The sequence below is a fragment of the Gobius niger genome, assembly GCF_951799975.1.
Source record: "Gobius niger genome assembly, chromosome: 6".
NCBI lineage: Eukaryota > Metazoa > Chordata > Actinopteri > Gobiiformes > Gobiidae > Gobius > Gobius niger.
In genome coordinates this window covers 29,507,570-29,629,465 of record NC_136857.1, presented here as the reverse complement: position 1 = coordinate 29,629,465, position 121,896 = coordinate 29,507,570, and the positions used below count along the sequence as shown (strand labels likewise).

The following is a 121,896-nucleotide window of genomic DNA, read 5'->3' as shown; positions in this document are numbered from 1 at the left end:
TAGGCTATGGTGTACGAACATTAAACATATCTTGAAATGAAATGAAAAAAGAATAAATGCAAATAAATAAATATACACACGTGAGACCAGGACGCTTCCATATTACGGATAGCCTGTGTTATTTGTCAAATAAAAACACTGCGTATGTGCCAGACAGTCGTAGCGGCGCGTGTGGCGTGTGGCCCGCGCGCTGTGGTCCTGTCGGTATAAACGCGGCCTCTCATTGGCTACCCGCAGCGCGTGACGGTCTCCCGCAGCGGTCACTGATCTATAATAACAGCGCGATCCTTTTAGCGCTAGATTAGCCTGATATTCAGAGCCCCTCTCCGCGTCCTGCACTGCACGCTGCGAGGCCACTCTTCTCCCCGGAGTCGTTTTTTGTTGGGACTTTTTTTCCACACAGCTTCTTTTTTATAAATGATGCAGATGGAGGACTACCACAAGCCGGACCAGCAGACCGTGCAGGCTCTGCGGAACATCGCTGCCCGGCTACGAATCAACTCTATCCGGGCGACCACCGCGGCGGGCAGCGGGTAAGAGCCCCCTCCGCCTGATCCCCTCTATCCACAGGGCTAATATTTAAGATAGTGATGCGCACGTCATGGGATTTGGGACCTCAACGTGATATTACTTAAAACTTGAAATGGATAAATTATTTTAGTCTAGACAGTGACTTTGATGCGGTACGTAGAGCTTCGAAAACATGGCATGCAGCATCAGCATCGTAAAAATGCCATGAAAGGGAGGGCGTAGTATCCACTAGTCCGATAAGTAGGTACATTAACTCAACAGGAACCAGGTTACTATGTATATGGCGCCAGCTTGGAGTTACGCAATGACGCGTCTAAAGTGGGCTTTACGGTAGCGCAGATGTCCACCTATAGGCGCTTCAACTCGTGAAAGAAAGGTGCTGATAATCCATCATAAAGTCTATTCAGGTCTGTCATGAGGCGTGCGTAAATGTGCCAAATTACGCGCTGTTGTAGTACACTGACAGGTGCGCACGTCAGCTATTCTTCTTTTGTATCAGGCTCGCGGCAGCCATATGCCGGGTTTATTCACTCTACTAAATTAATGGGATGAATTGTTTATTAGTTGTATAAATCTGGGGCAACTGTGCGTAATTACGCATTTGATGGAACGGCTTTGTTGAGGCGCTGCCTGAAAAGACAATCTTTGCACCTGGTGAAAGCGAGCGGTCCATTATTTTTGCAAAAAGTAAATCTATAAAGAAAGTGATGGAAGAAGCAGATGGAAATTATAGACTCCCAAATTATTGCTCAAGAGAAATAGTGAAAAAGTTGCAGTGGTGGTCTGTTTTAAAGGTTCGTAATGATGTCATGTGTAGTTGAATTCTGCCATATCCTGTAACAATTGCATATTAAGCCTTGCTTCGGGTCAGCAGAGCTTCACAGTGGGTCACCAGGGATTCTGAAGAAAGTTGGTGAAGGGACAGTATTTAGAGCTGCTATTATTGTTCACTAAAACCTAAAACTCTTGCTTTCTATTCGCATCATTACACTAAGGAATATAGAAAAAACACTTGTTTCAAATATTATAATGAGGCAGACACATGTGTTAAGATTATTGTTCCAAATTACAGGTCTGCTGACAGGTTATATAGTAGAATATATATATATATTTTTTTTCATGGACAGTGCCCTCTTCTGGAGGAGTTTCCCCAACATTCAGGCTAACTCTGGGGGACAGCCACGTGACTAAAATAAGTCCGGGATGGAATCACAGAGCGTCTGTCCAAACACTTTAGAATCTGATTAATGGAAACTCAGACCTTTTATCTGTTGCAGCAGAACCTGATGCTCGACAGTTCTGATTGGTGAACATTTATAACTCGCATGCCAGAGTCAGAAGAGAGGGAAAAAAACTTTTGGGTATTTTTTTTTTTTACAAATGTTTAGATGTCTGTTCTGCATAATTATTTTTATTCAAAATGACCTTTGTGGTCAAATGGAAGTACACAATTAATACATGTAATCTTCTCACATTGTCAACATAGCACTTTTGTAACTTAGAGTAGCAATAAATATCAACAATGTCTTTCAAATGATAAAGTGTCACAGTAAAATTACTCTGACAGTTGATTTGAAAGTGGAGCGGTGCCCCCTGTTTGATGAACTGCTTGTTGAACTCACTGACCCTCTAAAGTCTGTCTGTGATTACGTAACTCTGGGACATAAGATAACCTTTGGAACCTCATTTATGGCAGAAAAAAACTGCTTTCAGACAATATGTTACTCATGCTTGGATGTGGACAACAGGACTGCATAATATCAATCACATTCAAATCAGTATCACTTGCTCGGTAGTGTCCGATATCTTGTTTTAGTAAATGTAAATGTCCTTGTTTTCAGCCACCCCACGTCATGCTGCAGCGTGGCAGAGATCATGTCTGTGCTGTTTTTCCACACCATGAAGTACCGCGCCGAAGACCCTCGAAACCACAACAACGACCGCTTCATCCTCTCCAAGGTTCAGCCATTTTAGGAAGAATTATACCTGTCTTTTCCATGTGTGTTTATATGTATGTGGCCCGATGATTGTTCCTGGACGACTGAGAGCCTGCACACTCATCACACTGGAAAGCAGTTATTGAGGAGGACACAGTGGACATGATGCCTTCAACACGTAACAGTGACTGTCCATCAGTAACTCATCCTTTTCTCAATCCTGAGATATCTCTTCATTTGTTTGGGACTCTCCAAATTTTTAATGTAAAAGATACAGGACAGGAAATACGGTATGGAGTAAACTTAAAGTAAACATTTGTAGGAGGCTCTAGACCCTAACTTTAAAAACAAAGTAGGTTTTCATCCAAAATACATAATTGTCATGTCTTTTTTGCTCCATTTTAGTCTGTGTTCATTAGAAAACGATTAATCAATTACCGAAATAGTAATTGATTAGTTGTTGATTAATCGATTAGTTGTTTCAGCCCTAATTGAGAATTCAGCATTTGTTAAAGTTATGGTGGAGAAGAAAGGTTTTCTTTTCTCTCTTTTTTGTTTTCCCTCTGGCTACTTCGAACGTGACCATATATGGGCAGTTTCAAAGATGTCATCTTTATCTATGTCATTAGCTATTAGGCTAATGAAATAAGAATTAGCTGAACATTTTTTCACAATTACAATTGAATGAAATTAAAATTACCTATTTGATAATATCTTAGAGTTAAACTAACTACACTGCGTTCCAAATTAGTTTGAAAATTGTATTTCAGTGTCATAAAAGTAAAAAAAAAAAAGTTTCATAATCATTGTATTGTTGAGAGATTTGTGGCTGGGTTTGTGCAGATAAAGGCACAGCGAGGACGGTTTCTGTCAAATACATCAGATTAAGAGAACAGCAGTTACAAAGCAGCAAACAGGTGTTTGAAGCTGCTGGTGCCTCTGGAGTCTCCCGAACACTGGGAGGTTTTGACATCCATATTATCCTCTAACAAAGGCTTGAAAATTATACTGACTGTCATTTGAGTTGATAATTTAGAAAATTAGAAAAGAAAAACATAATTTGCATAATAATTTGGAACGCGGTGTATATATCTATATTAGTTAAAAGCCAATGCTTCTTGCCCATTATTGCAGGAGTTTTTTGAGGATTTAGTTGTGCCGTTGAGCTAAACTCCATTTTGATACAATGAAATTCTTCAATATTTCATTTTAAATTTGCGGAGTACTTTCCAAGTCCAATACCATGAACTTCTGTCTGTTCTACTACCCACTGCCCCTAAAACAGTCGCCACAAAACACAGGTCACATGGCAGGTTTTTGTGGTTTAAAGATTTCATATCATCATCATACAGACTTGTATAATATAAAACACATAGGTTATCTAACAATCACATTTTTACTAGAACCAGAATAAGAAATGATTATATTTTAGGATAGTAGTATTTCATAAACTTTGTTGTGTAGGCACAGAAGAGACATTGCGTATAACTATTCCTTTTTGCTTTAGGGTCATGCGGCCCCTGTGCTGTACGCCGTGTGGGCAGAGACCGGTTTCCTCAACGAAAGCGAGCTCCTGAACCTGCGCAAAGTGGACTCCATCCTGGAGGGTCACCCGGTCCCGGTGAGGAGCTGGAAAAAGCGCCAGAGCAAACACAGATTAGCAGATGTGATTGACCAAATGTGTGTTTTTTGCCGGTTTGTGTCCTACAGAAGCAGCAGTTTGTGGATGTGGCCACTGGTTCTCTGGGGCAGGGGCTGGGGGCGGCCTGTGGGATGGCCTACACCGCCAAGTACTTCGACCAGGCCAGGTAAGGCACCCAACACACTTAAGTATCGAAACGCCTGAAGGGTTTCTGACGGGTTTCTAACAGGTCTTAAAGGCATGAAAGGAGCTATACAACAACTATACAATAAAAATAATAAACATGTCTTTTTTCTTTCTTATAAATTGATGTAAATACAGAAATGATGTGATCCTGACTAACACAAGCTAAGAAATATCTTGAAAAATGATTGAATGATTCAGATCTACGTTATAAAAAATCTCTTCTCGGCGTCACCACATGGCCACCTTTGTTCTCGCCATGTGCTTATGCGGCACAGGGCCACGTGGCACAATGCGGCAAGCGCCCCTCACCACGTTACGTAAAACAGGCCCTGAAATATTTATAACGACGCCATTTATTCACTATGGACTGATTAGCGATCGGTCAGTGGGCTATATTTGTTACTGTACGTCCATCTGTCCCGGATACATCTGTGCGGGTTCACCCAATTGTTTCTGCTCCAATAATCACACACGTCAGGGTGCATTGCTCCAGCAGCTTTACGCTTGGCATTTCACCCCCCTCCCCTCAAAAAAAAACATGTATCCCTCTTGCTTTTGGCTCGTCAAACCACGTTTTTCCCGATATGATTAACAGGGCTGCACGATGTTTGGTTCAGGACCAACGCAGGGATAGGTTTGTGTCAGTGATGCAATTTTAGTTCTTTATTGATGAAGGGGGTCATTTATCAAGGCATGTTCTAAAAAGCAGGTGCAAGCTGAAAAAGAGATGATGATATTTCGTAGACATGTTGCACAGTTTCATGTCACCTGAATAACAGTATTAAGGACCCAAATTTGGTGTGTAAATAAGAGAATGCTGCGTGAGTAAAAAATGCATGAAGGAGTCAGCTGCTGATCCACTTTTGCACATGCTACTCGCTTTGCACCTGAGCAAGCGCTTGGTAAATGACCCCCCAAGTGTTTTAACATAAAAGGGCAAACCAGAATTCAAACAAAATGAATTTAAATTCAGAAAAAGCTGTCCTCCTACTCTCCATACTACTGTATATTCAGATCATTAGCTTCTGACGAAACGTCCTCAACAATGAAACAACCCAGTACAGAAGATGGATTAACCTCCTGCCACCCGCCTTAACCAAGCACATTTTCTCCAGTTCAGCTTTACACAAATCTAAAAGCTTCTCAACTGGACCTTGCAGCCTACACCCCAGTGTAATGCCTCATTTGAAAGCTAAGAAGTATGAAACCCCTTTAAGACCTTGCGTTGTTGCCACTTTTTTGTGCTATTTTGTCACATTTTGTTGTGTTTTCGTTGCTTTTTGTTGCCTGTTTGGTTCCTATTTCATCATTCTGTCATCGCATGTTTCGTTGCATTGTTGATCGTATTTTTGTTGCTTTTTCAACACTTTTTTGTCACTCTTTTGATGCTTTTTCATGCGTTTTCATCCTGATTTTCATCTTGTTTTTGTCGCTATTATTTAGATTGGGTTAAAGTCTAACTGGAGAAAATGTGCTTGAATAAGGCGAGGGTTAAGAGGTTAAAGAACCTTCGTCCACGATGGGAAACTCCGGTACGACTGAGAGCTTACACCGAACATATAAAATGTCTTTATTTTTGAAAGCGTTGCACATGGAGCTGAAACCCATTGTTCAATATCACCATATGAATTATTCAGTGACGTGAAATCAGGAGCAGAAACAAAGATGGCCGCCGGCCTCTTGAGGGTGTGGTTATTAGAGTGGGACACATGAGTGAATCTGTCAGATCTTATTACATGTGCCTGAGATGATTTATAACACTGATGTTGGGCGGTTATTTGCCTCAGTTGTTTAGTCAATAAATCGATGAGAAGAAGGAAAAAAAACATTGGCGAGATCTCCCGTAGAGAACTTTCACGCTTCTGCATTTCATTTGAACATGGCTGTTGTTTTGTCAGTGCCGGTGTTCGAAGTGCGGACGTTGGGGATAGTTTCAAGCCTCTGTTCAGGAGGTAAAATGTTCTCAACTCGAACAACCAGCTACCAGCGGGTTGTGAAGCTTTCCCAACAACATGTCTTTCAATATTTGACTATTCAAAAAGTTATGTTCATTATTTCATTCTTTATGTAGATCAACCTTTTTTTTTTTTCTTGGCGGGAAACGGTATCGTCATACAGATTCAAACCGCACAGCGTGTTAATGGTTAAAAGTAATCCATTTCTTTGGGCCTTGGATTGTGCTCAAAGGGATGTCCCAATATCACACCAGTTGAGAACCAATGATTAAGAGGATTGATGTTTTTGATACTGGCACCAGCAGCAAAATATCAATATTTCTGCTTCGATCTGCACATTCTCTTACTGCCGTCACAACTCTGAACTAGTACAAGATTCACAGGTGCTTCAAAACATGTTTGTGGAAGCCTAGGCCACAGACTTGGCAGGTTTTGCACCAAATAACAATAATTGCAACGTTGCCACTGATTGCAGGTTGCAAAAACAAATATGAAATACCAATGTCCCCTCATGTCCATAGCGCCCCTTCTGCTAATCCCTAAACCCGTGTGTGTTTTCTCTGCTCACATCTTTGTCGTCCCGGCCTCTCCTGCCGTCTCTTTGTGCGTGGTTCTGGCATGCGTGCCGTAATGCGCTGCCTCTCTGTCCGAAGCCATGTGTGTATCTGAGTGGAAAGCTGTCAGGAGCGGTTTACTCTGTGCGGGACGTCCCGACGTGAGGACAGGGGCAGGGGGCTTAGGAGGTGCCACAAAGAGGACAGAGAGGAGAAAATTACAACTATGTCATTTGAAACTGACTATATTGGGTTGACCACGCATTTCGCCAGTTCATACAATTATATATGGAGGTCACAAGCAATAAAAAGATCTTCTTGAAAAATAGCTACAAAAACATAAAGAATGTAGCAGATATTCCCTGAAGCCTACGACAAAACAACAAGTCTCTTCCCTGTTATGAGCATGGACAGTACATTGCACAGCGCCACCTTCTGTCTTGGAGTGTGTATATTTGGGCAGCACGGTGAACAGGGTCTTCCTGTGTGGAGTTTGCATGTTTCTCTCTCCATGTCCGCGTACTACTCCGGTTTCCCCTACCACTACAAACATGTACAACAGAACTCCCCTGATGAAGAGATTCTCAATTTCAGTGGGACCTTCCTGGTTAAAGGGACTATATGAAGTTTAAAAATGTTAAAATTAAGTATTTTCCTCCCCCTACATGTTCCAGCCATGTGTAGAATGAGCTCAGACCTGTTCACCACAACTGCCTCTAAAATCCTGCACTGTCGCTCAAGAAAGTGTTAATTTGGGTCCGAAGTGCCGTCATGCACAAGCTTAATATAGAAACTGCAGTTACGCTTAAGACCTGAGGTGGCAGTAGTGAGTATAAAAATGACCAACTTGCATCTCAAATAGAGCTTTTGCGGAAATGTGTAGAAAGTATTTTTTGTATCTTTCAAGTGAACCAAGGCTAAGACCTTTAACTACACTCGAGAGATAGTTGAGCATCTCTAACTGTCTTTCCAGTGTAGTAAAAGAATTGACTCATTTATACATTTATGCTGTGAATATTCTTGACACTTGAGTAAGTAAAGCCTGTTGGTTGTTTATCCCCCAGTTACCGGGTCTTCTGCCTGCTGGGTGATGGGGAGGTCTCGGAGGGCTCGGTGTGGGAGGCCATGGCGTTCGCATCTTTCTACCAGCTGCATAACCTGGTAGCCATTTTCGATATCAACCGGCTGGGACAGAGCGACCCCGCCCCTCTGCAGCACCACGTGGAGAAGTACCAACGGCGCTGCGAGGCCTTCGGGTAATGAGGCGTTCGTTTTGTTTCTCACATAACACTGCTTGACAAAAAGGTCGGGCTAACGTAAATACTTCGGTTTTGTGTTTTTTTCCCAGATGGCAGGCTGTGACCGTGGACGGACATAGTGTGGAGGAGCTGTGTAAGGTGCTGAGCCAGCCTCGTCACCAGCCGCTCGCCGTCATCGCCAAAACCATCAAGGGCAAAGGCATCCCAGGTGAGGCACTGGTCATCACCCACTACATTTACCACCATCTTCAAGTTCTCTGGAATAAACCTGAACCTGTGAATCTTCTTGAAATGTTGACCTTAACATTTTAGTCAATGTCATAGTAAGAAATAGGCCAAGCTCACCATGCGAGTAGTACAACATCGCGGTGCTTTTTCCACACATTAACAAATATTGACATGTTTGATATCCATGTGTATATCATATCATGGTAGAAAACTCATTTTTATGTCAGTAATGTATTGCACAAGTTTAAATTGATATTTCTAAATGTATTTTTTCCTCTATTGACCTGCACTGTCTCTTCAAAAAGTCATCAGCACACACCTCTGCTCTAACAGCTCTTACACCTTTAGAAACAGCCTGTCGCAGAAGTTGTAGCTGCACATTCTAATCCTAACACGCTCTAATCCCGGCAGTGGTTTAGTGCTTTAGCCCTAATCCTGGGTTTGTGTAAGACCCCCGTCCCCTCTGTGAGCCGGTTGAGTCAGCCGAAAGTCCAGGGGGCCGTGGAACACGTGCTTTTGTTTGACTTTGGACGAGTCCGTTTGGACAAGAGCGAGTGAGGGGTCCATATTTTGACATGAGGGGTCTTAGAACAAACACGGCTGCTTGTGTTAGCCGTGTTCAGGGTTTAACCTTTGACCTAAGGAGCGGATTGCTGCGGTCCAATGAAGCCAAAGTTATGAAAGAGATGCGCGGGATTTTAGAGCGGACGCCATGTTTAGCTTAGTGCAGCAATTTTAAAAAGATCTAAGTAAAAAACAGCTTTTGTTAATTTGCACTTGAGCTGAGAGATGAATGACGGTTAAAGCCACACTGCGGAACATTCCTGTTACGTTGCTGCGTCACAAGAACGACTGAACTGGAGGAAATGGAATTCGATCCTAATGTTCGTAAGCTGGTAGCTCTGGGAAACTTTTCAGAATTCTGTAGCCTGTTCAAAGTGTCTTTCCTACAGCCGTTAGCATTAGCCACCAAACACTGCAGATTGAGATTGATCGAGAGGTCACATTTAGGCGATAAAGTGGCCTCTTCTACAGTAGTCAATGGTTAGCTTATCTAATTCTGTGCAGTTGCCACAAAACCTCGTCTTTTAATGTCTAAATGAGTCTGGGAGGCCAAATGTGAAAATCTGTAGCGACACAATGACTTTTCTTTTATTTCTATGACGTCTGGCCGCCTGTAGTCAGACTCCAGAGCAAACTGACAGAGGGTTCATGTTGCATCAGGGTGCAACAACTGGAAGATATACTGTATATATTTTTTTTAAAATACATTTTCCTGCATTCTGGTGCATTCTAAACAAATAAAAATATAACAAATTAAGAAAGTTATCAGTTGGCCATTTTGCTGTTGTGAAAAAGTCCTTGTTTAATTAGTCCTGATTTAGTTCAGGTTTAGCCCTGCTTTAGTCCAGTTTTGTGTAAAACTAAATGTAATTGCTTTTACTACAGTTTTGCATAAGAGGCTCAGGGGATAATAATATTTGACTAAGACTCTCAGTTTTATAACATTTATTTCCTGATTCCTCTGGTCAGTTTAAGACAGAGCCAGGATGACTAGCTTTAAAAGTCCTTACAGAGTGCTCCTCTCCTGTCCTCCGCTGAGCTGTGGACAGAGGGCGGCACCTGTCCGGTCTGAGAACTGAGCTGTGGCCCAACAAACACAGACCGACAGGCACTTCGCTTATGTTTACAGTGTTTCATTGATTCAGCAAGCGGTTCAATGTTACACGTTGCAAATAGTCATATTATGACCGTGCATTAAATCACAAAGGAAAGGAAACGATCTACATGAACATGAAAACAACGTTTATCGATCAGCCACAGCCTACCATCAACGTGGTGCAGGTAGTGGAGTAATGACAGCAGAGCACTAGCTGGCTTTAAAGACCTGAGGCGAGCGAGAGGCGGCCAAAAGGCCACACTGTTATGAAGAATTTGCTTGATGTCATGTTATGTAAAGGGTAGCTGATGTGCTACCCTTTACATTTTTTCTAAAATTTAAAAATTTTTGGGCTTTAGCACTCAGAACATTTGAAGACGCGCAACTTCCCTTCCTGGATACTATCAATTGTCATTTTGGATATCGAGAATCTGTCGGTGGTCAGTTTGAAACAAATACATCCATGGTTTGAAAGGGTAGCCTATTTTTGCACAGTTCACGATCAATCTCGTGTAGGGCTGAGCAAATTTTCTTTTTTTTTTTTGCAAAGCAGACTTGCATTATTTCATGGCGCTGGGATTATTTTCCCTTGACATTTCACGTGCCATGGCTCATGCTTTTGCCTGACATAAAAACAAACAGTGCTGTGTGATGATGTCATCAGGCCACGCTGCTCAGTTTACTTGCGCAGGTGTGAGGGCTGGCCAGCAGGGGGCAGGTGTGAAACAGAGACCTCTCCTTAATCGAGGCATACATTTGTTCTTTTATGACTGTTCAGAAAACAGAAAATATTCAGCATAGTTTTTTATCAATAAATATATAAATAAAATAAAGAAAAGGCAACAAATAATCGTTTGAATAATCGTGATTTCAATTATGACTAAAATAATCGTGATCATTATTTTTTTCAATAATCAAGCAGCCCTAATCTCGTGCGCAGGCCGGCCAGGGATCATGTTACATCCTCTTTGGATATTTTTATTTTATTTTTTTATGTGCTCACTCATTCATGTCAAATGTAGAACGTAGAACCAGGCCTGCTGAGCAGAGTCGAAAGCGATTGCTATATTTGTCTGTAAAATTAGAATTCATTCTAAACAGACATAATTGTGTGATGTTGTTGGCAGGTGCGGAGGATAAAATGGGCTGGCACGGTAAGCCTCTGCCCAAAGACATGGCGGAGAGTGTGATCCGTGACCTGCAGAGCCGCATGGCGAGCTGCAACAAGCGCATGTACCCCTCCTCTCCCAGCGAAGACGCCCTCCCCGTGAGCCTACGCAACGTCCACATGCCCAGTGCTCCCAGCTACAAGCCTGGAGACAAGGTAAAGCAAGGCCAGATGAGTTCATTACCACGCGTGTTAGTCTGTAGCATGTTTTTGGAGGTAGGGGGAAACAGGAGCAGCCGGAGGAAACAGTTACATGCAATAACCTTCTCCCGAAGGTTATTGCGTGTTCTCCCTATAACCTTTGGGAGAACATGCAAACCCCATGCAGTTGTGGGATATATTGTTTTTTCTTTATGTTGAACAATTATGGATAATTTTCTGTCTCAAAAAAGCAAACATTTGGGTACTGGAACCTCAGTGTCGTGGGTTTGCATCCCAGCTCTCACAGTTCGCTTTAAACCTGCTTACTGCACTGAAACAGAGAGATACATATCCAGTGTGGTTACTAAAAGGTGCACGTCCTACCACATCTAAACATTGCTGTGCATACGTATTACAGTAGTGTGGTCACCATTGTCCTGTAAATCGACTGGATTTACTAAGTTTGGAGATGGTTCAGCCCACCTCAGCTCTATAGAAAGTATGTTCCTACTAGTTCCTCACCACACCTCTTCTCTCTTGACAGATTGCCACGAGGAAGGCGTACGGCATGGCTCTGGCTAAACTGGGCCGGTACAACGAGCGGGTGGTGGTGCTGGACGGAGACACCAAGAACTCCACCTTCTCTGAGCTCTTCAAGAACGAGCACCCAAACCGCTACGTAGAGTGCTACATCGCTGAGCAGAACATGGTGAGGCACCGGCAACATTTTGTTTTACTTCAGCGTGTTTATGGTTTATGGTATGATGTTTTCAAATTAACCATGCTACAAAATAAATACAATACTTAAGTCAATAACCTTGAGTAGTATTTTTGTTGAGAACTTATTACTTCTACTCGACTACATTTCTAAAACGGCTCCAATGTAAAACGTTAATATGGCCATGGTTTCAAGTAGTGCTGATGTACTGTCAAATGTCCCAGGCTCACCACAAGGAAGAAGGTTTGTCCCAGTAGTGTTGCTGTACAGGTAGTGAATTCTGGTACAATTTCCGCATCTTAGAAGCTCTAAAGTTAGTTTTCCTGATGTATTTTGATCACTTCTCGTTTTTGCTGCCTCTGAAGCACTTTGTTGTTTTTAAAAGGTGCCATATAAACAAAGCTTGTTATTATTACTATTATCACAGTTATCATGCTATTTTCATAACTACATTTGTATAATTGGAGATATTTTCTGGACTTATTTTAAAATGACAAGGCTAAGGTAAGTGGTCATACAAGCCAGACTAAAGCATAATGCTCCTCCTTCCTCCCCCTGTGGTGCAGGTGAGTGTGGCCGTGGGCTGTGCGGCGCGGGACCGCAACGTGGTGTTTGCCAGCACCTTCGCCACCTTCTTCAGCCGAGCGTACGACCAGCTGCGCATGGCTGCCATCTCCGAGAGCAACATCAACCTGTGCGGCTCCCACTGCGGCGTCTCCATCGGTCAGTCTGCTACAACATGTATTTTATTATATACAAGGGTCATTCAAATCTACAGCAGGTCAAACGAATTCTGATTATTCATAATAAGTTGGTGGGAAGTACTGTACATGTTTACAATTCATTCACTACTATTAGATCATAATTCGGTGGCAGATTTGGCTTGTTATAATGCAGATGCTTTGACCTTGTTTGTGGTTAATATGTCTATCCATATGAAAGAAAAAGTGACACAAAGTTCATTGTCATGTCAGCACAAATGAGCGAAGGTGAAAGTAATAAAAACATGGCTACATGAAAGATTCTTGATGACGATGCGTTCATATTTCTTTCAAAAATAGTGAATAATCCATAATTTATATATCAAATCAAATCCCACCCACCTCCTATGGGTCGAGTGTTCTCTTGCTTTCAAATCTCTATTACTTGCCATGATTACATTTTGTACCTCTCTCCTCACTGTCTCCTCCCTGTATTCCTGTATTCCTGTATTCCTGTATTCCTGTATTCCTGTATTCCTGTATTCTTGTATTCCTGAATTCCTGTATTCCTAACCTGTCTCTGGTTCTCCCTGTGCCCGGCCCCAGCCTTGTTCCCTGCTTTCATCTCCGTTTGTGGAGGTGAAACTCCCTCCTCTCTCCTCCTACACTCCCTCCTCAGGTACCTCGCATGCTCACGTCTTAAAGCTAGGGCTGGGAAACTAATGTGTTTTGTTTGAATTTTATGAACAATGCACAATAACAATGTGATTGAGGAAGGTTTGAACTACCAAAGGCACCAAAGTATCGGGATATCCCAGCCCTACCGAATGCATGCCAGACCTTTTGATCTAGATTTCTCCTGATTTGGCCTGACTTTGGAATCGATGTTGTCATGATTTGGTGTCGTTTGCCGTGTGGTGTGCGCAGGAGAGGACGGACCTTCACAGATGGGCCTGGAGGACCTGGCCATGTTCAGAGCCATCCCCACAGCCACGGTCTTCTACCCCAGCGACGGAGTGTCCACCGAGAAGGCCGTGGAGCTGGCCGCTAACACCAAGGTAAAGGGCTGAACACGCAGGCCACTTTGAAGGTCACGCAGTGGAAGCAAACGGGGCTCATGACTTTGTCAGTTTGAATGCATCAGTATCTAAACCTATTCACAGGGGTGTAACGGTTTAGCTCTCTCACGGTTCGGTTCACGGTGCAGGACCCATGGGGTTCAGCACGGTGCAAGTACAATATAAAAAAATGATACGATGGTTTTGATATAAAATAGCCTAAATGCTCATCATTAGGCAGTGGCAAAGCTTTCAAAGCTGCTTTATAATAAAATGTGCCTCTGGGCTCACAATACAAAACAAAATAGAAAACAAAATGGTAGTGTTCTAATTGACCGAATTTTCCGGACTATAAGTTGTTCCGGAGTATAAGATGCACTAGCCATAAAATAAAACGGGCTGAATAGGCGTATGGTATGCTAATGTAACACATTGATGGTTAGCTACATGAAGCATAAACAACAATCTAAATTAGGTGTCTGGTCTGTTAACGTCACATAAACAGTTCAGATAACTATAGCATAAAGAACATAAAGTTACGGAGGCGTATATGCACCGTTGACAAGCCTCTCCCGGCAGCATGTTATTCAAGCTGTCATTTGCGAAGTAATTCCTCTTGGCTGTGACCATCTAGCTTTTAGCCTGTGATTAACTTTCTATTGTTTACTTCATTGCGGTTTAAAGAGTAACCTCCGCTTCTCGCTCACTCCAGACTTTCTTCCTGCTGCTCGATTGCCCTCTAGTGGCATGTGAAATTATATATTTGAATTTTAAAAAATGTGGGGAAAAAATCCCATAGTCGCTCCGGTGTATAAGACCAAACTATGAAAAAAGTGTGACTTATTGTCCGGAAAATACTGTAAAAATATGTGTTGGCCATGCTCTCTTTAAATGGTAAGTTTCACTTTTCACTCACAGAACACCTGAAGCACTCACTGAGCCGCGCGTTTGGAGACAAAGCTTTTGAGGTGGACAATGACCAGGATTGGATCTTACACATTTGTCTGCGCCTCTGACGATGCGCTGTGCTCTGGATCTTTCATTCACCGTATCCTGATCATCAGCAGGACTCGGAGAGAGCATTACAAAGACACACTGATTTCATGTGTTATTGGAGGATGTAACTGTGCAGGTGTGGAGTGTCCACAGCCTTCAGTTTAGTGGTAGGTGATGATGGCACATATGCTCTCAGTTTGGACGAGCACACACATTGGAACGTGCCACAAAGCTTAAACATTAAGAAATATAGACTAAAACTTTTGTACGATGCATATCGTCAGGTTTTTGCACTGCGGTGCAACGTGGTACGGTGCATCGTTACACCCCTACTATTCACCAACCAATACCATGCTGTATTTTCCTTACTCGCACATGGGAGCCTCTTCTGTTTACTGTGTGCAGCTAATGCTACAGCTGACAGTTTGAATCCTGGCTATGTAGGAGGCCAAGCAGGAACTAGAAATTGGAATAACCACAGTGAAAGTATTCACGTTTTCTCTTTGATATTTAGCTTTTAGAGTGGAAGCAGGAGTAATTCAGGTAGTGCAGCTTTAAGATAAGGTTGCACTTTTCCCTGTGCGTCCTATTTGATCTTGTTATTCAGTAAATGTTTTTTACTCTTTAGGGTGTGTGTTTCATCCGAACAAGTCGCCCTGAAAACAACATCATCTACAACTGCAACGAGGACTTCCACATCGGACAGGCCAAGGTTAGAAAGACCCATTCTGATGATGTGCCAATGTTGAAGTAAACAATTAAGCTGATGCGCTCTCTGTTCAGGTGGTTTATAAATCCAATGAGGACCATGTGACTGTGATCGGAGCAGGAGTCACGCTCCACGAGGCTCTGGCCGCTGCTGAAATCCTCAAGAAGGGTATTTTCTACTTTTAATTACACTTTGTTATAGTATGGCCTAAACTTTATCAAATACGTTACATCTGCTGTACACAATGAAGCACATATGCTAAACTCTTTTTACTCCGTTTTCAGAGCGTATTAACATCCGAGTCATCGACCCGTTCACCATCAAGCCCCTGGACTCCAAAACCATCATTGAAAACGCCCGAGCCACCAAGGGCCGCATCATCACTGTGGAGGACCATTACTATGAAGGTCAGGGCAGATTCAGAAATCATTTACAATCAGGTCAGAGGTCGCGTTGGGCTTAAATAGGAGTCGTGACGTCAGTGAGTCGCAGTCAAGGTCGCGAGGATAAGGTGACGTGATTAGGAGACAGCGGGAAGGAAGTAGGAGACATGTCAGAGTTCCTTAATCTCTGCTCTTTGACTCACCTTGACCCACATACAGCAATGAAACAGAAAAACTCCAGTGTAAAGTGAACGCAGCTGGACTATAGATTAATGTCATGTGAAAAGAGGGAGTGTAGCTTCAGTGTTATCGAGTGGTAAGTGCAATGAAAGGTGAGAGAGGGGGGCACAGTGCACGGGGGGGAGGGTGTCTGAGGAGGGGCTGCAGTCAGGGCTGTCAGTATCAATCTGGTCACTGCAGTGTAACTCACTGTGACGCCTGGTGGAAGAGCCTCACCAACCAGTGTGTTGGGGAGGGTGCACACACAGGTTCTATCTCAGACACGTCACTACTGAAAACACTCAAATGTTGAAAATGATTATTCCAGCCTTATTTACTAGATTTATCCCGCCACGGCAAAAATCTGCCCGACAAATTTAATATCTTTATTTCAACACAAAAACTGTAAATGTGGAAAGTATTTAGACATGTCTCGAGAGTGACCGGGAATCTGATTGGCCGTTTGTTGGCCCGTTGTTATTGTTTGACCATATTGTCCAGCCCTACTGACCAGAATGGTGAATCCTTGAGTGTTCCCCATTAATCTTTCTTAGAGCCGCGGCAGCAGCTCATACAGTCCACCTCCTGTCTACCCCAACCTCAGTCTTGCGTAACCAGGAAGCACTTTCCTTACCCTCCGATCCTTGTCAAGCAAAAATCATCCACCAAAGCTTTACTACTACCAAAACACAGCAGTCCTGACAGTTCGCTCTGGAGGGAAGTGAAGGGGAGCGAGGGGAAGGGAAAGGGTGGAGGGGCTAGGGACGTTTGTGGAACCAGGAAGAATAGCTAAGGAAGACTTTGACTAAGCTACTTCAGATCAATATAGCATTCTCTATCCAGCAAAGTGTGATCAAAATGTGTTTGTGAGACTTTTTGGAGTAGGTGCTACCAAATTGGAGATATTGTAGCACCAATGTGAGAAAAATGCCTTTTGATCATTGGTTGTGTGTCGTGGGACGATTTCAATAGTGTTTGATCATCAGCTGCACTTTATAGTTCACATTGTTCACCATGTCTGGAGTAGTGCAATGTAAAGAAAGACGTGTTATTTTGAAAACATTTGTAATAAAACTCTTAAAGCTGTCCAAAAAAAAAGAAAAATGTGTTGGATTACCAAACACCTGCAACACCTCCTGCACCTCCTGAATCACCGTAACCTGCGTCTTCAGGACTAACCCCACTCTCTGTGTCCCCGTGGTCAGGTGGTCTGGGCGAGGCGGTTTGCTCGGCCGTGGTCAATGAGTCTGGCTTCACCGTGCGCCGCCTGGCCGTGTCTCAGGTCCCACGCAGCGGCAAACCCAACGAGCTGCTGCACCTGTACGCCATCGACCGGGAGGCCATCGCTCAGGCCGTACGCAGACTGCTAGCCAACGCCGCTAACTCCAAGTAACGCAACCTCTGACCTCACCGCTGCCACGGCGACGACCCGGGGAGCACCTCTGTGAACTGCTGAAAATAGTTTTTTTTTTTTTATGTTAGAAAAGTGTCTGTTAGTGACGTGTTTTTGTAGGTGTTACAACTCGTTTGTTCCTTCTTTTAATTGTCTCGTTCAAATTGAAAGCGGCATTAGGCTAACTTTTTCTTCTTAGCTTGATACTGTGACGTCAATCTCACCTCAAAGTACAAGAAGCCCCCAAAGTCATAAATGATGCTCTATTTGCAAAATGTGAGAAAAATGTCTAAACAGTTAGCATTAGCAATTAGCTTATCATTTATGACATTTAATTGTACCATTAGCGCAACTTAAGCTAACACTAAACCAAACACAATTTTTTGTCAATGGACTAAAATATACGTCAATTACAATTTAATAATAAGGCAAGGCTAGTTCTACCTTTATTTGCGTGTTTTTGGACTTCCTGTCATGTTTATCCCTATGGGGATTTAGCCAAGATGAATATTTCACAGCAGACGGCTGAGTCACTGATGGAAGTAAAATGCGCTTTGAGTACCTGATATAGGTGGAAAAGTGCCATATAATCTAAATTAAGACAATTTACTATTAAATACTTTGAAAGAGGGCTGTGGAGGGAAAAGAAAAAGAAAAATTTGAGTTTACACTGCTCCGACTCCCAACAATTTGCTGAATGTCTCTCCCCGCACTTCACCCTGAACTGTCCAATCAAGTTAGTATTAAACATGACAGGAAGTGAAATGCATGCAAGTCGAAGTTGTTTTAACTTGTAGAAACAAACAGAAAAATGCCAAGTTAGCTGTTATTTGTTTGAACAGTCTATCGTTGTTAGACTTTACCTCCAGCACTTGAACCCTGATCCTACCTCTTAAATAACTGTATTGTCTGAATGTGGTTTTGTCGTTATGTCCGTGGAGACTTTCTCACATTCCTTTTTTTGTGTGTATTTTCACTGGATACCTAAAAACGAGACTCTGGTCTAATGTTTTTAACCATTTTGACAATAAAGGGATGGTTTTCTTCACTACAAGAGTCTAACGTCTTTGTTGATAAGTCGCGTCTACCAGTCGTTTGATGCTACTTTTGATTGAGACCAGACTAAATTCATTCATCCGATGAGTGAAGCTTGAATTATTTAAAAGCCATATGGCCCTGGTGAGAGGCAGAGGACTTCAGGTTTGGTCTCCTCTCACAGTATACTGCATTATGATGTATTTTAATTTTTTTTGCATTCAGGTTTGTAAACCCAAATGTCTGCTGAATGAGGCTCATGTAGAAATGTAAAGAGCTTTTCAGGAGCTGCCTGGAAAGGGCTGGAGAGCTAAAGGTTGAATCACATTTGGTGCCAGTCGGATGGAGCATAGATGAGTTAGTCACCTCACCTCTACACATTCGCATTTCTCATTTTCTTGACAAAACTATGTATTTGGTAAAAGCCAGCAAATAACCCCCGCAGTAAGGCAGCGCAGGTTCATGGACTGATGAGCACAAGAGACAGTATATTTGTAATTTGTGTTTTAACAATTGGTAAAAATATCTTTTGTTGACTTAAAACCTTAATTTCTGTCACAAATTCACTTTCATGCAAACTTAAATTACAGTTCAACACAAAAGTAACCATGTACACAGCAGCAGTATTTCAAGACAGCATATCAGTGATTTGGTCAGGGCTCTAGTAACGCCCCCTACTGGTGGAAAAGGGCCAACGAAATGCCCAGCTTGTACAGGACCCATGTGATAACCCTACAGGTTAGAATTGGATATACATTAGAATAAGATATGAATATTACGCTACTTTAGTAAGCTATTATATTATAGGACCATACATACCAACATCACTGCAGTTTTAGAGTGTCAGCCTGGAGGCGCAACTTCAGGGTTAATTCCAGGCTGCACAAAAGCTGCATAAAAACTCCAGCGTAAGCCTTTGCTCTGCCTGATTCCGTCAGATCTAAGCAAGCAAAGCAGGAAGGGCTGGCTGGTACTTGGATGGGAGACCATTTGGGAAGCACCAGGAAGCCTGGGGTGAATGTAGAGTGTGAGTGAGTGGTTGGTGGTGTTCATAGGGGCCAATGGCACAGACTGGTTGCCTTGCTTTCGTCAGTCTACCCCAGGGCAGCTGTGGCTACAACAGTGAATGAATATACAGTGTAGCACTTTGAGAAACTTGGTAACACAAGCTTGTAAAGTGCAATACAAGTGTAAGGCATTATTATTATATTCAAAATCAATTATGCAATTATGAATGTTTAGGTGGCTTACTGAGATGGGACAATATTTAGAATAAGGATGGACCCAATGAATGAACACTTTCATGAATGAGAGCGTCCTACTACGCACCGAGGGACTTTCGCCTGCATTTCATTGTCACTATTTAATACAGAAACATATTTTCAAATAATAAAAGGTAAAATATCAAAGCAGAGGCTCCAAAATAAGGTTTTTAACTCTATTTTTAGGCTTCATATGCATGACATGTCCATTTTAACTAGAGAAAACAACTCAAATCTAAATTATATTACCAATTTGAGACATTTAAACTAATTTCGATATTCATTTCTTTGGAGTGTGTGAATAAAAGGCAAATTATTAATAAATAAATAATATAAATAAAGTCCTTTCCTTCGTCACATCTCCCTCCTGTCTCCTCTAACACACTCCTAAGTGCGGTACAAATTTAATGAGTTTGATGTCCTTAATTATGGAAGAGGCTTCGGGTGATCCAGCTCTAAAGCCTCACACGTCTATTCAGTAAACAGACAGCCTACACTTCATGCACCGGAGATGTTGATATTGTGGTTTTAAAGAGACACGTGACCACATTTTCAAGTGTCTAACTTTATATTTGGGAGGTTTTTCGGAAGGATAGGTTGGTTCATTGAGCTTTGATCATTTTCTCAGCGGGAGGCACAGGGGCGTGTCCATTAGCACTGTGGCCCTAACACGATCTGACAGACTGCACTCATGTACAGTGGCCTTTACTGTACGTGTGACTGCGGGGGAGGGGCGCTTCACTTTCAGGACGTCCGTCTGTCTGGAAATGGTTTCAATTCACTCCCCACCCGACTGGAAAGAAGGGTCAAGTCAGCAAAACACAAATCTGCGGCTCAGCAATATATCGACAAATACAGTCATCGTGATATCACTAGATGCCACAATTTATCGAAATATCACAGAGGTCGTCCATAGACTGAGGTTTAAACACTCAGGCTGTGATAAAACGGGCAGAAGTTAAATTTTAGTCCAGATTTTCCTCATAAGCCTTGGTTTAGTTCTGATTTCTTATTTTTCCCAGCCTCATTTTCATACCATTAAAAAAAAATAATAATAATTCTTTACCATTTACCTTTTTTTTTTAATTAATTAATTGGAACAAACCATGTCCGCCGCAAAAAGTAATTGAGAAACAAACTACAGTTCCCCTTATTTAAAGATACACTGCGTAACATTTCGGACTACGTATGATGTTGCCAGCAATATAAACAGTGTTGGGCAAGTTACTTTGAAATTGTAGTATATTCTATATAAGTAAAAATGTAACATGTTTGTATCACATATTACTGTTGCTGAGTTACACTACTTTGAGTTTCTTCTGAATTACTTTTGGCAAAGTATAAACAAAAAAATAATAATGCCAGCGAACAAAAGTGCAGTCAAAGGTTTCTTTTTCCTTTGCTTTTCCCCATTCTCTCGACATCAGCTACACGTACAGATCTTCACCAGTCTGAAACTTGATTTGGTGCTGCATTTTATTTGTAACTCGTTACTTTAATATGTTACCTCCGACACTGAATATAAAACATGCTCCTAATGAGCAGCTCAACGCCGAAAATGCCATTATTATGGATGAGGACCTAACCTATTCAAATCTCACATTTGTCTGCCTTTTATGGAAATGTTACGCGGTGTGGCTTTAAGTCATTTAACTCATTTCAAGAAATCTGTTTATGGAGGAAGTTCTTTCAAACTTAAATAAAGAAAGAGAAATCTGAAACAATCTTATTTCAATGTGATGAAAAAGCACAAAAAACATGCCCTTAAAAAATGCCAAAAATGTCACAAAAATGTGACAGAAAAGCAACATTATAAAACTCGAGAAGCTTTTAGATTTGGTTAATGTCGAATTGGAGAAAAATGCGCTCGGTTAAAGGGATCTTTCAAGATTTTTAACATAGGGGTTCATTTCCTACTTATCCAGAGTGTTGTTGATTTCAGAGATATATATATATATATGTATATATATATATATATTAAATTCATACAGTCCTTAGTTTTGAAGAGTTTAGCGGTGCTAGGCCAGTGCTAGGCTAGCGCATGTCTATGGTAACTAGTAGCCTGCATTAAAAACCTCTTCAAAATCATGGGGTCGTCCTCCAAACGTTGCCATATCTGATTTGTAAAAAGCTCCTTTGTGAATTCCACATGTAGTAATGCGGCCGCAGGAAAACAAACTACTGTAGATCCAGTAACTGAGCAGATCACTCCGCCGCTGCGCAGCTACAACCAGGAAGCTGATGCTGCTCAAATATAAGTTATTTTAAATGCAAAATGGTTGTATTTCAAAAATGATTCAGTCGACACAGACATTTACAGTGCCTCTCGAAAGTATTCATACACCTTGAACTTTTGCACAGTTTGTCATGTTTACAACTCTAAACGTAAAGATTTTATTTTTATTTTTTTTACTGAACATTCACACACAAGTAACAGACAACTGTGAAGTGAAAGCAAAATGATACATGATTCTGTTAATTTTCAAATAATAGAAAAGTGAAAAGTGGGGCGTGCATAAGTATTCATACAGCATTTTCTGAGTGCATTAAATTGCCTTTAAAACATTTCTAATGACTCCAGAATGTTCACACCTTGGCCTAACCATTAAATAGAGGCACCTGTGTGTAATCTACTCTCAGTATAATTTCAGCTGTTCTTTTAGGCCTTCAGAGCTGTGGTCGGAGTGTATTGGTCACTAAACAACATCATGAAGGTCAAGGAGCACCAGAGAGGTCAAGAATAAAGCTGTGGAGAAGTTTAAAGCAGCATTAAGTTATACAAAGATTTCCCAAGATTTAAACATCTCCCGGAGCACTGTTCAATCCATCATTCAGAAATGGAAAGAGTAAAGCACCACTGCCAACTTACCAAGACGTGGTCGTCAATCTAAAATATTAGATCAAACAAGGAGAGCACAGGTAAGAAATACAACCAAGTGCCCCAAGATAACTCTGGAGGAGCTGTGAAGTCCTGCCGCTGAGCTGGAGGAATCTGTACATGGGACAACTATAAGTCGTTCTCTTCACAAATCTGGCCTTCATGGACGAGTGGAAGAAGAAAGCCATTATTGAAAGGAGGCCATAAGAAATCCTGTTTGAAGTTTGCTAGAAGTCATATGGAGGACACAGCTCCATGTGGAAGAAGGAGCTTTGGTCAGATGAGACAAAAATTGGACTTTTTGGCCCAAATGCAAAACGTTATGTATGGAGCAAACCTAACACTGCTCATCGTCCTGAGTGCACCATCCCCAATGTCAAATATGGTGGGGGGAGCATCATGCTGTGCGGCTGCTTTTCCTCAGCGGGGACTGGGGAGACTGTAAAAATAGTTGTGAAGATGGATGGAGCCAAATACAGAGACATTTTGGAGGAAAACCTGCTGGAGTCACAAGAGAACTGAGGCTGGGGCGGAGATTCACCTTCCAACAGGACAATGACCCTAAACACAAAGATAAATCTCCAATGGAATGGTTTCAATAAAAACATATTAATGTGTTAGAATGGCCCAGTCAAAGTCCTGACCAAAATCCTATTGAAAATCTGTGGAATAATGTGAAAACTGCTGTTCACAAACGCTCTCCTTCTAATGTGACAGAGCTTGAGTTGTTTTGTAAAGAGGAATGGGCTAAAATGTCAGTCTCTACATGTGCAAATCTTGTAGAGTCAAACCTCAAAAGACTTGCTGCTGTTATTGCAGTAAAAGGGGTTTCCACAAAGTATTCATTATCTGTATGAATACTTATGCAAGTCCCACTTTTCGGTTTTCCTTTTTTTGAAAAATAACAGAATCATGTATCATTTTGCTTTCACTTCACAGTTGTTTGTTACTTGTGTGTGAACGTTCAGTAAAAAAATCCAAATAAAATCTTTATGTTTAGGGTTGTAAACATGACAAAATGTGCAAAAGTTCAAGGTGTATGAATACTTTCGAGAGGCACTGTATGTGGGTAGTCTGGTGTTCTAAGTGATTTGCCTCAGGTGTACTGTGCTTGGGTCAGACTGTTTTTAATGCAGGCTACTAGCCTAGCACCGCTAAACTCTTCAAATATAAGGACTGCATGAACTAAAATATATGTATATCTCCAAAAATCAACGACACTCTGGATAATTAGGAAATGAGGCGCTAGGTCAAAAATCCTGAAACATTCCTTTAAGGTGGGGATTTTATTTTGGTGTAATTTCATGTGCAATAAGAAAAACCTGCCTCGTGGACAGATTTCCTGAAATGAGTTCCTCAAATAAGGGGCAAATGGAGTCATTTCAAGAAAATCATACTTATTGGTTTCGTAAATTGCGATATTCAACACAGTGATATATACTATGCACATATAGGCCCACTAAAAACAGCAAGAATGATCATATAGGCCCACGTTAGCCTCATTAGGCTCCTTTTCTCTTTTGTTTTGCTGCAGACCGCCTCCGGGTTTCTCCATTACGTCCACTTCACTGACCTCCTCCCGCTCCGGAAAACACGGCGTCTCCCTCACGGCCACTTTCTCAGACACAAAGGAATCATCAAGTGTGCGCCACAATAATCAATTCTCCTGTAACTGGATCGGTTCCATTTGGCAAAGGAACAAACTGTTTATCCACAAAACAACAGTCCAGCCTGGTTTATTGTAATATACTTTAAACAAAGGATAATGACATATATTAAGGCCATATTATGTTTTAAATAGATTGATCAAAATGACTCAAATTAAACTGGGATCATTATAACGCTGTATTTCTGGAGATGTGACTAAAGATTTGAAATACCCACCAGAGGCTAAAGCATGGATTCAAGGCAGGATTGGGTTTACGAATCTGGATTTCAATCTTCAAGAGTAAATGTAGTTTGATTTTGCAAAAATGTACAAAATCCACCACCTGGTCTTGCTTTTTGATGTTAGGTAAGCAACAATATCTATGTATTATTTTCTGTTGTTTGTGTCTCTCCTTCACAGATCTCAGCGACTAATCAGAGTCTAGTATCCTCCCGCATTGACCAATGAGACGAGCTATTCCTGTGAACCAGCCAGTCAGGCCCAATCAGGAGGGAGGGGGAGGAGCTTGATCATTGACTTTTGAAAATTCTGTTCCTGCTCTCCTCATTTTACAAATTAAGGAGGGCTTCCTGGTTAAAGAGGGGAGGAGCTTGATTGTTTACTTTCAGATTTCACTCTATCTCACCTCATTTTGCAAACTTACAGACTGTCTCTTTAAGGTGAACAGTTCGAACCGGATCAATTTGACCAAACTCTCCCCCGAACGACCCAACAAAAGTGCAGGCGACACAAGTGAAAGCACTTAGAAAGAGGCTGCAACTATAATTTTTTTAGTGCAAAAGCTTAAATTAGCTGTGGCGCAAGATTTTATTCACAAATACGTTTTTCAGAGCGTAAATATCAGTCCCACACAACTGTAATTTTAAATTATTCAAATAAAAAAAAGGGTGCTTCGATCGCGTCTTAGATATCGTGAGTTATCCGGCTGGTGTTATTCATATTTTATATTAAATAGAGCCGTCTTTTGAACGGCTCTTTGAAATGAACGGATCCCAAAGACTTGACTCCCAGTACAGAGCCATAAAACCCATCACTAACATTTGTCAGTAAATAGGCCACTCCAAAATGTTCATTACATCTGAACCACATTTATAGCAGGAACAAATGAGTTCATAAACGTTTAAAACTGTCTAAAAATAAATAAATAAATAAATAAATAAAAGGGAGAAAAGTAAATAATCTCTCTCTCTCTCCACATTACAACTTTCTAAAGGTAGACACTGCCCTCTAGTGGACAGACCTATACCCTGATCCTTCAGTTTGACATTTCTCAAAGCACATTTGCTCACATATTCATGAGGCTTTATCAATAACCTCTAATCCCACGTATGCACCAGTCGATTCTACACCTAAGATAGATGAGATTTCCTTACACTGGTCAAGAGGAGCACCTAGCAGGAACACATTGTGCATGTTTAAAGGAACAGGCCACCGGTTTTTCCATACTGAGATATGTTCTTGCCTGAGCTTGGACAAGCTGATGCGTACCTGTCTGGTCGTTTTGCGTGACTGAGCGCACACACAAAGACCAAAGATGTTGTTAGCATTCGGCCTCTCCCAATGTATTCCTAAAGCTCCAAACGGGGGTGAAGTTGGGAGCTACCACGCTCTTCCACAGGCACGCACAAAGACCAGACAGGTACACATCAACTCGTCTAATCTCAGGTAAGAACATATCACAGTATGTAAAAACGGTGGCCTGTTCCTTTAAGGCTGATAGGTCAAAGCGGAGCACCCAGAAGATGGCCCAGGAATCAAACCCATGACCTTCTTGGTGAGGATTTCCAAGGACAGCGTTATGAATCAGTCTGGGGAAAATATCGCCAGAAGTTTGATAGTTTGCGCAAGATAAATGGGCTAAAAATACCCTTTTATCTTTAAGTCAGTAATGCAACAGAAAACGCCTTCATACTTTTGGTAAATCATTTAATTGTATTTACATTTTTATATATTTTTTAACACAATTATCAATGCAAAAAGTATCTCAATTGACCCCACTCTACACATTTCGCTTTATCATAATGTGCTAAACCTTTACTCTTCAGTGCGTAGATGGACATACAGGCTCCTGGGTCTTGTTGTTCTTTTTCCTCCTCTTCCTCTTCTTCTTCTTCTTCTGAGCTGAAGGTGCAGCCGCCTCTCCGCGTTCAGTCTGTTGAGTTGTTGGCGGGTCCTGGGTGTCCGCGGGTTCGGCCGAAGGTTCAGGCGCGTCTTCGCTCTCTGAAGCTTCACACTCCGACTCCGCCGCTCGCTTCAGGGCCGAAGCGGTGCCGAGAGATTCACTGGGACACGCGGCGACACTGTGTAGAAATAAATGGGATTTGAAACGTCTCGATCAGCACGGTTAACAGCGGCTATTTCGGCCAGTGGTTCTCAAACTTAGGAGCGAACAGACTTGATCAAAACATTTCAGACTAGCATTAGTTAATTAAACTACAAGGTTAGGGTTCTGAACAAAAGGGGACTCTAGGCCCCGCAGGCAGCAACGGAAATTAAAAATGCTAAAAACAATCAACAACAAATCAATGGTGCCACAATAACTGCAACAGGACTGAGCACAGAACAGCTCAGGTAGGGCTGGGCAATTAATACGCTTATCTCTCATTTACAGCTGTTTGCGTTTCTCGCTCGTTTGCAGCTGCTTTTCATTTGCTTGCTGCGCTTCTTGCTCGTGCACGTTTGCGCTTCTCGCTAGTTTTCAGCTGCATTTCATTTGTTTGCAGCTCTTCTTGCTCGTACGCGTTTTTAGCTGCTTGCGCTTCTCGCTCGTTTGCAGCAGCTTCTCATTTGTTTGCAGCCCTTCAAATGAGAAGCAGCTGCAAACGAGCGAGAGGACACAGTTAGCCGCGGGACAATGTTAGCCGCGGGACAATGTTAGCCGCGGGACACAGTTAGCCGCGGGACAATGTTAGCCGCGGGACACAGTTAGCCGCAGGACACAGTTAGCCGCGGAACACAGTTAGCCGCGGGACACAGTTAGCCGCGGGACAATGTTAGCCGCGGGACACAGTTAGCCGCGGGACAATGTTAGCCGCGGGACACAGTTAGCCGCAGGACACAGTTAGCCGCAGGACACAGTTAGCCGCGGGACACAGTTAGCCGCGGGACACAGTTAGCCGCGGGACAATGTTAGCCGCGGGACACAGTTAGCCGCGGGACAATGTTAGCCGCGGGACAATGTTAGCCGCGGGACAATGTTAGCCGCGGGACACAGTTAGCCGCGGGACACAGTTAGCCGCGGGACACTGTTAGCCGCGGGACACTGTTAGCCGCGGGACAATGTTAGCCGCGGGACAATGTTAGCCGCGGGACAATGTTAGCCGCGGGACAATGTTAGCCGCGGGACACTATTAGCCGCGGGACACCGTTAGCCACGGGACACCGTTAGCCGCAGGACACTGTTAGCTGAACTTTCCAGTCCGACTGCAATATCTGTTTACTTATTGGTGCAGGAAAGGCCATATTTATAGTTTTCATCATAAAAAAATAAAATCCAAATCTAATCCAAATCGATCAATATGGGGAAAAAAATCTAATCAAATATTAATGCTTTATGGACTTTAGGAAATACAGATCTGATCACTTGGAAGTGGAAGAGGAAAGTGCACAGGATTTTACCCAGGACAGCGTGAGTGAAGGTAAAGCTGCTCCAGATGACTTTGAACACCTTCACATTACTGGTGTGTACTGGCTCTTACCTGGTCGGCTCGGGCCTGTCGTCTGCGTCTTCTTCAGTGCGTCTCTGCAGCAGAGCCACGAAGAAGCCGTGAGTGCGTGTGGACGAGGGGCTGGCCCTGAGGCACTGAGAGAGGGGCTGCAGTCCCCGCTCCGGCCACTGAGGCAGCACTGGCACCAGCCTGGGGAGGAACAGGGGCCGGTCAAGACAAGTCTGTGGAGTTTCTTACTTTAACAACCGCTAGTGTTTACAACCACATCGGGACAGATTTTCAATTCAAAATGCATCAAAAATGTGATTGTTTGTACCTGAAGAGGCTGTTCTGCTGCAGACAGGCCAACACCACATCCTCGTTCTCCTGCCGGTGGACGGAGCAGGTGGAGTAGACCAGTCTGCTTAACCGGGGGAAGCTGAGCGCGTGGTTCAGACACTTCAGCTGAAATGAGGCTAGTGACTTTAACCGGGCCTCGTCTGTGTCCGAGTCCTCTCTCAGACACACCATGCCTGCACACAACAAACAATGGGAAGGAAAGTCAAATTAAAGCCACACCAAGTACTGCCTCGTACTGTGTGTTTGATCTTCCAGGGGACAACAGGCCTACATCACGATAAACTCAGGACTGTACCGGGTCTGAAATAGATCTAAAAGTGAGATAAATTATCCCTAAAATATAAGGTTTCCTCTCAGAAACTAACCTAAATCAGAGGTCCCCAACTAAATCACTTTGAGCTGGGTGGCTGGATGCGTGGGTGGGTGTTTGTGTGGGTTTGGGTGGGTGGATGGGTGGATGATGGATGATGGATGGATGGATGGATGGATGTAAAAATCGCAGTGAAAAATTACACAAGTTTTTTTCAACATTGTGCAGCCCTACCTCCGACACTTTTGGGTCCAAAAGGACCAGTTGAGAACCAGTGCTTTCAGCCATGTTTCAGGAGGCGCCACTTTATTACGCTTTATTATTGACTTTGCCGGATTCTGTCCCGTTTAGCCCTCACATTCACATTAAGGCAAGGCAATGACAAAGTTTTTGATTTTCTTATTTAGAGAAATTAAAGGGACTAGATGCCAGACTGCCACGTCAGGTCTTGCTTGTAACAGCGGTCTATATTAAAGGAACGGGCCACAGTTCTTCCATACTGAGATATGTTCTTACCTGAGCTTAGACGAGTTGATGCGTACCTGTCTGGTCTTTGTGCCTGTGGAAGAGCGTGGTAGCTTCTAACTTCACCCTGTTTGGAGCGATAGGAACATACTGGGAGAGTCCAAATGCTAACAACATCTTTAGTCTTTGTGCATGACTGAGCGCACGCACAAAAACCAGACAGGTACGCATCAACTCGTCGAAGCTCAGGTAAGAACATATCTCAGTATGTAAGAACTGTGGCCTGTTCCTTTAAGCTTGTGCATGACAGGCAGGAATTAGATACTGAAAATGAAAAATCCCTCTGAAACTTAAATGGGCATGCAAGAGTATAAGGAAAACCTCACTTTGAGAAAAGCACCTAAAGTTTTGAAAAATCTGTGCATGCACGTGTTCTTTTCTGCCACTTCAGTCTCGCAAAAAGGAAATTGCCACATTTGGTCATTATCTATCGTCACCTTTGGTGCTATACGTGGATACCAAACATGGCAGTATTTGTAAATGAATAAGCATGGGAAAGTCAAGTCTATAAAAAGTTAATAAGCATGATTGTTAAGGCTCTTTTTTGGCTCTGACATTAAAACAAAGATGTCAAGGATAGAAACTAGTTAAAAATCTCAACATCGCCCACGTGGTGATCAACCAATGACCCCCACAGGCCCATTACCTGAGCCGCTGCAGGAGGGGTCCAGCAGGATGTACTCCACCTCTCGGTGCTCTGGCGCCTGCGGGTCCACCTTCAGGAAGTCCTGGTGGCTCAGCTGATGGCAGGTGACCCCGGCTCTCAGCAGCAGCGTGGACATGGTGGACAGCCTCTTCGCGTCCAGGTCGAAGGCCAGGAGCCGCCCCTTGTTCTTCATGAGCGCGGCCAGGTGGCTCGTCTTGTTGCCCGGAGCGGCGCAGGCGTCCAGAACCACGCTGCCGGGCGGGGGGTCCAGCACGTGGGCCGGGAGACAGCTGGCTTTGTCCTGGAGGATCAAGTGTCCCGCCTTGTACAGGAAGTGGTCGTGGAAGTCCTTTTTGGGGGAGAAGGCCAGGATCTCGGGTATGTGCATGTCTTGAACAAAAGTCTTTCCCTTCAGTTTCAGATCGTCTGGAGTCCTAGCCCGACCCTGGTACATGAAGCCTTCTCTCTTCAGGTAATCCACTGCATCCTCCAGGCTGGTCTTTAGAGTGTTCACGCGCACATACCTGCAGGACAGACACATGAGGCCAAAGGACATCACAGCAGGTGGAAGAATAAATCAGCCAGTTATAAAGATCCTACATAGCAAATGACAGGAGGTAAAACGGTGTTCAGATCGTACAGGTCATTTGGAATCCAAGTTTCATGCTTTTTAAATGACATTATATACTTCATTTTGGCACAATATGCTTTAATATTCCTAGTGTACTGAATCTTGCTCAAAACAAATGTGTCAATTTAACTTTAACAACATCACTCATCAGATAATTCGCAAACAAGAAATGTCGCCAAAATGATCACCACCTATCCAATAGCAGCCTGCTTACCTGGGCAGAAGCTGGTCCCCTCGCTGCTGGACGCTGGCAGGTATCAGGTCCTGGTTGTCACTGACTCCCTGGCGCACTTTGATCCGGGCCAGAGCCGCTTGGAGCCGCGGACGGTTCTTGAGCAGCGCGGCCTTCCAGGTGCCCCCGCACTTAAGTCCGCGTCCCAGCAGCAGGTCGTACACCAGCACTTTGGCCAGAGGCAGGCGCAGCTTGGTCAGCTTCAGGAGCCTGGTGGAGCCGATGATCTCCTCCAGGACCGAGGAGAACTTCTGCGCCTCGCAGACCAGAGCGAAGAGCTGCTTGATGTTGCTGAACTTACTGTCGTACACCAGGGTCTTCAGAGCGGCCTGTTTATTCTCTGCTTTCTCCAAAATCTCAGCGGCTTTGACGTACAGCGCCATGTTCTCGGTCGTGGTGCCAATGCCCACACTGTCTATCTACTAATCTGAGAGTTACTTTCCCCGTGGTTCACACATGTTTACCAGCAGACACACGTGGGTAGAAAAAGTGGAGCTGCATGATCCTGGGCGGAAGCGCGATAGCCGGCAAATCACAACTGCGCATGTGCAGTGCTAATACTTCGCACTTTAATGTCTTATATCTGTGTCATGACAATCGGTTTACTGTCAAAAATGAGCCTTGCATCACTTTAATTCTGATGGTGTTGAATACAGCTGAGTTTGCGTTGTAGATATGTTTGTTTTTTGTATATCTGCCGCAGGCGAGAGGCGGAGCTACGCCATCATAGCACCAAGCTAACCGTTAGCACGTTCGAATCTTTTAAAACAGAAGCACTTTTTAGAATGCTGAATTACACTCATGGTTTTCATTTCTATGGTTGTGCCCATGGGCTAGTTGGTAATCATGTAAATATTGTTTTTAAATAAGCATGCGCAGATGATTGGACTTGCCGATATGAGGAAGCACGGGGTCACGTGACTTCTTCATCGAGTAGTTTCCAATGCTGTAAGGTCGGTGGGTTTGCGTAATGCTGCCTCCTACTGGCACTTCTGGCACCCTCATAGATTCAGACGGCTGCCGCTGCTTCATTCAGTTTATGAATGAAACTGCATGACAGCAGGGTCCTCCTCAGTCTTTTTGGACTCGTGTGGTGTCTCGGGTAGATTTAAAGCGCCGATATACACCTTGAAAGCACTGAGGATCTCTTGGGAGGTGACATTGTGGGAAGCATACATTCCATTCTTGCATGTCAAACCGCTTGCAAGCGCCATTGTAACGCTTTGTCCGTAGGTTAATGTTCCAAATATTAGAGACGTCAGTCGCTAATACAAAACAGACTTTTAAAATTGTGTGTAATTTATTAACAATATTATCTCAATATCAAAACTCTCAAAATAATACATTTACAAAATATTGAAATAAGCCCTTCGAATCAGAACAGAGAAACTACATGGGGTTTACAAACTTTGTGGCGTTTGAGTAAAGAAAGAAAAATGTTTCAATCAGGATGAAGGAAGTACTGCTCTTAAACACATTTAGTCCATACTTGTCGAGACATTTTGTTGTTTCGCTAAAATAGTTCATGGACGCAGAGAGCATCTTTGGAAATGTCCACTAATGGTCATATGCAAAACAGCCAGAGGGAAAACAAAAGGGGAAAAGAACTACTCTTTCACTGATTGCTCCACATTTTAATGGATGTATTTTCTATCAAATGCAAACACAGAGACATGGAGAGGAACAAAGTGGTTCTGGGAATTGGGAATGTTAACCATAATACTAACGTTAGCTTTATGCTACATGCTAACAGCCATAATAGAGTGCCAGTTTTTCACTTCTACTGGACAATCTGCTGTCAATGGACCTGATTAGGACTCACCTTTATTTGTGTGTGCTAAATATGTTTATAGTCCTCCTAAAAAGAGTGAAATAATGATTTCCATAACAGACTTCCTTCCCCTTCGCAAGGCCATGCCCCCTAGCATGCCTTGTTGCAGTGTCTGTAGTAGTTTCTTTTTTTTCTCCAAATGTCGAAAAGTATAGGAGGCAAAGTCATTTCACTGAACTACTGGTAGAAAAAAAAAGAGTTTCCGCTGCTTAAATCAAACCTTACTGGGCTTCTTGCTGGCATTAGTCTTGGAAGAGTCCTTGTACAGGAGTAGCCTCTCTGTGGTGTGAGCGGGCAGTCTGTTGCGTCTGGCCCGTATGATGCACGTGGACATGGGGTAGAGTCTGTCGAAGCCCCCTGTGGTCACGGGTACAGAGAGCAGTCTCCGGGCCAAGCTTTGCAGCCCAGGGAAGCGCTGCGCCGATCTCCAAAACACCGCACAGGAGCCGCCGACGTGGGACCGCTCCGACAGATACCCCTCCAGCTCGGACACTTTCAGGGACTTCTCGGGCGGCTGGGGCAGTGTGCAGGGGGGCGACTTCCGCTTCAGTTCATTGTCCGCGGCAAGATCTTCACTGGATGGTGGTTGAGTGGTTGTCTCCTCCTCCGGGGCACTGGGGGCAGGGCTGGGACCGTCTCCGTTCTCCTCTGAAGCAGAACTCGTGGGAGACTGGAGAAGAGTCAGTGCTGCTTCAATGATGGCGGTGGCCTCGGACTTTGATGGCGGAGCGATGTAGTCCGTCTGCTCCTCTGTGGTGTCACTAAACGGCTGAAAATGACAAACAGTTGTCACACAAATAGCCAAAATTGTGACAAAAACTAAATAATTATTGAGCCAGGTTTAAATGTATGATTGTATTTTGATGACATATTAATTACAAAGATGTTTTGTTTCGTTTTTTTGTTTCAATCTATACTTCTTTCTACTTGTAAAGATTCTCCCTCATCCAATCAATGGCCACAGATTTGTACTTGTATCCAAGGCAACCCACGCTGATGAGATGTGATTGTAGTCTTATATGAGCCACTAAGAGCACAGTATATATTTTATAGTATTTTTAATCTGGAATGGAATCATTACATTACCAAAGTTGACAACATGTCGCGCTAGTGTTGTACAGCTGTGGTCGTACCTTCAGTTTGACCCTGTGGTCCAGCACCGTGGCCAGCACCAGGTCTTTGTGGTGGAGCAGGCTCTGGCAGTGTGTTCGCAGTCCAGTCCGCAGGGCCTTACTGAAGGGGCCGTAGCTGGTCTCACGGCCCGAGAGGCTTTTATCCAGCTGCACCAGCGTGGGGATGATGCAGCTGATGGATACGCCGTTACCTTGTAGAGTCTGGGTTAAAAAAAAAACATTTAGAAATTAGTAGCAAATCTATTGAGACCTAAGAGTTTGACATATTTAAATGTTTTTATTTTATTATCCAAAGCAAACAGGCATTGTAGTTTTAAAACATATTTTATTCAATATTAAGAGTTAGAGCAATTTGGAGAAGGTAGAGTTAATATCTCTATAGATACAGACGATATCATTGTTCACATTTGACGCTGCCTGAATTGGGAAAACAACTACTCTTTCACTCTTCTCATTACTCTACAACTACTTTAACCTCTTAACCCCCGTCTTAACCCAGCAAAGTTGCTCCAGTTCAACTTTAACCAAATCTAAAAGCTTCTTGAAAAAAGCGTCAAAATAGCAACAAAAACGAGATGTAAATAAGGATGAAGACACAGGAAACAATAATTATAATTCAGTTGGTAGGTCTTAGCTTTCAAATGAGGCATTACTCTGGTCTATAGGCTATAAGCTCCAGTCACCAAAGAAAAAGAAAAAATCTCTTAAAACATCACTCAACCAAAACTAGACGGGAAGATACATTACATATGGAATTCTCTCCCAACAGCTGCTGGGAGGAGGCCACAAGTAGAGCCTAGATAATTAATAAGTAAGCTGTTTGTGAAGGCTCTCATTCATCCAGGGAGTATCCATCGTAAAAAAAAAAAAAAGGTAAATCATCGACTGGACTAGGTTTGGTAAAGTTGAGGATCTAGAAGCGAAACGTCCTCGGCTTTACCAAAACGGAGAAAGCTAACCAGGAAGCCAAGCTAGCTTCATGCTACGTATGCTACCGTTTGCAACTGACACGTTGCCGTCTGTATCATTCTGCATGAGTCCACTTGAAGAATATGTTGTACCTGTAAGGCTGACTCGAAGGGCCCCAACAGTCCCAGGAGGTCCAGCACTTGCTCCCGTTTGACAATGACGAGGGGCGGGATGCTGGCCGAGTCCGGGGCCTCAGATCGGGCTTGGGCCAGGACTGTCATCACACTGCTCCAGGTGGACTCCTGAACCATCCGCCGTAATGACATCAGCATGGAGTTCCACCGACAGCTGCTGGGAGGAGGCCACAAGAGGGCGCCGCACTCCTTCATCAGCCTCTGCACAGCACAGGGCACTTCTCATTACTCTATGTACTAGTGATTATGGAAGAGGAAACATTTGGTCAGACAAAAGGGTGAAGGTGTCCGAGTACCACTAAGGGACAAATGTACTATAATGAGCGCGGCTGTAAAAGGGTTGATGGTTCTAATCCTGCTCCAGCCAGTTTCCCTGAGCAAGACCCTCAGTCTACTTCCGGGTAAACAGAGCTTCAGCCCAACTCACTATAATGGGATTTAGCTGATTTTAACCTGCTGTAGATCCGACTACAAGACGATTAATAATTCCATTCCATTTTCTTCCGCTTTATCCGGGGCTGGGTCGCGGGGGCAGCAGTCTCAGCACAGATGCCCAAACTTAGCTGATTTTAACCTGCTGTAGAGCCGACTACAAGACTCTTTTTAAACATCTGATCACACAGAAATATTACTTTTACTCTGGATTTTCTTGACATTAAATCAGAGCCATTCTTTGCAGCAATCAGTCTATCTAAACATGTTTAGTGCTAAAAGGCTTCTTCAGTGCTACAAAGGATTTGGTGCACACAAAAAAAAGTGATTCGAGCTATAGAAGACTAAATAAAAACATGGATTTAAATAATTGTGCAGAAGAACACAAGAGTAAAGCAGCATGGACAATTGGACATTTAAAAAAAATTGATTTAGCCAGTCACAATTTGTTTGTCAAACAGTTTAAATGAAATTGATATCAAGTTAACGCTAATGGCTCTGGAATGTTAATGTGGGTCTGGCCTGAATATTGTTGACAGACATTAGCTAGTTTCGGGTTGTGTTTTTTAAAAACATTGAAACATGGTTCAGTTCTGGGAAGCTAAGCAGGAAGGGCCTGGTTGGTACTTGGATGGGAGACTTTTGGGAACACCAGGAAGCCTCGCTGAGTTAGTTTATGCCATTAAAAACTGCCAATCAGTAGCAAGAAAGTGACACAGCACATTGTATGTCTATTATGAAATATTTGTGTGACAGCCCACACTCAATGTTGTTTAAAGCGACTATAAAGGCATTTCTTAGTGATAATTTTGTATCAAATCCTAAATGGATCAGTTTAAGTCAGGAAACAGCAGAAACATATCACCGTGTGCTATCACATGTTTGTATTTTAAGATTATCGTAAAGATGTAAATTACAACTTTCTTCATGTAATCTTGTGTTCCCTGACCTCGCTCCAGTAGGGCTTGCTCCTGAAGAAGGCCACCACGTTATGGAGCTGAGAGAGCAGGTTCTCCACCACTCGGGAGTCCTTGAGGGCCTCCTTTATGACGCGCTGGAGCGTGTGGCCCACACAGCGCAGCCCGGAGCCCATCTGAATCTCGGAGAAGGGACAGTCCTCCTCTGAGAGCTGGTCCGACAGGAACGAGACTATCTCCTCCCCCTCAGCCTCTGCTCTGTTCAGCGTCATCTACGGGAAACCACAAAGTGCTTAAGAATGGAGCCAGGAAGCTCCGAGAACATGCTCTCCTAAGCTGCTCACCTTGTAGTCGCAGAAGAACCTGTTGGCGGCCAGGGCCTGTTTGGCGTCGCTGGTCAGGACGTAGCCGATGCGGTGGGGGAAGATGCCGTAGCTCAGCAGCACCGCCTCCACTTCGCGGGACAGCGAGGAGCTCAGGTCCTTCAGGCCCTTCAGGCCCAGAGGTCGAAAGGCCACGATGGGACGCCGCACCTGGGGATTGATTAACCTTTATCGCATCAATATTTAGGTTTTAGCTACAGTAACCTAACCACTGAGTTTCTTTTTTCTGGCTTGGGGCCTCTTCGTTTGAGTGATGGACAAGTTCACGAATACGTTTGTTAAGTGATGATGTCATCACTTCACTCCAGCCCAACTCACTGTAACGGGATTTAGCTGATTTTGACCTGCTGTAGAGCCGACTACAAGGCTCGTTAAAAACATCTGATCACACAGAAATATTACTTTTACTCAGAATTTTCTTAAGTCTTTTCTGACATTAATTATCAAATTGTTTTTTCCACACACAATGAAGGCTATTTGATGAGCTATATTATTCGAATTAGGTGTAAACAGGTTTTGCTGTTATTTCAGCAGGAGATTTGTGTTTTATCGTATTTATCTATGGAGCTCTCAACAGTTTGGACCCGGAAGCAGCTTATTATTGTGTGTGACTTAAGAATGATCAAGCGTCGTTTCCTTCTGAGAAAGAGAATGCAACGAGTCCATGTAATGGAGAACAATATTTTTCTGACAACTCCTTAAATAGACCTTGTAGCGTCTCTTTAGCCCATCTCTAGTGGATCTTTGTCTTGATCTTTTCTGAACTCAGTCCTTGTTTAGTCTGTGTTGAAGTTACAACTTCACTTCACATATTCTGCCAACTAAAATATGTCAAAGTCACATTTTTGCTGACTAAAAGTAATAATGAGACTACATCCATGACTCCACAGATACTTTCGTGAAGTCCAAAACACTCAAACTCTATCTCTGTACCTGCCAGGACTCGCTGATGAAGTGCAGCTGTACGATGACCATGGGCACGTCTGGGGGTGTGGAGCCGGAGCCCACCCACAAGTCCACAGACACGTTGATGACCCCCTCCCCGTCCCGGGACTGAGCCAGGCTGGCCTTCAGGTCCCGGATCAGCTGGGGCTTGTACGTCCTCTCCACCTCCTCGTACAGGCGCAGGCCCACGGCTCGCTGGGACAGTCGGCTGTACTCGGGGCACATCGTGCTCATGAACGAGCGGAATCCAGGGCCGTCCACGAAGCTAAACGCCAGACCGGAACACAGTCAACCCACTTTACTAAGAACAAAACATGTACGAAAAAAATGGCCTAAATTGCTATAGGTTTTATTTTGTTTAGAGATGTACCGATACCAATACCAAGATACTTTCTTAAAAGTGGCTTTCTCTGAGTGAACATTTTAACTGACTCTTCTCCATTGTAAGATCAATAAAGTATTTTATTGTCATGTTACAGATCAATTATCAATGATATCTAAACATAACACAAAACATTTAACAAGGATCACTGGACTTTTCAACACTAATTATATGATCGGCTTTAGGTTACATTAAAGGAGCTATACTGGATTTTACTTCTAGAAATGGAATGAAATTTATTGTATCTTCCTTTTGGATATTGTGAACTCAAACATTTGAGGGAAAAACAACGTGATCAAATGATAAAACATTTGTAGCATTTTTATGAACTTTCAGGCTATTTTTGTAGGATTTTTGTGAAAGTGACCCAGCAAGTTGTGAAATGTCCCTATGAACTTGTCCCTGTAAAGAATGTGGATGCTCCAGATATATTAGGGAAGTTATGAATGAGTTTGGACCACAACTAACATTTTAATTTAGTGGCTTCCCCTTTCATTGTTTGCAATAAAAAAAAATCAGGTATAGGGCCTTTAATACTGTATATACAACTCACATAAAGTGAGCTGATCACTACAAATATGTTAGATCAGTTACTTCTTAAACTACAATACAAACACTTAAGCAGTGGTTATTTTATTTTATTAAAGGGGGGGTATTATGCAAAATCGATTTTTTCAAGCTTTACATCATGTTATTATGTCATTCCCTCATTAAAAACATGCCTGAAGTGTTGCCTTGGCACATTCACGTAATCTTGAGTAATCTGTAAAAACTCTGATGGCGGCCATTTTAGGAATATGTTTGCCTGAGTCCTCCTAGGAACGCCCCCACCTCCTGGAGACGCCTCCGAGCTTTCGTCACCAGCCGAGTAACCAACCACTGCTCCTCAGCAGAACCCCCTCCCCACTGATGCCACAGACAGCGTGTGGAGGGGGCGTGTCGGAAAGAGTCAGAGGTTCTTAAAGAGACAGAGGCCTATTTCAAGACATTCGCTACAGCCATTTTGAGAGAGCAATTTTATACAAGGCAGTTATTCTAATTTACTGCATTTACAGACCAACAGAAGGTTTGGTCATCATTGTAGTGTGATATAGACTGGTGATATGTGATTGAAAAAAGCATAATACCTTTAAACTTCTTTAGGCATTTCTATCATAGATTCTGACCCAGCCTTGATTAGTTTTCGTAGGAGCGTTAATATATCATAAAAATTAAAATTTTGCCTTGTTTTTGGGGTTGAAAGCTCAATATGTCAGTATTTTTTTCTATTTAATTGCCAGCCTGTCAAGTCCACGGGCCCTTAAGTTTTGTGACTTGTGCGCCTGTACATTTCTCACGTGTTTAGCCGCGACTGTCTCCCAAAAAGGAAATGGCCATATTTGGATTACAGCGTCATGTAATAACGGTCGCTTTTTGCTACACTAAAATATGTCAATGTTTCTGAATGAATAGCGTGGGGAAAAGGCCATTGTGGTGCGATGTTGTAGTTACTTCCTGGACATCTCGCTAGCAACAAAACGTCATAAAATAAGCGAAGAGTAAGTTCAGTCTTTTTTACCCTGACATTAAAACTATGATGTTATGGGAGAAAATTAGCAGAGGTCTTTACATTGACAACTGTGTGAAATAGGGCTGAACAATCGTTTAACTAAAAGATACCCTAAACTGAGACAAAGCTCACCTCAGAGGAAGCATGTCCTCGGCGATCATCTTCAGCGCGGCCTCCTCCAGTTTTTTCTGATCGGCCACTGCTGCTGCTGCTGCTGCTGGAGAGGCCGTACCCGGTGACGTACTGGGACTGGGTCTAGAACTGGGATTAGAGCCAGACAGGGAACCTCTGGCCGGTTGCTTACTCCTGGAGGTGACAGCGTTTGAAGGAGGGACTGAAGGTTTGGGCTTGGCTCTCTGCGTCACGACTGGTTTAGGCTGCGTTTCCCTCTTTATCTGGAGGAACAGGCAACGCTTCAATGAAACAACAAGACTAAAATGAGGAGAATTGTGGTTCAAACTGAACTTTAGCACATTTCTAAGTTCCAATGCGTTTTTGTTTTAGGCTTTGCTTGCATAAAATGGTTCACTCTCAAATAGATGGAACACCAGATGTTTATTGTGAAACCTAATATTATGATAATAATAATTTTGGGATAAATAAATAAATAGTGTCATGAGGTGAAAGGTGAAAAGCGGACAACAAAAAAGTGCGACTCACTTTGGGTGTGACAGGTTCTGTGTCCAAAACAACATCACTTTGGAATTCAACCTGTAAGACAAAAGTCCATTTTCAATTTTTCCAATTGCCTGGTCAATAATCCTGTAAAAACAAATACTTGGGCAATTCCAGCAGAGGCCATGTATTTTATTTTATTACTTTAGGTGATTCAGTCAAAGTTTCTGTCCCTGCTTTGATTAGTTGCCTCTAGCTTTAGCATGCTGCCGCTAGCTTTAGCATACTGTTGCCAGCTTTAGCGTACTGTTGCCAGCTTTAGCATACTGTTGCTAGCCGAAGCATACTGTTGCCAGCTTTAGCGTACTGTTGCTAGCCGCAGCATACTGTTGCTAGCCAAAGCATACTGTTGCTAGCCGAAGCATACTGTTGCTAGCCGAAGCATACTGTTGCTAGCCAAAGCATACTGTTGCTAGCCGAAGCATACTGTTGCTAGCCGCAGCATACTGTTGCTAGCCGCAGCATTTTGCGAGGTGATCAAAGGAGGTTAAAACTAACTCAAAGATTTAATTCTCCAGGTTCTGTGCTTCAAAATGACATTCAGCAGGTCCACATTCTGAGGTATAATTGGTATAACTTGTGTTTAATAAACTTGTCGCTAACCAATTTTCATTGCAATGTTTCTCTGTTCCCCTGAGGCCAAGGAAGTTGTGGGACCGCTCATTTTCCAATGCAAAAAACACAATATTGTAAAATCCCCAAATATCGGCCTGATATATCAGCCGGCCGATATATATCGGTCCACACTCTAATTAGGAGACTATCTTATACTGTATGTGTATGTGACAGTTTGGAGAGGACATTATTTCATCTAAATAATTGCAGCCTTTGTGCTTTGCCCATTACATTATATTAAAAACATTTCAGTTGGTTGTGATTAATCTCATCTTACATGTGGAAGGCAGTGTGCTACAAAAGTGCTACTCTGCAACATGCAATCCGTTTATCTGTGGGTAGGTGAGTAGGATTAAACAGTACCTCTGCCTCGAGCTTCCGGATGTCCAGCTTGAAGTGCTCTGCCTCTTTTTTGAACAGCCCTTGCTCTGCCTGGCGTTTGATAGTGCCGTTCCAATGGTTTTTCACTGCATTGTCTGTCCTAGTGAAAGAACAAAAACAGAAATAACTCACTGTGGAAAATGTTAGAACCAAGCATTTCTTAGGGAGTTGAATGAGCAAAATATCTGTAATAAAATAATAATAATAATCCACTTATTTGATTCTATTTATTGGGTTAAATGTTACGCGCTGTAGCTTTAAGTGCCAGTACAATGCCAATCCTCCACCTAAGTGCTCTCGATCACTGCCTTTTGCCTAAAGCCAGTGCCTGTATTCAACCCCTGCATGTTTAAGCACGAGACTGACCTTCCCGGGAGCAGCCGAGCGATCTCGGCCCAGCGGTTGCCCATCATGGAGTGGGCCTTATAGATGATCAGGTCCTCCCCTTTGGTCCAGCTGCCCTTGTGCACCACAGGGTCCAGGTGGTTCACCCAGCGCTCGCGGCACTGCTTCCCCACACGCCCGGTCAGGTGCTCGGCAATAACACTCCAACATTTGGTCCCGTGCGTAGCCACCAGGTCGATGATCTGTCCACAATAATAACAGTGTGGGAGAGTGTAGGTCTGGGTTTTAAGGAGTAAGACTCAAACATGTAATAAGTCGGTAATAAGAAGTCTGTTAACATATCTTCTAAACAGCTAAGTCTGAGCCGTGACTGCTGCTGCCCACCTGCTGGTCTTCCTCTGCAGTCCAGAAACCTTTGACTTTAACAGGATCCAGGGATTTGTTCCATCGGGCCATGCACTGTGCTTCGGATCGGCCCTGGTAAAAAATACAAACCTTGTTTAGTAAAAAAAAAAAAATCTAGTGCATCACTGTCTCACTGAACTTACAGGTAATAAACTTGATATTTTTTCCCAATGATTTTTCCCAAAGTTTTCCACGAGAATTTTGAGGGTTTCATCCTAAATAGAAAGAAAAAATAACAATCACAAATTGCTCGACTGAATGTTAATGCCAGTTAGTCACGGACTGTGGAATCAACTTTATTAAGCACTAAAACATGGCGGCATTAGGGATATAGAAAACTTTTATCCATCCATTTACTACATTTCTTTTGAATCGTTTCTGGGTCACAGTTGAGATTTTTTTATTGTTTCTAACCAAATGCACACTTGCATATTGACAATACATTTAATCTGCTTCTATATTATAGGTAAATATATCAGGGAAGTCAATACAATGCCATCTGAAACCATCTTAGTTTGTTGGACACACTGTAGACATTAGAGCTCTACGTCCAGTTAAACATCACAGTTGCGCTGTATTTGAAACATACCTCTTCTGGGGTCCACTTGAGTTTTTTATCTACAGGCTCAGAGTCGCTGTCTTGGTTGCTATCCTCATCTTGATCCATGCTTGAAACACAGAAGTCTTTAGTTTTATCAACTAGTGTTACATGTTTTAATACAGAGAAAACAGAAGCAACGCACACCAGAAGTTCTCTCAGACGTGCAGATGTTGAGGAAAATCTTCATAAATCAAAAAAACAGCATCGCCGATGGACAATTTTTAATCAATTCTCCAAAGAGAAGATCTAAGCCACCTGGGCTGGTCCACTCCACAGACACTGTGGTTCAAAGAAGAAAAAAGAATGATCTGATGAACGCTATGCCGAAACGTTATCATCCTTGATTAAAAACTGAACATCAGCTACTTGAGTGTGCGATGCTGTTTTTTTTTATTTACATGTTTTAATACAGCCAATAAAGACTATGGATTTAAAGGAAAAGGCCACCATTTTTACATATTGAGATTATGTTTCTGCCTTAGCTTATACGAGTTGATGTGTACCTGTTTGGTCTCGTCACACAAATGTTCTTAGCATTTTTCCATGATCTTAAACTGGACTTGGATCATGTAAAGGCTCACTTAACTGTATTTAAATAGGAAAAACCTGGAACAGCCTGGTAGCTTCAAACTCACCCCAGTTTGGAGCTATTCCTTTACTGGGAGCGGCTAAATGCAACAACATTTGCGTGACTGAGCGCACGCACAAAGACCAGACAGTAACACATCAACTCGTATAAGCTAAGGTAAGAACATGTCTCAATGCGTAAAAACACTGGCCTATTCCTTTAAAGTCAAGACTGATTATTTAATAAAAAAACATTTTAATATCTGCTGACACTAAATATACAATAGCTTTTTTTTTATTTTTATGCCCATGGTGGACAAAGCAAAATTCAACAGGCTCCGTGGATGGAATGTTGAACGTCAAGTTCGTTCCATTAGAGTTAGCCACTGGAGTATTGTTGTTTTGCAGGTATTTGGTAATAACCTAAAGACATTTTTTTACATCATTCATTTTTATCAAACAAAATATCCAGTAGAATCACTTCCTGAATTTCTCCCAGTAAGCCGCACCGCTTCACACCTGATTTTACGAAGCTATGGTAAGTGTCGCAAAAGATTGAGAGGTGAGGAAATCAGAAGCTTTATGGCAACTGTTGCTGCGATGCTAACAACCGTCACTGGAGAAGATTCACAGACTGCTCAAAGATGCGCAAACTCGTGAGTCAAAAACCTCTAAAAAGTTGATTTTGCCTAAATACACCCCCTTTAAAACACTATGTGAAAGGCAATGTGCTGCTCGTGGATAATCGCTTACAGCACGAGTTCAGGAAATTCCAGTTACCATGGAGATCGGCCATATTTGCAGCTGCTAGCATACATTTCCATTGACTAACATTAGCTAAAAACAGTATAAAAAGTGGAGAAAAAAGCCGTGGAAAAACTGCTAGCTGCTGAGTTACTGCTGGTAAAAACATCTAACACACTGTGGTGTCCAGGTGTTGTTATGTGAACAATAACTCCAGTATTTTAACTTTTAAATCTCCATTAGTTTATAAATGCTGCTAATCCCATAATACTCAGCGATATGACATTATATTCCCGACCCCTGTAGTTTAGTGCTGCGCATGTGGCAGATCTCTATTCTGTTTTCAGCGTCATGGGTTCGAGTCCCGCCCCTGACAGTTTGCTGAATGTCTCTCCCCGCTCTTCGCCCTCTTTCATGTCCTGTCGAACAGTTATGAGCACAAAGAAAGTTAGCCATAACAGTCCAAGCAATGAGGACGAACTTTTCTGTGAACGTGCGAATGCGTAAAATAAGAATCCCTACATTTTTGTCAATAAAGCTTTTGGATCACATGGGGATGGAAGCCAGTCTTTGGATCAGTAGAAAAGTCCAGTGCACGGGCTGGATTTGACCCCTAGGGCCCGTTTGGACAACGTCGCTGCCCCACACTTCTTCGATGCAGAAGTGAAACGGAATAACACGCGCAGATTGATCGTTTTTAACATAATTATCAGCCTTTGGATCAAAACCATAACACATTGTGAGAGTTACAGAATTAAGTTGAAAAGTAAAATCTATGTCGGAACTATGACTATCATGACTACGCTGGTAACAAGTAAACCTAAAAAATAAATAACGCCCAATGAGAAGCATGAACCAGAGAGAACTCAGACAGTGCACATTGAAATAAATAAATAAATAAAAAGGACATCCACTTGTGCAACTGCTCACAAAGAAGTTCAGCTGTTAGCTAGCATGCTGCTGCTGCAGAAGTTACCAACATAAACATTGGCATTTTCAAACAGAGTCAAGCAGATACGCTCCTAACTTACCTTCTCTGCACCGTCGTATGAAAATGTCGCTTAAAGAACAAAAAATATGCTCATATTCAGGCGGAATTTCGCTCTTAACTTTGCCAGACGAGCAGGCAAACAGCTAGCCACGCTCCTCTCACTCCTGCTCGACGAGGAAACAACGGTCACGAACAGCGCCCCGGCTGGACACAACTGGTATGACACTCAAATGTGCAAATCTGGACGTGCCAACTTTTACTGCCACAGCAACAATGAATTAACACAACGCAAAGCAACAACTGCATACCTGGAGTAGATTTTGTGCAACTGCTCTTGGAAAACAGCCGGATCCAGTCTTGGCAGGTCCCTGCAGTCACATCAACATGATGGGCATGAAGTCAAAAATTAAATAAAAAGCAAAATCAGAGTTATCTATACAGAGTGGATGATGGGTCTGCATGCTAGCTCCTGCAGCTACTACAATGCCTCTTTCAATGCTTTAAAACATATCTACTCTGTCTATCCACCTTCGTGAAGTTGACGAAGGTCCGCGCATCATCTTCGTCTCAGTCCAGCTGTGCACGTGCTCTTATCCCCGCCATGCAAATGTATATTCCAAGGTGCATTCACGAAGACAGCTGTATATTTAGACATGTACGTAAACAACATATATTGTGACTTTGGAGAATAATACCTCCCCAAAAAACGGCTTTGATATACGAAATAAACAGAGCAGTGTTCAAGAGCAGCAGCACTGCGCACGTGCCTGTTTCTGCCAAGCACGAGGAGGAGGTCCGTTGCTATGGCTGTTACTAAGGCGAGAAGCTGAGCAGTTTGTAACATTAGAGTGGACCTGGCCCCCATCATACTCAAATTAAAATGACAAATATCTCAAAAGTCTACGTTTGTGCTGTGTTGTGCTGTAAAACGCTTTGTTTGTGCTGGTTCGGTTTTTAAACTATTACAAACTTTAGAGCCAAGATCAGCAAAACAAATGATATATTGGTGATTTGTGGAGTGTTGTGTTCAAAACAAAGCTAAAATACTCTCAGTTTGTGCAGATGCGCCTCTATAGCTACTGAAGTAAGAGGGGGCAAACTGCTTTGAAATGTCTGGTCTTCATTAATAATGATATAAAAATATCTACAATAGGTAGATCCTCCAGCCAGGTGATTCTGACCATCAGCCTGGCTCCACATCTGGAGAGGAGTCCCCGGCTCTGCGGCTGATGCTGCTCCTTACAGGTGGTTCCAGCGGCGTTGGTAGGGTGGGTCAAATGCAGAGGACAAATTTCATTGTACAGTTTTGTATCATGACAAATAAAGCACCTTAACCTTAAGCTTTACAGGCCAGTAACTTCCTCAAAGAGCTTCAGTCGGATTGTTTCCTCCAACCTCCCAAAATATGTGGACAGTTTTAAATTCTGTTACTTTGTGTTGAGTTCTCTCCAAATAGAGTAAATACAGTTTCAGAGGTTGTGATTGGAGAGCCATAAACCTCCATAGCACATTTGAAAAGCCTCAGAGCTGAATGTGTGGCGTGTCCGCAGGCGTTCTTCTCCGGGACGAGCCTGTCGCCCGTGTCCGGTCCGTTTGGTTCCATCTAGACTCCTCAGAGCCAGCCCAAAACTGTAGATGACTTTGTACCGTCTGAAAAAGCCCTAGTGTCTAGGAATCACTGGATTTGCCAAAAACAAAAAGGATCTCGTCTAAATGACTCACAACTATTTGACCTGTTAGGGCCGTCACACAAACTATTTTAAACTACTCGATGAGAGAGATTCAACAGTGGTGCAGCTGAAGAAAAAAACACAAAACTCCCCTGTCCCTCATTTGGGCAGCCTCTCTGCACTCACAACAAAGGTCAATTATTCAAACTTCCCATTATTTTCTAAATAAACTGTGAATAAAAAAAGACAACACAAATCCACCATGTTTCTGTCAGTTTATTGATCACTGCTCTAAGTGCTCCATGGCGCTGCACAGTCAGAAGGCACCGCTGCAGCACCGTCTCACCTCAGCTGGAGCTCCTCTTTGTGGACTCTGCACTCCAGTGACCTGCCACTTCCAACAAGAGAGGAAGACAGCGGGTCGTCCCATGATCAGAAGGTCAGGGGTTGGGATCCCGGCTCCTGCAGGTGCACACTGTGGTTGGGTCCTTGCCTCGGTACCTGCACACATCGGAGCATGAATGAGAGTGTAAAGGAGTGAGTGGTTCCCTGATGCAAAGCGCTTTATGCTGTAAGTTCAGACCATTTACCTTTTATAAAGAGCAGCGTCGTCCTGAGAAATCACAGGTCCCACGTCCCTCTGGAGCTGTGTTGGTGTGGTGTTGGGTCAGGACGCCCTCTGCTGGTGCCATGTTCACTCCCGGATGTGGACGGCTCCATGTTTCCTGTAAACAAACAAAACAAAAACACACACACCCTACCAAGGAAAACACACTTCTTTTTTCCCTTTAATATAGTAGTGTTAGATGAAAACCATGCAGCAGTTATTATGCTATTATTTTTATCAACAATAATAAGCCCTTTCTCTACACGTTTCACACCTTTTAAAACAGTTTATGTATTTTTGACAAACCAAAATCAAGTGCAAAGAGGCCAGTCAAATCCTTTTATGACACAGTACATTAAAAAACAAGATAAACGGGGAAGGAGGGAGTGTCCCACAAACTGATGAGTTCATGGACAAACCCAAATCTCCGTGTTACAGTTTATCACAGTCAGTCAGTGTCTCCAAAGACACACTTACCTTACAGTACAGCAGTCAGCCATTCACCCATTCACTCTGTCCACCCACACATCCACACTGGAGGCAAGGCGGGCCAAGTGTCTTGCCCAAGGACACAATGACAGTGTGCACTGCCAGTATGAGATCGAACCACCAACCTTTGAGTTAGAGGTCAAACTCTACCAGCTGAGCCACTGCTACCCCATAACAACAACAGGAGAACCGGGATTGTCCGACCAGCGACTCGCTCGTCAACAAACCCAGACCTCCCGATCCAAACGTTCAGTTTAAACACGGCCAATATAGACATGAAATATTTACACAAAACGCACAGTGAAGGAGTCGCACCGGCAACCCTCGGGTTATGGGGCGACTCTGTCTAACCCTCCTATGCCCAGAGTAGAACTAGTTAAGGCGCACGTCTATAACTGTAGGAAAAGTGCAAACGCACTGAGTTCAAACCCTTTTTCTCTTTAAGCACAAACAGCTACCACTAAGACGGAAAAGTATAATGGACGAAATATTGGAAATATATAGTTTTTTAAACACACACACCTACCTTTACATTATTTAGAAAACTGGAAACACAGCTACAACAACAAGAAAGATTTTTTTTGTCTTTTTGCATTTAACACACACAGAAATACTACTATTACTACTAAAAGAAAGATTTTTTTGGTCTTTTTGCTTTTAACACACACAGAAATACTACTATTACTACTAAAAGAAAGATTTTTTTTTGTCTTTTTGTTTTTGAAGCTCACACACCTACAGCTCAGTAAAGACTATATACAGGTTATAAGGCGGCGACGAGGAAGGTGGTAAAAGTCGCCGAAATGAAGTTTCCAGGTCCAGAGCTCGGAGGCTAAAACTTAGTCCATGTCCGGCTGTGGGTCCTGGAGCACGTGGGGGTAGTGGAAGCAAATAGCGGGTGAAGTGACGTTTTCTCAGGCGGAAAGACGCGGGCGCTTGAAGTCGTTGTCCTCGTCTTCGTCATCTTCGTCCCTGCTGCGCTTGGATCTGCCGAGGGGCAGGAAGTCCAGAGCAGGGCCTGAAGACACATCCAGGAGGGGACGGGAGGGTCCAGGGGGAGAGAGCTGACCGAGGGCGCTGCAGGCTGGAGACGGGCTCTCTGCTCGCTGCTGTGGGGCAGGGACCTGGGGAAGACCCACCGGCTCCACAGCTTGAGCAGGAGGGGCCCGACAGCCAGCCCCAAACTCTTCTGGAGGAAAGCGCTGGTCGTCCTCTTCACCTTCCTCTTCCTCCGAGAGACTGCTGTCGCCAGAGTCCGGGTCTTCCTCCTCTTCGCCAGATTCTTCCTCCTCTTCGCCAGAGTCTTCCTCCTCTTCGCCAGAGTCTTCCTCGTCTTCGCCAGAGTCTTCCTCGTCTTCGCCAGGGTCTTCCTCGTCTTCCTCCTCCTCCTCTTCATCAGAAGCCAGCTGAAAAAAGAAAGGAAAACCATTTACCTCAAACGGATCGATGTCGTCCTCCCACGGGTCGCCCGCGTCCACCGGGTCCGCCCACAGGTCGGCCACCGGAGCGTCCCACAGAAGGTCTGAAACACACAAACATGAGCATTACATCACAGGAACATGTCAGAACTATTCACCACTTCATATTCATTCAATCCAATACAACAGACAGTATATAGGAATAAAAAATAGATATAATAAAATCAAGTGAAAACAAAACTAATTAAGAGTAAAATAATAAATAATAAATATGAACATATTATTTCTGAATAAAGAAAATTAAAACAATTACCATAAGTAAGTTAAATATTACCTCTATCTCTTTTGCGTAAGTTCCCAGGACACCTGACAGCGCCATCTAAACCTAAAAATGCACAAGTGTCAATTGATGTAATATTGATCAGCTTTTTAAAACTTGCCAATGCATTTGTGAAACAAATCTGCCAGTTTATAATGTTGGGCTGGAAAGCTGACATAAAACATCCATGAATTTTGACGCCCAGAAACTAAACTAAACTTTCTTTGTTTTTGAACAAATTCCTTGATAATGTTTTACTGAGGACTCCTACTGATAAATGTATTAACCAGGCCCGAAAAGAAATCGGATGAAAGCTGCTAACTACCTGTAACATAAACTATTGCATCAACTTGACCACTTTTGAGCAAAACAAGACGTCCAGAAACTAAACTTCCTTTGTTTTCCAACAAATTCCTTGATAATGTTTTACGTAAGACTCCTACTTATGAATTTAAGCCATTTTGATCAGGTTTTAACCAGGCCCGAAAAAAAGTAATCGAGTTAAAGTTACCAACTAAGTAGTAGCTGTAAACTTGACTAGTTCATCAACTTGACCACTTTTGACCAAAACAAGACGTCCAAAAACTAAACTACTTTAGTTTTCCAACAAATTCCTTCATAGCGTTTAACTTAGGACCCTTACTAATAGATTCAAGCCATTTTTATCAGGCATTAACCAGGCCCAAAAAAGTAATCGTCGAGTGAAAGTTATTAGCTACCTGTAAAACTAACCATTTCATTAACTTGACCACTTTTGACCAGAACAAGACGTCCAGAAACTAAACTACTTTCGTTTTCCAACAAATTCCTTGATAACGTTTAACTTAGGACTCCTACTGATACATTTAAGCCGTTTTTATCAGGGAATAACCAGGCCCGAAAAAGAAATCGTCGAGTGAAAGTTGCCAACTATGTAAAAGTGGCCATTTGATCAGCTTAAGCCTTAGCAAAAGGCCCATATCGCCTCACACGGACACAACTGTTACTGACATCGAACATTGCAGCTATTTTAGCGATATCTGCTGATATACAATAGTATATTGTAAAGATACTTACCCAGGAGAGGGAACCGCAGCTCCAGATGCGAAGGCGCCATCGTTCAGTAGTTTGTAGTTTGTAAATCTGCAAAAACACACGCACAGCCACATAAACAGTGTTAGAAAGTGTTAGAAAGTCTTTTGAATGTGTTTTTGACCAATAATTGACATGGACTTAATAAGAAATGAAGATACAAACCTCACGTGTAATCTCCACTCGAGGGTCGAAGTGAAAAGAAAGATTGTAGTCAAGTCGCTCTTTAAATAGTCACTTTCGTTACCATGGCACCGACGCACGGCACGTTCGTGTCTCCGCGCGCGTCTATCTGGATTTTTAAGAAATATTTGTAAAACCAGATGAAGAGCCTCATTGCAATGTAGCTTCTTTTTATTGTATGTTTTTTTATGTTATATTTGAACCAATTCAAACAGTTAGGCCGAGCAGAACTGGTGAGGGCGTCAGATGCTGAGATCGTTTGTTTCCAGGCCCAGGATTTGGAGCCACGCCCCTGGTCCTGTCCATCATCCTGCTCCTGAAAGCTGTGTTGATGTTTCTTGACCTGGATGTGCTGCAGATGGTAGTAACGGGTATCTCATGAATGGAAGGTCGGGGCCTTCAGGTGTAGTGGCGTTGTGTCTTTTGGCAAGACACTTCACCCACACAGTGGTGTATTAATGACAGTGCAGACGACCATGTCAGTGTCCAGTGGTTACCAACCGTTTGTCTCACATCTTGAGCTGTTCATTTCAACTCTGTAAAGATGGGGGCACCCAAAGTGATCAGCAAAACAAATGATATATTGGTGATTTGTGGAGTGTTGTGTTCAAAACAAAGCTAAAATACTCGTGTTTGTGCAGATGCGCCTCTATAGCTACTGAAGTAAGAGGGGGCAAACTGCTTTGAAATGTCTGGTCTTCATTAATAATGATATCAAAATATCTACAATAGGTAGATCCTCCAGCCAGGTGATTCTGACCATCAGCCTGGCTCCACATCTGGAGAGGAGTCCCCGGGCGCTGCTCTGCGGCTGATGCTGCTCCTTACAGGTGGTTCCAGCGGCGTTGGTAGGGTGGGTCAAATGCAGAGGACAAATTTCATTGTACAGTTTTGTATCATGACAAATAAAGCACCTTAACCTTAAGCTTTACAGGCCAGTAACTTCCTCAAAGAGCTTCAGTCGGATTGTTTCCTCCAACCTCCCAAAATATGTGGACAGTTTTAAATTCTGTTACTTTGTGTTGAGTTCTCTCCAAATAGAGTAAATACAGTTTCAGAGGTTGTGATTGGAGAGCCATAAACCTCCATAGCAAATTTGAAAAGCCTCAGAGCTGAATGTGTGGCGTGTCCGCAGGCGTTCTTCTCCGGGACGAGCCTGTCGCCCGTGTCCGGTCCGTTTGGCTCCATCTAGACTCCTCAGAGCCAGCCCAAAACTGTAGATGACTTTGTACCGTCTGAAAAAGCCCTAGTGTCTAGGAATCACTGGATTTGCCAAAAACAAAAAGGATCTCGTCTAAATGACTCACAACTATTTGACCTGTTAGGGCCGTCACACAAACTATTGTAAACTACTCGATGAGAGAGATTCAACAGTGGTGCAGCTGAAGAAAAAAACAGAAAACTCCCCTGTCCCTCATTTGGGCAGCCTCTCTGCACTCACAACAAAGGTCAATTATTCAAACTTCCCATTATTTTCTAAATAAACTGTGAATAAAAAAAGACAATACAAATCCACCATGTTTCTGTCAGTTTATTGATCACTGCTCTAAGTGCTCCATGGCGCTGCACAGTCAGAAGGCACCGCTGCAGCACCGTCTCACCTCAGCTGGAGCTCCTCTTTGTGGACTCTGCACTCCAGTGACCTGCCACTTCCAACAAGAGAGGAAGACAGCGGGTCGTCCCATGATCAGAAGGTCAGGGGTTGGGATCCCGGCTCCTGCAGGTGCACACTGTGGTTGGGTCCTTGCCTCGGTACCTGCACACATCGGAGCATGAATGAGAGTGTAAAGGAGTGAGTGGTTCCCTGATGCAAAGCGCTTTATGCTGTAAGTTCAGACCATTTACCTTTTATAAAGATCAGCGTCGTCCTGAGAAATCACAGGTCCCACGTCCCTCTGGAGCTGTGTTGGTGTGGTGTTGGGTCAGGACGCCCTCTGCTGGTGCGATGTTCACTCCCGGATGTGGACGGCTCCATGTTTCCTGTAAACAAACAAAACAAAAACACACACACCCTACCAAGGAAAACACACTTCTTTTTTCCCTTTAATATAGTAGTGTTAGATGAAAACCATGCAGCAGTTTTGATTTTAAAACAACATTTTATGATTCTATTTTTATTAACAATAATAAGCCCTTTCTCTACACGTTTCACACCTTTTAAAACAGTTTATGTATTTGTGACAAACCAAAATCAAGTGCAAAGAGGCCAGTCAAATCCTTTTATGACACAGTACATTAAAAAACAAGATAAACGGGGAAGGAGGGAGTGTCCCACAAACTGATGAGTTCATGGACAAACCCAAATCTCCGCGTTACAGTTTATCACAGTCAGTCAGTGTCTCCAAAGACACACTTACCTTACAGTACAGCAGTCAGCCATTCACCCATTCACTCTGTCCACCCACACATCCACACTGGAGGCAAGGCGGGCCAAGTGTCTTGCCCAAGGACACAATGACAGTGTGCACTGCCAGTATAAGAGATCGAACCACCAACCATTGAGTTAGAGGTCAAACTCTACCAGCTGAGCCACTGCTACCCCATAACAACAACAGGAGAACCAGGATTGTCCGACCAGCGACTCGCTCGTCAACAAACCCAGACCTCCTGATCCAAACGTTCAGTTTAAACACGGCCAATATAGACATGAAATATTTACACAAAACGCACAGTGAAGGAGTCGCACCGGCAACCCTCGGGTTATGGGGCGACTCTGTCTAACCCTCCTATGCCCAGAGTAGAACTAGTTAAGGCGCACGTCTATAACTGTAGGAAAAGTGCAAACGCACTGAGTTCAAACCCTTTTTCTCTTTAAGCACAAACAGCTACCACTAAGACGGAAAAGTATAATGGACGAAATATTGGAAATATATAGTTTTTTAAACACACACACCTACCTTTACATTATTTAGAAAACTGGAAACACAGCTACAACTACAAGAAAGATTTTTTTTGTCTTTTTGTTTTTAACACACACAGAAATACTACTATTACTACTAAAAGAAAGATTTTTTTTGTCTTTTTGTTTTTGAAGCTCACACACCTACAGCTCAGTAAAGACTATATACAGGTTATGAGGCGGCGACGAGGAAGGTGGTAAAAGTCGCCGAAATGAAGTTTCCAGGTCCAGAGCTCGGAGGCTAAAACTTAGTCCATGTCCGGCTGTGGGTCCTGGAGCACGTGGGGGTAGTGGAAGTAAATAGCGGGTGAAGTGACGTTTTCTCAGGGGGAAAGACGCGGGCGCTTGAAGTCGTTGTCCTCGTCTTCGTCATCTTCGTCCCTGCTGCGCTTGGATCTGCCGAGGGGCAGGAAGTCCAGAGCAGGGCCTGAAGACACATCCAGGAGGGGACGGGAGGGTCCAGGGGGAGAGAGCTGACCGAGGGCGCTGCAGGCTGGAGACGGGCTCTCTGCTCGCTGCTGTGGGGCAGGGACCTGGGGAAGACCCACCGGCTCCACAGCTTGAGCAGGAGGGGCCCGACAGCCAGCCCCAAACTCTTCTGGAGGAAAGCGCTGGTCGTCCTCTTCACCTTCCTCTTCCTCCGAGAGACTGCTGTCGCCAGAGTCCGGGTCTTCCTCCTCTTCACCAGAGTCTTCCTCGTCTTCGCCAGAGTCTTCCTCGTCTTCGCCAGGGTCTTCCTCGTCTTCGCCAGGGTCTTCCTCGTCTTCGCCAGGGTCTTCCTCGTCTTCCTCCTCCTCCTCTTCATCAGAAGCCAGCTGAAAAAAGAAAGGAAAACCATTTACCTCAAACGGATCGATGTCCTGGTCGTCCTCCCACGGGTCCACCGGGTCCGCCCACAGGTCGGCCACCGGAGCGTCCCACAGAAGGTCTGAAACACACAAACATGAGCATTACATCACAGGAACATGTCAGAACTATTCACCACTTCATATTCATTCAATCCAATACAACAGACAGTATATAGGAATAAAAAATAGATATAATAAAATCAAGTGAAAACAAAACTAATTAAGAGTAAAATAATAAATAATAAATATGAACATATTATTTCTGAATAAGGAAAATTAAAACAATTACCATAAGTTAGTTAAATATTACCTCTATCTCTTTAGCGTAAGTTCCCAGGACACCTGACAGCGCCATCTAAACCTAAAAATGCACAAGTGTCAATTGATGTAATATTGATCAGCTTTTTAAAACTTGCCAATGCATTTCGGAAACAAATCTGCCAGTTTATAATGTTGGGCTGGAAAGCTGACATAAAACATCCATGAAATTTGATGCCCAGAAACTAAACTAAACTTTCTTTGTTTTTGAACAAATTCCTCGATAAGGTTTTACTGAGGACTCCTACTGATAAATGTATTAACCAGGCCCGAAAAGAAATCGGATGAAAGCTGCTAACTACCTGTAACATAAACTATTGCATCAACTTGACCACTTTTGAGCAAAACAAGACGTCCAGAAACTAAACTTCCTTTGTTTTCCAACAAATTCCTTGATAATGTTTTACGTAAGACTCCTACTTATGAATTTAAGCCATTTTGATCAGGTTTTAACCAGGCCCGAAAAAAAGTAATCGAGTTAAAGTTACCAACTAAGTAGTAGCTGTAAACTTGACTAGTTCATCAACTTGACCACTTTTGACCAAAACAAGACGTCCAAAAACTAAACTACTTTAGTTTTCCAACAAATTCCTTCATAGCGTTTAACTTAGGACCCTTACTAATAGATTCAAGCCATTTTTATCAGGCATTAACCAGGCCCAAAGAAGTAATCGTCGAGTGAAAGTTATTAGCTACCTGTAAAACTAACCATTTCATCAACTTGACCACTTTTGACCAGAACAAGACGTCCAGAAACTAAACTACTTTCGTTTTCCAACAAATTCCTTGATAACGTTTAACTTAGGACTCCTACTGATACATTTAAGCCGTTTTTATCAGGGAATAACCAGGCCCGAAAAAGAAATCGTCGAGTGAAAGTTGCCAACTATGTAAAAGTGGCCATTTGATCAGCTTAAGCCTTAGCAAAAGGCCCATATCGCCTCACACGGACACAACTGTTACTGACATTGAACATTGCAGCTATTTTAGCGATATCTGCTGATAAACAATAGTATATTTTAAAGATACTTACCCAGGAGAGGGAACCGCAGCTCCAGATGCGAAGGCGCCATCGTTCAGTAGTTTGTAGTTTGTAAATCTGCAAAAAACACACGCACAGCCACAGAAACAGTGTTAGAAAGTGTTAGAAAGTGTTTTGAATGTGTTTTTGACCAATAATTGACATGGACTTAATAAGAAATGAAGATACAAACCTCACGTGTAATCTCCACTCGAGGGTCGAAGTGAAAAGAAAGATTGTAGTCAAGTCGCTCTTTAAATAGTCACTTTCGTTACCATGGCACCGACGCACGGCACGTTCGTGTCTCCGCGCGCGTCTATCTGGATTTTTAATGTAATGTAGCTTCTTTTTATAGTACGTTTTTTTATTTTATGTTTGAACCAATTCAAACAGTTAGGCTGAGCAGAACTGGTGAGGGCGTCAGATGCTGAGATCGTTTGTTTCCAGGCCCAGGATTTGGGAGTAGCGGTGAGGGGGGCGCTTGACAGGACGACAGCGATGCTCCCCTGTCTTTAAATTGAGAATTCGCAATAAGACAAAATGAGACTGTGACCTGATAATACTGAAAACTTAAGTGACGAAATCTCTTTGGAACATTTAGCTTTAGGTTTTTCCCGGCTCGCTTTAACCTCAACCAAGACGGCAAAAAGGAACGAAACTGTGAAGTGCAGAAGTCAGCGGTGGAGGTATCCACAGAAGAAATGGAAACCAGTGAGAATACAGCTCAGGGGGTTGTAAATGTCAACGAGAATACACTTGTTAACGCAGCTGTGAAACCTGTCCACAAAAGGAAAAAGTGCGACAGCAACGGGAATGGCACTAATAACGAGGGAATTAGCCTTGCTGATGTGATAGCGTCACTGAAGGAGCTGTCCAGAAAACAAGATGAAACTTTTCAGGAGGTTTCAGCCATTGAAGCAACAACGGAAAATACATCCAAACAAATGGCAAATCTGACAGCTACGGTGGCCCGGGTTGTGGTGGATGTTGACCGTCACGGGAAGAATATAAAAGATGCACAGTCTGAGATTGAGAAGCTGAAGGAGGAGAACCGGCTTCTTAAAACAGCGGTGGCAGAGTGCAAGCGGTACAGTTGGAGATGGTCGCTAAAACTACATGGGCTCACAGAAAATGAGCATGAAGATGTGAGGAAAGAAGTTATCAGCGTCCTAGGGAAAGTTGCCCCCGGTTTGCAAGTTTACCTGGAGGATGGCGTGGATATCGCTCATCGTCTTGGCCCAAAGAATCGGATGGATCCAACAGACCAGTCATCATCCTGTTTGCTCTTCGCCGTATCCTTGATGCTGTTTGGAAGTGTGCCAAAGGCTGCAAGTTTCTCCGCGACAACAGGCTTCGTCTCACTCAAGCGCTGTCTCCCGAGGACAGACTTGCAAGAGAGAAACTCTGGCCCCTGGTGGACAAAGCCAGGAAAGAAGGGAAGAAAGCCACCCTCGTCGGCCCTTTCGCGCTGAGAAGATTAACCACTGGGATGTGAAGTGATGTCTTGTGTGCAAAACGTAGCCTTATCCCACTCTCCAGCATCCTTATGCCTTTGGCAACACTGAAATAATATTACAGGTGCATGTTCTTTTGCCTCAACTTATTATTTCATGTAATATTTCAGTACTCTGCCTATTAAATACAAGCAAATATCCTGGCGTAATTTTAATGCAAGTGTTATTGTATTGTATTACTTGAAAGTTCATGCTTGGTCACAAAATGATGCCATTTTTTTTATGGTTGTCTTGTTGCATTCTCGTTCTTGGAACTAAAGCAAGCCTAAGTTCTAACTACTGTTTAAAAGAGAGCTCTTTTTGTGTGTGTTCTTTTATGGTTCAACTATCATCTTTAAATGTAATTTCACTGAATGTCAGGGGTATTCGTGATGCAACTAAAAGGAAAGCATTGTTTTTATTTCTTAAAAGAAGTGATGCTGAGTTTATACTGCTTCAAGAAACTCATTCAAATGAAGCTGATGTGAAGTTCTGGAAGAGTCAGTGGGGTAATAATATTTACTTCAGTCATGGTTCAAATCATTCTGCGGGAGTAGCCATTTTGATACATTTAAAGGAGATGTCATTGAAGTATTTACAGCAGATACAGGTAGATGGATTATTATTACAATCAAACAGGATAACTTAATTTTTATTATTTGTAACATATATGGTCATAATATACATTCTCATAACAGCACACTCTTCTCCGAAATTACATCCAAACTAAATGAGTTGTTACAAAAAACTCTCAGATTATTTTATGTGGTGATTTTAATGAATGTGCAGATGAATCAAAAGATAGATTTCCCCCAAAAACTGTTCAAGTACTTCAGAGGAATAACATAGCAAAACTATGTTTTGATGTATCACTCACTGATGCCTGGCGCTTCTTATACCCTGATAAAAATGATTTTACTTGGTCTAATAGAAGTTTATCTTTAAGATCAAGAATGGACTTGTTTTTGATTTCATCAGCTAGCCTTTATCTTCTCAAAGAGGTGTCTCATTCTTCTGCTCCTTTATCAGATCTAATGCAAATTACACTTGAACTATGTGGTGAATTGCACCAGCCCAAACTAAGAGGCTATTGGAAATTCAATAATACCCTTCTGCAGGATGAGGAGTTCAATGAAAAGGTTAAAAGGCTAATAAGTGAAATATTTTTAGACATTGAAAATGGTAATCACAAGCAAAAGTGGGAATATTTTAAATATAAGCTGAGAACAGCAATACAATGAAGTAAAAATCTTAAAAGACTAAAAAAACCAAAAGAGATGGAATTAATTGAGAGAATAAATGATCTCCTTTCTAGAAACTCTATATCTGAACTGGAACAGGTTGAATTAAAAGAAATACAAACAAATCTGGATCCGTTTTATTTAGATTTAGCAAAAGGTGCATACATTCGGTCCAGAGCTAGATGGATCGAGGAAGGGGAGACCAACTCCTCTTACTTTTTTGCCCTTGAAAAAAGAAATGGAAAACATAAATCTTTGACTGCTCTTAAGGTTAATGATACATTAACCACAGATACAAAAGTGATTTCTGATCACGTGGCCTCATTTTATAGTAAATTGTACACTTCTGAATTTGATTCAAAAGTTTGCGTAGAGTTTATTAGTAAAAAAAGACAATATTGTCCAGTAATAGATGATAGTTTTAAAGAATTGTGTGATTCAGATTTGACTCTAAATGACATTAAAGAAGCTCTGTTTTCAATGAAAAAGAGAAAAACTCTGGGAATTGATGGTCTGCCAGTTGAATTCTTTTTGCACTTTTGGGATACTCTTAAAGAACCCCTATTTTATATGTACAAACAGTGCATAGATGAAGGAGAAATGACTCCAACAATGGAACAGGGTGTTATTTCACTCATCCCAAAAGCGGATAAAGATACTTTATTGATAGAAAATTGGAGGCCGATCACTCTCTTAACAACAGACTACAAAATATTATCCCTTGTGTATGTCAATAGACTGAAAAAAGATCTAAACAAAATTATAGCAGAAACCCAGTGTGGTTTTTATTAAAGGTCGCCACATTAGTAATAATATTCACTTAGTATTGGATTTATTGGATTATTCTGACCATGTGCATTCAGACGCATTTATCTTGTTTGTGGATTTCTACAAAGCTTTTGATACCATTGAACACAAATTTATTCGAGAATGTCTTCAGTTATTTCAATTTGGAAACTCTTTAACACATATGGTCGATATGTTATACAATGGCATCAATAGCTCTGTTATTGTTAATTACAACACTACTAAAAGGTTTGATATAACATGTGGTGTAAGACAAGGATGTCCGACAAGTCCTTTCATATTTGTTTTGGTTGTTGAATTGTTATCTATAAATATTGTCAGTAGTCCGGAATTGAAGGGTATTTCGATTTTCAATAGAGAAATACGAATTTCACAACTTGCTGATGACACAGCTCTTTTTCTGAAAGATAAAAATCAGTTGCAGAATGCTATTTCATTAATTGAAGAATTCACTAAGGCCTCAGGCTTGAAACTCAATGTATCCAAATGTGAGCTGATGCCAATTCATAGTTGTGAAGATCTATTTCTAGAAAATATTCCAGTCAAACAGTCTGTTAAATATTTGGGTATTCAAACTACAAGAAACAAGGCAACTAGACAACAATTACATTTTCATCATAGAATTGTTAAAACCAAAAGTATATTTAACCTCCGGCTTCAGAGAGATTTAACTTTGTATGGCAGAGTTCTTCTGTCTAAGACAGAGGGTCTGTCTCGCTTTGTTTATCCTTTATTGTCATTATATGTAGATGAACGCATATCCAATGAAATAAACACTCTTTTTTTAAACTTCATTTGGAAAAATAAACCGCATAAGCTCAAAAAGGCTGTACTCTCAAATGCAAAAGTGGAAGGAGGACTAGAAGTTTTAGAGTTTTTCCGATACTGTAAATACATTCCGAATTAACTGGTTAAAAAGATGCCTTGCAAATTCAGAATCTATCTGGTACTTTATCCCCAATTATATTTTTGAGTCAGTTGGACTTTCCTTTCTTTTAACACGTAATTACGCGCCCACAAAACTTCCTGTTGCATTGGCTAATTTTCACCAGCAATGTCTGCTTGCTTGGAAATTGTGCTTTAATCATAATTTCTCTCCACATAAATATTCCTTGTGGAACAATGAACACATAACAATAAGGAATCGGTCTTTGTTTTTTCCCAAATGGTTCCAAAAAAATATTAATAAGATTGTGTCACTATTGGATGAACATGGTTCTTTTTTACCTTATGAACACTTTATGGTGAAGTATGAATTCCCTATTCCATTTAGAGAATACAACTCTGTGATCAAAGCCGTCCCTCCAGAGTTACTCCATCTTATAAGATGCCATTTATCCTTTAACAACATCAACAACATTGGTGATAGCTCTATTGTGCTCACCTTGAATGGCATTAATTTACTTCAAATTCAAATAAAATCACCCCTGGAGGTACATTTTTTTGGAACCCCTTGATAGAGGAAATAGATTGGAAGAGGACCTGGCTATTGCCTTATAAATACTGTATAACAAACAAAATGAAGGAAGTTCATTTTAAGATCATTCACAAAATCTATCCTGTCAACTTAGTGGTCTCAAGGTTTGCAGATGTTGATAAATTCTGTACTTTCTGTCAAACACAGGACGAGACTCTTGAGCACTTGTTTTTCTTTTGTAAAATTATTCAAACATTTTGGGCTGAATTGAGTAACTATATTTTCAAGAATTGTCAAAAGAGTCATTGTTTTACATTAAAAGATATTATTTGCTATTTTGAAGACAACACAACCACGAAATAATTTCAATATGTAGTTAATTTTTTCATTCTGTTTGGTAAATTTTTTGAATAAGAAAAGCTCACGACTCCAAGACTGTTACAAAGACTTCTTCGATGAAATCCCCTGAAGTGAACTAAATGAACTTTCTGTTTGTTGATTTATTTTGTTATTATATTTTAATTATTTGTGTTTTGTTGTTTTGACATGAGCTCTCTATTTTCAATTTTCAGATGTCTCGTCTTTGACGATTGTTGTAAATTGACTTTAATAAAAAAAATTTTTTTTTTTTTAAAACACACAGAAAAAAAAGGCCCAGGATTTGGAGCCACGCCCCTGGTCCTGTCCATCATCCTGCTCCTGAAAGCTGTGTTGATGTTTCTTGACCTGGATGTGCTGCAGATGGTAGTAACGGGTATCTCATGAATGGAAGGTCGGGGCCTTCAGGTGTAGTGGCGTTGTGTCTTTTGGCAAGACACTTCACCCACACAGTGGTGTATTAATGACAGTGCAGACGACCATGTCAAAGCTATCGAAACAATTTCTCATGTGTCCAGTGGTTACCAACCGTTTGTCTCACATCTTGAGCTGTTCATTTCAACTCTGTAAAGATGGGGGCACCCAAAGTGATCAGCAAAACAAATGATATATTGGTGATTTGTGGAGTGTTGTGTTCAAAACAAAGCTAAAATACTCAGTTTGTGCAGATGCGCCTCTATAGCTACTGAAGTAAGAGGGGGCAAACTGCTTTGAAATGTCTGGTCTTCATTAATAATGATATCAAAACATCTACAATGGGAAGATCCTCCAGCCAGGTGATTCTGACCATCAGCCTGGCTCCACATCTGGAGAGGAGTCCCCGGGCGCTGCTCTGCGGCTGATGCTGCTCCTTACAGGTGGTTCCAGCGGCGTTGGTAGGGTGGGTCAAATGCAGAGGACAAATTTCATTGTACAGTTTTGTATCATGACAAATAAAGCACCTTAACCTTAAGCTTTACAGGCCAGTAACTTCCTCAAAGAGCTTCAGTCGGATTGTTTCCTCCAACCTCCCAAAATATGTGGACAGTTTTAAATTCTGTTACTTTGTGTTGAGTTCTCTCCAAATAGAGTAAATACAGTTTCAGAGGTTGTGATTGGAGAGCCATAAACCTCCATAGCAAATTTGAAAAGCCTCAGAGCTGAATGTGTGGCGTGTCCGCAGGCGTTCTTCTCCGGGACGAGCCTGTCGCCCGTGTCCGGTCCGTTTGGTTCCATCTAGACTCCTCAGAGCCAGCCCAAAACTGTAGATGACTTTGTACCGTCTGAAAAAGCCCTAGTGTCTAGGAATCACTGGATTTGCCAAAAACAAAAAGGATCTCGTCTAAATGACTCACAACTATTTGACCTGTTAGGGCCGTCACACAAACTATTGTAAACTACTCGATGAGAGAGATTCAACAGTGGTGCAGCTGAAGAAAAAAACACAAAACTCCCCTGTCCCTCATTTGGGCAGCCTCTCTGCACTCACAACAAAGGTCAATTATTCAAACTTCCCATTATTTTCTAAATAAGCTGTGAATTAAAAAAGACAATACAAATCAACCATGTTTCTGTCAGTTTATTGATCACTGCTCTAAGTGCTCTGTGCTGTCCTCACTCTGAAGTTCACTATTTCACCAGCTAGACAGCCAGATAACGGTGCCACAAAATAATCAGGCTTTTCTTTCTTTCTTTCTGCTGTTTATTTGTGGAATGGCCTCTGACCATTGCTCTTTTTAAGCCGACCGTAAAACTGGAAGAAACATACAAACATGGCATTAGCTTTGCTAATAACAAGTTAGCTATGCTAGCATCAAGTAACAAACGTTCAATACAAATGTCAAAACTGACATGAAATGAAACAATATAAATTATTCAACATAAAACAAACTTACGGACAAATCCTGTCCAAGCGACAACGTAAAAAAAGGTCACCATCGGCTCAAGCATGGCCTGCCCTGCGTTGCGTGCAGCCATCTTGGTTTTTCTCCCAACGTAAACAAAACACTTTTCAATTGCGACCACAAGAGGGTGCTGTTGCGTAGCATATAAACTTTACTGCTCGAACTTGCACAGGGCAGAATACTCCCCGTCTGGTACAATAAAATTGTGCCACTACAAATTAAATTTTCTATTTAACATTTTCAACAAAAAATACAACAGTCTACTTATCTTCAGGTAAAAGCAAAACCATATCAGCAATAGGTCTCAAAAACACTTTTACATTTCCATCTTTTACAGTTTTCACTTCTGCTTTTCGAACCTTATTGTCTTTACTCTCAAGTGTTTTCACAACTCTTCCCATAGACCAGTCATTTCTGTGCGCGAGAGCATCTTTCAATAGCACAATGTCTCCAACGTTTATGTTCGGTTTATCGTCAGTCCATTTTCTCCTTTGCTGTAGAGTTGAAAGGTATTCACTCCTCCACTGTTTCCAAAAAGAGTCCGCCAGACACTGTACTTGCTTCCATTGCTTTGAATAGAGGTCCGGAGGTGCAAAGCTTCCTGTTGGCGCAGATACCGCATTGGTCTTTTGGGTAAGGAGCATTGCTGGAGAGAGAAGGTTTGGTTTGTCTGAATCAGTTGACACTGGTACAAGTGGTCTTGCATTCATTATTGCCATTACTTCTGACATGAATGTACTTAACACTTCGTGTGTGAGTTGGATATGAGTAGCTTTCAAAAGTATACCGTCCAGGATACGTCTTGCAACTCCAATGAGTCTCTCCCATGACCCACCCATGTGTGAGGAGTGTGGGGAGTTGAACAGCCACGTACATCCTTTCTCCTGCAGGTAAGAGTTCAGTTCAGTGTCTTTGTGGTCAATTTTCAGTTCATTGCATGCTCCAATAAAATTGGTGCCTCTATCCGAGCGAAGTATTTGAGCAGGTCCACGGATGCTGAAAAATCTTCTCAATGCATTGATAAAGCTGGATGTTGACATTGATTCAATGAGCTCAATGTGCACAGCTCTTGTGGACATGCAGGTGAAAAGTACAGCCCAGCGTTTACTGTCTGCACTTCCTCCTCTGGTGCGACGTGTGGTGACCGTCCAGGGGCCAAAGACGTCCAGTCCTACACTTGTAAACGGTGGCATTGGTGACAACCTATCAATGGGTAAATCTGCCATCTTTTGCGTCTGCAGTTGTCCTCTGAGCTTACGACAGAGAACACATTTGTGAATGACAGAAGAGACGAGCCGTTTACTGCCAATAATCCAAAATCCGGCTCCTCTGAGCGCTCCTTCTGTTATGTGTCGCCCTTGATGTGCTACCTTCTCATGATAGTACCTGATAAGAAGGACAGCTATGTGGTGCGCGTTTGGGATAATGAGTGGATGTTTCTCATCTTTTGTCAGATTAGCAGGTGCCAAGCGTCCTCCTATTCTGAGGAGCCCATCTTCATCAATGATGGGGTTTAACTTTTTCAGGCAGCTTTGTTTTGGAAGTGGCTGATTTGCTTTTATGCATCTGTACTCTTCTTTGAACTTTTCATTTTGTATTGTGCTGATGATAAACTTTCCTGCTTTATATAGTTCATCTGCAGTGTTGGTGTTTCTAAAACACTTCCAGCCTTTACTTTCTGTGTCTGTTTTCTTGAATGATGCCGCTACACGTTTTAGTGATGCAACAGTGCGACACAATCTCATCCAATGAGAAAATCTTTCAAAGCGACATGACTGTAACTGTGTTACTGAGGTCTTCGTTACAAAAGTCTTTACCTCAGATCTGATCTCTGTATCTGTGTCAGGGTCGATCAGAGTAAAAGTATCACAGTGAGGTGACTCTATGTTGGGTTGTGTCAAAAAAGAAGGACCACTAAACCAGTTTGTGTGAGCTAGTGTGGAAGCTGCAATTGGTCTGGTGGCGTTGTCAGCTGGATTCTCACTCGTGGCAATATAAAACCACTGTGCAGGGTGTGTGGTCTTCCTGATCCTCGTCACACGATTAGCTACATAAGTGTAAAACCTCTTTGTGTTGTTGTGTATGTAGCCAAGGACGATTTTACTATCTGTAAAAAATCTGACAGTGTCCACTTCAATGTCCAACTCATCTCTAATGAGTTCATACATCTCTACAGCTAAAACTGCTGCACATAACTCCAATCTAGGGACAGTGTGAGCGGGTCGGGGGGCTACCTTGGACTTGCCCATGATGAAACCTGTGTGCCACTGACCTTCACTGTTGAGAGCTCTCAGATACGCTACTGCTCCTATGGCCATTGTGGAGGCATCTGAGAATATGCACAGTTCTTTTCTCACAGCAGTAGACTGCGAAAACGGGAGGTAGCACCTTGGTATCTGCAGCTGCTCAAGATCTTTCAATGAATTTCTCCATTTGTTCCATTCCTCTTCTCTTTCCACAGGAAGTGGTTCATCCCAGTCCTTCTGCTCTGCAGACAGTTCACGAAGAAGGGCTTTTCCCTGCATAGTGATGGGTGAAACAAAACCTAGTGGATCGTATAAACTGTTAACCGTGGCCAAGACACCTCTCCTGGTGTATGGCTTTTGTTCGGTGGTGACATGAAAGGTAAAGCAGTCATTTTCAAGATTCCACAGTACCCCTAAGCTCCTCTGCAGGGGTATGTTGTCCAGTTCTAAATCCAAGTCCTTTAGATCCTTTGCTCTTTCAGCTGCAGGAAACGCTTCCACTACTCTGTGGTCGTTGGAGGCTATTTTGTGTAGCTTTAAGTTAGACTGTGCCAACATGTTTTGTGTGTTTGTGAGTATCTCGACAGCTTCTTCTGAGGTTGCTGTGGATGCAAGTCCGTCATCCACATAAAAATGTCTCATTACGAACTGCTTTGCATCATGTCCGTGCTCTTCCTCTCCCTCGACTGCAGCGCGCCTCATACAGTGAATAGCCACAGCCGGGGAGGGACTATTTCCAAAGACGTGGACCTTCATTCTGTAGTCGCAAATGCCTTTGTTGAGATCATTTTCCTCATACCACAGGAATCTCAGATGATCCCTATGATCCTCTCTCACTTGAAAACAATAAAACATTTGTTGCACATCGGCTGAAAATGCAACAGGCTCTTTCCTAAAACGCATAAGGACGCCTAGTAGCGTGTTGTTCAGGTCGGGCCCACTTAATAAAACTTTGTTAAGGGACTGTCCTTGAAACTCCGCACTTGAGTCAAAAACCACTCTCAGCTGGTCAGGTTTTTGAGGGTGGTACACACCGAAGGATGGTAAGTACCAGTGTTCTTTGTCTAAGTCCAAAGGTGGAGCGAGCTCCGCGTGGTCATTGTCCAGCATCTTTTGCATGAACTCTGTGTATTGTCTTTTCATTTCAGGATTGCGGTCCAGTGTTTTTCTGAGGGACTGGAGGCGTTTGAGTGCTTGTTCTTTGTTACTTGGAAGCTGTGGTCTAGGAGTGCGGAATGGCAATGGCGCTACCCAGCTGTTACCTTCATTTTGATACACTTCCTTTTCCATGATGTCAATAAAGTCTTTGTCCTCAACTGACAGCGCTGGTTTGTCATCATCTTTTGTTCTGACAAAAACTGTTAGTCCCAGTTGATCAGTGCATTTGTCTTCACTGTCCTTTGGGGGGGTAGGTGTAGTGTTAGGCTTGTAGCAATAACCACTTGACTCTTTGACTTGGAATGTGTTAGGACATGGGCTGAGGTAAGAAGCACGGCCGTTCTGAAGAACATGTGTTTTAAGGACATTCACATTAGGGGGCTTATGTGTCTTCCCCAAGCAGGCTTCCCCAACTATGACCCAGCCTAAGTCTAAACGCTGTGCATAGGGCATACAATGTGGCCCATTGATTCTCTCTCTGACTTTGTGTACCTGTATAATGTCTCTTCCCAATAGCAAAAGAATAGGTACTTGTTCTTCTACAGCAGGTATTTTATCAGCTACCTTCTGTAAGTGTGAGAACTGCATAGCAACTTGTGGAGACGGGATCTCTCTTCTGTCGTCTGGAATCATGTCACATTCAATCAGGTTTGGGAGCGGGAGCTTTACTTTGCCATCCACTGACTCAATCATAAAGTTTAATGCTGTTCTGCCGACATTATCTGACAGTCCAGAGCATGTCCTGAGCTTATAAGTGTCTGAGCGTGTCTTAATATTAAAAAGCTCGAAAAACTGAGACTTGGCTAGTGACTTGTTACTTTGTTCATCTAGCACTGCGTATATCTTTCTTGCCTGTTCTCTTTTGCCATTTGGATAGACTATAACAGGGCTTATTTTTGAGCATGAGTGTGGACTATCTGCATCACCACAGACTTCTGTGCATTTGGAAACAACTGAGACACTTGCATTATCCTGTGTCTCCCCGCCGTCATCTTTGTCGGCATCAGCGCTCTCTGCTGGAGCAGGTGAAGCAGGGGGTGGACCAGGATGTAGTGCTGATAAATGTCTGTCACTGCCACAGTCTGTACACTTTGTTTCCATTCTGCAGTCCTTAGCTAAATGCCGAGTTGATCCACAGCACTTAAAGCAGATCCTGTTCTCTTTTAGGAATGACTTCCGCTCATCTATGGGTTTTGCTCTAAAGCTCTTGCACTTTCTAAGTGGGTGAGGCTTCTTATGTATTGGACATAGCTTGTCAGGGCTCTCTGATGGCTTACTGTACCCGTTTTGAACTGAACTAGTATCTGTAGGTATGTCTGTTTTGTGCACACTTATTACTTGCCTGTTATTGCCTTTGAAGCTTTTCTCTGTTTTGAAGCTTGTGTTGGCAGGAGGTGTGAGGACAAAGCTCGGGTCGTTTCTTATTTTGGCTTGTTGTCTTACAAATTTTGAAAAGACACCGAAAGGGGGAAAGGCAACTCTGTGTTCCTCCTTGTACTTTGCTCCAGTTGCGATCCATTTTTCCTGCAGTCCGTAGGGTAATTTGTCCACGATGGGGTTGACTCCGCGAGCCGTGTCCAAATACGAGAGGCCTGGTAAGTATCCTCCATCTTTTGCACATTCTATTTCCTGCAGAATGTCACCAAACTCTCTTAACTTTGCGTTGTCTCTGTTACCGAGTTTAGGAAACTGTTCAATCTTTTTCAACAGTGCATTTTCCACGACTTCAGGAGACCCGTAACATTCTTCAAGTCTTTGCCACACTAGGTTTAGAGCTGCAGCTGGATTGAACACGTGGACTGAGCGGATTCGTTTGGCTTGCTGGCCAGATTCAGCTCCAAGCCATTTTATCATTAAATCTAGCTCTTCTTGGGCTGTAACATTTAAGTCTTTAATGGCATTTTGAAATGAAGCCTTCCATGCCCAATAGTTCTCTGGGTGATCGTCAAACTGCAAAAGTCCTGTACTTAACATCTCTCTTCTTGCCAGGTACCTTGTAATGTCCTGTACACCCTGTATATCTAATGGTGTTTGAGGAGTGTCGTAGGGATACAGTTTGGGGGGATTCTGTCTCTCTCTCCGTTGTGTTTGGTGCTCCACTTTAACATTAGACTTTTCGACATTGTGTGAATTTTTGTCGTCTACCTCTGCATTCAAAACCATTTCAAATTCTTCACGTGCAGCTTTGTGACAGGCGAGTGGATCAATTTGTAACGTGAATCCTTCATAGCAAAAGTCTGATTGTTTTTGTACATACTCTGCTGTGCGTTGCATTGGGTTGGCGGGTGTTCCTACCAATGAGCGGCTCAGTTCAGTTTTTGCGAGTCCCTCCTCTTCATAAACTGCAACCTCTGCTTCTGCAATTGCAACAGCTTTTTGACAACTTAAAATATGTAAATTAGCTTCCAGCTCAGTTTTCTGTTTCATTATGGCTGCTTCTTTTTCTGAGTACAACAACTGTGCCCGCGCAGCCTCTACTCTTGCTCTTGCTTTAACTGTGGCAGAACTAGCAGATGAACGTTTGGATGTACGCGTGTGTGAAGACTTTGGTCGTGAGTCTGTGTTGCTTGCATTATCCTTGTTCTCTTTATTGTCTGCATCGTCTGTGTTGTTTACTTGTCCTGTTTCTCTTGTATCTGATGTTTCTTCCCCTTCTGGAACATCAGAGAGAGTGTCCTCTTCTGCCTGTAGGCTCATGGTTGATGTGCTGGATGGATACCCTCGTGGTTGTGCCCGCTGCGCTGATGTCCTTTTACTGTGCTGTCCTCACTCTGAAGTTCACTATTTCACCAGCTAGACAGCCAGATAACGGTGCCACAAAATAATCAGGCTTTTCTTTCTTTCTTTCTGCTGTTTATTTGTGGAATGGCCTCTGACCATTGCTCTTTTTAAGCCGACCGTAAAACTGGAAGAAACATACAAACATGGCATTAGCTTTGCTAATAACAAGTTAGCTATGCTAGCATCAAGTAACAAACGTTCAATACAAATGTCAAAACTGACATGAAATGAAACAATATAAATTATTCAACATAAAACAAACTTACGGACAAATCCTGTCCAAGCGACAACGTAAAAAAAGGTCACCATCGGCTCAAGCATGGCCTGCCCTGCGTTGCGTGCAGCCATCTTGGTTTTTCTCCCAACGTAAACAAAACACTTTTCAATTGCGACCACAAGAGGGTGCTGTTGCGTAGCATATAAACTTTACTGCTCGAACTTGCACAGGGCAGAATATGCTCCATGGCGCTGCACAGTCAGAAGGCACCGCTGCAGCACCGTCTCACCTCAGCTGGAGCTCCTCTTTGTGGACTCTGCACTCCAGTGACCTGCCACTTCCAACAAGAGAGGAAGACAGCGGGTCGTCCCATGATCGGAAGGTCAGGGGTTGGGATCCCGGCTCCTGCAGGTGCACACTGTGGTTGGGTCCTTGCCTCGGTACCTGCACACATCGGAGCATGAATGAGAGTGTAAAGGAGTGAGTGGTTCCCTGATGCAAAGCGCTTTATGCTGTAAGTTCAGACCATTTACCTTTTATAAAGAGCAGCGTCGTCCTGAGAAATCACAGGTCCCACGTCCCTCTGGAGCTGTGTTGGTGTGGTGTTGGGTCAGGACGCCCTCTGCTGGTGCCATGTTCACTCCCGGATGTGGACGGCTCCATGTTTCCTGTAAACAAACAAAACAAAAACACACACACCCTACCAAGGAAAACACACTTCTTTTTTCCCTTTAATATAGTAGTGTTAGATGAAAACCATGCAGCAGTTTTGATTTTAAAACAACATTTTATGATTCTATTTTTGTTAACGATAATAAGCCCTTTCTTGACACGTTTCACACCTTTTAAAACAGTTTATGTATTTTTGACAAACCAAAATCAAGTGCAAAGAGGCCAGTCAAATCCTTTCATGACACAGTACATTGAAAACAAGATAAACGGGGAAGGAGGGAGTGTCCCACAAACTGATGAGTTCATGGACAAACCCAAATCTCCGCGTTACAGTTTATCACAGTCAGTGTCTCCAAAGACACACTTACCTTACAGTACAGCAGTCAGCCATTCGCCCATTCACTCTGTCCACCCACACATCCACACTGGAGGCAAGGCGGGCCAAGTGTCTTGCCCAAGGACACAATGACAGTGTGCACTGCCAGTATGAGATCGAACCACCAACCTTTGAGTTAGAGGTCAAACTCTACCAGCTGAGCCACTGCTACCCCATAACAACAACAGGAGAACCGGGATTGTCCGACCAGCGACTCGCTCGTCAACAAACCCAGACCTCCCGATCCAAACGTTCAGTTTAAACACGGCCAATATAGACATGGAATATTTACACAAAACGCACAGTGAAGGAGTCGCACCGGCAACCCTCGGGTTATGGGGCGACTCTGTCTAACCCTCCTATGCCCAGAGTAGAACTAGTTAAGGCGCACGTCTATAACTGTAGGAAAAGTGCAAACGCACTGAGTTCAAACCCTTTTTCTCTTTAAGCACAAACAGCTACCACTAAGACGGAAAAGTATAATGGACGAAATATTGGAAATATATAGTTTTTTAAACACACACACCTACCTTTACATTATTTAGAAAACTGGAAACACAGCTACAACAACAAGAAAGATTTTTTTGGTCTTTTTGCTTTTAACACACACAGAAATACTACTATTACTACTAAAAGAAAGATTTTTTTTTGTCTTTTTGTTTTTAACACACACAGAAATACTACTATTACTACTAAAAGAAAGATTTTTTTTGTATTTTTTGTTTTTGAAGCTCACACACCTACAGCTAAGTAAAGACTATATACAGGTTATAAGGCGGCGACGAGGAAGGTGGTAAAAGTCGCCGAAATGAAGTTTCCAGGTCCAGAGCTCGGAGGCTAAAACTTAGTCCATGTCCGGCTGTGGGTCCTGGAGCACGTGGGGGTAGTGGAAGTAAATAGCGGGTGAAGTGACGTTTTCTCAGGCGGAAAGACGCGGGCGCTTGAAGTCGTTGTCCTCGTCTTCGTCATCTTCGTCCCTGCTGCGCTTGGATCTGCCGAGGGGCAGGAAGTCCAGAGCAGGGCCTGAAGACACATCCAGGAGGGGACGGGAGGGTCCAGGGGGAGAGAGCTGACCGAGGGCGCTGCAGGCTGGAGACGGGCTCTCTGCTCGCTGCTGTGGGGCAGGGACCTGGGGAAGACCCACCGGCTCCACAGCTTGAGCAGGAGGGGCCCGACAGCCAGCCCCAAACTCTTCTGGAGGAAAGCGCTGGTCGTCCTCTTCACCTTCCTCTTCCTCCGAGAGACTGCTGTCGCCAGAGTCCGGGTCTTCCTCCTCTTCGCCAGAGTCCGCAGAGTCTTCCTCCTCTTCGCCAGAGTCTTCCTCCTCTTCGCCAGAGTCTTCCTCGTCTTCGCCAGAGTCTTCCTCGTCTTCCTCCTCCTCCTCTTCATCAGAAGCCAGCTGAAAAAAGAAAGGAAAACCATTTACCTCAAACGGATCGATGTCGTCCTCCCACGGGTCGCCCGCGTCCACCGGCTCCGCCCACAGGTCGGCCACCGGAGCGTCCCACAGAAGGTCTGAAACACACAAACATGAGCATTACATCACAGGAACATGTCAGAACTATTCACCACTTCATATTCATTCAATCCAATACAACAGACAGTATATAGGAATAAAAAATAGATATAATAAAATCAAGTGAAAACAAAACTAATTAAGAGTAAAATAATAAATAATAAATATGAACATATTATTTCTGAATAAAGAAAAATTAAAACAATTACCATAAGTTAGTTAAATATTACCTCTATCTCTTTTGCGTAAGTTCCCAGGACACCTGACAGCGCCGTCTAAACCTAAAAATGCACAAGTGTCAATTGATGTAATATTGATCAGCTTTTTAAAACTTGCCAATGCATTTCGGAAACAAATCTGCCAGTTTATAATGTTGGGCTGGAAAGCTGACATAAAACATTCATGAATTTTGACGCCCAGAAACTAAACTAAACTTTCTTTGTTTTTGAACAAATTCCTTGATAATGTTTGACGTAAGACTCCTACTTATGAATTTAAGCCATTTTAATCAGGTTTTCACCAGGCCCGAAAAAAAGTAATCGAGTTAAAGTTACCAACTAAGTAGTAGCTGTAAACTTGACTAGTTCATCAACTTGACCACTTTTGACCAAAACAAGACGTCCAAAAACTAAACTACCTTAGTTTTCCAACAAATTCCTTCATAGCGTTTAACTTAGGACCCTTACTAATAGATTCAAGCCATTTTTATCAGGCATTAACCAGGCCCAAAAAAGTAATCGTCGAGTTAAAGTCATTAGCTACCCGTAAAACTAACCATTTCATCAACTTGACCACTTTAGACCAGAACAAGACGTCCAGAAACTAAACTACTTTAGTTTTCCAACAAATTCCTTGATAACGTTTAACTTAGGACTCCTACTGATACATTTAAGCCGTTTTTATCAGGGAATAACCAGGCCCGAAAAAGAAATCGTCGAGTGAAAGTTGCTAACTATGTAAAAGTGGCCATTTGATCAGCTTAAGCCTTAGCAAAAGGCCCATATCGCCTCACACGGACACAACTGTTACTGACATCGAACATTGCAGCTATTTTAGCGATATCTGCTGATAAACAATAGCATATTGTAAAGATACTTACCCAGGAGAGGGAACCGCAGCTCCAGATGCGAAGGCGCCATCGTTCAGTAGTTTGTAGTTCGTAAATCTGCAAAAACACACGCACAGCCACATAAACAGTGTTAGAAAGTGTTAGAAAGTCTTTTGAATGTGTTTTTGACCAATAATTGACATGGACTTCATAAGAAATGAAGATACAAACCTCACGTGTAATCTCCACTCGAGGGTCGAAGTGAAAAGAAAGATTGTAGTCAAGTCGCTCTTTAAATAGTCACTTTCGTTACCATGGCACCGACGCACGGCACGTTCGTGACTCCGCGCGCGTCTATCTGGATTTTTCAGAAATGTAGGAGCTATTTGTCAGTTTTTTGGTTTAAAGCTAAAATGTCACTTTTTGTTTATTAGTTGCACATCAGTATGTTTTCTTTTTTGGTATGTAGTTTTCAATATGCTAAGTTAAGTCTAATTTGCTTACTTTTTGTTTTATTTTACTTGGTTAGTCTTTTATTGCGCACCTAGGGGATATAGGGGAGTAGCGCACATTGTCCAACACGCACCTGGGTGGGCTAATGGTTTTTTACCAGTCACGTCGGAGAGGCAGCAAGTCGGCCTTTACATGAAATCTTGCTGTTTGCCGTCCAAATCTGGAAAATAAACCCTCTGTTTGAACCTTTAAGTTTGTTTGGACATTGCTCTCTTTTGAATGCTGCGTAAACCAAAAACCCAGGGTGCGTCCACAGCAAATTTTCCTACTCCGGAATAAACCCTTTTGGTGTTAATTTCAACACTTTTGTGGTGTATATATAGGTCCAGCATGTTTACTCAAAAGCTGGAGTAGAAGTACTCATTTTGGTGTAGAACATAAACCCCATTTTGGGAATCAGAATAAACACCCCTGGGGGTAAAACTTCAAAGCATTTTTCTGCGTATTCTACACACTTTTTGGAGTCAAATTTAACACTATAAAAGGGGTTTATTCCGTAAATGAGGTTTTCCATACAAAAATGCACAAAAAGTACAAAAAAATCTTTTTATATTTTATTTAGCTTCTGCATGAAACTTTACATGCAAAATGTCACTTTTTAAAAGTTTACATATTCTGTATGAAAAGATATTTACCTAGCATAATATGTAACGGAATCATATCAACATTAATATCAAAACCTTTTGGCGATATTTGTTCTTATAACAATTGGCTAATTAGGATCAACATATTCATATTCATAAAATCAATATCGGAAAAAATATTGCCTGCAAAATGGCACCTGCATGTCTCGGCCTAAAAATAAAAGGTATTTTAAAGTCCAACACATTTCTGCAGGGAGAAATGACTGGCATTAAACCAGGTGTTTGTCCAGAACATTGTAGAAGATGAAACGTGAGCTTTGGATGTTTCTGGAGCAGGTTTGGCTGTGGACGTCCATCGATGACAGCAGGTGATCCTCCTCAAGGCTTGGATTAGTCTAAAACAAATGTAGTGAATTCAAATCAATTTGTTGCACAGCCAAGTTTAAACGACACATCCAGAACACATTCAGGAGACATTTGCAAGCTGATAATATATACATTTCCTTGAAGAAATACAGACAAAAGTCCTGTTTATGTTGTGATGTACCTGTTTATGGATGGACGCATGGTTTCATTAAGGACTTTCTGTAGATTTTTCATGTGATGACCTCATCTTTAAGACCAATTCTTATGTCTCTGACGGAACACAGAGTTGCTTTATCTGTCATAGAAGTGTTCCTGAAAGCACAACAAACATTTTTGTAGCACCAAGATTTAAAATGGATAGAAATGATTAAAGTGACTTGAATGAACTTACTTTTGGATGGTGATCTTTAAATGAAGGGACCGTTGCTCCAAGAGCATACACCTCTCCAAATATTTAATAATTAATCAACTAATGCACATGTACCAACATGTTCTTACCCTTTTCATACATGACATAACACTTACCATATTGTGAGTGGTTGAAGCTCCAGGAGTCATGTTTCTTAATCACACGGTTATTCCCAGAGTTGATTGTAAGAATCCTTTCCACATTCTAAATGAAAAAACAAAACATCTATAAAAGCACATTAAGACAAACTGAAGCGTTAGTGACATTATACTTACATAGTGACACAGGTTTGGGCCATAATCAACCAGGTGAAGGTGGATAGGTTAACTTGTGCCAGTGGAAGCACTAAAATAAAAGCTGCTTTAGAAAAGACATCAACAGTGCACATTTTAATAACTCTAGATACCATACAATCAGAGCCAGATGTGAAGACCCAAATGTCTCTGTCCACCTCAGCCCTTTGCTCATCTGTGACCTGCAGTGTAGGTTTATATTGCATCCGGAACTTCCCCTGAAAAAAGATCATAATTTACATTTTCCAGGTGAAATAAAAAACACAATAGTTAGGCCTATGCAGTACAGTATATATGCACTCACCTGTGGAAATGAAAGATGAAAAGATCCATATCCACAACTTGAGACATTTCTACTAATCCAAAATGACCATAGTGACACTTTCTACAAAAAGAAACAACAATATTTAAAGTACACTGACACAGATTGAGCTTTACATAAAAATGTGTCTTTTTTGTTTCTTCTATACTGCTCTGCTCATGTTCCACTGATGACAAAGATCTTACGTAATACGTAGTCCAAACTACAGCACATAACCATTACCTCTTCCTGTCACAGCCCTTACTCAAAAACAAACAAAAAGTGTTTGACTTGAAAAATACTGCCATATAGTTTTACAACTGCTTAAGTGCAAAGAAAGAAGTCTTGATGAGAATGCCCTATGATAGCCACGCGCTGTAAATTAATTTTCACAGTAAAAACTACCCAGTGTGGCGCGGTGGTCTTCCCTGCCATGGTCGGTCACTGGGACGGTCAGCGGAGGCTCACCACGCGCCCGCGTCGTCCCTGTGTCCCATCCCTGTGTCATGATATCTTCGCAGATTAGCTGCAGAGCAAACTGGGGCAAACAGACGAAGAGAACACACATGAAAATGTTAGGTCATGTAATGTTACATTACAGTGGGCAACACAAACACGACAGTCTTTTCTTGGAAAATATCTCAGTAGTATTTGCCGTTAGCATACTACTACTGACATCTGTGGCATTCCGATAAAAGACACAGTAACATATCTAGGCATTAAAATATCAAAAGAGGAAAAGAACTTGGCTAACAACAACATTTTGCCTGTCACTGATGCAATCAAAAAGAAATGTAATTGTTGGCTGGCTAGAGACTTATCCATATATGGTAGAGTGCTATTAAGCAAAGCAGAAGGCATGTCAAGAGCCTCTTACATATTTTCAACACTAGATGTCCCCAAAGCTCTCTGTTCCAACTTTGATAAAATTTTGTTCAACTTCCTCTGGAAGAACAAGTCCCATAAAATCAAAAAATCTGTTCTCTCCAACAAATTAGCTGAAGGGGGTTTAGATGTTTTATCATTTACTACTTTTAACCAAATACTCAAAATAAATTGGCTTAAAAGATTTCTAAAGAACTCCAAAAGTTTATGGAACATTTTCCCCAATTTTTTCTTCAATAAGTTAGGAGGTCTAAATTTTTTGTTGCGATGTCCATTTGCCATTGGGAAACTGCCTGTAAAATTGGCTAACTTTCATCAACAGGTGTTGCTATGTTGGTCTTTATTATTCAAACATAACTACTCTCCTCACAATTGCATTTTATGGAACAATGCTTACATTTTGCATAGAAAAAAGTCTCTTTTTTTAGATTATTGGTTTTGCAAAAATGTAAGCATTGTAAGCCAATTACTTGATGATAATGGGGACTGGCTTGATTATAATGAGTTCATTGAAAAATGTAACATTGAAACAACACAAAGAGAGTTTGAATTGGTGACTAAGTCAATTCCACACGGTATTAGTTCTTTAGCAAAAAGTTTACAACTAACTGATTTAAATATAAGCGAACGACCCATCACTGTCGAGGGAATAAGTCTCACTGATAAGAAATGTACAAATAAGTTTATTAGAGCTCATTTTGATGACTTTGCAAATCCTATATGTAAACAAGAATGGATCCCTGTGAGTAGAAAACAATGGAGTACAATTTTTCTGTTACCTTCTAAGCACATTCTCAATAATAAGGTCAAAGAGTGCTTATTCAAAATTATACATAGATATTACCCGGTAAAAGATTATATTTGTCGTTTTTTAAAAGATGTCAGTAACAATTGCTCCTTTTGTCAAGGTGATGGTGAAAGTATTGAACATTTATTTGTGGAATGTCCTTTTGTCGGCACTTTTTGGTCTGACGTACAGAACTACCTCACAAGAATATTTAGAAAGAGTTTTACATTGACAAAAAATCATATTTTACTGACCTTTGATAACACCACCTTCACTTCAGATGAAACATTTATAATAAACTTAATTATAATACTAGCAAAATATTATGTCCACAAAATGAAATGGTGTGGAAAAAATACCCTCATGGTTCCACTTTAAAGAATCTGATTTAAAAATGTATTTGGCCTCCCTTGAGAAAATGAATGTAAATAATAAAAAACTAATTAAATCCATCACTCTTCTTGAAAAATACAATCTTATTGTAAAGTAGCAAACCCCTGTGTTGTTTATTTATCTTATTTATTTATTTATTTTTTGTTGTTGTTTTGTCTTATAGATTGTTTATTTGAACATGTACATGTTGCATCTATGTGTAAGATGAATTTGATTGAAAATAACCATATTGTGGTAAATTGTCTAAATTTGCACTGATGTTAAATAAAATGAAAAAAATAAAATAAATAAATAAATAAATAAATAATAAATAAAACAAAAAATTTGCCGTTAGCATTGCCTAGCTCGGCTTAGCTTAGCTTAGCTTTAGCAGCTAACGTAGCGCCGAGTGCATTTGTGCTGTTAATATAGCTGCAGCGCGGAGCTCTGTGGCGCTCTCCTGTCTTCCTGCACGATAAAAGCAGTAGTATTTGAGGGATAAAGTTTCACGAAGGGCTCTCTAGTTTACTGAAATACTGAAGACTGAATCAGACTAACACTGACGAAAACTATCTGGCTGAGGCGAACGAGGCGGACTCACGCGGAAGAGTAGCGTTCAATATCAAGTTTCACAACACTGTCCTGAAGGCTTATGATGAAAAGTTACCTAAAGCAGATATTTCAATAAAAATAATGTGCTTTACATACCTTAAAACGAAGACTGTGTTGAGTTTTCCTGGAGGAAAAATGGCGCTCCTGCCAACCAAATTTTTCTAGTTTCCCCTGAAAGGGGGTTAAATGGTGCTCTTGAACTAACCCCACAATTCTACCTCTGCTTGTGATGCAGCATTTCAAAATGTGCCAAATGTTACACTTTTCTGCCTAACACCCAGGTTTTCTACACCACGAATTATTTGAAGTTTTCTTACGTCGCAGTTTAAGTGCAAGTTTTTGTTGACAAATACTCACTACAAGAAATATTTGTAAAACCAGATGAAGAGCCTCATTGCAATGTAGCTTCTTTTTATTGTATGTTTTTTTATTTTATGTTTGAACCAATTCAAACAGTTAGGCCGAGCAGAACTGGTGAGGGCGTCAGATGCTGAGACCGTTTGTTTCCAGGCCCAGGATTTGGAGCCACGCCCCTGGTCCTGTCCATCATCCTGCTCCTGAAAGCTGTGTTGATGTTTCTTGACCTGGATGTGGTGCAGATGGTAGTAACGGGTATCTCATGAATGGAAGGTCGGGGCCTTCAGGTGTAGTGGCGTTGTGTCTTTTGGCAAGACACTTCACCCACACAGTGGTGTATTAATGACAGTGCAGACGACCATGTCAAAGCTATCGAAACAATTTCTCATGAGTCCAGTGGTTACCAACCGTTTGTCTCACATCTTGAGCTGTTCATTTCAACTCTGTAAAGATGGGGGCACCCAAAGTGATCAGCAAAACAAATGATATATTGGTGATTTGTGGAGTGTTGTGTTCAAAACAAAGCTAAAATACTCAGTTTGTGCAGATGCGCCTCTATAGCTACTGAAGTAAGAGGGGGCAAACTGCTTTGAAATGTCTGGTCTTCATTAATAATGATATCAAAATATCTACAATGGGAAGATCCTCCAGCCAGGTGATTCTGACCATCAGCCTGGCTCCACATCTGGAGAGGAGTCCCCGGCTCTGCGGCTGATGCTGCTCCTTACAGGTGGTTCCAGCGGCGTTGGTAGGGTGGGTCAAATGCAGAGGACAAATTTCATTGTACAGTTTTGTATCATGACAAATAAAGCACCTTAACCTTAAGCTTTACAGGCCAGTAACTTCCTCAAAGAGCTTCAGTCGGATTGTTTCCTCCAACCTCCCAAAATATGTGGACAGTTTTAAATTCTGTTACTTTGTGTTGAGTTCTCCCCAAATAGAGTAAATACAGTTTCAGAGGTTGTGATTGGAGAGCCATAAACCTCCATAGCACATTTGAAAAGCCTCAGAGCTGAATGTGTGGCGTGTCCGCAGGCGTTCTTCTCCGGGACGAGCCTGTCGCCCGTGTCCGTCCGTTTGGTTCCATCTAGACTCCTCAGAGCCAGCCCAAAACTGTAGATGACTTTGTACCGTCTGAAAAAGCCCTAGTGTCTAGGAATCACTGGATTTGCCAAAAACAAAAAGGATCTCGTCTAAATGACTCACAACTATTTGACCTGTTAGGGCCGTCACACAAACTATTGTAAACTACTCGATGAGAGAGATTCAACAGTGGTGCAGCTGAAGAAAAAAACTAAAAAATTCCCCTGTCCCTCATTTGGGCAGCCTCTCTGCACTCACAACAAAGGTCAATTATTCAAACTTCCCATTATTTTCTAAATAAGCTGTGAATAAAAAAAGACAACACAAATCCACCATGTTTCTGTCAGTTTATTGATCACTGCTCTAAGTGCTCCATGGCGCTGCACAGTCAGAAGGCACCGCTGCAGCACCGTCTCACCTCAGCTGGAGCTCCTCTTTGTGGACTCTGCACTCCAGTGACCTGCCACTTCCAACAAGAGAGGAAGACAGCGGGTCGTCCCATGATCAGAAGGTCAGGGGTTGGGATCCCGGCTCCTGCAGGTGCACACTGTGGTTGGGTCCTTGCCTCGGTACCTGCACACATCGGAGCATGAATGAGAGTGTAAAGGAGTGAGTGGTTCCCTGATGCAAAGCGCTTTATGCTGTAAGTTCAGACCATTTACCTTTTATAAAGATCAGCGTCGTCCTGAGAAATCACAGGTCCCACGTCCCTCTGGAGCTGTGTTGGTGTGGTGTTGGGTCAGGACGCCCTCTGCTGGTGCCATGTTCACTCCCGGATGTGGACGGCTCCATGTTTCCTGTAAACAAAACAAAAACACACACACCCTACCAAGGAAAACACACTTCTTTTTTCCCTTTAACATAGTAGTGTTAGATGAAAACCATGCAGCAGTTTTGATTTTAAAACAACATTTTATGATTCTATTTTTATTAACAATAATAAGCCCTTTCTTGACACATTTCACACCTTTTAAAACAGTTTATGTATTTTTGACAAACCAAAATCAAGTGCAAAGAGGCCAGTCAAATCCTTTCATGACACAGTACATTGAAAACAAGATAAACGGGGAAGGAGGGAGTGTCCCACAAACTGATGAGTTCATGGACAAACCCAAATCTCCGCGTTACAGTTTATCACAGTCAGTGTCTCCAAAGACACACTTACCTTACAGTACAGCAGTCAGCCATTCACCCATTCACTCTGTCCACCCACACATCCACACTGGAGGCAAGGCGGGCCAAGTGTCTTGCCCAAGGACACAATGACAGTGTGCACTGCCAGTATGAGATCGAACCACCAACCTTTGAGTTAGAGGTCAAACTCTACCAGCTGAGCCACTGCTACCCCATAACAACAACAGGAGAACCGGGATTGTCCGACCAGCGACTCGCTCGTCAACAAACCCAGACCTCCCGATCCAAACGTTCAGTTTAAACACGGCCAATATAGACATGAAATATTTACACAAAACGCACAGTGAAGGAGTCGCACCGGCAACCCTCGGGTTATGGGGCGACTCTGTCTAACCCTCCTATGCCCAGAGTAGAACTAGTTAAGGCGCACGTCTATAACTGTAGGAAAAGTGCAAACGCACTGAGTTCAAACCCTTTTTCTCTTTAAGCACAAACAGCTACCACTAAGACGGAAAAGTATAATGGACGAAATATTGGAAATATATAGTTTTTTAAACACAAACACCTACCTTTACATTATTTAGAAAACTGGAAACACAGCTACAACAACAAGAAAGATTTTTTTTGTCTTTTTGCATTTAACACACACAGAAATACTACTATTACTACTAAAAGAAAGATTTTTTTTGTATTTTTTGTTTTTGAAGCTCACACACCTACAGCTCAGTAAAGACTATATACAGGTTATAAGGCGGCGACGAGGAAGGTGGTAAAAGTCGCCGAAATGAAGTTTCCAGGTCGAAAGCTCGGAGGCTAAAACTTAGTCCATGTCCGGCTGTGGGTCCTGGAGCACGTGGGGGTAGTGGAAGTAAATAGCGGGTGAAGTGACGTTTTCTCAGGCGGAAAGACGCGGGCGCTTGAAGTCGTTGTCCTCGTCTTCGTCATCTTCGTCCCTGCTGCGCTTGGATCTGCCGAGGGGCAGGAAGTCCAGAGCAGGGCCTGAAGACACATCCAGGAGGGGACGGGAGGGTCCAGGGGGAGAGAGCTGACCGAGGGCGCTGCAGGCTGGAGACGGGCTCTCTGCTCGCTGCTGTGGGGCAGGGACCTGGGGAAGACCCACCGGCTCCACAGCTTGAGCAGGAGGGGCCCGACAGCCAGCCCCAAACTCTTCTGCAGGAAAGCGCTGGCCGTCCTCTTCACCTTCCTCTTCCTCCGAGAGACTGCTGTCACCAGAGTCCGTGTCTTCCTCCTCTTCGCCAGAGTCTTCCTCGTCTTCCTCCTCTTCACCAGAGTCCGGGTCTTCCTCCTCTTCACCTTCCTCTTCCTCCGAGAGACTGCTGTCGCCAGAGTCCGGGTCTTCCTCCTCTTCGCCAGAGTCCGCAGAGTCTTCCTCCTCTTCGCCAGAGTCTTCCTCGTCTTCGCCAGAGTCTTCCTCGTCTTCGCCAGAGTCTTCCTCGTCTTCCTCCTCCTCCTCTTCATCAGAAGCCAGCTGAAAAAAGAAAGGAAAACCATTTACCTGAAACGGATCGATGTCCTGGTCGTCCTCCCACGGGTCCACCGGGTCCGCCCACAGGTCGGCCACCGGAGCGTCCCACAGAAGGTCTGAAACACACAAACATGAGCATTACATCACAGGAACATGTCAGAACTATTCACCACTTCATATTCATTCAATCCAATACAACAGACAGTATATAGGAATAAAAAATAGATATAATAAAATCAAGTGAAAACAAAACTAATTAAGAGTAAAATAATAAATAATAAATATGAACATATTATTTCTGAATAATGAAAAATTAAAACAATTACCATAAGTTAGTTAAATATTACCTCTATCTCTTTTGCGTAAGTTCCCAGGACACCTGACAGCGCCGTCTAAACCTAAAAATGCACAAGTGTCAATTGATGTAATATTGATCAGCTTTTTAAAACTTGCCAATACATTTCGGAAACAAATCTGCCAGTTTATAATGTTGGGCTGGAAAGCTGACATAAAACATCCATGAATTTTGATGCCCAGAAACTAAACTAAACTTTCTTTGTTTTTGAACAAATTCCTTGATAATGTTTTACTGAGGACTCCTACTGATAAATGTATTAACCAGGCCCGAAAAGAAATCGGATGAAAGCTGCTAACTACCTGTAACATAAACTATTGCATCAACTTGACCACTTTTGAGCAAAACAAGACGTCCAAAAACTAAACTTCCTTTGTTTTCCAACAAATTCCTTGATAATGTTTGACGTAAGACTCCTACTTATGAATTTAAGCCATTTTAATCAGGTTTTCACCAGGCCCGAAAAAAAGTAATCGAGTTAAAGTTACCAACTAAGTAGTAGCTGTAAACTTGACTAGTTCATCAACTTGACCACTTTTGACCAAAACAAGACGTCCAAAAACTAAACTACCTTAGTTTTCCAACAAATTCCTTCATAGCGTTTAACTTAGGACCCTTACTAATAGATTCAAGCCATTTTTATCAGGCATTAACCAGGCCCAAAAAAGTAATCGTCGAGTTAAAGTCATTAGCTACCTGTAAAACTAACCATTTCATCAACTTGACCACTTTAGACCAGAACAAGACGTCCAGAAACTAAACTACTTTAGTTTTCCAACAAATTCCTTGATAACGTTTAACTTAGGACTCCTACTGATACATTTAAGCCGTTTTTATCAGGGAATAACCAGGCCCGAAAAAGAAATCGTCGAGTGAAAGTTGCTAACTATGTAAAAGTGGCCATTTGATCAGCTTAAGCCTTAGCAAAAGGCCCATATCGCCCTCACACGGACACAACTGTTACTGACATCGAACATTGCAGCTATTTTAGCGATATCTGCTGATAAACAATAGTATATTGTAAAGATACTTACCCAGGAGAGGGAACCGCAGCTCCAGATGCGAAGGCGCCATCGTTCAGTAGTTTGTAGTTCGTAAATCTGCAAAAACACACGCACAGCCACATAAACAGTGTTAGAAAGTGTTAGAAAGTCTTTTGAATGTGTTTTTGACCAATAATTGACATGGACTTCATAAGAAATGAAGATACAAACCTCACGTGTAATCTCCACTCGAGGGTCGAAGTGAAAAGAAAGATTGTAGTCAAGTCGCTCTTTAAATAGTCACTTTCGTTACCATGGCACCGACGCACGGCACGTTCGTGACTCCGCGCGCCTCTATCTGGATTTTTCAGAAATGTAGGAGCTATTTGTCAGTTTTTTGGTTTAAAGCTAAAATGTCACTTTTTGTTTATTAGTTGCACATCAGTATGTTTTCTTTTTTGGTATGTAGTTTTCAATATGCTAAGTTAAGTCTAATTTGCTTACTTTTTGTTTTATTTACTTGGTTAGTCTTTTATTGCGCACCTAGGGGATATAGGGGAGTAGCGCACATTGTCCAACACGCACCTGGGTGGGCTAATGGTTTTTTACCAGTCACGTCGGAGAGGCAGCAAGTCGGCCTTTACATGAAATCTTGCTGTTTGCCGTCCAAATCTGGAAAATAAACCTTCTGTTTGAACCTTTAAGTTTGTTTGGACATTGCTCTCTTTTGAATGCTGCGTAAACCAAAAACCCAGGGTGCGTCCACAGCAAATTTTCCTACTCCGGAATAAACCCTTTTGGTGTTAATTTCAACACTTTTGTGGTGTATATATAGGTCCAGCATGTTTACTCAAAAGCTGGAGTAGAAGTACTCATTTTGGTGTAGAACATAAACCCCATTTTGGGAATCAGAATAAACACCCCCGGGGGTAAAACTTCAAAGCATTTTTCTGCGTATTCTACACACTTTTTGGAGTCGAATTTAACACTATAAAAGGGGTTTATTCCGTAAATGAGGTTTTCCATACAAAAATGCACAAAAAGTACAAAAAAATCTTTTTATATTTTATTTAGCTTCTGCATGAAACTTTACATGCAAAATGTCACTTTTTTAAAAGTTTACATATTCTGTATGAAAAGATATTTACCTAGCATAATATGTTAAGCAACGGAATCATATCAACATTAATATCAAAACCTTTTGGCGATATTTGTTCTTATAACAATTGGCTAATTAGGATCAACATATTCATATTCATAAAATCAATATCGGAAAAAATATTGCCTGCAAAATGGCACCTGCATGTCTCGGCCTAAAAATAAAAGGTATTTTAAAGTCCAACACATTTCTGCAGGGAGAAATGACTGGCATTAAACCAGGTGTTTGTCCAGAACATTGTAGAAGATGAAACGTGAGCTTTGGATGTTTCTGGAGCAGGTTTGGCTGTGGACGTCCATCGATGACAGCAGGTGATCCTCCTCAAGGCTTGGATTAGTCTAAAACAAATGTAGTGAATTCAAATCAATTTGTTGCACAGCCAAGTTTAAACGACACATCCAGAACACATTCAGGAGACATTTGCAAGCTGATAATATATACATTTCCTTGAAGAAATACAGACAAAAGTCCTGTTTATGTTGTGATGTACCTGTTTATGGATGGACGCATGGTTTCATTAAGGACTTTCTGTAGATTTTTCATGTGATGACCTCATCTTTAAGACCAATTCTTATGTCTCTGACGGAACACAGAGTTGCTTTATCTGTCATAGAAGTGTTCCTGAAAGCACAACAAACATTTTTGTAGCACCAAGATTTAAAATGGATAGAAATGATTAAAGTGACTTGAATGAACTTACTTTTGGATGGTGATCTTTAAATGAAGGGACCGTTGCTCCAAGAGCATACACCTCTCCAAATATTTAATAATTAATCAACTAATGCACATGTACCAACATGTTCTTACCCTTTTCATACATGACATAACACTTACCATATTGTGAGTGGTTGAAGCTCCAGGAGTCATGTTTCTTAATCACACGGTTATTCCCAGAGTTGATTGTAAGAATCCTTTCCACATTCTAAATGAAAAAACAAAACATCTATAAAAGCACATTAAGACAAACTGAAGCGTTAGTGACATTATACTTACATAGTGACACAGGTTTGGGCCATAATCAACCAGGTGAAGGTGGATAGGTTAACTTGTGCCAGTGGAAGCACTAAAATAAAAGCTGCTTTAGAAAAGACATCAACAGTGCACATTTTAATAACTCTAGATACCATACAATCAGAGCCAGATGTGAAGACCCAAATGTCTCTGTCCACCTCAGCCCTTTGCTCATCTGTGACCTGCAGTGTAGGTTTATATTGCATCCGGAACTTCCCCTGAAAAAAGATCATAATTTACATTTTCCAGGTGAAATAAAAAACACAATAGTTAGGCCTATGCAGTACAGTATATATGCACTCACCTGTGGAAATGAAAGATGAAAAGATCCATATCCACAACTTGAGACATTTCTACTAATCCAAAATGACCATAGTGACACTTTCTACAAAAAGAAACAACAATATTTAAAGTACACTGACACAGATTGAGCTTTACATAAAAATGTGTCTTTTTTGTTTCTTCTATACTGCTCTGCTCATGTTCCACTGATGACAAAGATCTTACGTAATACGTAGTCCAAACTACAGCACATAACCATTACCTCTTCCTGTCACAGCCCTTACTCAAAAACAAACAAAAAGTGTTTGACTTGAAAAATACTGCCATATAGTTTTACAACTGCTTAAGTGCAAAGAAAGAAGTCTTGATGAGAATGCCCTATGATAGCCACGCGCTGTAAATTAATTTTCACAGTAAAAACTACCCAGTGTGGCGCGGTGGTCTTCCCTGCCATGGTCGGTCACTGGGACGGTCAGCGGAGGCTCACCACGCGCCCGCGTCGTCCCTGTGTCCCATCCCTGTGTCATGATATCTTCGCAGATTAGCTGCAGAGCAAACTGGGGCAAACAGACGAAGAGAACACACATGAAAATGTTAGGTCATGTAATGTTACATTACAGTGGGCAACACAAACACGACAGTCTTTTCTTGGAAAATATCTCAGTAGTATTTGCCGTTAGCATACTACTACTGACATCTGTGGCATTCCGATAAAAGACACAGTAACATATCTAGGCATTAAAATATCAAAAGAGGAAAAGAACTTGGCTAACAACAACATTTTGCCTGTCACTGATGCAATCAAAAAGAAATGTAATTGTTGGCTGGCTAGAGACTTATCCATATATGGTAGAGTGCTATTAAGCAAAGCAGAAGGCATGTCAAGAGCCTCTTACATATTTTCAACACTAGATGTCCCCAAAGCTCTCTGTTCCAACTTTGATAAAATTTTGTTCAACTTCCTCTGGAAGAACAAGTCCCATAAAATCAAAAAATCTGTTCTCTCCAACAAATTAGCTGAAGGGGGTTTAGATGTTTTATCATTTACTACTTTTAACCAAATACTCAAAATAAATTGGCTTAAAAGATTTCTAAAGAACTCCAAAAGTTTATGGAACATTTTCCCCATTTTTTTCTTCAATAAGTTAGGAGGTCTGAATTTTTTGTTGCGATGTCTATTTGCCATTGGGAAACTGCCTGTAAAATTAGCTAACTTTCATCAACAGGTGTTGCTATGTTGGTCTTTATTATTCAAACATAACTACTCTCCTCACAATTGCATTTTATGGAACAATGCTTACATTTTGCATAGAAAAAAAGTCTCTTTTTTTAGATTATTGGTTTTGCAAAAATGTAAGCATTGTAAGCCAATTACTTGATGATAATGGGGACTGGCTTGATTATAATGAGTTCATTGAAAAATGTAACATTGAAACAACACAGAGAGAGTTTGAATTGGTGACTAAGTCAATTCCACACGGTATTAGTTCTTTAGCAAAAAGTTTACAACTAACTGATTTAAATATAAGCGAACGACCCATCACTGTCGAGGGAATAAGTCTCACTGATAAGAAATGTACAAATAAGTTTATTAGAGCTCATTTTGATGACTTTGCAAATCCTATATGTAAACAAGAATGGATCCCTGTGAGTAGAAAACAATGGAGTACAATTTTTCTGTTACCTTCTAAGTACATTCTCAATAATAAGGTCAAAGAGTGCTTATTCAAAATTATACATAGATATTACCCGGTAAAAGATTATATTTGTCGTTTTTTAAAAGATGTCAGTAACAATTGCTCCTTTTGTCAAGGTGATGGTGAAAGTATTGAACATTTATTTGTGGAATGTCCTTTTGTCGGCACTTTTTGGTCTGACGTACAGAACTACCTCACAAGAATATTTAGAAAGAGTTTTACATTGACAAAAAATCATATTTTACTGACCTTTGATAATACCACCTTCACTTCAGATGAAACATTTATAATAAACTTAATTATAATACTAGCAAAATATTATGTCCACAAAATGAAATGGTGTGGAAAAAATACCCTCATGGTTCCACTTTAAAGAATCTGATTTAAAAATGTATTTGGCCTCCCTTGAGAAAATGAATGTAAATAATAAAAAACTAATTAAATCCATCAATCTTCTTGAAAAATACAATCTTATTGTAAAGTAGCAAACCCCTGTGTTGTTTATTTTTATTTATTTATTTATTTTTTGTTGTTGTTTTGTCTTATAGATTGTTTATTTGAACATGTACATGTTGCATCTATGTGTAAGATGAATTTGATTGAAAATAACCATATTGTGGTAAATTGTCTAAATTTGCACTGATGTTAAATAAAATGAAAAAAATAAAATAAATAAATAAATAATAAATAAATAAATAAAACAAAAAATGTGCCGTTAGCATTGCCTAGCTCGGCTTAGCTTAGCTTAGCTTTAGCAGCTAACGTAGCGCCGAGTGCATTTGCGCTGTTAATATAGCTGCAGCGCGGAGCTCTGTGGCGCTCTCCTGTCTTCCTGCACGATAAAAGCAGTAGTATTTGAGGGATAAAGTTTCACGAAGGGCTCTCTAGTTTACTGAAATACTGAAGACTGAATCAGACTAACACTGACGAAAACTATCTGGCTGAGACGAACGAGGCGGACTCACGCGGAAGAGTAGCGTTCAATATCAAGTTTCACAACACTGTCCTGAAGGCTTATGATGAAAAGTTACCTAAAGCAGATATTTCAATAAAAATAATGTGCTTTACATACCTTAAAACGAAGACTGTGTTGAGTTTTCCTGGAGGAAAAATGGCGCTCCTGCCAACCAAATTTTTCTAGTTTCCCCTGAAAGGGGGTTAAATGGTGCTCTTGAACTAACCCCACAATTCTACCTCTGCTTGTGATGCAGCATTTCAAAATGTGCCAAAAAAATGGTGGAATTAACACCAAACATTTTACACCTTTACACTTTTCTGCCTAACACCCAGGTTTTCTACACCACGAATTATTTGAAGTTTTCTTACGTCGCAGTTTAAGTGCAAGTTTTTGTTGACAAATACTCACTACAAGAAATATTTGTAAAACCAGATGAAGAGCCTCATTGCAATGTAGCTTCTTTTTATTGTATGTTTTTTTATTTTATGTTTGAACCAATTCAAACAGTTAGGCCGAGCAGAACTGGTGAGGGCGTCAGATGCTGAGATCGTTTGTTTCCAGGCCCAGGATTTGGAGCCACGCCCCTGGTCCTGTCCATCATCCTGCTCCTGAAAGCTGTGTTGATGTTTCTTGACCTGGATGTGGTGCAGATGGTAGTAACGGGTATCTCATGAATGGAAGGTCGGGGCCTTCAGGTGTAGTGGCGTTGTGTCTTTTGGCAAGACACTTCACCCACACAGTGGTGTATTAATGACAGTGCAGACGACCATGTCAAAGCTATCGAAACAATTTCTCATGAGTCCAGTGGTTACCAACCGTTTGTCTCACATCTTGAGCTGTTCATTTCAACTCTGTAAAGATGGGGGCCCCCAAAGTGATCAGCAAAACAAATGATATATTGGTGATTTGTGGAGTGTTGTGTTCAAAACAAAGCTAAAATACTCTCAGTTTGTGCAGATGCGCCTCTATAGCTACTGAGGTAAGAGGGGGCAAACTGCTTTGAAATGTCTGGTCTTCATTAATAATGATATCAAAATATCTACAATGGGAAGATCCTCCAGCCAGGTGATTCTGACCATCAGCCTGGCTCCACATCTGGAGAGGAGTCCCCGGCTCTGCGGCTGATGCTGCTCCTTACAGGTGGTTCCAGCGGCGTTGGTAGGGTGGGTCAAATGCAGAGGACAAATTTCATTGTACAGTTTTGTATCATGACAAATACAGCACCTTAACCTTAAGCTTTACAGGCCAGTAACTTCCTCAAAGAGCTTCAGTCGGATTGTTTCCTCCAACCTCCCAAAATATGTGGACAGTTTTAAATTCTGTTACTTTGTGTTGAGTTCTCTCCAAATAGAGTAAATACAGTTTCAGAGGTTGTGATTGGAGAGCCATAAACCTCCATAGCAAATTTGAAAAGCCTCAGAGCTGAATGTGTGGCGTGTCCGCAGGCGTTCTTCTCCGGGACGAGCCTGTCGCCCGTGTCCGGTCCGTTTGGTTCCATCTAGACTCCTCAGAGCCAGCCCAAAACTGTAGATGACTTTGTACCGTCTGAAAAAGCCCTAGTGTCTAGGAATCACTGGATTTGCCAAAAACAAAAAGGATCTCGTCTAAATGACTCACAACTATTTGACCTGTTAGGGCCGTCACACAAACTATTTTAAACTACTCGATGAGAGAGATTCAACAGTGGTGCAGCTGAAGAAAAAAACACAAAACTCCCCTGTCCCTCATTTGGGCAGCCTCTCTGCACTCACAACAAAGGTCAATTATTCAAACTTCCCATTATTTTCTAAATAAACTGTGAATAAAAAAAGACAATACAAATCCACCATGTTTCTGTCAGTTTATTGATCACTGCTCTAAGTGCTCCATGGCGCTGCACAGTCAGAAGGCACCGCTGCAGCACCGTCTCACCTCAGCTGGAGCTCCTCTTTGTGGACTCTGCACTCCAGTGACCTGCCACTTCCAACAAGAGAGGAAGACAGCGGGTCGTCCCATGATCAGAAGGTCAGGGGTTGGGATCCCGGCTCCTGCAGGTGCACACTGTGGTTGGGTCCTTGCCTCGGTACCTGCACACATCGGAGCATGAATGAGAGTGTAAAGGAGTGAGTGGTTCCCTGATGCAAAGCGCTTTATGCTGTAAGTTCAGACCATTTACCTTTTATAAAGAGCAGCGTCGTCCTGAGAAATCACAGGTCCCACGTCCCTCTGGAGCTGTGTTGGTGTGGTGTTGGGTCAGGACGCCCTCTGCTGGTGCCATGTTCACTCCCGGATGTGGACGGCTCCATGTTTCCTGTAAACAAACAAAACAAAAACACACAAACCCTACCAAGGAAAACACACTTCTTTTTTCCCTTTAATATAGTGTTAGATGAAAACCATGCAGCAGTTTTGATTTTAAAACAACATTTTATGATTCTATTTTTATTAACAATAATAAGCCCTTTCTCTACACGTTTCACACCTTTTAAAACAGTTTATGTATTTTTGACAAACCAAAATCAAGTGCAAAGAGGCCAGTCAAATCCTTTTATGACACAGTACATTAAAAACAAGATAAACGGGGAAGGAGGGAGTGTCCCACAAACTGATGAGTTCATGGACAAACCCAAATCTCCGTGTTACAGTTTATCACAGTCAGTGTCTCCAAAGACACACTTACCTTACAGTACAGCAGTCAGCCATTCACCCATTCACTCTGTCCACCCACACATCCACACTGGAGGCAAGGCGGGCCAAGTGTCTTGCCCAAGGACACAATGACAGTGTGCACTGCCAGTATGAGATCGAACCACCAACCTTTGAGTTAGAGGTCAAACTCTACCAGCTGAGCCACTGCTACCCCATAACAACAACAGGAGAACCGGGATTGTCCGACCAGCGACTCGCTCGTCAACAAACCCAGACCTCCCGATCCAAACGTTCAGTTTAAACACGGCCAATATAGACATGGAATATTTACACAAAACGCACAGTGAAGGAGTCGCACCGGCAACCCTCGGGTTATGGGGCGACTCTGTCTAACCCTCCTATGCCCAGAGTAGAACTAGTTAAGGCGCACGTCTATAACTGTAGGAAAAGTGCAAACGCACTGAGTTCAAACCCTTTTTCTCTTTAAGCACAAACAGCTACCACTAAGACGGAAAAGTATAATGGACGAAATATTGGAAATATATAGTTTTTTAAACACACACACCTACCTTTACATTATTTAGAAAACTGGAAACACAGCTACAACAACAAGAAAGATTTTTTTGGTCTTTTTGCTTTTAACACACACAGAAATACTACTATTACTACTAAAAGAAAGATTTTTTTTTGTCTTTTTGTTTTTAACACACACAGAAATACTACTATTACTACTAAAAGAAAGATTTTTTTTGTATTTTTTGTTTTTGAAGCTCACACACCTACAGCTAAGTAAAGACTATATACAGGTTATAAGGCGGCGACGAGGAAGGTGGTAAAAGTCGCCGAAATGAAGTTTCCAGGTCCAGAGCTCGGAGGCTAAAACTTAGTCCATGTCCGGCTGTGGGTCCTGGAGCACGTGGGGGTAGTGGAAGCAAATAGCGGGTGAAGTGACGTTTTCTCAGGCGGAAAGACGCGGGCGCTTGAAGTCGTTGTCCTCGTCTTCGTCATCTTCGTCCCTGCTGCGCTTGGATCTGCCGAGGGGCAGGAAGTCCAGAGCAGGGCCTGAAGACACATCCAGGAGGGGACGGGAGGGTCCAGGGGGAGAGAGCTGACCGAGGGCGCTGCAGGCTGGAGACGGGCTCTCTGCTCGCTGCTGTGGGGCAGGGACCTGGGGAAGACCCACCGGCTCCACAGCTTGAGCAGGAGGGGCCCGACAGCCAGCCCCAAACTCTTCTGGAGGAAAGCGCTGGTCGTCCTCTTCACCTTCCTCTTCCTCCGAGAGACTGCTGTCACCAGAGTCCGGGTCTTCCTCCTCTTCGCCAGAGTCCGCAGAGTCTTCCTCCTCTTCGCCAGAGTCTTCCTCCTCTTCGCCAGAGTCTTCCTCGTCTTCGCCAGAGTCTTCCTCGTCTTCCTCCTCCTCCTCTTCATCAGAAGCCAGCTGAAAAAAGAAAGGAAAACCATTTACCTCAAACGGATCGATGTCGTCCTCCCACGGGTCGCCCGCGTCCACCGGCTCCGCCCACAGGTCGGCCACCGGAGCGTCCCACAGAAGGTCTGAAACACACAAACATGAGCATTACATCACAGGAACATGTCAGAACTATTCACCACTTCATATTCATTCAATCCAATACAACAGACAGTATATAGGAATAAAAAATAGATATAATAAAATCAAGTGAAAACAAAACTAATTAAGAGTAAAATAATAAATAATAAATATGAACATATTATTTCTGAATAAGGAAAATTAAAACAATTACCATAAGTTAGTTAAATATTACCTCTATCTCTTTTGCGTAAGTTCCCAGGACACCTGACAGCGCCGTCTAAACCTAAAAATGCACAAGTGTCAATTGATGTAATATTGATCAGCTTTTTAAAACTTGCCAATACATTTCGGAAACAAATCTGCCAGTTTATAATGTTGGGCTGGAAAGCTGACATAAAACATCCATGAATTTTGATGCCCAGAAACTAAACTAAACTTTCTTTGTTTTTGAACAAATTCCTTGATAATGTTTTACTGAGGACTCCTACTGATAAATGTATTAACCAGGCCCGAAAAGAAATCGGATGAAAGCTGCTAACTACCTGTGACATAAACTATTGCATCAACTTGACCACTTTTGAGCAAAACAAGACGTCCAAAAACTAAACTTCCTTTGTTTTCCAACAAATTCCTTGATAATGTTTGACGTAAGACTCCTACTTATGAATTTAAGCCATTTTAATCAGGTTTTCACCAGGCCCGAAAAAAAGTAATCGAGTTAAAGTTACCAACTAAGTAGTAGCTGTAAACTTGACTAGTTCATCAACTTGACCACTTTTGACCAAAACAAGACGTCCAAAAACTAAACTACCTTAGTTTTCCAACAAATTCCTTCATAGCGTTTAACTTAGGACCCTTACTAATAGATTCAAGCCATTTTTATCAGGCATTAACCAGGCCCAAAAAAGTAATCGTCGAGTTAAAGTTATTAGCTACCTGTAAAACTAACCATTTCATCAACTTGACCACTTTAGACCAGAACAAGACGTCCAGAAACTAAACTACTTTAGTTTTCCAACAAATTCCTTGATAACGTTTAACTTAGGACTCCTACTGATACATTTAAGCCGTTTTTATCAGGGAATAACCAGGCCCGAAAAAGAAATCGTCGAGTGAAAGTTGCCAACTATGTAAAAGTGGCCATTTGATCAGCTTAAGCCTTAGCAAAAGGCCCATATCGCCTCACACGGACACAACTGTTACTGACATCGAACATTGCAGCTATTTTAGCGATATCTGCTGATAAACAATAGTATATTGTAAAGATACTTACCCAGGAGAGGGAACCGCAGCTCCAGATGCGAAGGCGCCATCGTTCAGTAGTTTGTAGTTCGTAAATCTGCAAAAACACACGCACAGCCACATAAACAGTGTTAGAAAGTGTTAGAAAGTCTTTTGAATGTGTTTTTGACCAATAAGTGACATGGACTTCATAAGAAATGAAGATACAAACCTCACGTGTAATCTCCACTCGAGGGTCGAAGTGAAAAGAAAGATTGTAGTCAAGTCGCTCTTTAAATAGTCACTTTCGTTACCATGGCACCGACGCACGGCACGTTCGTGACTCCGCGCGCCTCTATCTGGATTTTTCAGAAATGTAGGAGCTATTTGTCAGTTTTTTGGTTTAAAGCTAAAATGTCACTTTTTGTTTATTAGTTGCACATCAGTATGTTTTCTTTTTTGGTATGTAGTTTTCAATATGCTAAGTTAAGTCTAATTTGCTTACTTTTTGTTTTATTTTACTTGGTTAGTCTTTTATTGCGCACCTAGGGGATATAGGGGAGTAGCGCACATTGTCCAACACGCACCTGGGTGGGCTAATGGTTTTTTACCAGTCACGTCGGAGAGGCAGCAAGTCGGCCTTTACATGAAATCTTGCTGTTTGCCGTCCAAATCTGGAAAATAAACCCTCTGTTTGAACCTTTAAGTTTGTTTGGACATTGCTCTCTTTTGAATGCTGCGTAAACCAAAAACCCAGGGTGCGTCCACAGCAAATTTTCCTACTCCGGAATAAACCCTTTTGGTGTTAATTTCAACACTTTTGTGGTGTATATATAGGTCCAGCATGTTTACTCAAAAGCTGGAGTAGAAGTACTCATTTTGGTGTAGAACATAAACCCCATTTTGGGAATCAGAATAAACACCCCTGGGGGTAAAACTTCAAAGCATTTTTCTGCGTATTCTACACACTTTTTGGAGTCAAATTTAACACTATAAAAGGGGTTTATTCCGTAAATGAGGTTTTCCATACAAAAATGCACAAAAAGTACAAAAAAATCTTTTTATATTTTATTTAGCTTCTGCATGAAACTTTACATGCAAAATGTCACTTTTTAAAAGTTTACATATTCTGTATGAAAAGATATTTACCTAGCATAATATGTAACGGAATCATATCAACATTAATATCAAAACCTTTTGGCGATATTTGTTCTTATAACAATTGGCTAATTAGGATCAACATATTCATATTCATAAAATCAATATCGGAAAAAATATTGCCTGCAAAATGGCACCTGCATGTCTCGGCCTAAAAATAAAAGGTATTTTAAAGTCCAACACATTTCTGCAGGGAGAAATGACTGGCATTAAACCAGGTGTTTGTCCAGAACATTGTAGAAGATGAAACGTGAGCTTTGGATGTTTCTGGAGCAGGTTTGGCTGTGGACGTCCATCGATGACAGCAGGTGATCCTCCTCAAGGCTTGGATTAGTCTAAAACAAATGTAGTGAATTCAAATCAATTTGTTGCACAGCCAAGTTTAAACGACACATCCAGAACACATTCAGGAGACATTTGCAAGCTGATAATATATACATTTCCTTGAAGAAATACAGACAAAAGTCCTGTTTATGTTGTGATGTACCTGTTTATGGATGGACGCATGGTTTCATTAAGGACTTTCTGTAGATTTTTCATGTGATGACCTCATCTTTAAGACCAATTCTTATGTCTCTGACGGAACACAGAGTTGCTTTATCTGTCATAGAAGTGTTCCTGAAAGCACAACAAACATTTTTGTAGCACCAAGATTTAAAATGGATAGAAATGATTAAAGTGACTTGAATGAACTTACTTTTGGATGGTGATCTTTAAATGAAGGGACCGTTGCTCCAAGAGCATACACCTCTCCAAATATTTAATAATTAATCAACTAATGCACATGTACCAACATGTTCTTACCCTTTTCATACATGACATAACACTTACCATATTGTGAGTGGTTGAAGCTCCAGGAGTCATGTTTCTTAATCCCACGGTTATTCCCAGAGTTGATTGTAAGAATCCTTTCCACATTCTAAATGAAAAAACAAAACATCTATAAAAGCACATTAAGACAAACTGAAGCGTTAGTGACATTATACTTACATAGTGACACAGGTTTGGGCCATAATCAACCAGGTGAAGGTGGATAGGTTAACTTGTGCCAGTGGAAGCACTAAAATAAAAGCTGCTTTAGAAAAGACATCAACAGTGCACATTTTAATAACTCTAGATACCATACAATCAGAGCCAGATGTGAAGACCCAAATGTCTCTGTCCACCTCAGCCCTTTGCTCATCTGTGACCTGCAGTGTAGGTTTATATTGCATCCGGAACTTCCCCTGAAAAAAGATCATAATTTACATTTTCCAGGTGAAATAAAAAACACAATAGTTAGGCCTATGCAGTACAGTATATATGCACTCACCTGTGGAAATGAAAGATGAAAAGATCCATATCCACAACTTGAGACATTTCTACTAATCCAAAATGACCATAGTGACACTTTCTACAAAAAGAAACAACAATATTTAAAGTACACTGACACAGATTGAGCTTTACATAAAAATGTGTCTTTTTTGTTTCTTCTATACTGCTCTGCTCATGTTCCACTGATGACAAAGATCTTACGTAATACGTAGTCCAAACTACAGCACATAACCATTACCTCTTCCTGTCACAGCCCTTACTCAAAAACAAACAAAAAGTGTTTGACTTGAAAAATACTGCCATATAGTTTTACAACTGCTTAAGTGCAAAGAAAGAAGTCTTGATGAGAATGCCCTATGATAGCCACGCGCTGTAAATTAATTTTCACAGTAAAAACTACCCAGTGTGGCGCGGTGGTCTTCCCTGCCATGGTCGGTCACTGGGACGGTCAGCGGAGGCTCACCACGCGCCCGCGTCGTCCCTGTGTCCCATCCCTGTGTCATGATATCTTCGCAGATTAGCTGCAGAGCAAACTGGGGCAAACAGACGAAGAGAACACACATGAAAATGTTAGGTCATGTAATGTTACATTACAGTGGGCAACACAAACACGACAGTCTTTTCTTGGAAAATATCTCAGTAGTATTTGCCGTTAGCATACTACTACTGACATCTGTGGCATTCCGATAAAAGACACAGTAACATATCTAGGCATTAAAATATCAAAAGAGGATAAGAACTTGGCTAACAACAACATTTTGCCTGTCACTGATGCAATCAAAAAGAAATGTAATTGTTGGCTGGCTAGAGACTTATCCATATATGGTAGAGTGCTATTAAGCAAAGCAGAAGGCATGTCAAGAGCCTCTTACATATTTTCAACACTAGATGTCCCCAAAGCTCTCTGTTCCAACTTTGATAAAATTTTGTTCAACTTCCTCTGGAAGAACAAGTCCCATAAAATCAAAAAATCTGTTCTCTCCAACAAATTAGCTGAAGGGGGTTTAGATGTTTTATCATTTACTACTTTTAACCAAATACTCAAAATAAATTGGCTTAAAAGATTTCTAAAGAACTCCAAAAGTTTATGGAACATTTTCCCCAATTTTTTCTTCAATAAGTTAGGAGGTCTAAATTTTTTGTTGCGATGTCCATTTGCCATTGGGAAACTGCCTGTAAAATTAGCTAACTTTCATCAACAGGTGTTGCTATGTTGGTCTTTATTATTCAAACATAACTACTCTCCTCACAATTGCATTTTATGGAACAATGCTTACATTTTGCATAGAAAAAAGTCTCTTTTTTTAGATTATTGGTTTTGCAAAAATGTAAGCATTGTAAGCCAATTACTTGATGATAATGGGGACTGGCTTGATTATAATGAGTTCATTGAAAAATGTAACATTGAAACAACACAAAGAGAGTTTGAATTGGTGACTAAGTCAATTCCACACGGTATTAGTTCTTTAGCAAAAAGTTTACAACTAACTGATTTAAATATAAGCGAACGACCCATCACTGTCGAGGGAATAAGTCTCACTGATAAGAAATGTACAAATAAGTTTATTAGAGCTCATTTTGATGACTTTGCAAATCCTATATGTAAACAAGAATGGATCCCTGTGAGTAGAAAACAATGGAGTACAATTTTTCTGTTACCTTCTAAGCACATTCTCAATAATAAGGTCAAAGAGTGCTTATTCAAAATTATACATAGATATTACCCGGTAAAAGATTATATTTGTCGTTTTTTAAAAGATGTCAGTAACAATTGCTCCTTTTGTCAAGGTGATGGTGAAAGTATTGAACATTTATTTGTGGAATGTCCTTTTGTCGGCACTTTTTGGTCTGACGTACAGAACTACCTCACAAGAATATTTAGAAAGAGTTTTACATTGACAAAAAATCATATTTTACTGACCTTTGATAACACCACCTTCACTTCAGATGAAACATTTATAATAAACTTAATTATAATACTAGCAAAATATTATGTCCACAAAATGAAATGGTGTGGAAAAAATACCCTCATGGTTCCACTTTAAAGAATCTGATTTAAAAATGTATTTGGCCTCCCTTGAGAAAATGAATGTAAATAATAAAAAACTAATTAAATCCATCAATCTTCTTGAAAAATACAATCTTATTGTAAAGTAGCAGACCCCTGTGTTGTTTATTTTTATTTATTTATTTTTTGTTGTTGTTTTGTCTTATAGATTGTTTATTTGAACATGTACATGTTGCATCTATGTGTAAGATGAATTTGATTGAAAATAACCATATTGTGGTAAATTGTCTAAATTTGCACTGATGTTAAATAAAATGAAAAAAATAAAATAAATAAATAAATAATAAATAAAACAAAAAATTTGCCGTTAGCATTGCCTAGCTCGGCTTAGCTTAGCTTAGCTTTAGCAGCTAACGTAGCGCCGAGTGCATTTGCGCTGTTAATATAGCTGCAGCGCGGAGCTCTGTGGCGCTCTCCTGTCTTCCTGCACGATAAAAGCAGTAGTATTTGAGGGATAAAGTTTCACGAAGGGCTCTCTAGTTTACTGAAATACTGAAGACTGAATCAGACTAACACTGACGAAAACTATCTGGCTGAGGCGAACGAGGCGGACTCACGCGGAAGAGTAGCGTTCAATATCAAGTTTCACAACACTGTCCTGAAGGCTTATGATGAAAAGTTACCTAAAGCAGATATTTCAATAAAAATAATGTGCTTTACATACCTTAAAACGAAGACTGTGTTGAGTTTTCCTGGAGGAAAAATGGCGCTCCTGCCAACCAAATTTTTCTAGTTTCCCCTGAAAGGGGGTTAAATGGTGCTCTTGAACTAACCCCAGAATTCTACCTCTGCTTGTGATGCAGCATTTCAAAATGTGCCAAATGTTACACTTTTCTGCCTAACACCCAGGTTTTCTACACCACGAATTATTTGAAGTTTTCTTACGTCGCAGTTTAAGTGTAAGTTTTTGTTGACAAATACTCACAAGAAATATTTGTAAAACCAGATGAAGAGCCTCATTGCAATGTAGCTTCTTTTTATTGTATGTTTTTTTATTTTATGTTTGAACCAATTCAAACAGTTAGGCCGAGCAGAACTGGTGAGGGCGTCAGATGCTGAGACCGTTTGTTTCCAGGCCCAGGATTTGGAGCCACGCCCCTGGTCCTGTCCATCATCCTGCTCCTGAAAGCTGTGTTGATGTTTCTTGACCTGGATGTGGTGCAGATGGTAGTAACGGGTATCTCATGAATGGAAGGTCGGGGCCTTCAGGTGTAGTGGCGTTGTGTCTTTTGGCAAGACACTTCACCCACACAGTGGTGTATTAATGACAGTGCAGACGACCATGTCAAAGCTATCGAAACAATTTCTCATGAGTCCAGTGGTTACCAACCGTTTGTCTCACATCTTGAGCTGTTCATTTCAACTCTGTAAAGATGGGGGCACCCAAAGTGATCAGCAAAACAAATGATATATTGGTGATTTGTGGAGTGTTGTGTTCAAAACAAAGCTAAAATACTCAGTTTGTGCAGATGCGCCTCTATAGCTACTGAAGTAAGAGGGGGCAAACTGCTTTGAAATGTCTGGTCTTCATTAATAATGATATCAAAATATCTACAATAGGTAGATCCTCCAGCCAGGTGATTCTGACCATCAGCCTGGCTCCACATCTGGAGAGGAGTCCCCGGGCGCTGCTCTGCGGCTGATGCTGCTCCTTACAGGTGGTTCCAGCGGCGTTGGTAGGGTGGGTCAAATGCAGAGGACAAATTTCATTGTACAGTTTTGTATCATGACAAATAAAGCACCTTAACCTTAAGCTTTACAGGCCAGTAACTTCCTCAAAGAGCTTCAGTCGGATTGTTTCCTCCAACCTCCCAAAATATGTGGACAGTTTTAAATTCTGTTACTTTGTGTTGAGTTCTCTCCAAATAGAGTAAATACAGTTTCAGAGGTTGTGATTGGAGAGCCATAAACCTCCATAGCACATTTGAAAAGCCTCAGAGCTGAATGTGTGGCGTGTCCGCAGGCGTTCTTCTCCGGGACGAGCCTGTCGCCCGTGTCCGGTCCGTTTGGTTCCATCTAGACTCCTCAGAGCCAGCCCAAAACTGTAGATGACTTTGTACCGTCTGAAAAAGCCCTAGTGTCTAGGAATCACTGGATTTGCCAAAAACAAAAAGGATCTCGTCTAAATGACTCACAACTATTTGACCTGTTAGGGCCGTCACACAAACTATTGTAAACTACTCGATGAGAGAGATTCAACAGTGGTGCAGCTGAAGAAAAAAACTAAAAAATTCCCCTGTCCCTCATTTGGGCAGCCTCTCTGCACTCACAACAAAGGTCAATTATTCAAACTTCCCATTATTTTCTAAATAAGCTGTGAATAAAAAAAGACAACACAAATCCACCATGTTTCTGTCAGTTTATTGATCACTGCTCTAAGTGCTCCATGGCGCTGCACAGTCAGAAGGCACCGCTGCAGCACCGTCTCACCTCAGCTGGAGCTCCTCTTTGTGGACTCTGCACTCCAGTGACCTGCCACTTCCAACAAGAGAGGAAGACAGCGGGTCGTCCCATGATCAGAAGGTCAGGGGTTGGGATCCCGGCTCCTGCAGGTGCACACTGTGGTTGGGTCCTTGCCTCGGTACCTGCACACATCGGAGCATGAATGAGAGTGTAAAGGAGTGAGTGGTTCCCTGATGCAAAGCGCTTTATGCTGTAAGTTCAGACCATTTACCTTTTATAAAGATCAGCGTCGTCCTGAGAAATCACAGGTCCCACGTCCCTCTGGAGCTGTGTTGGTGTGGTGTTGGGTCAGGACGCCCTCTGCTGGTGCCATGTTCACTCCCGGATGTGGACGGCTCCATGTTTCCTGTAAACAAAACAAAAACACACAAACCCTACCAAGGAAAACACACTTCTTTTTTCCCTTTAACATAGTAGTGTTAGATGAAAACCATGCAGCAGTTTTGATTTTAAAACAACATTTTATGATTCTATTTTTATTAACAATAATAAGCCCTTTCTTGACACGTTTCACACCTTTTAAAACAGTTTATGTATTTTTGACAAACCAAAATCAAGTGCAAAGAGGCCAGTCAAATCCTTTCATGACACAGTACATTGAAAACAAGATAAACGGGGAAGGAGGGAGTGTCCCACAAACTGATGAGTTCATGGACAAACCCAAATCTCCGCGTTACAGTTTATCACAGTCAGTGTCTCCAAAGACACACTTACCTTACAGTACAGCAGTCAGCCATTCACCCATTCACTCTGTCCACCCACACATCCACACTGGAGGCAAGGCGGGCCAAGTGTCTTGCCCAAGGACACAATGACAGTGTGCACTGCCAGTATGAGATCGAACCACCAACCTTTGAGTTAGAGGTCAAACTCTACCAGCTGAGCCACTGCTACCCCATAACAACAACAGGAGAACCAGGATTGTCCGACCAGCGACTCGCTCGTCAACAAACCCAGACCTCCCGATCCAAACGTTCAGTTTAAACACGGCCAATATAGACATGAAATATTTACACAAAACGCACAGTGAAGGAGTCGCACCGGCAACCCTCGGGTTATGGGGCGACTCTGTCTAACCCTCCTATGCCCAGAGTAGAACTAGTTAAGGCGCACGTCTATAACTGTAGGAAAAGTGCAAACGCACTGAGTTCAAACCCTTTTTCTCTTTAAGCACAAACAGCTACCACTAAGACGGAAAAGTATAATGGACGAAATATTGGAAATATATAGTTTTTTAAACACAAACACCTACCTTTACATTATTTAGAAAACTGGAAACACAGCTACAACAACAAGAAAGATTTTTTTTGTCTTTTTGCATTTAACACACACAGAAATACTACTATTACTACTAAAAGAAAGATTTTTTTTGTATTTTTTGTTTTTGAAGCTCACACACCTACAGCTCAGTAAAGACTATATACAGGTTATAAGGCGGCGACGAGGAAGGTGGTAAAAGTCGCCGAAATGAAGTTTCCAGGTCCAGAGCTCGGAGGCTAAAACTTAGTCCATGTCCGGCTGTGGGTCCTGGAGCACGTGGGGGTAGTGGAAGTAAATAGCGGGTGAAGTGACGTTTTCTCAGGGGGAAAGACGCGGGCGCTTGAAGTCGTTGTCCTCGTCTTCGTCATCTTCGTCCCTGCTGCGCTTGGATCTGCCGAGGGGCAGGAAGTCCAGAGCAGGGCCTGAAGACACATCCAGGAGGGGACGGGAGGGTCCAGGGGGAGAGAGCTGACCGAGGGCGCTGCAGGCTGGAGACGGGCTCTCTGCTCGCTGCTGTGGGGCAGGGACCTGGGGAAGACCCACCGGCTCCACAGCTTGAGCAGGAGGGGCCCGACAGCCAGCCCCAAACTCTTCTGCAGGAAAGCGCTGGCCGTCCTCTTCACCTTCCTCTTCCTCCGAGAGACTGCTGTCACCAGAGTCCGTGTCTTCCTCCTCTTCGCCAGAGTCTTCCTCGTCTTCCTCCTCTTCACCAGAGTCCGGGTCTTCCTCCTCTTCACCTTCCTCTTCCTCCGAGAGACTGCTGTCACCAGAGTCCGGGTCTTCCTCCTCTTCGCCAGAGTCCGCAGAGTCTTCCTCCTCTTCGCCAGAGTCTTCCTCGTCTTCGCCAGAGTCTTCCTCGTCTTCGCCAGAGTCTTCCTCGTCTTCCTCCTCCTCCTCTTCATCAGAAGCCAGCTGAAAAAAGAAAGGAAAACCATTTACCTGAAACGGATCGATGTCCTGGTCGTCCTCCCACGGGTCCACCGGGTCCGCCCACAGGTCGGCCACCGGAGCGTCCCACAGAAGGTCTGAAACACACAAACATGAGCATTACATCACAGGAACATGTCAGAACTATTCACCACTTCATATTCATTCAATCCAATACAACAGACAGTATATAGGAATAAAAAATAGATATAATAAAATCAAGTGAAAACAAAACTAATTAAGAGTAAAATAATAAATAATAAATATGAACATATTATTTCTGAATAAGGAAAATTAAAACAATTACCATAAGTTAGTTAAATATTACCTCTATCTCTTTTGCGTAAGTTCCCAGGACACCTGACAGCGCCGTCTAAACCTAAAAATGCACAAGTGTCAATTGATGTAATATTGATCAGCTTTTTAAAACTTGCCAATACATTTCGGAAACAAATCTGCCAGTTTATAATGTTGGGCTGGAAAGCTGACATAAAACATCCATGAATTTTGATGCCCAGAAACTAAACTAAACTTTCTTTGTTTTTGAACAAATTCCTTGATAATGTTTTACTGAGGACTCCTACTGATAAATGTATTAACCAGGCCCGAAAAGAAATCGGATGAAAGCTGCTAACTACCTGTAACATAAACTATTGCATCAACTTGACCACTTTTGAGCAAAACAAGACGTCCAAAAACTAAACTTCCTTTGTTTTCCAACAAATTCCTTGATAATGTTTGACGTAAGACTCCTACTTATGAATTTAAGCCATTTTAATCAGGTTTTCACCAGGCCCGAAAAAAAGTAATCGAGTTAAAGTTACCAACTAAGTAGTAGCTGTAAACTTGACTAGTTCATCAACTTGACCACTTTTGACCAAAACAAGACGTCCAAAAACTAAACTACCTTAGTTTTCCAACAAATTCCTTCATAGCGTTTAACTTAGGACCCTTACTAATAGATTCAAGCCATTTTTATCAGGCATTAACCAGGCCCAAAAAAGTAATCGTCGAGTTAAAGTTATTAGCTACCTGTAAAACTAACCATTTCATCAACTTGACCACTTTAGACCAGAACAAGACGTCCAGAAACTAAACTACTTTAGTTTTCCAACAAATTCCTTGATAACGTTTAACTTAGGACTCCTACTGATACATTTAAGCCGTTTTTATCAGGGAATAACCAGGCCCGAAAAAGAAATCGTCGAGTGAAAGTTGCTAACTATGTAAAAGTGGCCATTTGATCAGCTTAAGCCTTAGCAAAAGGCCCATATCGCCTCACACGGACACAACTGTTACTGACATCGAACATTGCAGCTATTTTAGCGATATCTGCTGATAAACAATAGTATATTGTAAAGATACTTACCCAGGAGAGGGAACCGCAGCTCCAGATGCGAAGGCGCCATCGTTCAGTAGTTTGTAGTTCGTAAATCTGCAAAAACACACGCATAGCCACATAAACAGTGTTAGAAAGTGTTAGAAAGTCTTTTGAATGTGTTTTTGACCAATAATTGACATGGACTTCATAAGAAATGAAGATACAAACCTCACGTGTAATCTCCACTCGAGGGTCGAAGTGAAAAGAAAGATTGTAGTCAAGTCGCTCTTTAAATAGTCACTTTCGTTACCATGGCACCGACGCACGGCACGTTCGTGACTCCGCGCGCCTCTATCTGGATTTTTCAGAAATGTAGGAGCTATTTGTCAGTTTTTTGGTTTAAAGCTAAAATGTCACTTTTTGTTTATTAGTTGCACATCAGTATGTTTTCTTTTTTGGTATGTAGTTTTCAATATGCTAAGTTAAGTCTAATTTGCTTACTTTTTGTTTTATTTACTTGGTTAGTCTTTTATTGCGCACCTAGGGGATATAGGGGAGTAGCGCACATTGTCCAACACGCACCTGGGTGGGCTAATGGTTTTTTACCAGTCACGTCGGAGAGGCAGCAAGTCGGCCTTTACATGAAATCTTGCTGTTTGCCGTCCAAATCTGGAAAATAAACCTTCTGTTTGAACCTTTAAGTTTGTTTGGACATTGCTCTCTTTTGAATGCTGCGTAAACCAAAAACCCAGGGTGCGTCCACAGCAAATTTTCCTACTCCGGAATAAACCCTTTTGGTGTTAATTTCAACACTTTTGTGGTGTATATATAGGTCCAGCATGTTTACTCAAAAGCTGGAGTAGAAGTACTCATTTTGGTGTAGAACATAAACCCCATTTTGGGAATCAGAATAAACACCCCCGGGGGTAAAACTTCAAAGCATTTTTCTGCGTATTCTACACACTTTTTGGAGTCGAATTTAACACTATAAAAGGGGTTTATTCCGTAAATGAGGTTTTCCATACAAAAATGCACAAAAAGTACAAAAAAATCTTTTTATATTTTATTTAGCTTCTGCATGAAACTTTACATGCAAAATGTCACTTTTTTAAAAGTTTACATATTCTGTATGAAAAGATATTTACCTAGCATAATATGTTAAGCAACGGAATCATATCAACATTAATATCAAAACCTTTTGGCGATATTTGTTCTTATAACAATTGGCTAATTAGGATCAACATATTCATATTCATAAAATCAATATCGGAAAAAATATTGCCTGCAAAATGGCACCTGCATGTCTCGGCCTAAAAATAAAAGGTATTTTAAAGTCCAACACATTTCTGCAGGGAGAAATGACTGGCATTAAACCAGGTGTTTGTCCAGAACATTGTAGAAGATGAAACGTGAGCTTTGGATGTTTCTGGAGCAGGTTTGGCTGTGGACGTCCATCGATGACAGCAGGTGATCCTCCTCAAGGCTTGGATTAGTCTAAAACAAATGTAGTGAATTCAAATCAATTTGTTGCACAGCCAAGTTTAAACGACACATCCAGAACACATTCAGGAGACATTTGCAAGCTGATAATATATACATTTCCTTGAAGAAATACAGACAAAAGTCCTGTTTATGTTGTGATGTACCTGTTTATGGATGGACGCATGGTTTCATTAAGGACTTTCTGTAGATTTTTCATGTGATGACCTCATCTTTAAGACCAATTCTTATGTCTCTGACGGAACACAGAGTTGCTTTATCTGTCATAGAAGTGTTCCTGAAAGCACAACAAACATTTTTGTAGCACCAAGATTTAAAATGGATAGAAATGATTAAAGTGACTTGAATGAACTTACTTTTGGATGGTGATCTTTAAATGAAGGGACCGTTGCTCCAAGAGCATACACCTCTCCAAATATTTAATAATTAATCAACTAATGCACATGTACCAACATGTTCTTACCCTTTTCATACATGACATAACACTTACCATATTGTGAGTGGTTGAAGCTCCAGGAGTCATGTTTCTTAATCACACGGTTATTCCCAGAGTTGATTGTAAGAATCCTTTCCACATTCTAAATGAAAAAACAAAACATCTATAAAAGCACATTAAGACAAACTGAAGCGTTAGTGACATTATACTTACATAGTGACACAGGTTTGGGCCATAATCAACCAGGTGAAGGTGGATAGGTTAACTTGTGCCAGTGGAAGCACTAAAATAAAAGCTGCTTTAGAAAAGACATCAACAGTGCACATTTTAATAACTCTAGATACCATACAATCAGAGCCAGATGTGAAGACCCAAATGTCTCTGTCCACCTCAGCCCTTTGCTCATCTGTGACCTGCAGTGTAGGTTTATATTGCATCCGGAACTTCCCCTGAAAAAAGATCATAATTTACATTTTCCAGGTGAAATAAAAAACACAATAGTTAGGCCTATGCAGTACAGTATATATGCACTCACCTGTGGAAATGAAAGATGAAAAGATCCATATCCACAACTTGAGACATTTCTACTAATCCAAAATGACCATAGTGACACTTTCTACAAAAAGAAACAACAATATTTAAAGTACACTGACACAGATTGAGCTTTACATAAAAATGTGTCTTTTTTGTTTCTTCTATACTGCTCTGCTCATGTTCCACTGATGACAAAGATCTTACGTAATACGTAGTCCAAACTACAGCACATAACCATTACCTCTTCCTGTCACAGCCCTTACTCAAAAACAAACAAAAAGTGTTTGACTTGAAAAATACTGCCATATAGTTTTACAACTGCTTAAGTGCAAAGAAAGAAGTCTTGATGAGAATGCCCTATGATAGCCACGCGCTGTAAATTAATTTTCACAGTAAAAACTACCCAGTGTGGCGCGGTGGTCTTCCCTGCCATGGTCGGTCACTGGGACGGTCAGCGGAGGCTCACCACGCGCCCGCGTCGTCCCTGTGTCCCATCCCTGTGTCATGATATCTTCGCAGATTAGCTGCAGAGCAAACTGGGGCAAACAGACGAAGAGAACACACATGAAAATGTTAGGTCATGTAATGTTACATTACAGTGGGCAACACAAACACGACAGTCTTTTCTTGGAAAATATCTCAGTAGTATTTGCCGTTAGCATACTACTACTGACATCTGTGGCATTCCGATAAAAGACACAGTAACATATCTAGGCATTAAAATATCAAAAGAGGATAAGAACTTGGCTAACAACAACATTTTGCCTGTCACTGATGCAATCAAAAAGAAATGTAATTGTTGGCTGGCTAGAGACTTATCCATATATGGTAGAGTGCTATTAAGCAAAGCAGAAGGCATGTCAAGAGCCTCTTACATATTTTCAACACTAGATGTCCCCAAAGCTCTCTGTTCCAACTTTGATAAAATTTTGTTCAACTTCCTCTGGAAGAACAAGTCCCATAAAATCAAAAAATCTGTTCTCTCCAACAAATTAGCTGAAGGGGGTTTAGATGTTTTATCATTTACTACTTTTAACCAAATACTCAAAATAAATTGGCTTAAAAGATTTCTAAAGAACTCCAAAAGTTTATGGAACATTTTCCCCAATTTTTTCTTCAATAAGTTAGGAGGTCTAAATTTTTTGTTGCGATGTCCATTTGCCATTGGGAAACTGCCTGTAAAATTGGCTAACTTTCATCAACAGGTGTTGCTATGTTGGTCTTTATTATTCAAACATAACTACTCTCCTCACAATTGCATTTTATGGAACAATGCTTACATTTTGCATAGAAAAAAGTCTCTTTTTTTAGATTATTGGTTTTGCAAAAATGTAAGCATTGTAAGCCAATTACTTGATGATAATGGGGACTGGCTTGATTATAATGAGTTCATTGAAAAATGTAACATTGAAACAACACAAAGAGAGTTTGAATTGGTGACTAAGTCAATTCCACACGGTATTAGTTCTTTAGCAAAAAGTTTACAACTAACTGATTTAAATATAAGCGAACGACCCATCACTGTCGAGGGAATAAGTCTCACTGATAAGAAATGTACAAATAAGTTTATTAGAGCTCATTTTGATGACTTTGCAAATCCTATATGTAAACAAGAATGGATCCCTGTGAGTAGAAAACAATGGAGTACAATTTTTCTGTTACCTTCTAAGCACATTCTCAATAATAAGGTCAAAGAGTGCTTATTCAAAATTATACATAGATATTACCCGGTAAAAGATTATATTTGTCGTTTTTTAAAAGATGTCAGTAACAATTGCTCCTTTTGTCAAGGTGATGGTGAAAGTATTGAACATTTATTTGTGGAATGTCCTTTTGTCGGCACTTTTTGGTCTGACGTACAGAACTACCTCACAAGAATATTTAGAAAGAGTTTTACATTGACAAAAAATCATATTTTACTGACCTTTGATAACACCACCTTCACTTCAGATGAAACATTTATAATAAACTTAATTATAATACTAGCAAAATATTATGTCCACAAAATGAAATGGTGTGGAAAAAATACCCTCATGGTTCCACTTTAAAGAATCTGATTTAAAAATGTATTTGGCCTCCCTTGAGAAAATGAATGTAAATAATAAAAAACTAATTAAATCCATCAATCTTCTTGAAAAATACAATCTTATTGTAAAGTAGAAAACCCCTGTGTTGTTTATTTATCTTATTTATTTATTTATTTTTTGTTGTTGTTTTGTCTTATAGATTGTTTATTTGAACATGTACATGTTGCATCTATGTGTAAGATGAATTTGATTGAAAATAACCATATTGTGGTAAATTGTCTAAATTTGCACTGATGTTAAATAAAATGAAAAAAATAAAATAAATAAATAAATAATAAATAAATAAATAAATAAAACAAAAAATGTGCCGTTAGCATTGCCTAGCTCGGCTTAGCTTAGCTTAGCTTTAGCAGCTAACGTAGCGCCGAGTGCATTTGCGCTGTTAATATAGCTGCAGCGCGGAGCTCTGTGGCGCTCTCCTGTCTTCCTGCACGATAAAAGCAGTAGTATTTGAGGGATAAAGTTTCACGAAGGGCTCTCTAGTTTACTGAAATACTGAAGACTGAATCAGACTAACACTGACGAAAACTATCTGGCTGAGGCGAACGAGGCGGACTCACGCGGAAGAGTAGCGTTCAATATCAAGTTTCACAACACTGTCCTTAAGGCTTATGATGAAAAGTTACCTAAAGCAGATATTTCAATAAAAATAATGTGCTTTACATACCTTAAAACGAAGACTGTGTTGAGTTTTCCTGGAGGAAAAATGGCGCTCCTGCCAACCAAATTTTTCTAGTTTCCCCTGAAAGGGGGTTAAATGGTGCTCTTGAACTAACCCCACAATTCTACCTCTGCTTGTGATGCAGCATTTCAAAATGTGCCAAAAAAATGGTGGAATTAACACCAAACATTTTACACCTTTACACTTTTCTGCCTAACACCCAGGTTTTCTACACCACGAATTATTTGAAGTTTTCTTACGTCGCAGTTTAAGTGTAAGTTTTTGTTGACAAATACTCATGAAGAATTATAAAATTTATTTGCAAGCTTTTCGTTTCTATGGCTCTTTAGCGTATAATATTACAATGTATGCAAAGTGTTTTTGAGTTCTCTGTTACAGCCAAGGTCCAGTGGAAAGTACCAAAGTGTGTACGAAGTGTCCTAAAACCAAGGCCACAGTGTGGGAAATATCAGATAAGCACACCCAGCGACGTACAAAAATGCCACACCATATCATATAATAAAATGGTGATGAGGGAGGAGCTACAAAATTACCAACCAATGGAAACAACTACACGTAGCCTAGGCTCATGAATATATGAATACTCTGACTTCACTATGACCTCAGTCTCCTCCGGTGCGGCTGGGGGCTAAGAGATTCGATTGTCAGGGACTGGGAAGCAGAGCTCTGTATTAGATGACTTGTTAGGGAAATAAATCTTCTTGATTGAACCTCCTGAATCATGGTCATCTATATCTGGTATGTGTTATTAGCTGATAGTGCAGTATCGTTGACTTCCTGACCTCTCTTCCAGTTTTGAACATGCAGAGGAGTGTGTTGCTACGACAGAAGGTAAAGACAACATGAGATAGTACACGAGGTTTATACTTGTTTATCATTTTAAGGTGACGAGGGGAAAACAACACATTCCTTCACTCACTACAAGAAATATTTGTAAAACCAGATGAAGAGCCTCATTGCAATGTAGCTTCTTTTTATTGTATGTTTTTTTATTTTATGTTTGAACCAATTCAAACAGTTAGGCCGAGCAGAACTGGTGAGGGCGTCAGATGCTGAGACCGTTTGTTTCCAGGCCCAGGATTTGGAGCCACGCCCCTGGTCCTGTCCATCATCCTGCTCCTGAAAGCTGTGTTGATGTTTCTTGACCTGGATGTGGTGCAGATGGTAGTAACGGGTATCTCATGAATGGAAGGTCGGGGCCTTCAGGTGTAGTGGCGTTGTGTCTTTTGGCAAGACACTTCACCCACACAGTGGTGTATTAATGACAGTGCAGACGACCATGTCAAAGCTATCGAAACAATTTCTCATGAGTCCAGTGGTTACCAACCGTTTGTCTCACATCTTGAGCTGTTCATTTCAACTCTGTAAAGATGGGGGCACCCAAAGTGATCAGCAAAACAAATGATATATTGGTGATTTGTGGAGTGTTGTGTTCAAAACAAAGCTAAAATACTCAGTTTGTGCAGATGCGCCTCTATAGCTACTGAAGTAAGAGGGGGCAAACTGCTTTGAAATGTCTGGTCTTCATTAATAATGATATCAAAATATCTACAATGGGAAGATCCTCCAGCCAGGTGATTCTGACCATCAGCCTGGCTCCACATCTGGAGAGGAGTCCCCGGCTCTGCGGCTGATGCTGCTCCTTACAGGTGGTTCCAGCGGCGTTGGTAGGGTGGGTCAAATGCAGAGGACAAATTTCATTGTACAGTTTTGTATCATGACAAATAAAGCACCTTAACCTTAAGCTTTACAGGCCAGTAACTTCCTCAAAGAGCTTCAGTCGGATTGTTTCCTCCAACCTCCCAAAATATGTGGACAGTTTTAAATTCTGTTACTTTGTGTTGAGTTCTCCCCAAATAGAGTAAATACAGTTTCAGAGGTTGTGATTGGAGAGCCATAAACCTCCATAGCACATTTGAAAAGCCTCAGAGCTGAATGTGTGGCGTGTCCGCAGGCGTTCTTCTCCGGGACGAGCCTGTCGCCCGTGTCCGTCCGTTTGGTTCCATCTAGACTCCTCAGAGCCAGCCCAAAACTGTAGATGACTTTGTACCGTCTGAAAAAGCCCTAGTGTCTAGGAATCACTGGATTTGCCAAAAACAAAAAGGATCTCGTCTAAATGACTCACAACTATTTGACCTGTTAGGGCCGTCACACAAACTATTGTAAACTACTCGATGAGAGAGATTCAACAGTGGTGCAGCTGAAGAAAAAAACTAAAAAATTCCCCTGTCCCTCATTTGGGCAGCCTCTCTGCACTCACAACAAAGGTCAATTATTCAAACTTCCCATTATTTTCTAAATAAGCTGTGAATAAAAAAAGACAATACAAATCCACCATGTTTCTGTCAGTTTATTGATCACTGCTCTAAGTGCTCCATGGCGCTGCACAGTCAGAAGGCACCGCTGCAGCACCGTCTCACCTCAGCTGGAGCTCCTCTTTGTGGACTCTGCACTCCAGTGACCTGCCACTTCCAACAAGAGAGGAAGACAGCGGGTCGTCCCATGATCAGAAGGTCAGGGGTTGGGATCCCGGCTCCTGCAGGTGCACACTGTGGTTGGGTCCTTGCCTCGGTACCTGCACACATCGGAGCATGAATGAGAGTGTAAAGGAGTGAGTGGTTCCCTGATGCAAAGCGCTTTATGCTGTAAGTTCAGACCATTTACCTTTTATAAAGAGCAGCGTCGTCCTGAGAAATCACAGGTCCCACGTCCCTCTGGAGCTGTGTTGGTGTGGTGTTGGGTCAGGACGCCCTCTGCTGGTGCCATGTTCACTCCCGGATGTGGACGGCTCCATGTTTCCTGTAAACAAACAAAACAAAAACACACAAACCCTACCAAGGAAAACACACTTCTTTTTTCCCTTTAATATAGTAGTGTTAGATGAAAACCATGCAGCAGTTTTGATTTTAAAACAACATTTTATGATTCTATTTTTATTAACAATAATAAGCCCTTTCTCTACACGTTTCACACCTTTTAAAACAGTTTATGTATTTTTGACAAACCAAAATCAAGTGCAAAGAGGCCAGTCAAATCCTTTTATGACACAGTACATTGAAAAACAAGATAAACGGGGAAGGAGGGAGTGTCCCACAAACTGATGAGTTCATGGACAAACCCAAATCTCCGCGTTACAGTTTATCACAGTCAGTGTCTCCAAAGACACACTTACCTTACAGTACAGCAGTCAGCCATTCACCCATTCACTCTGTCCACCCACACATCCACACTGGAGGCAAGGCGGGCCAAGTGTCTTGCCCAAGGACACAATGACAGTGTGCACTGCCAGTATGAGATCGAACCACCAACCTTTGAGTTAGAGGTCAAACTCTACCAGCTGAGCCACTGCTACCCCATAACAACAACAGGAGAACCGGGATTGTCCGACCAGCGACTCGCTCGTCAACAAACCCAGACCTCCCGATCCAAACGTTCAGTTTAAACACGGCCAATATAGACATGAAATATTTACACAAAACGCACAGTGAAGGAGTCGCACCGGCAACCCTCGGGTTATGGGGCGACTCTGTCTAACCCTCCTATGCCCAGAGTAGAACTAGTTAAGGCGCACGTCTATAACTGTAGGAAAAGTGCAAACGCACTGAGTTCAAACCCTTTTTCTCTTTAAGCACAAACAGCTACCACTAAGACGGAAAAGTATAATGGACGAAATATTGGAAATATATAGTTTTTTAAACACAAACACCTACCTTTACATTATTTAGAAAACTGGAAACACAGCTACAACAACAAGAAAGATTTTTTTTGTCTTTTTGCATTTAACACACACAGAAATACTACTATTACTACTAAAAGAAAGATTTTTTTGGTCTTTTTGCTTTTAACACACACAGAAATACTACTATTACTACTAAAAGAAAGATTTTTTTGGTCTTTTTGCTTTTAACACACACAGAAATACTACTATTACTACTAAAAGAAAGATTTTTTTTGGTCTTTTTGTTTTTGAAGCTCACACACCTACAGCTCAGTAAAGACTATATACAGGTTATAAGGCGGCGACGAGGAAGGTGGTAAAAGTCGCCGAAATGAAGTTTCCAGGTCCAGAGCTCGGAGGCTAAAACTTAGTCCATGTCCGGCTGTGGGTCCTGGAGCACGTGGGGGTAGTGGAAGTAAATAGCGGGTGAAGTGACGTTTTCTCAGGCGGAAAGACGCGGGCGCTTGAAGTCGTTGTCCTCGTCTTCGTCATCTTCGTCCCTGCTGCGCTTGGATCTGCCGAGGGGCAGGAAGTCCAGAGCAGGGCCTGAAGACACATCCAGGAGGGGACGGGAGGGTCCAGGGGGAGAGAGCTGACCGAGGGCGCTGCAGGCTGGAGACGGGCTCTCTGCTCGCTGCTGTGGGGCAGGGACCTGGGGAAGACCCACCGGCTCCACAGCTTGAGCAGGAGGGGCCCGACAGCCAGCCCCAAACTCTTCTGGAGGAAAGCGCTGGTCGTCCTCTTCACCTTCCTCTTCCTCCGAGAGACTGCTGTCGCCAGAGTCCGGGTCTTCCTCCTCTTCGCCAGAGTCCGCAGAGTCTTCCTCGTCTTCGCCAGAGTCTTCCTCGTCTTCGCCAGAGTCTTCCTCGTCTTCGCCAGAGTCTTCCTCGTCTTCGCCAGGGTCTTCCTCGTCTTCGCCAGGGTCTTCCTCGTCTTCCTCCTCCTCCTCTTCATCAGAAGCCAGCTGAAAAAAAAAAGGAAAACCATTTACCTCAAACGGATCGATGTCCTGGTCGTCCTCCCACGGGTCCACCGGCTCCGCCCACAGGTCGGCCACCGGAGCGTCCCACAGAAGGTCTGAAACACACAAACATGAGCATTACATCACAGGAACATGTCAGAACTATTCACCACTTCATATTCATTCAATCCAATACAACAGACAGTATATAGGAATAAAAAATAGATATAATAAAATCAAGTGAAAACAAAACTAATTAAGAGTAAAATAATAAATAATAAATATGAACATATTATTTCTGAATAAGGAAAATTAAAACAACTACCATAAGTTAGTTAAATATTACCTCTATCTCTTTTGCGTAAGTTCCCAGGACACCTGACAGCGCCATCTAAACCTAAAAATGCACAAGTGTCAATTGATGTAATATTGATCAGCTTTTTAAAACTTGCCAATACATTTCGGAAACAAATCTGCCAGTTTATAATGTTGGGCTGGAAAGCTGACATAAAACATCCATGAATTTTGATGCCCAGAAACGAACTAAACTTTCTTTGTTTTTGAACAAATTCCTTGATAATGTTTTACTGAGGACTCCTACTGATAAATGTATTAACCAGGCCCGAAAAGAAATCGGATGAAAGCTGCTAACTACCTGTAACATAAACTATTGCATCAACTTGACCACTTTTGAGCAAAACAAGACGTCCAAAAACTAAACTTCCTTTGTTTTCCAACAAATTCCTTGATAACGTTTTACGTAAGACTCCTACTTATGAATTTAAGCCATTTTGATCAGGTTTTAACCAGGCCCGAAAAAAAGTAATCGAGTTAAAGTTACCAACTAAGTAGTAGCTGTAAACTTGACTAGTTCATCAACTTGACCACTTTTGACCAAAACAAGACGTCCAAAAACTAAACTACCTTAGTTTTCCAACAAATTCCTTCATAGCGTTTAACTTAGGACCCTTACTAATAGATTCAAGCCATTTTTATCAGGCATTAACCAGGCCCAAAAAAGTAATCGTCGAGTGAAAGTTATTAGCTACCCGTAAAACTAACCATTTCATCAACTTGACCACTTTTGACCAGAACAAGACGTCCAGAAACTAAACTACTTTAGTTTTCCAACAAATTCCTTGATAACGTTTAACTTAGGACTCCTACTGATACATTTAAGCCGTTTTTATCAGGGAATAACCAGGCCCGAAAAAGAAATCGTCGAGTGAAAGTTGCTAACTATGTAAAAGTGGCCATTTGATCAGCTTAAGCCTTAGCAAAAGGCCCATATCGCCTCACACGGACACAACTGTTACTGACATCGAACATTGCAGCTATTTTAGCGATATCTGCTGATAAACAATAGTATATTGTAAAGATACTTACCCAGGAGAGGGAACCGCAGCTCCAGATGCGAAGGCGCCATCGTTCAGTAGTTTGTACTTCGTAAATCTGCAAAAACACACGCACAGCCACATAAACAGTGTTAGAAAGTGTTAGAAAGTCTTTTGAATGTGTTTTTGACCAATAATTGACATGGACTTCATAAGAAATGAAGATACAAACCTCACGTGTAATCTCCACTCGAGGGTCGAAGTGAAAAGAAAGATTGTAGTCAAGTCGCTCTTTAAATAGTCACTTTCGTTACCATGGCACCGACGCACGGCACGTTCGTGTCTCCGCGCGCGTCTATCTGGATTTTTCAGAAATGTAGGAGCTATTTGTCAGTTTTTTGGCTTAAAGCTAAAATGTCACTTTTTGTTTATTAGTTGCACATCAGTATGTTTTCTTTTTTGGTATGTAGTTTTCAATATGCTAAGTTAAGTCTAATTTGCTTACTTTTTGTTTTATTTTACTTGGTTAGTCTTTTATTGCGCACCTAGGGGATATAGGGGAGTAGCGCACATTGTCCAACACGCACCTGGGTGGGCTAATGGTTTTTTACCAGTCACGTCGGAGAGGCAGCAAGTCGGCCTTTACATGAAATCTTGCTGTTTGCCGTCCAAATCTGGAAAATAAACCCTGTTTGAACCTTTAAGTTTGTTTGGACATTGCTCTCTTTTGAATGCTGCGTAAACCAAAAACCCAGGGTGCGTCCACAGCAAATTTTCCTACTCCGGAATAAACCCTTTTGGTGTTAATTTCAACACTTTTGTGGTGTATATATAGGTCCAGCATGTTTACTCAAAAGCTGGAGTAGAAGTACTCATTTTGGTGTAGAACATAAACCCCATTTTGGGAATCAGAATAAACACCCCTGGGGGTAAAACTTCAAAGCATTTTTCTGCGTATTCTACACACTTTTTGGAGTCGAATTTAACACTATAAAAGGGGTTTATTCCGTAATTGAGGTTTTCCATACAAAAATGCACAAAAAGTACAAAAAAATCTTTTTATATTTTATTTAGCTTCTGCATGAAACTTTACATGCAAAATGTCACTTTTTAAAAGTTTACATATTCTGTATGAAAAGATATTTACCTAGCATAATATGTTAAGCAACGGAATCATATCAACATTAATATCAAAACCTTTTGGCGATATTTGTTCTTATAACAATTGGCTAATTAGGATCAACATATTCATATTCATAAAATCAATATCGGAAAAAATATTGCCTGCAAAATGGCACCTGCATGTCTCGGCCTAAAAATAAAAGGTATTTTAAAGTCCAACACATTTCTGCAGGGAGAAATGACTGGCATTAAACCAGGTGTTTGTCCAGAACATTGTAGAAGATGAAACGTGAGCTTTGGATGTTTCTGGAGCAGGTTTGGCTGTGGACGTCCATCGATGACAGCAGGTGATCCTCCTCAAGGCTTGGATTAGTCTAAAACAAATGTAGTGAATTCAAATCAATTTGTTGCACAGCCAAGTTTAAACGACACATCCAGAACACATTCAGGAGACATTTGCAAGCTGATAATATATACATTTCCTTGAAGAAATACAGACAAAAGTCCTGTTTATGTTGTGATGTACCTGTTTATGGATGGACGCATGGTTTCATTAAGGACTTTCTGTAGATTTTTCATGTGATGACCTCATCTTTAAGACCAATTCTTATGTCTCTGACGGAACACAGAGTTGCTTTATCTGTCATAGAAGTGTTCCTGAAAGCACAACAAACATTTTTGTAGCACCAAGATTTAAAATGGATAGAAATGATTAAAGTGACTTGAATGAACTTACTTTTGGATGGTGATCTTTAAATGAAGGGACCGTTGCTCCAAGAGCATACACCTCTCCAAATATTTAATAATTAATCAACTAATGCACATGTACCAACATGTTCTTACCCTTTTCATACATGACATAACACTTACCATATTGTGAGTGGTTGAAGCTCCAGGAGTCATGTTTCTTAATCCCACGGTTATTCCCAGAGTTGATTGTAAGAATCCTTTCCACATTCTAAATGAAAAAACAAAACATCTATAAAAGCACATTAAGACAAACTGAAGCGTTAGTGACATTATACTTACATAGTGACACAGGTTTGGGCCATAATCAACCAGGTGAAGGTGGATAGGTTAACTTGTGCCAGTGGAAGCACTAAAATAAAAGCTGCTTTAGAAAAGACATCAACAGTGCACATTTTAATAACTCTAGATACCATACAATCAGAGCCAGATGTGAAGACCCAAATGTCTCTGTCCACCTCAGCCCTTTGCTCATCTGTGACCTGCAGTGTAGGTTTATATTGCATCCAGAACTTCCCCTGAAAAAAGATCATAATTTACATTTTCCAGGTGAAATAAAAAACACAATAGTTAGGCCTATGCAGTACAGTATATATGCACTCACCTGTGGAAATGAAAGATGAAAAGATCCATATCCACAACTTGAGACATTTCTACTAATCCAAAATGACCATAGTGACACTTTCTACAAAAAGAAACAACAATATTTAAAGTACACTGACACAGATTGAGCTTTACATAAAAATGTGTCTTTTTTGTTTCTTCTATACTGCTCTGCTCATGTTCCACTGATGACAAAGATCTTACGTAATACGTAGTCCAAACTACAGCACATAACCATTACCTCTTCCTGTCACAGCCCTTACTCAAAAACAAACAAAAAGTGTTTGACTTTAAAAATACTGCCATATAGTTTTACAACTGCTTAAGTGCAAAGAAAGAAGTCTTGATGAGAATGCCCTATGATAGCCACGCGCTGTAAATTAATTTTCACAGTAAAAACTACCCAGTGTGGCGCGGTGGTCTTCCCTGCCATGGTCGGTCACTGGGACGGTCAGCGGAGGCTCACCACGCGCCCGCGTCGTCCCTGTGTCCCATCCCTGTGTCATGATATCTTCGCAGATTAGCTGCAGAGCAAACTGGGGCAAACAGACGAAGAGAACACACATGAAAATGTTAGGTCATGTAATGTTACATTACAGTGGGCAACACAAACACGACAGTCTTTTCTTGGAAAATATCTCAGTAGTATTTGCCGTTAGCATACTACTACTGACATCTGTGGCATTCCGATAAAAGACACAGTAACATATCTAGGCATTAAAATATCAAAAGAGGAAAAGAACTTGGCTAACAACAACATTTTGCCTGTCACTGATGCAATCAAAAAGAAATGTAATTGTTGGCTGGCTAGAGACTTATCCATATATGGTAGAGTGCTATTAAGCAAAGCAGAAGGCATGTCAAGAGCCTCTTACATATTTTCAACACTAGATGTCCCCAAAGCTCTCTGTTCCAACTTTGATAAAATTTTGTTCAACTTCCTCTGGAAGAACAAGTCCCATAAAATCAAAAAATCTGTTCTCTCCAACAAATTAGCTGAAGGGGGTTTAGATGTTTTATCATTTACTACTTTTAACCAAATACTCAAAATAAATTGGCTTAAAAGATTTCTAAAGAACTCCAAAAGTTTATGGAACATTTTCCCCAATTTTTTCTTCAATAAGTTAGGAGGTCTAAATTTTTTGTTGCGATGTCCATTTGCCATTGGGAAACTGCCTGTAAAATTGGCTAACTTTCATCAACAGGTGTTGCTATGTTGGTCTTTATTATTCAAACATAACTACTCTCCTCACAATTGCATTTTATGGAACAATGCTTACATTTTGCATAGAAAAAAGTCTCTTTTTTTAGATTATTGGTTTTGCAAAAATGTAAGCATTGTAAGCCAATTACTTGATGATAATGGGGACTGGCTTGATTATAATGAGTTCATTGAAAAATGTAACATTGAAACAACACAAAGAGAGTTTGAATTGGTGACTAAGTCAATTCCACACGGTATTAGTTCTTTAGCAAAAAGTTTACAACTAACTGATTTAAATATAAGCGAACGACCCATCACTGTCGAGGGAATAAGTCTCACTGATAAGAAATGTACAAATAAGTTTATTAGAGCTCATTTTGATGACTTTGCAAATCCTATATGTAAACAAGAATGGATCCCTGTGAGTAGAAAACAATGGAGTACAATTTTTCTGTTACCTTCTAAGCACATTCTCAATAATAAGGTCAAAGAGTGCTTATTCAAAATTATACATAGATATTACCCGGTAAAAGATTATATTTGTCGTTTTTTAAAAGATGTCAGTAACAATTGCTCCTTTTGTCAAGGTGATGGTGAAAGTATTGAACATTTATTTGTGGAATGTCCTTTTGTCGGCACTTTTTGGTCTGACGTACAGAACTACCTCACAAGAATATTTAGAAAGAGTTTTACATTGACAAAAAATCATATTTTACTGACCTTTGATAACACCACCTTCACTTCAGATGAAACATTTATAATAAACTTAATTATAATACTAGCAAAATATTATGTCCACAAAATGAAATGGTGTGGAAAAAATACCCTCATGGTTCCACTTTAAAGAATCTGATTTAAAAATGTATTTGGCCTCCCTTGAGAAAATGAATGTAAATAATAAAAAACTAATTAAATCCATCAATCTTCTTGAAAAATACAATCTTATTGTAAAGTAGAAAACCCCTGTGTTGTTTATTTATCTTATTTATTTATTTATTTTTTGTTGTTGTTTTGTCTTATAGATTGTTTATTTGAACATGTACATGTTGCATCTATGTGTAAGATGAATTTGATTGAAAATAACCATATTGTGGTAAATTGTCTAAATTTGCACTGATGTTAAATAAAATGAAAAAAATAAAATAAATAAATAAATAATAAATAAATAAATAAATAAAACAAAAAATGTGCCGTTAGCATTGCCTAGCTCGGCTTAGCTTAGCTTAGCTTTAGCAGCTAACGTAGCGCCGAGTGCATTTGCGCTGTTAATATAGCTGCAGCGCGGAGCTCTGTGGCGCTCTCCTGTCTTCCTGCACGATAAAAGCAGTAGTATTTGAGGGATAAAGTTTCACGAAGGGCTCTCTAGTTTACTGAAATACTGAAGACTGAATCAGACTAACACTGACGAAAACTATCTGGCTGAGGCGAACGAGGCGGACTCACGCGGAAGAGTAGCGTTCAATATCAAGTTTCACAACACTGTCCTTAAGGCTTATGATGAAAAGTTACCTAAAGCAGATATTTCAATAAAAATAATGTGCTTTACATACCTTAAAACGAAGACTGTGTTGAGTTTTCCTGGAGGAAAAATGGCGCTCCTGCCAACCAAATTTTTCTAGTTTCCCCTGAAAGGGGGTTAAATGGTGCTCTTGAACTAACCCCACAATTCTACCTCTGCTTGTGATGCAGCATTTCAAAATGTGCCAAAAAAATGGTGGAATTAACACCAAACATTTTACACCTTTACACTTTTCTGCCTAACACCCAGGTTTTCTACACCACGAATTATTTGAAGTTTTCTTACGTCGCAGTTTAAGTGTAAGTTTTTGTTGACAAATACTCATGAAGAATTATAAAATTTATTTGCAAGCTTTTCGTTTCTATGGCTCTTTAGCGTATAATATTACAATGTATGCAAAGTGTTTTTGAGTTCTCTGTTACAGCCAAGGTCCAGTGGAAAGTACCAAAGTGTGTACGAAGTGTCCTAAAACCAAGGCCACAGTGTGGGAAATATCAGATAAGCACACCCAGCGACGTACAAAAATGCCACACCATATCATATAATAAAATGGTGATGAGGGAGGAGCTACAAAATTACCAACCAATGGAAACAACTACACGTAGCCTAGGCTCATGAATATATGAATACTCTGACTTCACTATGACCTCAGTCTCCTCCGGTGCGGCTGGGGGCTAAGAGATTCGATTGTCAGGGACTGGGAAGCAGAGCTCTGTATTAGATGACTTGTTAGGGAAATAAATCTTCTTGATTGAACCTCCTGAATCATGGTCATCTATATCTGGTATGTGTTATTAGCTGATAGTGCAGTATCGTTGACTTCCTGACCTCTCTTCCAGTTTTGAACATGCAGAGGAGTGTGTTGCTACGACAGAAGGTAAAGACAACATGAGATAGTACACGAGGTTTATACTTGTTTATCATTTTAAGGTGACGAGGGGAAAACAACACATTCCTTCACTCACTACAAGAAATATTTGTAAAACCAGATGAAGAGCCTCATTGCAATGTAGCTTCTTTTTATTGTATGTTTTTTTATTTTATGTTTGAACCAATTCAAACAGTTAGGCCGAGCAGAACTGGTGAGGGCGTCAGATGCTGAGACCGTTTGTTTCCAGGCCCAGGATTTGGAGCCACGCCCCTGGTCCTGTCCATCATCCTGCTCCTGAAAGCTGTGTTGATGTTTCTTGACCTGGATGTGG

General features: G+C 41.5%; 3 protein-coding genes and 5 long non-coding RNA genes across 10 annotated transcripts; 1 reads left to right on the top strand and 7 right to left on the bottom strand.

The window, feature by feature from the left end:
- The first annotated feature begins 249 nt into the window (after positions 1 to 249).
- LOC306964118 (transketolase-like) lies at positions 250 to 17,817 on the top strand. Its single transcript, XM_079558026.1, has 14 exons — positions 250 to 533; positions 2,373 to 2,490; positions 3,976 to 4,089; positions 4,179 to 4,276; positions 7,870 to 8,061; positions 8,154 to 8,272; positions 11,080 to 11,276; positions 11,806 to 11,970; positions 12,546 to 12,702; positions 13,608 to 13,738; positions 15,363 to 15,446; positions 15,518 to 15,611; positions 15,728 to 15,850; positions 17,251 to 17,817. The coding sequence occupies exons 1-14, from the start codon at positions 418 to 420 to the stop codon at positions 17,436 to 17,438; spliced, it is 1,896 nt and encodes a 631-aa protein (XP_079414152.1). The 5' UTR covers positions 250 to 417; the 3' UTR covers positions 17,439 to 17,817.
- Positions 17,818 to 26,256: 8,439 nt separating this feature from the next.
- Positions 26,257 to 31,224, bottom strand: nsun5 (NOP2/Sun RNA methyltransferase 5). Its single transcript, XM_079558713.1, has 5 exons — positions 30,616 to 31,224; positions 29,771 to 30,294; positions 28,267 to 28,462; positions 27,981 to 28,139; positions 26,257 to 26,582 (listed from the first exon to the last, which is right to left on the bottom strand). The coding sequence occupies exons 1-5, from the start codon at positions 31,014 to 31,016 to the stop codon at positions 26,324 to 26,326; spliced, it is 1,539 nt and encodes a 512-aa protein (XP_079414839.1). The 5' UTR covers positions 31,017 to 31,224; the 3' UTR covers positions 26,257 to 26,323.
- A 1,273-nt stretch (positions 31,225 to 32,497) lies between these two features.
- mybl2a (v-myb avian myeloblastosis viral oncogene homolog-like 2a) lies at positions 32,498 to 45,340 on the bottom strand. Of its 3 annotated transcripts, none has more exons than XM_079558773.1 (15): positions 45,161 to 45,340; positions 44,941 to 45,000; positions 42,319 to 42,397; positions 41,873 to 41,944; positions 41,709 to 41,801; positions 41,346 to 41,566; positions 40,962 to 41,079; positions 39,969 to 40,019; positions 39,441 to 39,703; positions 37,366 to 37,642; positions 36,394 to 36,582; positions 36,082 to 36,321; positions 34,659 to 34,901; positions 33,598 to 33,798; positions 32,498 to 33,233 (listed from the first exon to the last, which is right to left on the bottom strand). In XM_079558773.1, the coding sequence occupies exons 1-15, from the start codon at positions 45,190 to 45,192 to the stop codon at positions 32,679 to 32,681; spliced, it is 2,694 nt and encodes an 897-aa protein (XP_079414899.1). In that variant the 5' UTR covers positions 45,193 to 45,340; the 3' UTR covers positions 32,498 to 32,678. The 3 variants fall into 3 exon arrangements, with proteins under 3 accessions (XP_079414899.1, XP_079414900.1, XP_079414901.1); XM_079558774.1 differs by having other exon boundaries at positions 41,346 to 41,512; XM_079558775.1 differs by lacking the exons at positions 44,941 to 45,000; positions 45,161 to 45,340 and adding an exon at positions 44,673 to 44,867.
- Positions 45,341 to 74,946: 29,606 nt separating this feature from the next.
- On the bottom strand, positions 74,947 to 75,746 carry LOC306964935. Its single transcript, XR_013793003.1, has 3 exons — positions 75,580 to 75,746; positions 75,178 to 75,258; positions 74,947 to 75,091 (listed from the first exon to the last, which is right to left on the bottom strand). It is a non-coding gene; the product is annotated as an uncharacterized lncRNA (long non-coding RNA).
- A 9,725-nt stretch (positions 75,747 to 85,471) lies between these two features.
- On the bottom strand, positions 85,472 to 86,283 carry LOC306964519. The gene is made up of 3 exons (XR_013792976.1): positions 86,105 to 86,283; positions 85,703 to 85,783; positions 85,472 to 85,616 (listed from the first exon to the last, which is right to left on the bottom strand). It is a non-coding gene; the product is annotated as an uncharacterized lncRNA (long non-coding RNA).
- A 9,692-nt stretch (positions 86,284 to 95,975) lies between these two features.
- Positions 95,976 to 96,787, bottom strand: LOC306964273. Its single transcript, XR_013792967.1, has 3 exons — positions 96,609 to 96,787; positions 96,207 to 96,287; positions 95,976 to 96,120 (listed from the first exon to the last, which is right to left on the bottom strand). It is a non-coding gene; the product is annotated as an uncharacterized lncRNA (long non-coding RNA).
- Positions 96,788 to 106,487: 9,700 nt separating this feature from the next.
- On the bottom strand, positions 106,488 to 107,299 carry LOC306964089. Its single transcript, XR_013792950.1, has 3 exons — positions 107,121 to 107,299; positions 106,719 to 106,799; positions 106,488 to 106,632 (listed from the first exon to the last, which is right to left on the bottom strand). It is a non-coding gene; the product is annotated as an uncharacterized lncRNA (long non-coding RNA).
- A 10,517-nt stretch (positions 107,300 to 117,816) lies between these two features.
- LOC306964620 lies at positions 117,817 to 118,553 on the bottom strand. Its single transcript, XR_013792986.1, has 3 exons — positions 118,375 to 118,553; positions 117,973 to 118,053; positions 117,817 to 117,886 (listed from the first exon to the last, which is right to left on the bottom strand). It is a non-coding gene; the product is annotated as an uncharacterized lncRNA (long non-coding RNA).
- Positions 118,554 to 121,896: the final 3,343 nt, after the last annotated feature.

Coding starts and splice junctions, on each gene's coding strand:
- LOC306964118 (XM_079558026.1), top strand. CDS start 418: ATGATGCAGATGGAGGACTACCACAAGCCGGACCAGCAGACCGTGCAG. Junction 4,277..7,869: donor AAGTACTTCGACCAGGCCAG/GTAAGGCACCCA, acceptor TTTATCCCCCAG/TTACCGGGTCTTCTGCCTGC. Junction 8,273..11,079: donor CAAGGGCAAAGGCATCCCAG/GTGAGGCACTGG, acceptor TGTTGTTGGCAG/GTGCGGAGGATAAAATGGGC.
- nsun5 (XM_079558713.1), bottom strand. CDS start 31,016: ATGGCGCTGTACGTCAAAGCCGCTGAGATTTTGGAGAAAGCAGAGAAT. Junction 28,463..29,770: donor CCCCTCCTGCAGCGGCTCAG/GTAATGGGCCTG, acceptor TGTTGTGTGCAG/GCATGGTGTGTCTGAGAGAG. Junction 26,583..27,980: donor GACAGGCCCGAGCCGACCAG/GTAAGAGCCAGT, acceptor ATTTCTACACAG/TGTCGCCGCGTGTCCCAGTG.
- mybl2a (XM_079558773.1), bottom strand. CDS start 45,192: ATGATGCGCGGACCTTCGTCAACTTCACGAAG. Junction 41,567..41,708: donor CTGCAGAGGAAGACCAGCAG/GTGGGCAGCAGC, acceptor TATTGTGGACAG/ATCATCGACCTGGTGGCTAC. Junction 33,234..33,597: donor ACCACAGGGTCAAACTGAAG/GTACGACCACAG, acceptor TGTCATTTTCAG/CCGTTTAGTGACACCACAGA.